This window comes from Rhodamnia argentea, chromosome 3 (assembly GCF_020921035.1).
Source record: "Rhodamnia argentea isolate NSW1041297 chromosome 3, ASM2092103v1, whole genome shotgun sequence".
Classification (NCBI taxonomy): domain Eukaryota; kingdom Viridiplantae; phylum Streptophyta; class Magnoliopsida; order Myrtales; family Myrtaceae; genus Rhodamnia; species Rhodamnia argentea.
Window position 1 is genome coordinate 10,720,801 of NC_063152.1, and position 142,789 is coordinate 10,863,589.

The following is a 142,789-nucleotide window of genomic DNA, read 5'->3' on the forward strand; positions in this document are numbered from 1 at the left end:
CATCGACATTTTTTTTATAATGTACCTTAAAAAGTTGTGAATACGAAGGAGAAGTTTTTAAGAAAGTGGGTAGTTGAATTTCCCCCCCTCATTTTCCATATAATTACAGATTCCTATGTTGAAGAATATAAAATTAATCAAATGACATTAAGATAAGTCCATAGCTGTTCCCCCTCCTTTCTCTGTATGTCCACCACATTGGACAATGTGTGGTCCATGTTTTGGTTAATTTCGATGTTGCACTTGGTACGATCAAAACATAATTAGGCTGCATAGAATTGAGCGAGGTAGGGTCATGAAAGAGATAAACAAAAAGTGAGATTCTAAATCCATTGTTCCACTATGAGAAAACGATAGCACAAAGATAAAAAGAAACTAATAAGAAAAAAATGGGATCATTTGAAATTTTTAATCAAATATTTGTTTATTTGCACAAATATGCCTGAAATGAAAACATTTGTTCATTTATTTACAAAATGAATAGGTTATCAAAACATTTTCTAACCCCACTTATGGATAAATTATTTACATTATCAACGGATCAAACGAGTTATTTCTTTTTTATTGAATACAAATCATTTAGGGAATACTCAAAAAGAGCCTATACACTCGTTATCGTGCGTTCGAGATCGACCTCGCATAGTCTTGAGATAGTAGAGCGGGGATCGTGGCAAGCCACATACGATCATGTCACAAGCGGAAATGAGCACGCAAGGCGAGACGCGCCGGATACGGGGGAGATGCAGGCGTCGGTGACGTGGTTAGGGTCAGGGTCAGGGTCAGGGTCGAGCTGCGGCGTCGAGGTGTGGCTCGACGCCGTGGGGGGCGACGGCATCTCTATCTCCGCCGAGAGGCGGCGCCGCCGTATGCGAGGAGAGAGAAAGGACGGCAGAGGAGTGTTTGGATTTGTAGATTTCGGATATTTGATACTTGGGGTGAAAATGGGAGTAAGCTTTTATAATTATCCGGACAAACGACATTTAACACTACACTCTCCCAAAAACCAAAGCACCTTCTCTCTCCTCTCGCTCCCTCCCATATATTCACCCCCCAACCATCACTTCCAGTTCCAGCTAGAGATAGAGAGAGAAAAGCTTGAAGTGAAGGGGGGGAAAACCCTACCAGAACCGAACGCCAAGAAACCATGATTCTCCTCCGCTTCTTCTTCCTCCTCCTCCTCCTCGCCGGAGCTCCCCCCGCCCTGTCCCTCACCCAGGAAGGCCTCTACCTCCACAGCGTCAAGCTCTCCCTCACCGACCCGGACTCCTCCCTCGCCGCCTGGGACGACCGCGACGACTCCCCCTGCGCCTGGCCCGGGGTCGGCTGCGACCCCGCATCCGGCTCCGTCACCTCCCTCGACCTCCCCAGCGCCAACCTCGCCGGCCCTTTCCCCCTCCTCCTCTGTCGCCTCTCCAACCTCACCTTCCTCTCCCTCTACAACAACTCCATCACTTCCCTCCCCTCCGGCGTCTCCGCCTGCCACTCCCTCGTCCACCTCGACCTCGCCCAGAACCTCCTCACCGGCGACCTCCCCGCCTCCCTCGCCGACCTCCCCAACCTCGCCTACCTCGATCTGACGGGCAACAACTTCTCCGGCGACATCCCGGCGAGCTTCGGCCGGTTCCAGAGGCTCGAGGTGCTCTCCCTCGTGTACAACCTCCTCGATGGCACGGTACCGGCCTTTCTCGGCAACATTAGCACGCTGAAGATGCTGAACCTCTCGTACAACCCGTTCGCGCCCGGTCGGATCCCGCCGGAGCTCGGGAACTTGACGAATCTCGAGGTGCTCTGGCTGACCGAGTGTAGCTTGACCGGGAAGATTCCGGAGTCGCTCGGCAGGCTCAAGAGACTCACCGATTTGGACCTCGCCATCAACTACTTGGAGGGCCCCATACCGAGTTCGCTCACTGAGCTGGAGAGCGTCTTCCAGATTGAGCTCTACAATAACTCCCTCACGGGGGAGCTGCCGCCAGGGCTGTCGAAGCTGACCGCATTGCGGTTGCTCGACGCATCCATGAACCGGCTGACTGGCACTATTCCGGACGAGCTGACTCGGCTGCCTCTCGAGTCGCTCAATCTCTACGAGAACCAGCTCTCCGGGGAGCTGCCGGCGAGCATTGCTGACTCACCCAACTTGTACGAGCTGAGGCTGTTCAAGAACAAGCTCACCGGCGAGTTGCCCAAAAATTTCGGCCAGAATGCGCCACTGAGATACGTAGACGTGTCGACCAATAACTTCTCCGGCGAAATTCCAGCCAGTTTGTGCGCTAAAGGTGAGTTGGAGGAGCTTCTGATGATAGAGAACTCGTTCTCGGGACCGATCCCAGAGCCGCTTGGCGGTTGCCGGAGCTTGACCCGAGTCCGCTTGGGCAACAACGGGTTATCCGGTGACGTTCCCTCTTCTTTCTGGGGTTTGCCTCGGGTTTATTTGCTCGAACTTGCAGATAACAAGTTCTCAGGTCCCATTGGAGAAGAAATAGCGAGTGCTAGTGGTCTCTCTGTTTTGAGTTTATCAAGAAATGAGTTTACTGGGTCTCTACCAAAAGGGATTGGGACTTTAGCGAGCCTTCTAGACTTCTCCGCGAGTGAGAATAAGCTCACTGGGTCACTGCCAGAGAGTATTGCGAGTCTTGGCCAGTTGGGGAGGCTTGATCTCCACCGCAACGAACTGTCTGGTGAGTTGCCCAGTGGCATTCAACAGTGGAAGAAGCTGAATGAGCTGAATTTGGCAAGTAATCAGCTCTCAGGGAGTATTCCTGGTGAGATTGGGAGCCTATCGGTGCTCAATTATCTGGATCTCTCGGGGAATTGGTTCTCCGGGAAAGTCCCGGTTGAGTTGCAGAATCTGAAGCTCAATCAGCTCAATTTGTCCTACAATAGGCTATCTGGCACCCTGCCGCCGATGTTTACTAAGCAAATGTACCAAAACAGCTTCTTGGGCAACCCTGGCTTGTGTGGAGGCGGAATGCAGGGTCTATGCAATGGCGGAGGTGAAGAGAGGAACTCCGGTTACCTGTGGTTGCTTAGATCGATCTTTGTGCTGGCCGGGTTGGTTTTTATTGTCGGTGTCGGTTGGTTTTACATGAAGTACAAGAAGTTCAAGAGTGCCAAGAGAGCTATCGACAAGTCGAAGTGGACGCTGATGTCGTTTCACAAGCTGGGCTTTAGTGAAGACGAGATCTTGGATTCTCTGGACGAGGATAATGTCATCGGAGCCGGATCCTCTGGGAAAGTATACAAGGTTGTGCTGACCAATGGGGAGGCGGTGGCCGTGAAGAAGCTTTGGGATGGACCCAGGAAGGAAAGTGAGAACCATGATGTTGAGAAGGGTCCTGTGCAGGACGACGGCTTTGATGCTGAGGTTAGGACTCTTGGAAAGATTCGGCACAAGAACATCGTGAAACTCTGGTGCTCTTGCACTACAAGAGATTGTAAGCTTCTTGTTTATGAGTACATGCCTAACGGTAGTTTGGGCGATCTGCTGCATAGCAGTAAAGGGGGGCTGTTGGAATGGCCTACGAGGTACCGGATCGCGATGGACGCCGCTGAGGGTCTCTCTTATCTGCATCATGATTGCGTGCCTCCGATTGTTCACAGGGATGTGAAGTCGAACAACATCTTGTTGGATGCGGATTTTGGAGCCCGGGTGGCTGATTTTGGAGTTGCTAAGGTGGTGGAACGGACCGGGAAGGGCCATGAGTCGATGTCCATGATTGCTGGTTCTTGTGGCTATATTGCCCCAGGTTTGTGATACCAATTCTTAAACTTGTCTGATCCATAGCTTGCTGCTTCAGCTTGTCTTTTAAAATTCATGCTTATTGGAGGTCTTAGCTTAGTCATCTTGGAACTATTTGTAGGGGCACTACGGCACTAGTTAGGCTAAATCTTGGAAAATCATGACCATTGCAGTTTGTCCATCTTAATTTTAAGCATAAAAGGTTTCTAGTTAACATCCTGTCGCATCTGTCGTTGCAAGTCAAGCTATCATGTAGATTCGTTTAGCAACTTAACTTTTCTGAGGGGAACTTTGGATATATAGTCTTCTGGTCATAAGTTAAAGCGGAGATGCTGGGGCACATGCAGCTTAGTTCTGGAAAAGTTTTTGAAATTGTAGCTTTTTAATCCAAGGTTCCAGCAAAGATATTGGCTTGGTAGCATAACGACAGTCTGTCGTGCTACTGTAAATTAGTCTGTTTTTCCTAATCATTTTTATATGTGGATTAGCCGAAAACCAAAGAGTGCTACAGTGAATTAATCAATTCTTTTACCCTCATATTATATATTGATTAGCAGAATACTAAAGTGTTCCTGTCCATTGGCTCCCTGCAGAATATGCATACACGCTCAGAGTGAATGAGAAAAGCGACACCTACAGCTTCGGCGTTGTTCTTCTGGAGTTGGTCACGGGGAGACGTCCCGTGGATCCAGAGTTTGGGGAGAAGGACCTGGTCAAGTGGGTATGCATCACTTTGGATCAGAAAGGTGTGGACCAAGTGATTGACCGGAAACTCGATTCCTGCTTCAAAGAAGACATATGCAGGGTCCTCAACATCGGACTGCAGTGCACAAGCCCTCTCCCGATTAACCGGCCATCCATGAGAAGGGTCGTGAAGCTGTTGCAAGAGATCAGCGCTGAAAATGCGCCAAAGAAAGCGAACAGAGACGGCAAATTGACGCCTTATTACTATGACGATGCCTCGGATCCAGGAAGCGTGGCTTGAGAAGTTTTTACCCCTCTGTGCACAGGAAGGAGGAAGTATTCTCCTTTTGAATTTTGCAGAGTACACTCAGTACTCGCTCATCGTGCCTGATGCTTTGCTTCGACAACTAAGAGATCAAAAGCCATGGGAAGAGTTTTTTCTTTTTCTTTTTCTTTTTCAAGGTGGAAATATCCAAGAAAGAAGAGGGGTTGGCCAGAAAAGAAAGAAGTTTGGTGCATATTTACACCTGTAAATTTTAATATCATCACTTGAATTTTCTATTCCACCGAGTTTGTGAGTAGGGTTCTTTGCTTTTACGCCTCCTCCCGAGAGTGCTCTGCCCTTTGTCTTCAAGGTTCACTTGAAGGTGCATTCTCCCTGGTATGGTTGAGGTGTTTCTGAAAATGAGTAGCTGTGGCTTTTAATCACAACACCTGCAATAGTGAAATATATCACTTTTGGCTTTCCATGCTTCTGACTTGAAAATCTGGGGTTTCTTTTGTATAGATTTTCTTGTTTTGCTGTCAGAGTTCTAATCTTATGCTAATCTTCTTGCTTCTATGGCGACACTATCTGTGATTTTGGATAACTGATCTAGAAAAATTGCAATTTCCTGAAAGTGCGGCTTGACCCAGGATCAGGAATGTCTTCAATCCTGAGTTCTTAAAATGTGTCAATGCAAAGAGGACAAAACTGGAAGCAAAGTTCTGGAGATGGAAGAAGACGAATCTAGAGACAGGCTCTGTTCTTCTGGTTGGATGATATTTCACTTTGAAGCAATTTTAGATTCAAGGTTGCTCTGCCACCGAGGTTTGAGCAGGTTCAGGGGCCTCATTTTGCTCCTTTATTCAGAGAAGTCTCTTGCTTGCAGCTTTGATGGCATTTAATTTCTCTCCAGGAAACTTGTTGCAGTGACCCAGAAATTGCCAATCTACAGGAAAAAAATGTTAATCTCTGGAAATTTACATTCCAGGAAACAGTAAAAAATGCTGATTTTTCTAGTATTATGTGTGTAAAAAATTTTGGAACTTGAGTTACCTCTTATTAAGCATGCTTAATTAGTGTTTCCAGTGCTTACAAAGTGAACATGTTAATGAAAAGAGTGGGAGAAAAACAGGGGAAAGGGCCAGAGGGTTCCCAGGCACAGGATTCTGAGAATCTGTACTGGATGTTCGACTTAACATGGATTTTGGCTTCGCTCTGATTTCAGCTATTGTCTGAATTTTCTTTGGGTGTCTGGTTAGCAGTTGCCTCAAGAATGGGGAGTGGCTGAAAGCTATGAATGAGTTGTGCAGGTTGTCTGGTCTAGTAGGTTGGGGTTATTTAATAGCTAGCGACCCACCATCTTTTATGCTATTGCTTTTACTTCCTTAAGCATTTCAGATAGGGGTGAGCAAAAAATCAAGATCCACCGAACCGGACCGGGCCATCCTCAATTGGCTCGTTTTGGGTGATTTCCACTAGATGTTGGTCTAGTTCTTGATTCTAGTATACATGTACTTTAGCTATTTTTCTAAATCATGTGAAGCGCAACTCACTTACGCACGTGATACCATCTTTTTATCCCAATGTAATAGCTTCATTGATTCACTCGTGTGCATTCTTTTTTAATTGATGTTGGTACTCGATACTCAGTAGGACCGGTTCCATAAACCCACCGAGAACCGGATCATGTCGGCGGTTCGGTTCACGGGTGGATTCATGGAACGAACAAGTGGTTTACGTTGTTCATTTTGCGAAACCAATCCCTAGCGGACGGTTAGTGATTCTAGAGTGACAATCACCCACTCTGGAATCGATCAAGCCTAATTTCAGCTAGTAAGTAATTCAGTCATTGTGGAAAATGCCTGAGGAGGAGGAGATATGAGCTGCTTGAAAATGGGCTTTGGTAGGCGAGTCTTGAAATTTTCAAATCCAATTTCAAAATGGGTCTTGGTTGGCCAGTGTTGAATTTTCAAGATCAATTTCCAAGAGGGCCAATGGATGGTGAAAAGATAGGGAGGACTTTTGTTATGACATCTGCTGGTCACAACACAACCAATCTCTTCAAAGTGATTTTTTTTTTTGGGGGGGGTCAAAACTTCAAAGTTCAAACATCCCATTTCATTAACCTTTGGCTTTTAAAGGAACAATTTTTGTCTTGTGACCTTGGAGAACCTGCTCCGTGCCAATATGCATGTCCTTAAAAGACGAATCTAGGTCATTAGATATGGCAATACTTACCATTCTAGACGATCCGAAATGATTTCAGTACATACATAACACCCATGTAATAATTCCTTTCTTAAAACACATTACCTTCTTTGGTGATATTTATATCAACACGCTAAAATGGTGCATGCTGTAATCTTTCAACGGCGAGCGCGATGAGTGAACCCGACAATATATGAGGGAGATATTCATTTCCGCACCTTTTTCTCTGAATTTCAGACTCTTGGGATAATGTTGCGATAAATTTCCAACCTATATGTAGGCAGCAAATAAGTTTGGATTAGGGTTTCTCTGCTTTTGATAAACTCTTGCAAGTTGTTTCCAACTAATTATCGAACACTAGAATCGAAATCCATTGTTCTATCAAGTCCATGTCAACCATCGTGTCTCATCTACTTAGCATAATCACAAGGACTGGCATTCAATATATAAAAGCAGCCGTGTCGCTTTCGATTATACTTCGGTTGTCCTTGGGATTGTCGGCTGGGCCAGACGTTTTGTGCGGATTATGAGTTGTCTACAAGTCCACCGATGAATATTATTGAAGAACGCATCGTTTTTGCTTCTGAAACATTTGGGCGTTTTTCTTGTGTCGTTCAATTTGAAAAGGTATTACCATGAAACAAATTTTCGGAGAAAATTATCTAACTAGTCCTAAACATATTATACGAATAGCAATTCAATCTTAAGTTTTTTAAAATTTTTTGAATTCAACACTAATTTTTTCTTGCTGAATATGTATGTAGTCCTTTTTGTCAATTTTTGTCGAAAATCACCGATTTGGCGATCCATTCATAAGCCGATCGTCCTACGTGGCACACTACTACGTCAACCGTTTCTGGTAAAAATTGACCGAAATTATTACATTGGAATTCCGTGCAAATGTGTATGACTGAATTAGCCAAAATTGAAAATATTAGGATTGGATTGAAATCCGTATGATGTGTTTATGATTGATTGAGCAATTTCCCCAAAATTTCTATGTATATAGTATGGTATTGCCTATTCTAACCGAACTACTGTCTACTGTCGTACATCCACCACCCCGATCCGATCAAAGAATAAGCCATTCATACCTGACTAAGGGATTTCTAAGAAGTTACTCATATATAAGGTGACCTTACTGTATATGGATCGGACTTCAGATAGTACGAGTTATGTCGCGTTTCTTTTACCGTCTAGCTACTCTTTCAGGGTTCATTGCCCTTTCCATTTCTCGTCAAGCTGTGGAACATCAAACTAAGGATCCTTAACAAGGGTGAGTATTCTCGCTTAGAATTGATTCGCTAGACCAACCATTTTATATTAACTACTAATTTTGGATCTTTATATTGATAGCTTGAAGGATTTGATAAAAAGTGGAGTCGACAATCTCCGATGCAACCATTAACTTGGTGGAATAAAGCAATCGTCAATATAGTAGAGTCGAAAGAATCGTCCAGGAAGTGGGGTCAATGTAATTGTTCGGTAACCATTTATAACCTCTGTTTATAACCACCCTTTATAACCTCCGTTGATAATCGTCAATTATAAGATTTAAATAGCCACATCGTACTCTTCGAAGGCCCCTAGACACAAATAAACAAACATGTTATTTTATCAATTATCATTACAATCCTGTACATAAGTCATGGTTTTCAGACTAGCATTGCCGATTAAATTGTGGTATGTTTCTTAGCTATAGTTTCTAGATTCGAGTCGTCAATTAAATTTCACTGTGTATCTTTGCTATATATTTCGGTTATCTAGTCATCGATTAAATTCCGGTGTTGCATTTTCACGTTTTTAGCTTTGTCGTCGCTTGAGTTACGGTAGAATTTGTGTACGTTTGGCTCCTTTTGAAGTAAAGTTATCGATTCTCTTATCTACTTGTAATATTTCCTATTTGGAATCGCCATGAAACTTGTGTCCTCCAATAAAATCGAAGAACGACTTTTAGTGGGAGATATTTCATCGTCGAAACCAATTCATGCGAAACACTAGGAATCAATATCCAAAGTGTCCATAAGAATAATTACAAAATTTCTCTCTCCGCCCAGAAATTGAAAGCATTAAATTAGTAACATTACGGATGATATGCATTCGATTAAGCTTAGGCTCCGTTTATTTCGTGAAAAATGAACGTATCGAAACATGCTTTTGTAATTAGATCGCATGGAATAATTAGCCATTGATAAATGCTTTCATTATCGACAATAATTTATGTACAAATATTTTCGGGAGATGCTGAAAATATCTTTTGTTCATTTATTTATATAGGCGATATAAACGATTATTTTTAGATAAAATATTTTTCAAATTATTTATTTGTCACGAAATTAAGGTAACCGTAACATGCGAAGTATAGTTACGGTTGATTTCGTGAGCACTGCATAATTAGCAATCAGCATCACAGGTCTACTCAAGAAGGTACAATTGTGAACCCTTTCTGTCCACAAGTTGAAATTGAATGAGTTTTCCCTAGTTGCTCTCCCATTTATTTCGTTTTGTAGGGCATTGATCATTCTCTAAAGTAATAATGCAAATCCACCCAACATTGGCATCTACCTCTTTGAATTCAAGTGGCAAGCTCCAAGGGGGAGTATATGGCAATATTAATTGCATGTGCTGTCAGAAATTTGAAACTCGTGGGATTGTTTGTTGGCAGCCCTCGAGGCAAACATTGCGGGCCAGTCCTTTACTCGATCGTTTTTTTTTTTGTGGTAATCGAGGTTTCTCACGTGTAATACACTATTCCTTTACTCAATTGTTGATTATAGTTTACTTTAGATTTTTGAAACCTCTAAGACAATTGCTTTTTGAAAGAAGTCACCACTGTATCATAGTTTGAACTTTCGGAAAGTTTCGAAAATCAAGTGTATTTGTTTTTTTTTTTTCAAAGGATATCGTTAAAAAGTGTCCCGATCATCCTAGCGAAAACCATTGGTGCCCGGTCTAAAAAAACAAATGCACCATCTGTCGATTGTTTAGGTGATTCGCGTACGCATGAGTTATGAGAACAAGAAAGCCTACCGCATGCTTGAGTGAGAGCGAGTGCGAGTGAATTAGCTACGATTGGTCCTCCACCCACGACCGGTACTTCCTTCCATTGATCTCTAATTATCCTTTGTCCGTTTAGGTAATTTGCTTACAATATTACTCAAACAACACTCATTGGACAGTACACGATTCTTGTCCACGAGTTTCTAAAAAGCACATGTTAATTATTCTTAATGATTTGATTTGAGTTCCTCCAAAAGCACTTGTTAATTATCGATTTGATTATTGAAGTACCGATTACACATAACGTGAGAGAATCGGTTAATTGAAATGTGCGAACTGTCTTTATTCGGTTCTTTAACAAGTTCCAAATGCCTAGGGACTACTTTTTTTAAACAAAATCCATAGAAAAGAAGCATGTCAACGTGTTTGGAGAATTCACTGGGAAAATATTTCGAGAGAGCAACACGGTGCAACTGAAAGTGTTTATATTTCAAAAGCACAGGTAAAGACCTTAGCAAGTTCTCCGAGGGTACTCTCCTGTACAATCTTTATACAAATTTAGACAATAAACACGAACGAATGTTGTTATGATCGAGTTATATTATTGTTGTATTATGTTTTCTTGTTATCATGTTGTGGTTCAGACTGATTTCTCTTGATATGTTTGCATTTTCTTTTAATCAAAAGAAATTTCCATTGATTACCCAAAATGATACATAAAAAGATCTATAGAAAATCCCATAAATGACCACAACAAAGCAAACTGAAAGAGCTGCCAAACAAACTAAAATCCGGAAATCAAGGTCTATTATCAGAGCATGATCAACAGAGGCAAGCACACGCTTGCCCTTCTAGAACAGATCTGTGATTGCATTCGAGCAAAAAGGCCTGTGGCCGATCATTGAATCACATTTTATCATCGGTGATAAGCACACGCAGAAATCTTCATGTCTATTTTTAGATATAGCATTATCTTTTATCGATGTGTGCCTACTTCGGCATCCCCAATACCATCACCGTACATACTTCATCTTAGTTGCCTACGTTTTACATGTTATATTTCATGTGTAAAGCCAAATCACAAACGAGGGGCTGTCAAGAGAAATTCCTCGATTGCATGTAAGCGGACTTTGTCAACTTGAAAGAGAAATTTGATGGTCAAACATGTTCGTTTCGTATATTTTTTGAGTTACGGAGCTCTCAACTTTTCCACCTACTACCTTACCCAAAAAAAAAAAAAAAAAACAATTTTTCCACCCACTATATGAGTAACTCCAATTAACCTATACATCCGATGGTTTCAATAGACGGGTCTAGTTTTACGTTTAGCTTGTTGGGCTTTCCAAGCCTATTAGCCTAGAGTGGCTGGGCCACAATGACCGGTCAAGACAAACTTTTTAGCTTTTCTTTTGGGCCAGAAAGACATCATCCACCGTCACCCAATTAAAAGGGAACGAGGTGTGCGAAATCAGCTCTAAAATCAAACTCAAAAGCAAAAGTCAAACGTCGAAACAAGAGCTGTGTCCATTACAAAAACAAATTCCAGGACAAAATCAGCAAAAAAAAAAAAAAAAAATTCACCTAACAGCTCTTTTATTAGATAAAAGCGATTGTCTTTTATTCATAAAGCTATCAAGCTCCGTCTAATGACGCGCACGATAGTTTCGATCACCCTATCCATTACAGTGAACTAGATTCTACATTTAGTACAATACAACCATTCAAAATCAATTTTGAGAAACGTTCATAGAAACGTAAACCATATCCACGGAATGTAATTGAGTCCTAAAAACGCAATCGAATACAATCAATTCCTTTTCGATTGCACTTTTTGGTAAATATCACGTACTTGATTGGATCAATCAAAAAATCTATTATTCAATTGCATTTCGTGCATAAGTTTTGAAACTTGTGGTATAATTTCCAGCTGATTTTAGAAGAAATCTTCCTAAAGTTTTAGTCCTTTTGGAGTCAACAATGCCCTGATTAGCTCAGCTCTAGTTGCCAATGATCTAGCGTTGCCATAGACCGAACCCCATTGAGAGAAAGAGAAAGCAAAGGAAAGGAAATTCTGAAAAGCCAAAAAGTAACTTCTTTTGCTTTTCCCATCAAAATCCAGAGCGCTTTCCAAATTCCAAATAAATATTAAAATTTTTTTCCGTCGACCTAATTTTAGAGGTTTAAAAAAAAAAGTATTTTACGTGAAAAGAATTCTGACAGAAAACTCAGTCCAACCTCGTAAACCAGGGGCTTCCTCTGATTCATTGGTGTTCAATTATGTGGTAACCTCACCAGAAGAAAGAAAGACTTACGTGAGACTTACTAATTCCCTCCAAATTAGTTTGTTTCCTTGGAGGTAGGGAAATATTAGAAAGACTTACGGAAGATTTTTCTTCCAACTCTCCGTTAAGCCTTTTAAGGACATGCTCGAGTCCGAACCTACATGTATATGTAAGATATTTTTAGAGGTTTCGAGTATTTTACTTAAAAATAATTCTGAAAAAAAAAAAAAAACCATGCAGCCACCCGAAACCTTGAAATGAGTAAAAATAAAAATAAAAAAATTAAGAAAAAAATATCGCACGAAACATGGAGAAAAGGAAACATGCAAGAGTCAAAACAACGGTGGTGAAACCTGAGAAGATTAGCAGATGTTCACATTCTTCAATAAGAGATGTCTTCACAATCACACACATGGGATTGTTCACATAGTCACAACACGCATCCTTTTCATGAACTCCATTCAAAGTGAGTTATTGACCCTAGTCTCCACGTGACTCTAACACGTGTAACATTGACTTTGGCTACATAGTCAATATTCTCATCTCCATGCTTTTCGAAAAGTGGTTTCCCTTGAATTTGAAGTATAGATTTGATTTTGCAAAAGTTCTTATTTTGGCGATTTGGCGTCGCGATATGTGGTCCTATACACTATCAGAATTACTGAGTATTCCGAGCTCCCTTAATCTCTTCCAAAGAAATTATAAGGTCAAGAAGGAGATATTGTCCAATTAACCTTACACATATTTTACGGATGTCAATTCAGTTTTAAATTTATCATACTTGCCAATGTAATCCTAAACATTCAAATGTTGCCTTTCGAGCCAATTCTCGCCGAAAATCCCCGATATGAGGATGTCTTGTCATATAGCCAATGACGATTGGACTGCCATGTCAGCCATTTTTAGCGAAAACTAATCGGGAGGACCAAATTGAAATTTCATGAAAAAGTTTAGGACGAAATTAAAAGAATAAAAAAGTTTAGGATTGAATTGGTATTCGTATAATAAGATTAGGACCAATTGGGGTTGAATTTTCCCAGGTCAAGAAAGAATTTATAAGCGAGACAAATAAAAGTTTGACGAAAGTTGATACATTAGAAAATGAAATGAATGTCGGTAAACAACTTAAATGTGAGTCGCTAAATCTTACATTTATTGATAAGTTCAATCGAAAAACTATAGTAAGTCACTAAAATAAGGAACGGTGAACTCATATAGAAGTTGGTCTACTTAAGTTATTTGATAAGAAAGATAAATAAAAGCTAATAAAAATCATCAAAGTTGATAATTTATAAACCGTAAAAAAAAATTAATAAATTTCAAAAAGTGTCAGTGACAATAAATTACCAGAAATAAGGTGACTTATTAAATCTTTTTGCCAATAACCTTTTGACATTGCCAACTCTTTCAAAAATATACTGACACGTAAATAAATCCGTTATTATTTTCTAACTGAATAGTAGAATTGTCCACTAGAAATAGGGAAGCTTATCTCTGCTACAAGCTCATCATAAAAGCATCATACTAGAATTTCTCGGACGTCAAATAATCATTCTATGATTACAAAAACTGATCCAAAGGAAACTTTGACAATCTGAAAGGTACAAAAGTGTGATCCGTATTGGTTAATTCGATAATTTTACTAAACTTGTAGCGAACTTTGATTTGCTCTCATACTTTCTTCTTGATGGATGATAAATGTTGTAGATGTTGAAGTTGTTGTCCCACATTACTTGACAAAGCATCCTATATGCTCTTTATATTCACGTGGTCTCCTTCTACCTATTAGTTTAAACTTTTGATTTGGAAACCTTGGTTCAGTTGCAAGTAAGCCAACTTTTCGTTTAGCTTGTCTCAGCTTCTATTTTTTAGCTTTTTCCATGCTTTCTTTTGAAACATTTCTTGATGATTTAGACACAAGTCTTCTTTTTTGAAGTAAATGATTGTATTCCCATTTCCTGACTTTTCTTTGCCGCCACAAGCAACATTATAATAATGGTGTGGATACTTCCAGAAGAAAAGGTGAAACTTAGCGGTCACTCATGTATTAATTTAAGGATGAGATACTTGATCCGCTCAAAACCCTAAGAAAGCAACATTTTTCTGTCTCAGAATTTAAGGAGGGCCAATCATGTGCGGCTTCCTCAGCACTAGGCAAACTGAAAGACGAAGTTCTTTTTAAACAAAGATGAAACCTTATAAGCAATCTATCAAACAACTATTTTCAAATTGCATCCCTTTCTTGATATCCTGTGTAAAACATGCATTACTTAATGTAATTAAAAAGGTCACCATTCGATTTAAGGTTATTAAGCAAACTTAATCTCATTAGAAGCTAATTAACAGCTGAATTTTTAGTTTTCAGCACTTAATTGGGTTATCAAATAGACTCTAATTCTCATTCATTTGCTCATACTTAGGATAACTATACACAGCGAGCACTCAAAACTCCAAATACTGTAAGAGGACTACTTCTATCCCAAGTCCTAAGATCATGTTCAATGAACAACCAACTCATTTTTGATGTCAAATCATCTTGACAAAATCAATTTTAGAATCAAACTCAACTATTAAATGTAAAACAGAGCTCTATCATCATAGGGTACGATGCACGTATGAGTAATATTAGAGAAATCCCTCATCGAAGAATTGGTATCCTGTAGAGCAATTAATATATCTTTAGTTGGCTTATAACTCATTAATTTAAGTTTTTGAGAGAATGTCGGTCCAACTGAATATGTTGATGGGCTTGCACTTGAGTTTCCTCTTGGTGATCTCCCCGGGCGAAAGTGTCGGATTTCTGCTGTATGCTCTCTAATAAATTGGCATAAGAGTCGATGGTCGATTGACGAGGGCTGCAAAGTTGTTTCGATATTTGATCGATGAAGTTGGGTGTAATTTCTGGGAGGTGGGCAATTTAAGGGGATAGAGAATTTGCACGGAGAGTTTATTCAAGTTACAACTTGATAACGATTTTTGAGTTGATGGACTTCCTTGTCTAACACTCACTCACTTTGAATAAAAACCTCTAAGTATTACAATGTTTAGATCAAGAATGAATGAGGACATTGAAGCATTTGTGAACTTTGAAATTTTTGATCCTAGACTTTCATTATCTCTTCAGCCTTAAAGTCTCTTTTTATACTCATCCACTGTCACACTAGCCATTGCAAGATCTTGAGAGATCACTCTCCAATCAACCCGTTGGACGAGATTGTATAACAAGGATTTCATAGTCATTGAGAAACAAGATTAAAATCTCCAGTTGATCCGATCACCCATACAATCAAGATCTAGATTTCTATAGAATTTTTCTTTAGGTAGTAAATCCTCTTCTTGCTCAATCCACGTCTTTGATTTTATCTTGTAAGAATTTGATTGGTGTCCTTGAAACACTCCCTTAGAGTCTGTACTCGTGCATTGGCATTTGAGCTTCTAAGCCAGCTTCTGAGCTTATCTTACAAGATTATTTCCTGTATAATCATTCATAAAAAATGAATGTGTTAAGGACAATCTGTAAAGGAGTAGTTCATTGGATTAATCTAGATTTGGAGATTATGGATTATTTTGTTAATATCAAAATCAAATAAGGATTTTTCTCGACAATGCTGAGCTTGCGGGTGAGGGGAAGATTGTTAGGATGCACACACGGAGAATTGGTATGGTGTAAAGTAATTAATATATTTTAATTGGCCCATAACTCATTAGTTTAAGCTTTTGAGTACAGGTGGGTTCGATTGGATGAGTTGACGGGCTTATACTTGGGCTCCCTCTTTGCAATCTTCTCGAACGAAGGTATCGGACTTCTGCTGCAGGCTCCCTAACATTAGAAGAACAATTCCCAAGACAAAAGCAGCAAAAACAATCACCTAGCAACATGAAAGTGATTGCCGTTCATCAAGAAAGTTACCGAGCTTCAATTGAATAACGAGTACGAAGTCCCGTCACTATATCCACTAAAGATGTTAAAATGAAACTGCAGTCCCTCCTGCCACATTTAGTACATTACACCATTCCTGGCCAGTTTTGGGAAAATTGCACATACAGTCTTAAACCTTTATCTATGGAAAGCAATGGAATCCTACACATTCTTAAAAAAATGCAATCAAGTCTTTTAGGTTCGCAACCCCTGAAATTGTCCACGTGTCACTTAAAAAGTACTTATGTGGCATCCTTAAATTGCGCTATTCAACAAAATTTCAGGACTTACAGTTAAAAAAAAAGAAACTACTGAGATTGCATTTTCTTTTATAAAGGTTAGGGATTTAATGAAGTAATTGAAATGTTTAGGACTTGATTACATAATTTGGTAAAATGTTTAGAACTTTATTGAATCAATCAAATTTGGGATTCAATTGAATCAAAAGTAGTGTTTTTGTATCGTCAAATTTCAGAACATTATCTAACTTTCAATTAAATACGAAAAAAAAACTACATGCTAATCTCCATATAAGATCAATTTTTGAAGGTCTCACGTACTTTACTTCAAAAAAAAAAAAAAAATCAAGAGAATGCTGCCCCAAAAGTTGAGTAAAATAAAAATAAAAAGTGTCACGCCAAACATGTAAAATGTTAAAACATGCACTCATGTATATGCCCAAAGGCCAGTCGCATATTGCATTGTTCTAGTAGCAAGTACACGCATTATTTCTTCTATGAACTCCATTCAAACTTTCAAAGTGAGTACTTGACAATTTGACCCTAGTCTCCAAGTGACTCTTCAAAATAAACTTTGAAAGAAATCACTTGGAAATAACAACAAGTGGGGATTTTTCACAAATTTGACGAATGGAGGCCCTTATTTTCATAGGCGTGTTCTCGCCATTCTCGCATGTATGGATCTAGAACAACCCATCACTGTTGGACATCTGCTGTGTATTTCATTTGACAAAATTGTCTCTTTGATTCAGAACGGGAGAGAGAAGAAGTGGGGGGTGTACTTCATTGACAAAATGATAAGTTGAGTTTCCTACATACGGCAATTGGCTCAAGACTAGTTTTTTCTGGCCAATGTTTGACTAGGTTGCAGAATAATCATGTGTAACATTGACTGAGGTTATACAGTGAACATTCTCATTTCCATTCTTTAAAAGAAAAGTGGTTTCCCTTGAAGCAGGGTTTTAATTTTACATGATCTTCTTATTTTGGCGATTCTTAATTGTTGCCGCCGCAATTTATCATCTCAAATTACCAAGTATTCTGAGCTCCCTCATGCTCTTTCCTACTTCTACCAATCATTCTATGATTTTAGAATCTATTCAGGAAAAGTATAAAAGAAGTCGTAAATCTATTATATTGGTATCAATTCAGTCTTAAACTTTAATGAGATCAATTCAGTCTTAAAGCTTTTTATATTGGTACCAATTCAGTCAATCCGACTAATTTAGACCGAAAATTACCATGTGGCACAGCCGATACTGATGGGAATAATTTTTTTAAATAAAATTTTTCTTTTTTTCTATCCCTATTCTTTTTGCTCGTGGTGGGTGGCTAGCGAGGCCCCCCTCACTAGATTTGGCCAGGCCAACCTATGCTCAAGCCAGAGTGGCCTCATCGGGCCTTGCTTGGGCTCAATTGGGCGAGGGTGAGGCTCGGCGAGCCCCGCCTTGGCAAGGGTCGACCTCCTCAATGCAAGGCCAACGCTCACCTAGGCCAGGGCGAGGCTTGCTAGGCCTTGCCCTTGTATAGTTGAGCCTCGGTGAGGCCTAACGTGGGGGGCCTCTTCGATGCTCGTCCTTGCCCAGGCAAGGCCCGGCGAGGCCAGCCCTTGTTGGCCAAGGTCTATGGCCATCGGCAAAAAGAAAAGGGGAAGGAAAATCAAGAAAATTATTAAATAATTATAAAAATGTACACGTTAGTGCTTGTCTTACCACATAGGATGGCTAGCGTTCATATTAACGATTTTCGGCCTAAATTGGCCGGATCAACTGAATTTGTACCAATATGAAAATGATTAGGATTGAACTGATCCAATTGAAAGGTTTATGACTGAATTGGTATTAATCCAATAAGTTTAAGACTTTTTTGGTGCTCTTCCTAATCGATTGAAAGGACACTTTGACAATGAAAAAGCTACAGAAGTGAAATTAGGATTGCTTAATTTGAAATTGAAGGACCTTTCATAGATTGTGATAAAGAAAGAGCTTCCAGTTTAGTTAAAAATACAACCAAGGTTGATGTGCCTGTATCTGAAAAATTCAACCCAACGTCTAGCGAGCTTTGATTTCTTCTCATAAGTTCTTGCTGACGGATCATAGATGTGGTATAAAATCTAGGTTCAGTTGTTACAACTAAGCTGACTTTTCTTTTAGCTTGTCTCGACTTCCATGCTTTAAAAAACACATTCTTGATAACCCGTTAATAATATTATTGGGTACTCCCAAAAGGAAAGGTGAAACTTAGTAGTCAGCTATATATTAATTTAAAGATGAGATACTTGATCTGCAACATTTGCTGCCTCAGAATTTGAGAATGGCCAATCATGTGTGGCTGCCTCAACACTAGCCAAAGTGAAAGAGACAAAACTCTTTTCAATCAAGACAAAATCTTATTAGCAATCTGTTGAGAAACCCTTAATTTGGTAACGTGTTGAAAGATTTTAAATAAGTTTCTTTTGTTGGTTTTTGTATGATCCGATTTTGCCCTCTTTGTTGTGCTATAAGGAAGTGGCCAACCATGGACCATCAGAAACAACAAGAGAGGACCAACTTTCTAACCCATCTACCCCAATTTTCAAAGCGTTCATATCAGCTTGAGATAGATAACTTCCCTCTTGTCTAATTCTTTGCTATGTTCTTCTCTCTCGGAAGTCTTCACCTTCTTTCAATCCATATATATAGCTCCAAATAAACAGTCTTTGATCTATTCCAAGGAACCTCGCATCTGCTCTTGTTCTTCGGAATTCACTTATAAGTCCCCCCATAGAAATCGAAATCTAGAGATAATCACAGAGATGACAGAGAGCGACGCCAAGGAAATCGGTTACGATCTGGTGATGGCTCTATTATCTTCTTCTGTGATCATTCTCGGGATCCTCCTTGCGATATCGTGCAAGAAAAAGCCGGCCGAGTCCGAAGAAGCGCTTCCGGTCAAGGTTTGTACGCGGGCATACCCTTTAACCGATATTGATTCTGCTACAGACGGTTTCAACCCCGCAAGAATGATTGGCCAGGGCCGGGTCGGGACGGTTTATGCTGCCGCCCTAGCCAGTGGTGAACTCGTCGCCGTGAAGAGGATTCATTCGGGCCTCGTCTTGAGCCATGCAGGCTTCAGGTTCTCGTCCGTGATCAAGACGATCTCTTTGGCTCTACACCCGAACATAGTCCCCATCTTCGGGTTTTCACAAGCGCCGGGAGAGAGGATATTGGTAACCGAGTTTGTTGGCTTGGGAAGCTTGGAATTCTATTTGCATCAGAACACGGATGGGGCATCTCTTCTGGATTGGACCCGGCGGGTGCGGATCGCTGCCGGGGCGGCTCGGGGACTTGAGTACTTGCACGAGGGCATGGTGCCTAGCATAGTACACGGTTGCGTCAAGGCCTCCAACATCTTGATCGACCCCAATTTCTGCGCTAGGGTCTCCGACTACGGCTTGGCGTTCTTGGCGCCGCGCGAGAGGAGAGGCCTCATCGGATTCGTGGATGATGAGTATTGGAGCGAGAGAGGAGGGTCATTCTTGGCTTGCAAAGAGACTGATGTCTATGGATTTGGCGTGGTTTTGTTGGAGCTCTTGAGTGGGAGGAGGTGCGAAGAAGGCTTGCTTGTGAACTGGGCATTGCCTTTGATCAAGGACATGAGGTTTGGTGAGCTCTTGGATCCTAGGCTTGTGATTCCAGGTGACTTGAAGCCTCTCGTGAGGTTGGCAAGAGTTGCATTGGCTTGTGTGGGCAATACAAGAAAGAACAGGCCTTCCATCGCGCAGGTCGCGGTGATTTTGAACAATTTGGAGAGGGACATTCGTTCTTGATGGTCTCTGTGTGTCTCTGCCATTAACGAAGATAGAGATCTCGCCCCGCCGGACGATCCCAAGAGTGGATCGAGTATCGCTCTCAAATGGTGGAAGGCAGTTTTACTCCGAGCATGAACAAGGAGAAGCTACCGATGCAAGAGGATCCACTCGACGATACAGCGGTCGATCGGGGTTTCAATCAGGTGCACATGTTTGATCCTCAGAGACGATCAGTGGTTTGCGTCGAACCTTTTCGGGTCAAGGAAATTGCTTCTTCCGGTGGGCGACGAGAACTTCCCGCCACCCAAGCAGGACGGGCCTGCAAGAAACAGGAATTTACAATGATGTCACCTCTTTGTTACGGAGTCTCCTTTGACTTTCAATAGTCCATGGCAAGATCCATCCATGTCAAAACGCGTTTGGATGCACCAGTGCGGAAATTGCCAAATAAGGTTCGCTCGTGTAAGTTCACGATATCTTGTCAATTTCGAATGGGATCACTCATTTGATCTACGATTGAAGTGCGTTGGATCTACATGAATCGAGCTCGTTCGAAAGTTGTCCCGTGATGGGTTATTATTATTATTTTATTATTATTTATTTTTATCTTTCCTCCCGATAAATTACTTTTTTTCTTTTTTAATGGTTTGGTATGAAGTGAATTGGAAAAGGTCCAAAGGAGGGTGCGCTGGGAGAGGTCAACAACTTTGTTTTCGTGTGGAATGGAGGCATCCCTTTGTGGGGAGTGAAAGGGACGCATGCATTGGACTTCTTGGTTGATCTATCGCAATTCTAACTTGTTTTTTGCGACATGTACGCTGTTTTTGAACGTGCGTCGATGGATTTCTATATCCACTAGCATCGCATATCTTTATGTGTTCATCCAAATTCTCGATTGCAACGTTGGAAAGTATCGTAGATGCCGCAAACAAAAGTTAAAATATCATTAGATAATCATTGAATAGTGAGTGTTGGATAATATTATCTCCTTAGGGAAAAGCATAAAAAGGTCTTAAACCTATTGCGGTGATACAAATTCAGTCCTAAACTATCAATTAGACCAATTTAGTCATAAACCTTTCACATTGTGCCAATTCGGTTATAAATCTTTTGTATTGGTACCAATTTAGTCTATCTGTCTAGTTTTGATAGGAAATAGCCGACATGAACGCTCTTTGTTCTACGTGGTGTGACTGGCAATAACATGGACAAACTTTAGAACTTTTTAATATTTTTTGTTTTTTTTTTTATCATTTTTATTTTTATTTTTTTCCATTGTGGCGTTGCAGTAGGGATTGGTGGCCCTCACTCACGGCCGGCGAGGGCCATGACCCTTGCTAACTAAATGAAAAAAATAAATAAATAATCAATTTAGAAAAATCTTACAAAATAACAAAAATTTATCTTCGTCAGCATCGGTCATGCGACGTAGGATGACCGGTGTTCATATCGATGATTCCCCGCCGGAACTACCGGATGGATTGAATTTGTATAAATGTAAAAGATTTATGATTAAATTAATCCAATTAAAAACATTAGATCTAATTGGTACCGTTTCAATAGGTTCAGGACCTATTTGGTACTTTTCCTATCTCCTTACCAAGTATGAATTTTAGTGATATTGTTGGTAGGTTTAGGGCTTTTGGCCATGCGATATGCAAGGTTTTGATTTCTTTTTGGATGCCTCTGCCGTTGAATGAGTTAATTTAGCGACTTATCATTAATTAATCAAGTGAGTTTTACTTTTGTTTTTTCGAAGTCGAACCTAGTTTTGATGATCAAACCTGTTTAATTTTATTAATTGCTAAGTTTATTTATTTTACTGGGCTTATAAAAAAAACTTGAGGACACATAAAATAATTATATTTAGGTCCCAGAATCCTCGTTAGGTCCCTGCTTTCTTGATTGAGACGTGATTCAATGTGAAGGAAAAGTGGGGTACTGCTTTGATGACACTTTAGACCCATTGAAAATTCTGATTTTCTTCTAGAAAGGAGTTAACCGAAGAATGATTTGAACAATATTTCCCTAGAAGTGATTGCTTATATCACTTAAAATAGTTAGCGAATAAAAAATGTTTTCATTATCGTCAACAATTCATACCTAAACTTTACATGGATGACGAAATATTTTTTTTTGTTCATTTACTTGTGTAAGTGGTACAAATGATTATTTTCTAAAAAATATCTTTTAAATCATACATTTTTGTGAAACGAACGGAACCTTGGACTTTGCAATACCGATTCAACAGTTTGGGAATCGGGAGCTCGCAAAAGATAGGCCTAAGCGCCTGCGATTGTGCTAGAAACATGTCCAGCTCCTGGCCATCGGCCGGGTGCTAGACCATCTTGGTCAAAGTGACTGGACCTGGCCAGTAGCTCGGCCACTCCTTGGCTGGGCGCCAATTCGACATCTTGCGTAATTCAAATGTCAAACAGGCCGTCGAAACTCACCTTCTGATCGATTGTTTCGTCTTCGAGCCACTAAAAAGAGCACCCCAAATAACACGCATGCCGATTCCAAAGCACACGGGGAAAAATTTCGAGCATAATCAACAAATCTCCACCTTGACGGGAAGTCCGACTCCTTCCTCATCTATAACCCATTGCAGATGCCGACCAAGTCCGAAGAGTACTGGAACATGGTTAATGGGAATGGGATTGGCTTCGTTAACATGTCTATCGGAATGTCTGTATGTATCCTTTCTCAATAGATGTGGTACCCTATCACAAAATGTCACGTGGAAAATGCCACCCGACACCATTATATTTGATTTTTGATCATTCGAAAGACGTCCCGTGACGATTTCTTGAATCGGAGCCACGTCGGGGGCCGAGCGCCAACCAAAAACAGGTTTCGGCGGCCGCATACTGTGCTAGAAACATGTCCCAGCTTCTCTAGATTGTCTTGAATCGGTCCAGGCCATTGGTTCGGGCCGGGCCTCTCTCTGGGCCATGATCCTGTGAACATGGACCTGTGCTAGGCCCGTAAAGATAATCGATTAGCTCGTGTGGGCCGAGGCAGCTAAACATCAGCCCGGACCTTGCAAGATCAGGCCTTAGCTGAACCATTTTTATAAGACGGCCTGTAATCATCCGAGTCCCAAGGAGCAATGCCTAGAATATAAGGCCTATTTTGAAGAGAATTTCTGCAAAACGTTATAATGTACTTCCGGTTTTTTTTTTTTTTTCTTTTCCGGTTTATTGGTCAGATGGTGCTCAGTTAGTTCTCGTGCACCTCGACCAGTCCATCTTCTTAGGTGATCTTAAAAGCAGATTCCTCCATATCGGGTTATTGCATTCACGATTTTACTCATTGAGTGCTTTCAATAAGACTGGAATCGAAAGATAAGCGGAAGAGCAGACTCATTTGTCATCTAAACCAACATCTTATTGGTGCTTTTAGGGTACTTGTTACTAGTGATTGAAAAATGTTAATTTTCAATTTTCAAAGTACGTCGAGACGCCGGTCTTATTATTTCTAATGATAGGGCACTTATGAATAAGATTGATATGAAATTGGTCAAATAAGTAATGCGACAATTGTGCATGAACGTTTAAAGACTGAGGACACAAAGTCAACAACTGTTAATGTTCTGTTACATCATTTATATGCCACTTTGTAAGTCTATTTGAATATTCCGACCGCTATTTTTTTGCCAATGCTGTCAGAATTCCATACTTTATTATGAAATGCCCGTGAAAAAGAAAGGAATGTGCACTTTTAGATGAAGGTTACGGATTGGTGTGAATTGGATCGATCTGAGTCGGTGAGATTTTGAGACAATAGAAAGACAGGACTGAAAACCCTAGACCAACCATTTACAATTGGCACAAGTTTTGGATATGAAAGGCAAGTTGGCATTTTTTTTTTCTCTAGCATTTTTCATCTTTGCCCGTCCTAGTGTTTCAAAAGTAAAAATCCGACCGGTTCTTCCCTGCTTCAGCTTAGAACCGGACCGACTAAGTTGGTTCTCGGGTGCTCGGGTTGAAGTGGACCCGGTGCACACACCTAAAAAACTACCAATTTTGCACGTCTGTCTGCATCTACTATAGGCTCATGCTGGTGTGTACATATGGAAATTTGGGAACACCTCCTTAGGAGTTCCTTAAATTTAATGAGAGTTCATACTCTTTTTTTTCGGTGGAATGAGAGTTCATACTTGCATTTGACTCGTTTAATGTTCTCGGAGGAGGTTTAGCTAAGAACATATTTGAAGGAGGAAAGTTTCTTTTGATTAGGGCCGGAGAAAGTTGTGATCCATTCGACAATCTTAGCATACCCTCGTCGAGTCCCAAGCCCGCCTTATCGAGCTCGGAGCTCTCTTCCGGGACAAGTCTAATTAGTAAAACTTATCCGGTTAACTTCGCCGCACGTTATCGCCTCGTAAGCACGGGCGTGTATGTCATGATGCCTACTCCGACCGATTAAAAAAAAAAAAGAAGAAGAAAACTCTTTCCCCTTCTAAATTTCCCTATCAATATACTTTTAGAATTCCCCTTCCCGTACAAGCACAAGCCATCGTCCACATAAGGAAAACAACAAGATGAGGTCCCTCCAAGCGAAAACCCTAGCCCACACGTCAACGCCGATTATTAATATTTCCAAAAGCTTCTTTCTTAAGCTGCTGCTATCCTTAGCTTCCTCGAGAAGCTAAAGACCGCCTATGTCGGCTGATAAATATCGTCTCTCTGTCTCTGTCTCTGTCTCTCTCTGTCTCTCTCTCTATATCTATATATGAACCATTCTTGTGTACAAGCATCTACTTTCTCAAAGCATTAGTCGCACAAAGAAATATTGAGCTCTTTCAGCTGTGAAGTCCTGCGGTAAGTTCACTCTTTTTCACAATATCTTTATCAAATTTTCTAAACTTTCACACGATTTGATAGCGACATACTTGCAATTATGTCTGGAAGGAATTAGTGGAAGGTGAAAGCAACCCTATATTGATAAGATCTTCATTTCGTGTGGGTTAAGCTAGATTGCCCATTTTGCATTTCACTTATGACATATACTTTATCTTGATTTTCCTTAATCTAGGAATGTTTACAACTAATTCTTTCTTCGAACAACCGTATTGTTCTTGTTAGATTCAAGAAGTGAAGTTTTCATTCGTGGACAAAAGGAAATTACTAGTCTCACGTATATTTATAATTGATATCGTTAGCAGAAGAACTGCAAAATCTACTGTGAATTCTTGTTCTGCGCATGATCATTTCTGCTTATAAAGCATCCTCGGAACTCCATACATGGGAGACGTTAGAGGTGTAGCTAAAACCGCTCGAACGAGGAAAATCACGAGACCTTCATAGCGTCGTGGTTTAGGCGAAAAAAGATGCCCTCGAACTCGCGAGTCGCGACTTCCTCTCAAACCCTAACACACACATACACAGAGTGAGAGAGAGAGATAGAGATTCTTTGCTTGGCTTGAGAAGTCTATGTCAGAAATGTGAAGAGAGAGAGAGAGAGAGAGAATATTTTGACCAGATAATTGAGAGTGCGCGTGTTTAGGATGAGTATTGCATGGTTCAAGCTCTGCTAAATCAAGTTAATCGCATTTTAAAATTTTGTCAATTGATCCCATGGAAGGATATTAATTTTTATACGGTTTATGCAATATGATTGGTTCTATCCACCGCATTACCGATAGATTAAGTTTATATACTATTTTCTTGGGTGCTTACAATGTAAACGCACGTTGGGAATCCGCATCAATTACGTGGAGGAGTCTGAAGCCAAATCCCAAGACCATAAACAAAATGCTTTTGGGTGAAAGTTCTTGTGTTTGTAAATTGTTCATATGAAATTTGAGTCTTAAATTGCTGAAAGATCAAAGACATTCCTAATTAGATCCAATCTCCATTTAAAAGAAAACCGTTAAATCATTAGAGAACTAGAGACATTAGTCCCCATGCATACAACCTTGAAATTTAGAGTATAGATCATCCATCTAATCAAGTGTCGCCGTTGTTAATAAACTCCGAAAAATTATAACACAAAATCGGAATTGCTGTAGCAGACCACCCTTTGATACTTAAAATACCTTCTCAACTCTGAGAGATACTCCAAATAAATGACATTTCTTTAATTTGCTAAGAAACTATATATTATTTCTATTTAATGTTGGGTTGTATGTTACATGACCATACATGTCTTTGACCTTACTCTAGATCGACACTGCATCTACAAACGAGGTGAAATGTCCCACAAAGAACCAAGTGATTGCCCCATCTCCACTCCTACGCCTCCTTTCGCCAAAGAAATCAATTTGACTTCTTTCTCATTTTGTCGTCAAATTTCTTCTCCCTACGCTAACTTTCTTTTTCTTTTTTTCCATGTATGCTATAATCGAACCCATTATTATTTAACCCTAGTTAACGTGGCATCTGTTCCATCGTATATACCTAATCAAAACTAGACTTGACGTCCAAGCAACCTGTTCCATTTCTGGATTGCAACACTTTTCTCTCTCTCCTCCTCCTCTTCTTCTTCTTCTTCTTCTTCTTCTTCTTTTATCTCTCTCTCTCTCTCTCTGCTTCTGTCCCTCTGGACATAAAGATGCTGAATTAAACAAGCTAGAAGAGCAGGTTACAACTCGAGCAAGTAGATGAATACAATATAGCTGAAGAGAGTGCTCATAATTATCCGAACGCGATTTACATATCCTTCTGCGTTCTCCGATATCTTTATTTTCTTTTTTCTAAACTCGGTGCATGTTTCGTAAGAGTTGGGGAAAGCAGGACCAGTTGGATATTGTTGCTTTGGATGAGAGAATTGAAGAGAAAAGAAATAGATCATGACATGGTGCAACAACTCCGATCAGGAGGGGAAAGCTCTTCAGAATGTTGTTGGAGACGTCTCTAGAGGGAACTGCGTGGCCGATGCTGAAGGCAGCGCCGTCCGGATGGTAACGTGCCCTTCATGTGGCCACACTATTGAATTGCAAGATCAGGTATAAATTTGCATCTTTTTTTTTGGATCTTGGTTTCAATCTCTTGATCTTTATTTTTTTCATATTTTTTTTCTAGATTTGGCATATTTCCTTCATCATCAGTCGCTCTGTTTGAAGGACTACCTTTGTACTTGAATTAAGAAGGCCATTAGTTTCTTATATTCCTGAAGAGATGAATAAGATCAGCATGGCGTTTTGGAATAGTATTTCGCTTAGGAAGCATACATCAAGGAAAGAGTATTTCACCAAGAAAGTTCGACTATAATATTTAACGTTAAACAAATTTTGTTGTTGTGAAATGATAATGATTCAACAGAAGCATGAGAGGACCACGCTGAAATAACGTGCCTAAACTCGTTTAGTATCGCTTTGAAAGTCCATTAAATGTAAAAGTCCTTAGAATTGAAGTCCTTTCAGAAGAATATCGGAAGATCCTCTTCAGTGAAGAGTGTACTTAAATTCTTACTGTTTGTGAAATTTAACTAGGGCACAATCCCTGATTTGCCGGGCTTACCATCTGGCGTGAAGTTTGATCCGAACGACCAAGAAATTCTCGAGCATTTGGAGGCGAAAGCAGCGGCGGATGTGCGTAAAGTTCATCCTCTAATCGACGAATTCATACCAACATTAGAGGGTGAGAATGGGATCTGCTATACTCATCCCGAGAAGCTACCGGGTACGTAGGCTTTAATACGGGAGCATATGTACTAAAACTCATGCATTGTGTGCAAATAAGTTGCAGAAAGTGATTGAACTTAGTAACATGAATGGAGTCTCAATGTGATAGAAGTGTTTGACAAGTAATTTATCTCCTGAAATTCGTGAACTTGCGGGTTGGAAACATTGAAAGAAAACTAGGGTGGCAAAGGAAGGTGATAGGAGATGCTGATAAGTTATCAACTAATTAAAATATCACCAGCTACGATTTTAAAAAGCTTTTATCACTATTCATCCATATTGATCTTCGTGAATCTTGTTTTATATGTAAATTCCTAAGTAGGAAGATTTTACCACTTTGTCAAGATACCGATAAATAAATGCGCCCCTCGGGTGCGTCGATATGTAAATTCAGTCTGGTGGGTTTTACTTACTTTATGTAAGGCAACCATCAGATTCAATGTTTCTGTTAGAGATATTTTAGATATCCAATAGTTGAAATACGTGTGCCGAGCTATGCATCCGCTTCGCTGAATAGTCCTTCGAAATAAATACTTCACTTAATAATTTCTGGGCCAAAAAAGCTGCTTCGTTTGGTAAGACGTTACAACAACATTACTTTGTGAAAATTATGCTTCCATCTGTGCAAACTCAAGCCGAGATCGATCGTTGGCTGCGCGTCAAGATGAGCACGAAAAAGTGTTGTTATTTTATAGTGCTTTGATAGATTTATCAACGGATTAGGCTATCCTTTTGTTGCATATTCTTGGTTTAGCCAATTAGTCTTTTTAATTCAGTCGATATGTGTAGTTTGTGCTTTGAACGTTCGCTTTGACGCAACAGTCGACACAATGACCCTTGTGTTGCATGTCGGATGTTATGTCTTTTTCTTCATCCCAAAAACGCGAATGACTAACAACAGACAATTTGCACGTTTGAGAAAGTTTCTTAATGATGATTTTACATCATTTAGGAGTCCACACATGTATGATTCGAATTCAATAGTCATATCGTTCCGCTGGAGTTATCGCCTCAAATTTAATGCAGGAGTGAGCAAAGACGGTCAAATCCGCCACTTCTTTCACCGGCCCTCGAAGGCCTACACGACCGGGAACAGGAAACGGAGGAAGGTGCATGGCGATGCGGATGGCGGTGAGACGAGATGGCACAAGACGGGCAAGACCCGCCCTGTCCTCGTTGGCGGGGCGGTGAGAGGGTTCAAGAAGATCCTGGTGCTCTACACGAACTACGGGAGGCAACGGAAGCCCGAGAAGACGAACTGGGTGATGCATCAGTACCACCTTGGCGACAACGAGGAGGAGAAAGACGGCGAGCTGGTGATGTCCAAGGTTTTCTACCAGACGCAGCCCAGGCAATGCGGGTCGAGCGTTAGGGATCTGTCCCTAGACAAGAGATACGCGAAGGGTCATCAGGCGTTGCATGGCCCGAGCGTGGTCGATTATTACAGCTACGGTAACCCTAACTACATGTCGAATTACGACCAAGCGAGCCAAAACAGGGAAAGCCCACCGCAGTTGATTCCGAATTTGGTGGTACAAGGTGGCGGGTCTTCGTTCATCCAGTTCACAGCGGACTCAAGCAAAGGGAAGCTTGTAAGAAACAGAGATGGAGGTGGTGGTTGATTAGTCAGCTCAAGAGTTTTTATCATTATTGTTGCGTACCACCAACAATAAGTTATGTATATGCTTTTTCTGATTTATATAGTTTATTTTTTTGGTGATATTGACAAGGGAAGCGAAGAGGGAATAAGAGGAAATTGCTGCTTTTCAGGTCGCGGAAGGTCTGGGGAGGTTTTTCTGTATTAAGATAGGAAGTTGGATGTGAAAAGTTTAACTTTTTTTGTTTTTGTTTGGTCCTATCTATTTTTCGCTGTTTTGAATCTTTCACACGTATTTGATAGGAACACACAATCGAGAGACTTGTGCAATTGGGATACTCCATTTATAGGAAAAAATTACAAACAAGTTCCAAAACTGCAATTATGTCAATTCAGTTTTAAACTTTTTTTTTTGCCAATTCAGTCCTAAACCTTTTATATTTATGTCAATTCAGTTTTAAAACTTTTGCATTTATGACAATTGAGTTCATTCTGTTAATTTGATCGAAAATCGCTGACATGATGCTGATGTGATAATTTTTTTATAATACTTTAACATTTTTAAATATTTTAAGTATTTTATTTTATTTTTCTAATCTTCTTCTTTCTCTAGCTCGTCGCCGAGGGTTGGCGACTTGCCGGCCACGGGTGAGGTGCGATCTCACCTAACAACTATGAGGCCAGCTTGCCTAGATTTGACGAGTCAAGCCTCGCCCAAATTTGGTGAGAAGTGAACTCATTGTCGCCGAAGGGCGTCGTGTCTCGCCGGGGGCTAGTGAGTCGTCGTCACACACCTGCGGCCGGTCACCGGACCTCGGCTGGCTGGAGGAAGAAGAAGATTGTGAAAAAAAAAATAAAGAAAAGAAAAGGAAAAATATATAAAAAAATTCATAAACATTAAAAATTGCCATGTTAACGTTAACGGTGTCATGTCAGCGATTTTAGGTTAAAATTGGCAAATGGATTGAATAGACACAAATGCAAATGGTTCATGACTGAATTCGCAAAAAAAAAAAAAAAGTTAGGGCTGAATTAGCGCAATTGCAATATGATTAAGATTTTCTTTTATAATTCTTCCTGTTTAAGGAGACATCGATAAGAATCTTGATTAATTTATTGAACCGACGTAAAAAGTGATGCGATAGATTGTCATTTTGCTTATCAAAATATCATTATTTGACGACACACATGTATCTACATAAAACAGATGATCTTATTGGGTGGAATTCTCGTTTGACTTGTGTGATCCTCGTATCCTATGTGAAAAATAAAGAAGCTCGTGACCACACATGATGATGCTATATGAGACTTGGCTTGGCCTAGAACCATTTTGATGAGAATCGGCAAAGTTTGAAGTTTGAAACTAAAACAGCTCGTATCACGGTGACTATCTATTGAATTCTCTCAACTCCTGTAGCTCCATTATTCTTTGAGAGATTGACATATTAATATTAAAAAATATTGGGAAAAGTTATCCAAAAAATCTTAAATTTATTATAATTTTGTCAATTCAGTCACAATCGTTTTAATTTTATCAATTGACTCATAAACCTTTTTTATGTTTTGCTAGTTGGGTCTATTTGACTAATTTTGATCGGAAATTGCTAATATAGTCGCCAACAGTCCTACGTGGCACAGCTAGTAATTATGTGGATAAAATTTAATAATACTTTAATATTTCTTTCAAGATTTTTATTTTTTATTTTTTTCTTCTTTTCTTCTCTGTTTTCGTTGACTATTTTTTTCCTTCCCTTCTTCCCTCCATCGACCTCATGTTATGGCAGCCCTTGCCAGCCCCTCCGGGGGGTCACCCTCTCGGCCTAGTCAAGGGCGACCCTCGCCCGATGCCGATCATCACTGGGCTCGTCGATGGTCGACTAAGAAGAGAAGAGAAGAAAAAAGGAAAAGAACAAGGAAAAGAAAAAGAAAGTAAAGGAAAACAGAGAAGAAAAGAATAAAAAATGATAAAATAAAAAAACATGTTAGAATATTATTAAACTTTGTCAGCAATTTTCGGTTAAAATTGATCAAACATACGCAATTGACAAAACGTGAGAATGTGTAGGATCCAATTAGCAAAATTAAAAAATACATGTATGAATTGAAAAAATTAGGATAAATTTAAAATTTTTAGATAATTTTCTCAAAATGCTAGCTTGATTTTCTTTTTCAACTCTCTCTCCTCCCCGGGTCCTCGGCTGAAACATAAGCACAGACTAATGATCCAACTAAAGGATTGAGAGGCTCGAGTTAAAAAGTTTTGATTCCCGTCGCTGTCATCCCCCAGCCGCCGTGTTGCCAACATTTCCTTCGTGCGCCGCCGCTTGCCACAATACCCTTCGCCGCAGCCCTCGTCCTCTCTGTCTGTCTCTTTCTTTGCCTACTCTTGCCGTCGATCTGTGGTGACCCTGGTCCAGATCTGAATAGATCTGGGCACAGTGGCCTCCACACCTACTCAGATGTGACGTGACCATCGTGGTTCTGCTCATTCCATGAGAGGAGACTCAAGTCGTTGTCAACAAAGCTTGAATGTGGCGGCGGCGGCTAAGAGGAAATTTGCCTCTTTCTTTTTAGGCTGATTTATTTCGCAAAAAAAATATAATTTGAATAGAAATTTTGTAAAACTGATCTCTTGTATTGATTGAAATATTTTTCCTTTATTTACTTTCATAAACGATGCAAATCATCATTCTTGAAAAATGTTTTTCATATTATTCATTTTTAAAGAAATAAACGGAATCCAAGTTAATCGAACAATGGGATCATTGCTTCCATATTAGGTAATGTCATTTCTTTTCTTTGGCCAAAATGATTCGTCGTAACTAAAGGATGTTCAAAGTGAATTCTTTGGACTTGTAAAAGTTAGAAGAATATTATTTCGATAAGGTCACGGATCCTTTCATATTGTGCTCATTATTTTTATATCTCAAAAAATTTATTTTCATGTCAAATATTTAGTATGAATAGAGTGAAATCATTTGGTCGTTATTACATTTTATCAGAGCTATTGTTAAAAATATGTCAAAACAAAGTAACACAAATCAAAAACATTGAAAAAGAACATTAAAAAAAAAAATATCCACTTCCAGGCCATTTATTAACTTTGAAGTGATGGGTTGCACTTTTACCCTCAGACTTTGACTTTTTACTCAAAACACTTGAAATCAACTTTAACAACGTCCGAATGTTGGTTAATCCTTTTTTTAAATAATTTTTATATCTTGTTGGAAAAATTAGAGAATGTCATAACCCAGCGAGTGCTTTAAATCAGTACTACTTTGCAGCAGGACATGCTACCAATCTAAACTAGTCTGGAATATATTTTAACATCGGGTGCCCAAAGAGTCCAAGGAGAAGTATGGCGAATGAGTTGAAAGTACCAGAAATTGAGAAAGGGGGAAACTATTTAGAAATACCTTCAAATTGGGGTCCGACAAAGAAGCAAATGCTTGTTTGAATTCTTGCAAGGGTTAACAAGAAACTCGAAGGCTGGAAAGAGAAGCTGATGTCCAAAGCAGGAAAAGAGATCCTGATTAAATCATTTGTACAGTCTTCACCCCAGCATGCCATGTTTATATTCAAGATCCCAATCTCAATTTGCAAAGCGATCGAGCAAAAAATTGGATCCTTCCAATAGAAACAGTGTGAGTCTAGATCTGGCATACATTGGAAAAAGTGGAAATGCTAAAAATGAGAAAACACAGCGGAGGACACGACACTCGGGATCTTATCTTCTTCTACAAGATTATGCTGGGAAAGAAAATATGGATACCAGCGCAATCCCCTTCTACGCGTTGGAGTAAACTGCTGAAGGGAATTTCCTTGTCCTGTTGAAATGGGCCTGGTCCTTCTTGGGGATGGCAAAACTTGATTATCGGCAGAGAGACTATATCTCAGGAGGTCAGATGGTCTGTAGGAGATGGTAAAAAAATATCAATATTCGCGAAGATAGGTGGCTGAAGGATGGATTCATTGGAGTGTCAAGATTCGGCGTATAATCACAACGAAATAAAGCGTAAACCAAGAAAGAAAAATTGAGACATGAGATTTTATCCTTGTTTATCTTTAAACTACGGTTATATCCAGCAGATGATTCCACTATAATTAACACCTCACACCCCTCGTTACATTACTCAATTACAAATAAAAAAAAGTATTTATAACAATAGCTCTTCCACTATAATTAGCACATCATACATCTTCGTCTAGCAGCGGAACCCACGTACTTTTCTGCCGTTAGGGAGTGTGAATCACACCCCCACACGGATGACTTGCGAATTGAACTCCCTTTGAGTGCTATTGGCACCACCTACAGCAGCTACGATATGCTAGTTCGCCTTGTTCCTATTTGACACCATAGTTTTTGTTAGAATGCATGTGTGAATTATATTATAGAAGTTCCACATTGGATAATTGATGTAGTGTGGAGTAGTTAATATATCCAAGTTGTCCCATTACTCATTGTCTAAGCTTTTGAGTGAATGTGGGTCCAACTAGATATGTTGATAGGCTCGGACTTGGACTTCTTCTTGGCGATCTCCCCGGTTGAAAGTATCGGACTTTTGCTGCACTCTCCCCATCAAATGGTATCAAAGCCGATTGTTGATTGACAGCCCACTCCCTACTCTCAATATATATAGGTATTCTGTGAATATCTCAAGAAAGAAATTTGATAACCAACACGGTTTTCGGGCCGTGGACATTATGGTGTAGCAATGCTGGCCCGATGGGCATTGATAGAGATTCGAGTTGAGATATCTTGATGTAGAAGGAAACTTGAATTAAGGGAGAGCAGACCAACATTGGAGATTGTTAGGATGCACGTGTGAGCTGTGTTAGAGAAATTCTACATTGAATAATTAATGTGGTGTGGAGCAGTTAATATATCTAAATTGGCCAATTGCTCATTCGCTTGAACTTTTGATTGAATGTGAGTCCAACTGGATATATTGACGGGTTCGGACTTGAGCTCCCTCTTGGTCTTTAGTCCAATGTACCCGCCAAACACCTCCAACTTTCCCAACGGCGGACATAAACTCTTTCAGGCGTCTCTCCCCAACTTTGAGGCGTCTTTTCAAGTAGTCCGTGGCAGCCTTTTGTCACTTGTCGTTCCTTAGTGTTTTGTGGAGTGTCTAGCTCGAGAACCATTCCTGAAGGAAGAAGACGAAGAATTGCATCTCATGCATCGTATATCGTTTAATTTTTTTTTTTTGGTAAAGGCATATAGTTTAATTTTTTTTTTTGGTAAAGGCATATAGTTTAATTTTCATAAAAAGAAAAACCCAAAAAACAATTAATAGACATTCCATATAGAAATCATATTTAGATCATTCGTACATTACATCATCGCATGTTCTCGTTGGTGACATCCTGCAAAACACTTAATTTGTTGAACGATAATGAGGCTTTGCTTTTGTTTAGCTTAGCACATCAAGGTTTTTCTATCTCCATAAGCAGTTTATTTATTGCTTTGATAATTGAGTATTAGATTTTTCTTTGTGCGTCCACATGATCACACATAGCATGCTAGTGGTTTAGGATTAAACTTGACCAAGACTACTTGCAATATGTCTTAGAAATAAAGAGAAACGACACCGAAATGGTAATAGGTTTATCTAATGTAACCAAGTTCCTGTACCTATAAAATCTACGGGTTTCCTAAATGAATTGAATTGCATGTTTTAACGATATAATTAAAACTCCAAAGTCGCTATTGGTATGGGCTTGGAAAAGTAATCCATTAACTTTTCTTTGGTCCTTCACCCATGGGAAGGTCGCAACAGAGAGTAGTGAAATTGATGAATCAGGAAGGAAAGATTTTGAATGAAATTATGCTGAATAGTTTGTTCGAGGAGCTCAGTTGTCATTCGGGAATGAAATCCTGACCACCCCCCTGGGTACCAACCTGGAAGCGATAAGCTAATGTGGACCAGCAACAATCCAGCAACACCTTGGGCTCCATGGAAACAGATCTGGAAACTAAACTCGCAGCCGAAAATCCGTTTCTTTACGTGGAGCGTGTGTTAAAATGCACTACCTACACGGGAGAAATTTGTTCAACAGAAAAGCCATATCATATTCGCTCTGTCCCGTGCCGCAAAGCTTCAGAGATCATCGAGCACCTATTCCTGCTTTGCCGCTCGACGAAGAACATCTGCTCGGATGCAAGGCTAAGCTCGCAAATCTCGAGTCGGAGAATCACCATAATAGAACGTGGGTGAGCGTCAAGAGATATCTAGTTCTAGAAATGGAGTATTTATTCTAATCCCACTAACTGCGTGTGCAAATTGTCTAGGTCAAGGTCACCTGCACAGGCCAAATGCACAGACTTAAGTGGCTCATGGTGCTCTATGTTCATGCCCTTGGATCATTAGGAAAAAAAAATAGATGACTCATGAAACAAGTAGCACATATCACAAATTCCAGTAATTGCTCTCGTTGAACTTACAATAATTTTGTAGCTCGTGAAACAAATACGTACACATACAGAACATTAATTACTATTTTTTCCCTCGATACTCGGACCATATTCTCCCAAAGTTCAATCAACTTACGAACTATTCAGTTTGATAGGTTTTTCGTTTATGAGCATCAATTTATAACGTGATGCGATGACCAAATAATGGCTGGGGATGACGGAGGAGGAACTCGAAAATTTCTGACTTCCTGGTCGTTTGACAGTGCTAGCTCATCGAAATCTGCAATCGAAAGCGTCTTCTTAATGGACTCGAGGGCTTCTTCGAAGGAAGGAACAACCCTAGGTGCTCCAAAGTTGCAAGAGGAGGCTTCACTAGTAGTGAATTCTGGTGATGCGTCTTGGAAGTCATCAACACTTGTTATTCTTTGTCCTCCTTCGCTCTCTTGAGTCGCCAAAACACCAATTTGACCCTCATTAGAGTCCAATATAGGCGAGTTCTGTATGCACTCTTGTCCATGTAAGATCCCATTAAATGTCATTTGATCGGAACTGCTTCCGTTGCTCTCGTTGTACTCGTCTCCAGGGGCACCTTTACAGCTACTCTTTCGACGGACACGGCACAAGACCCAATCATCCAACTGGAGAAACATAGAAAGAGATAAAACATGATGACAATTTCTGCGATCAAACAGCAATTGGTGACTTTAAATTGGAACATGTGCACCAGCAGTTCTGGAAAATTGTAGCAAAAGGGCAATCAAACCCTAAAACATATCCAATAGGTGCAATCAAATACTTCACCTGACTCTGTCCATCGATACAGACAGAAAATAAGACATGGCTTTGTTTTTCTATGATTTTGAGGACGGTTGGGCTAATGTGGTCACCAAGTAAACGTTACAATTGGCAAAAAGAATGGACAGAAAGATAAGACATGGCTTTGCTTTTTCTATAAATATGAGGACAGTTGGGGCTAATGCGGTCACCGAGTAGACATCTGCGATCTCGGCAAGGGATGTTGCCAGGCTTATGCGGCCAACAACGAGGGCATTCTTTCCCTCACCTAGATGTGAGCGACGGCAAGTGCCCTTGGGCGATGGTGGTCATAGATTAGAAAACAAATCTTTATCATCTACGACAGTAAAAGCTTTCTGATATATGAGACGAGAATCTAGTATAAATCATATATATTGATGTACAATTTTTGTTGGGTTTGGTTCATGTTTCCATCGATAGGGAAGCACAAGGTCGAGGGATGCCCCTGGACACCAGAGAGCTTTTATAATTTGAGATTGTATTTTGTTAATACTTTGGGCTTAACCTTATAAATAGCTATTCTTATATGTATTCTTTTTCGTTTATAATTGAGTGATATAACATAAAGATGCAATGTGTCAATAATAGTGGAATCCTTTGCTAGATGTAACTTTAGTTTAAGAGCAAAGCTAGATAAATTTTGTGTCTTAATTTTTGCTTCTATTTTTTATTTCGTTATGGTTGTGTGCCGAATCCTAGTAATTATCACCTTGTCCACGAAGCTCGTCAATAAGAGTAGTTGCAATTGAGTCGGGTCAAGGTGGACATGTTCTAAAGAAAGTATTCGACACGTTAAGCTGAGGAATATGTATGCTCTTTTCCACATTAGATGACAAAAGTGAGACTCTTAGTTCCCATGGTTAATGGACTTGTTGAAACCCTATCTCATTTTTTCAAGGTAGACAAAAGGAAACTTACAAGCAGGGTTCCTCCAAGCCGGTGAGAATAGTGACGGTTGTGTTCAAGAAGCCTGTACTCATGCATCACCCAACTGGTTTTCACTCCTTTCGGAGGCCTTCCTCTGTAAAAGGTCAGGGCCTTCTTAACCCCGAGACACTGTGATTCGCTGGAATCGAGTATCGGCTTATCGCCCCCCGTGGCTTTCCAATAGCCTACTGCCGTGGTCCTATTTGGGCGAGTGCCGTTCGGGTACTTCCGGTTTCTCGGGCTGAAGAAGAACCACTCTTCCTCCCCAAACACGGCCTTTCCTGCAAATACACATACTTTTGTGAAGTCTCCTCTTACGAGGATATCGCAATTAGGGATCATGTTAGCTTTAGTGAAAATAGAATCATCAAGGGCTATTTTCTTCCATCCTAGTTGGAAGAAATTTGCCTGATAAGGCCTTTCAACAATACAGCTTCTTTAGCGACGTGCATGGAAAGCCAAGTGTGCCGCTCAATCTCCGGCGAACTATCTTGGTCAGAAATAAGTTGATCCATGGAAAACTTCTTTTTTTGTTTTTTATTGTACAAGACTTTAATCAAAACTCGGCGCCCTTGAATTTGTAAGAAAAGAAACAAACCAGAATGCTGATCATCTCTCGCGCGCGCGCCTTTTTCACTACAAATGTGAAGAAAGAGGCGATCGAAACCAAATGTTTCAAGACACCGTAATATGATCATGTGATAGAATGGGTGAAGTCGTACCAGGAAGCTCCCATGGATTGTACTTGTATATGTCCACATCAGCAATTACAGAGAGGAAAGGGTTTGAGGAAGAAGACACCTTCTCTTTGAGGTAATGGAGGATGAGTTCTTGGTCTGTCGGATAGAACCTGAAGCCTGGTGGTAAGAGAGGAGCGCAAGCATTACGATGCACTGATCCCTCCATGTCGTCTCGGGTGCGAATGGTTTCTCTTAATTTACCCGAGTATTTATAGAGAGCGATTTCCTAATCGAATAGAATAATTGAGATTTCTTATGGAGATCATCAATCATGCATGCTAGCTTCTGTTTTATGCTGTGTTTACTTTTGGTGGATTCGCCTTAAAGGCATGCATTGTTTAGAAGCAGCTCGACTTACCTCGAGTAAAATAGGGAAATGCTTCTCCGACAATACTGTTAAGAACGGTACAATTTCAACCGAAGATCCACGTGCTATCACTGCTTGTTTTGTATATAGCACTTATTGATTGGGAAATCGTGTGGCCAGAAATAACTAACAATACCGTCGGAATGTCAGGCTAGCGGCTAATAGAAAAAAATAACATATTCCCTAATAGCTTGGAAGATTCGGTGTCCATTTAAAAAACAACATATCCCTAGACTAATTTCGTGAACCAATTCAATATGCATAACTATGTTCACACTATCAATAACTAAGACAACTATGTTCACACTATCAAAAGAAACCTAATTACCCTATTTTTCCTTTAGAAGGAGATCTTCTCTTCCTAGTACAATGAATTTTACGTCAGAACTTCACAACAATAATTACCGGTACGTTAAGAATAGAGGACCTACTCTAATGCCCACAAATTTTTGTGAAACTACCATCCAACGATCTAAAAGTTTAAGTTATAAGTAGGGTTAGATATACTCTGATGCCCCATAAGTTTTTGTGGAACTACCATTGAGCAATCTAAAAGTTTAAGCTGTAAGTAGGCTTAGCTTAGACCAATGAATTTTACTTGGATCTCTCTTTTTCTCTCTCTCTTCAACCAAAGGTTGCTCAAGGTCAGCGAGCTCTTGAGCGCAAACAACCATCATGCAAAGTTGCTCTCTATTCATTTCACACACACATGCACGCGCGCGCACGGATAAGGATTGGACCGTGATTTCGTGACAAACCTGATGTATGGGGCGTTTTTGCTCAAGGCCTTAGTGATGTTATTTCTAAGTAAAGATCCACCACCAAATGGTCACTTAATATGCAGTTACTCAGATTACTTTTGACGGTTCGCCTTATGTGGAACGGGTCTGGTCATTACAACGATTTTATGTTCCGACATAAATATTCAGGACATATGCCACCTATGTTGACACCATGTTGGTCGTTTGGTGAATGTACATTAGTATAGCACGTGACATGACCGACACATTAGATGGTTTCATAAAAGGAAGATAAGAATGTGTTGCTATCGGTGGTCCAAACATGATATCGTTCACACTTTACACTATCATGAGCTCTCGGTTTTTTTTTTTTTTTCAACCCTCCATGCATGGAAACGTGTGTATCACCAATACCGAATGCGTCCTAAGGTTGAGTCCAAAATTTTGTGTACTTTCTCGACGGCTCTACTGGTCTTCTGCCGTCTATATGGGTTTTTGGCCTATCGATACAAATATCCTGATTAAACTAACTTTCTTTCTTCCTGTCTCTTATACCTGTTATTGCATTAATCGTTTAAAAACTCCAGTTCCAAGGAATTTCGAAGCAAAGATTCGGGAATGATTACTTCTTCTTTTCCAGACCGGACCAGAAGAAACATATGCTTTCGACGAACTTGTGAAGACAAAAACTATGCGCAGATTCCATCCATTACCAACTGTAATGCACTATAAAACTATTTTTGACCCGAAGACTCTCGCGTGGTCCAAATTTGGCAATCATCTGTGTTTTCCCCACTAAAGAGTTTGAATCTGTTCACCATGGCGAGCCAATGTCTTCCCTTGATTGGCTCAATATCACTCTCGAATGTGTAAAATGCCTTGCTTCTTGTCCTGTTAACCTGGTGACAAGTACAAGATATTGGTGAATTGGGTTTGGTTCAGCTGTTTATTTGGGTGTTGTACATGGTACAAAGCCTTGGCCAGATTAAACTTGTGCATAGTGCATGAGGTGATGTAATCCTCCATGCATAGACGTTGACAACAGATAAAGCAGTTAAAAAGCTATATAGTCGAATTTTAGCCCGTTTCCAATTATTATTTCAAAATTTCCGGAAGTTTGTAAGGCAATTTATGGTGAATCAAGCTGTTGCTATTTATATCTTTTTTTTTATATAAAAAAGTTGATATGCTGAATATTGTGATAGAAGTAATTTCTAAAATTATAATAGACAGTTAGCATTAGTCATATAGTTCATTAAATGGACCAGCTACCTTAGGAAAAAAACTACCAAAAAGTCGAAAACTTATTGCAATCATGTCAATTCTGTCCTAATCCTTTTATTTGTCAATCTTAAACTTTTGTATTTGTGCAAATTCAGTATATTCGGCTAACTTTTGTTGGTTGGCGCTGATATGGACACAGGTATTGACGTGAAATTTTTTTAACAATATTAAATATTTTTCTATTTTTATCCTTTTCTTATCTTCTTCTTCTTCCTCCAACTGGTTGTTGCTTTGGCGACTAGCTAGAAGTGAGGGTCGGCCGACCCTCGTCGTGCTTGGGGAGATGACGAGGTCTCGTCCTCACCAGCCCTCTTCTCTAGTTGGTTGCTGATCCGGCGACCAGCTGGAAGAGGAAGAAAAAAAAAAACCGAAAGAAAATGAAATATAAAAAATATAAAAAATTTTGAAATATTTTTTACGTTGGCAGTGCCACGTTAGTGTCGGTCGGCATCCACGTGACTAAATTGACGTAAATGCAAAAGGTTTAGGACTGAATTAGCAAAAAAAAATTTAAGATTAAATTATTATAATTGGAATAGATTTAAGACTTTTTTGATAATTTTTCTTTCATTAGACAGTCTAAGTCAACTTCACCAAATTCGGTCATCAAATAGGTCATCAAGTGGGTCATTTATTATTTTTTAAAACTCAACTACGACATTGTCAATATTTCTTCGCATTGGAACATTCCCCACTATATGCCAAACATAAAACACAAAATAAAAGTACCTTGGGAAGGTAATTTTAGATCATTTGAGATGGTCAGAAAGAAGGAGCGATGGCAACCCTACACCTTGGCAACTAATTAATTCGTATAGTTATGACGGAAATTATATAAATGGTCATGCTTTCCTTCGTCGCAAGTTAGAAGAAATTTTTTCCAACCTGGCTCTTGACCGGTCACCCATCTTTCTAAGAAAATTTCAATATTAAACCGCGCAATCATCTACAACCTTAAGCTTTTAAAACAATTGATAGTTGTCTCATAAAATCTTACATGGTATTAGAATAAGAGGTCATGAGTTCAAATTTTCCAAGCCCCTAAGGTCAAAGTCTAGCCTATGCGCGAGGAGGAATGTAAAAACATTAAGTATTAAATCATGCTTTTATTTAACAGTTTAAGTTTTTAAAACAGTTGATAATGGTCTCACAAAATCTTATAACTGTTCCCACTTCACTTGCACATTAATTTATCTTGAAAAAACTTAATCCCAAAAGAACTTAGCCATCCATGCATTACACCGACGGTGACCCTGACCTAGACTAAGGGCCGTTTTCTATATGGGCCACCCCTGCCCAGAATGACTTGGAAATCTGCGTTATCGGCCCAAATCGGGTTAGTCCCATTTGATATGGCTTAACACAGCAAATAATAAGGGGGTGAATTGGTTGTTTAAAAAAAAACTAAAAATTTTTCGAGAGAAACTTGCAAATTCGCTTTTGTAAAATGGAAGACATTTATCCAGATGGAGATGCTTGCATTAAACAGCCAATAGAAGCGAAGAAATAAAAGATATTGCAAATATATATATATATATATATATATATATATATATATATATATGGTGATTCAACATTCTACTCTTCCATACTAACAATAACAAATGAGTCTGGAATTCACATGTAATCTTAGGGGGCATTTGTTTGAGTGAAAATACTTTTGGGAATTAGTTTTTCGGACTTTCATCCGTTTGATTCGCCGTAAATGACTTAGTCAACAAAAAATACTTTATAGTCAACGGAAAATTTATACTCAAAATTAGAAAAGTGAATTTCTAAATCTAAAGAAGTGAAAACACATTTTGGAATTTCTCCTATTGAATTTATTAAAATTTTAATTTTTAATCGATTTTTTAAGAATTTATTTTACATTTAATTTATTTTTGATTTATTTTAATTTTCTTCTTTCTTTTCCTTTTTTCTTCTCCCTTCGCCTGTACTAGGCCTCAGTAATGGCCGGTCAACTAGCGAGCTCGAGGCTCACTAGTGTCAGCCGCTGGCTAGTTACGGCAAAGGAAGAAGGAAAAATAAATAAAAAGAGAAAATTAAAAAAATAAAAAATAAAAAAAATTAATATTATATTTTTGGCATAAAGTAATGAGATTAAAATCATTTTATATCTGACTAAAATAAAAATATTGTCTAAATGTGATCCAAACACCAAAAAATATTTTTGATCACATATCACAAGATAAAGGAAAATTAACTATTTTCTTGAAAAATTATTTCCCAGAAAATTTTTCTTTTAACATGAAGTTTTTTGTGAAGCAAATGCACCCTTAAAGATGTTACAATGTCTAGATGGTGCTCCTTCTACGCGTAACTCAGTAGGTAAATCTACGAATACAAACATCTCAAATACTATAAACCAATCTTTTTTACCTTATTACAAGAAATACAGCCCTCTTAGTTAATAACAATAAGAGATCTAGCAGCTTTCACAAGTGTAAGCATGAAAAAATAGAGAGATGACAGAAGTCCCACACATGTCCATCTAGCTTTCAATATGCTTCACGTTCAATACCTTGTTCACCTGTTGTAGAAGCGGATCACTACCAGTATTCAAACTTTATTGTTCCAGACTCCTGCATATTGGCTTGTGCATTTATAAATTGGTTCTAGAAAAACAATGCTCGTATTAGTATCCTTTGATTATTTTATCATCTTGGAAATATTATAAAGAATTTTCTCAACACCATCTCCGTTTACGGGACCGTGTGAAGGTCAACACCGCATCTCGACAACTCTATAGCAGTGACAAAGACTCTCTGGAGATCGCATCGGCACTACAGAGATGGCTATCAAACTCCTATCTAACACTATAGTAATCTCGACAGTTGTAAAAGATGGCGATTCATAGAGTCGATGTCAGAGAGAGAGAGAGAGAGGGCTCATCGCATTGAAGAATAAAAGGAAGGCCGAGAAGTTGATGTCCGTGCCTACTCAAAGCGGGATTAGGATTTGTATGTTCTGATTTTTCCCCAGTTTGAAGAGTTGGGTTATGTTTTGGTGAAGAATATGTTGGATTTTGCCCCAATTCGTCAATATGGGGCAAACAGATGACTTAAACGACATCGTTTAGTGGCTAACTCACTGACTTCATTTGCTGGAGAGATACAACGGACTTAATATGATAAAGAAAATGCTTCTCCGATAGTATTGTCAGAAATGGTACAATCTCAACCATAAATTCACATATCATCACCGCGTGTTTTACATAAAACATTCATTAATTGAGAGATCGTGTGATCGGACATAACTTACAGATCTGTTGACTGTCGGGTTAGTAACTTCCTATGATGAATTGATGCCACGTCGGATTTTCTGGCAAGACAAATCGCCGACGGCACTCAAGTGAATGATTTTTAATAAATGTGTCACTCAAGTATGATGACACTCTAGTGACTACATTGATTCTAGGGTCAATCTCAAATGTTGTTCTTTTGTGCATTCCCAGACAAAATTCAAAAACAAAGGGAAGATAAATGAGACATCAACAATGTCCCTACTATATTTTTCCATGTATCAACAAATGAAAATATACACCAAACTGGCGAATAATACTGATAGTTCTAGCGAGAAAACGAGCATGGTAAAATCACTGCCCGATCCTTCCACTCTTCTCCCAAATCGATCATCCGCGCGGAAGCCTGTCCAAAAAATGGTATATGGCTGCCGATCGACTTCCCTCTTCTAGTGACCTTGTTCTGATCTATCCTACGTTCACTAGATCCGATTTCAAGCGCAATAACCTTTTCCCTTTTCCAATGTGACATTAAAATCACGTCGTCGAGTTGGTTACAAAACCACCGAAAGATCCCTTCCGCGGGCGCTCTTCCACGGTCTTCAGACCGGAATTGTTCTTGACGTCTTCCACTGCTTTGAGGGCGATCGACGACTCAAGGTCAGTCGGACTGAGGTTGATGGAGAAGGAGGCGTCGAGACTGAAAGAAGGAGAATAAGCGTCGAGCGACGTGACTGAAGCGTCCAGCGACGTGACGGAAGCATCGAGCGAGAGGCGGGCGGCGTAAGGGTCACGGAGGGCGAGCTTTTTCTGAGCGGTGGCTCGCCATCTCTTGAGTCCCTTGCGTACGTTCTCCGTGAAAACGGCTCCTCTCATTGACGTGCCCATCTGTTTGCATTAACACATGCAAAAAAAAATTTACTTCTAAACTCAAGGTAATGCAAGGATTCGTTTTTCAGACAATTGATGTTTATCATATGTAGAAGGGAGGAGAGAAACATTAACAATTCAAAGAATATGCAGGGTATGTTGCCCATTCAAATGTGTATATATTCGTATAAATCTATATTTTCCTCATTCAAGGTCACATTTTTGTTTCTTGTTTTGCTAATTTTGTCCAATTATAACAAGACTTCCACCGCAAATCAACAAACGACGTAATATGAAATTAGGGTTTGTTAATCACCTGGGTGACCAAAGCGTAGAGAGGCAAAGTGACGTAGCCGCAAATGAATTGTACCAAAGCTCCCATCGTGAACCTGATCACAATATCCTTTGTGCTTTCGTGGAAGCATGATCGGAATCCGAACTTGTACTGTGTTTTCGAAGCAAACATTCAATAAAAGGAAGGAAAACATATAATTAAGACATTTCTGACCAACCCAAAACTTGAAAAGCAAAATGAAAATAAAAATAAAATAAATGATTTGCTTATATGCTTACCCAAGTCCATGTGAAGAATGCCACTTGGAAGGAATTCTGAAAAATCAAGAGTCGAGAGTTCTATAGTGAGAGATATATCTCTTGTTGTATGCAACACGTTGCGAGAAATTGGAAAAAAGACGACAGTGGTTCCACGAGCCATGATGGTGACTATGATCAAAACTATTTCTATTTTCAGAAACATTGCCAATGTATAGAAGAAATTATTCACTAGGTAATGTTTTTGTTTATTATCTACTTATTAGGCATGTGCAAGAATTAGGTTGGTCATACATACACCAAATGACGTGCGTTGTGAACACTATCCATGTAAAGTTTGGTGTGCACGTGATGTTTGGATCATGACATGTATTTTCACGATGGAAGATTTAACCGAGCTAGATTCGAATAGGGAAGCCTAGATACACCAAACTTTATACAAATTATATGATGTACCGGATGGGTTTTCAAATTTGAAGTCGTTAGGAGTACTTGTCTATTGGCCTTGTTCGATTTAGATTTGATGCTTGTCATAATTCATCGAAAATTCAAAATTATGTATAAGAGGCTCATGCCTTGCTTACCTGAAAAAGGATGAAGTGAATGAGGTGAAGTAGCAATTTGGGTCTCCCAAACCAGAAAAAATGGTCGCTTGGTCTGACCAACAAAGTCCCTCTCACAACATGAGACTTATCATGGCTATCAATGCCCATCTTTGTTATTATTCCTTGTAGCTTTGTTCCCACCAGCAACAACATCTGCAAATCAAATTCAGACCAAAATTTTTAAAAAAAAAACCCATTTTTAATTATTCTAGCTCAATTTAATTGGATTATAGGATTTACTTACCACTAGTGGAATAAAGGGAAGCCATAGATAATTATAGAACCCTGAAGAAAATTAAACTTGCATTAGCATCATTACCAAATTTACTTAAGCCGATTTATAGCAAAATGAGATACTTTTTTTTATTAAGTTATTTTGTTACCATCTTACCATGTGCATGGAAGAATATGAAAATGACTAGGAAGATCCACATCCAGAAGCTGAACGGCAAACGAAAATGAAAAATTAGTATTTTATGGGGAAAAAAAAAGTAAAATTAGAGCTCTACTAATTTTTAATTATAAAAAGGTAATTACCTTATCCCAACAACAACACCAAAATCTTTCTCCAAAGCCCTTTTGATGTACTTCTGGAAGTCAAACGTGCTCCCTTCAGACAAATGCGCCTGTCATCAAGACGGACGACCGATATTAAGAACAGGAATTTCTAACACAGTTCTCACAAATCAAAATAATTAGATTAAAATGACATTAGGGTACCGTAATAAATCCATGACGCAGAGTCAGATAATCTACTTTCGAGACGGAATTATAAAACTGCCGAAGACAACATGCCTGCCCAGAACAAAGAAAAAGAAATAAGAGAAAGAGAATTAGTGTTATTTTTTTCGTGAAAATCGATATTTAACAATTAAAAGCGAAATATTCTTTATTCATTTAGTCACTAACCGGCCAACGTAGAAGACGGTGATCGCTCCAATAAGTCAGGTGCCGTCTCGCGAATGAGGTCTGATGGACGAGCTTGAACCTTCTCGGGTCTGTGCCAACATAACAGCAAGTCAATAACATTAACAGAGTCAAGAATTAAAAGCAACCCTTTAATTTTCAATTTTTCAAAATTTTGTTAACTTTTTGACAAAAAAAAAATGGTAATTCCATGATGAATAATACTCCATCTTTTCCCTCCTTTTCCGGGAGAAAAAGACAAAACTCCACCAATTCCTGTCCTCCACAAAGAGAAATCTCTTTTTGGTCGATGGCACTAATCAATTGATGTCGACTTCCGATGTGAACGGCGTGGATATTATTCTCATGCTCACTATTCGAAATGTTTGAGATGGAGAGAGATCAATGGCTCTGATCTATTGTGGTATTGCTGGCATGGCGTAACGCGATTAGCTAATGAGATTTTCATATAAATTGCGATTTAATAGCATAGCATCGAGCGAATGGCAATTTCAAGTTATTGTTCTTCAAGGTGAAGTGAACGGAATAACTAAAATTCATTTCAAACTTTAGTACCTTTGTAAACTAAAGATCAGTATATCTAACTGGAAGACTAGGTTTTATCATAATCGATGTTAAAGATTACCTCTATCAACGAGTCTAAATAATAACGGAATTTTTTGATTTTCAAGAAATACCATTAATATGCTTCGCTAAAAAAGGTTACAAACGAATGTCGGTGATCAACGATTAGGATGTTAATCTCAAAATCGGTGATTAATGGGTCATTTTTTTTTTTTGGACCCTCTATAGAAAGTGAACAAAAAAAGTGTGGGTACGGACACGGATTTATAGAACAGCTTGTTCCCTCTTTCTCTTTTCACTGCCTTAGATCAACGGACCACAATTCACAGGCGCAAAACGACATACCGTTTGAGAATTGGTACTCCAAAGTCCTCGTCTCTGCCTCCCACGATTCCCACTTCCTCATCTGAAAAGTAAATAAATTAATGAATAGATAAAGTTAACCAAAAAAATTAAATAGATAAAAGAAAGCGCAATTATTTGTCAAGCCCAAGTCCACGTTTCCCACTAGCACGCACTATTTATAGATTAGACAAAAAGTTTGGTGAAGCCACACACGGGGCAAAAGGAAAGATAAAGAAATCATATCCAAAGGGAAAGTTCCCCGTCATCGGATTCTGTTCTCACTGAAATTTTCTAACTTTAGTACAAGTCAAAGAAGAAGAAAATAAAAGTTCAAAAAGCAAATAAGATGTTTGCTTTCCCGTTTCACTTTGCCCTAAGCTGGACACCACAAGAATAGTAAACGCATTTCTCATTGATCGAGCATGGTCAATCAGTTGCCCTTTAGAGAACTCGCAAACCTACGCAATCGATGACGAACATCGCCCCCAGCCATACATAGGATTTCGACGGCCCGCTTGCTTGATAGCCAAGTTTAGTAACACGATTTCTTCGCACGTTGTTTAGAAAAAGACGATGTTTTCGTCGCTTTGGCGTTGTCTAAACCCGATGGTACTTTCGGAAAAATTATGAGGTGCAAAGGAAACTGACACATTAAAAGAAGGATAAATTAAAATGAAAAATCGATCAAGGTGCGATTACCTTGGCCATCCCGAGTGCGAAAGTGAGCATGCAGGAGAGGGAATGGAAGAAGGCGAGCACAAAGATCAAGTACTGCAATTGCTGCACTCCTTCCCTCGACAAAAGAGACACCTTCCCCTGCTCAAAGGCATTGTTGTGAAAATTTACTACATCAACTAAATAAAACCTTGGTATTTATCATCCGTGGACCAACATGACAACAATAATCACATGAACCGACATAAAAGTACAGAAACAAAATGTAATATAAATAAGTAAACGAATAAAAAAAAAAGTGAAGCATGCATAAAAATTGATCACTCGCAATCTGCATCGTCTCAACCTTGAAACTGAACTTTGCTATCAAATTATCTGGAAACTTTTTACATGAAATACAAAGAATTTACGTGTTGCTAACATGATCTAGCTTATGCTCTTCTTTAGATCCCTTGTTTCGCTTCAATAATAAAACAAGTTGATGTAGAGGAAATGGGTACATTTCTATGTTATTAAGACTCTATTTGTTTTGCGAAAATTGAAGGATTTGGAGAATATTTTTCAGAAAAACGGTCGCTTATAACAAACAAAGGCATTAAATTATCTTTATGTAATGATTCTCCACATGGGTACGTACCTGCTCAAGGCACTTAGTTTCTTCCTCTTCCTCACTAGATTCCCAGCTGCTGCAAGGCAGGAACGTCTCGGCCACGCTCTTCGGAATGCAGATGTTTGCAATCGGCCTCTCGGTCATGGTCAGAAGCAACGATATGAACCCCAACAGCATCAGCTCTGCATATGAAGGTCATGAACGAATCAGAAAAAGAAAGAAGAGGGAAAAGACGAGAGAGCCCAAGTGAGAAAAGAACTGAGGAGACGCGACAGAAGATGACGACGAGCCACCTGATTTGATCTTGTCCAGGGCCTGAATCAGAGACCTCTTCCTCTTGCTTCGCAAGTACTGAAACGGAGCGAAAAGCCAAATCAACTTTCGTCGCATCAAAACCCGTTTGAAGAGGCCAGTTCGACGTATCGGCCGAAAGGCGCGACTTGGTACACACGTACCTGACCTAGGAGCTGGATCAGATGTTCGAGGAAGACGGAGACCAATATCAAGACGAAGCAGACGGTCGCCACGGCCCAGGTGGGCGTCGATTCGAGCGTTCTTTCCTCGCCGCTGGTGGCGGTCGAGGTGGTGCTCGACTCTTCCGACATACTCTCTCTCTCACACACACACCTACAGCGGAGATGGTTGGAGGAGAAGCAAGAGCAGGTGCCTTCCTGCGACCTGTTGAGAGCGATGATTTATGGAGAAACCAAGGAACATTAATAAATGACGCGTGTGTTTCTAGTCGTGCTTTGTTTTAATTATTTCTACGTGAAAGTCCGCGGAACTTGGGGGGAGTCGGAATACGGGGGAGTCTTTAAGTGTAGCGGATGTGAGCGTCTGCCCGATCTTATGGTGGGCCGTGAATGGGGTCCACCGTGGGGTCCGGGGTCATGACGGCAGCAAGCGCCGCCTTGGGGGTCTTTGTAAATTTTAGGGAGTCGAATTGCAACCGACCACCGACCGAAGAAGTGTAGAGGCCGTGATTGGGAAGAATTTTAATTAATTTTGGGGCCAGTTTGAATTTCTCGTTTTTCTTTTTGTGTCATCCGAATTTAATTTTGCATCCTTAATTTAATCATTTGCGGCCCCAAATTACACCGAGCATTAGTTAAGGCAATACTTTAAATTTACATGACTATCATTTTTCTCCAGAAAAATAGTCATAAATTCCTTAATTTTAAATCGTATCACATTATTAAAGAATCCATAAACTAATGATGTCGATATCTTTATTCCATTTCTTTCGATTTTGACGATCATTTAGGCAGAAATCACACGGAGGTCACCACCTCCACTAGGTCATGACCTCACCCCCTCACATTAGAGGGTTTGCCGGGTTGCAACTTTAGCAGTGCTAGTGGATCGAGGAGTGGATTAAAGTGTTTGTATCTTTCTGTTTTGAGTTCGTGGTTAAATTTCTCATTACGGTCATTTTTTCTTTTCTGTATGTCTATTTTTGTACTGAGGCTAATTTACCCACTTTAGAAATGTAGGCTTGTCCTAAGATGCTAAGGTGAGAATCGAGGAGGGTAATTAGTATTTTCGTATAGTTCTAACATTTCCCTTATATAAGGAAATATTGATAAGATGAAAGAATTGGTGAAATCCATCTCGTAGTAAAAATGGAGAAAGCATTCTATATCATCCCTAACCTTTGGTATCCTTTCTGTCTGTAACTAATTATTAGCTATATTTATTGGCCGAAGATGCAAATATACTTTCGGGAAATCCGAGCAAACCACCTAAGCTAATGGTATGGCCTACGTCTAGTCTCAATTTGACTTTTTGACTTGGATTATTTTTTTCTTTTCAAAATGCGTCTGGAATGGATGTAAAACCTAGAAAGTGCCCTCAAATTAGATTTTGTTGCAAATTACCCCCTCCGCTAGAATCATTCGGCCCTAAAGACTCCGTTTGTTTCATAAAAAACATGATTGCTTATATCTCTTGAAATAATAAGTTAATAGAGAATATTTTCATTATTGATAATAATGTATGACTAAACATATTCGTGAACGATGAGTTTTTTTTCTTTTGTTTATTTTTTCAAGCAACACAACTGATCATTTTCAGGAAAATATTTTTATTTTGTGAAATAAATACGCATTATCTATAAATTTTTGGAAAATATCGTCGGTAATGGAATGAAATCGAGCCGGACTTTAAGGTATGATAACGTTCTCTTTAAGGATTTATTTGCCCCACAACGTTGCTAATGATTTCCGACAAATATCCTTCATGATACAATAAAGTTTCAAGGGAGAATAACATATATCAATTCTGAAATGTCTACACAATCTCTCAAGAGAAACAGTCGAAAACAAAGGCTGTATTTCTCTTTTGGAAAGAAATGAAAAATGAAAGTTGAAGTTATGAATATTGCACAAAAACATTCACTAATTTATAGCGAAAATCTTTGAACAAAAACAACCTTTCTAATATTAAGAAGTTATGTACAAATAGACACAATTTTTCAAAAGTTAAAAAGTTATTTTCGAATAGTCACAACATTTCAAAGATTGTAAGAGCGACTAATAATAGATAGTCAAAAAAATAAATTTTGAAATCAAATAATAAAAAAAATAACCCTAACTCCCTTGTGAACAGTCGCACTATTTCGCTAAGACACAACGGTTATTTTATTATGATTAAATTTAGAATTTATAAAATAAAAAAATAATTGTACCTCCTTTGTGAACAGTCGCACTGTTTCGCTAGGACACAGTAGTTATTATTATTATTATTATTATTATTATTATTATTATTAACAATAATTTTGGATTTTAATAAATGAAGAATAAGAATTGTTGATTAGTGCCAAATCTAGTTCACGTGCGCACTAGTAGAGTAACAAGTAAAAAGGTTGAGGAACGTTATGAAATTGCACAAAGAGTTAAGCAAATTTTACAACGTTACAAAGAACTTGTTTTTATACAATTTTTGTTGTTGCTGGAACTATGTGGTATGGTTCAACAGTAAAGAGATCTATTTGTAATGTTGGGAGATGCCCCTAAGCTGTTGTACTTGATCTGCTCTATGATACTTACTATGTCTTCAAACCCCCCCTCCCCCCAAAGAAAAGGTGTGCTCTCGCAACTTGAAAGTTGAATATGCCACTTCAAGAGCAAATCGAGTAAATAATTAATCGCTAATAGGCATGCGGCCTTATTGGTAAAGTGCTTAGAGGGATGGGGATTCTGGTATCACAAGTACGAGCTTCAACACACGCGCTTTGCAAAGTGGCATAAATGGAATGAAATAAAATAAAATAAACCAAATTAGCCTCCAACTTTAAATTTGGTGTGTCCATGCATTGACCCCTTCTTAATTGGGGTTGCTTCAAAAACCTCCGTTTTGTATTTGTTTCTTGCACCTTGCACGAAGAGGACAGTTTTGCTTCTTCCTTTAAGGATCAAAACAATACCATTTGGATGTACATTTATCTAGAAACTCAATTAATCCTTCCCGTTTTAAAAATTATTGAGATTGACCAACATATAAAAGAGAAAAAAAAAAAACAGAAATAGAAGGAAAGATCCGGCTAAACCCTTTCATTGTTCTACTACGAAGGAAGTCATGAATATTACTAATAATCCCGTATTGCGATCGGAAATTGAGAACAAAAACAAGGTTTGGGTGAAAATTGTTAAAAAAAATCTTATACCGATCCAGTTTGGTCCGGGTGGTTTTCGATTCAATCGGTCTATCTTGCTCATCTCTAATTTACAGGCTCCAAGCAATTGAGAGAGATAAGCACTTAGTTAATAATTCTCAATAAGGTTTGATACCGATAATTATAAGAATCTCCTTGATTACGGGCATTTGATTATCTGAAGAACCATACACGTGGTCAAGGATCAACCACGGGATGCTTCCTGGTTTGATGAGGTGGTTTCCTCGAGCTCGCGTGTACTTTCTTGCGCGGTGCGCAGCTACCACACTTTCGTCACATCACTTGTCATTAAGTCAAACCACACACGTTTTAATGGTTTTTGCCTTGGTTCGTCCCCTTTGCCAACATAAGAAAGACGGGGGAAAGGCATTGGAAAAAAGTTGAACTACACACGGACCTCCTTTGCCTTAACTCTCTAGAAGTCGGCGTATGAAATGAACGGGGCAAAACTTTGGTGGTTAGACGACCTTATAAGACCACGCGCTAATCCGCACGGCCATATCTAATTATTCGAGGGTTTTTTTTATTATTACTTTAGAAAAAGGGGACTAGTTTGGGAAATTGTGCATGTGAGAATCTTGACATTTTGTAATTCGATCAGCCCACCAAGAAGGACAACTAGGGATGAGCATGATTCGGGTTAGTCCGGTTCCCTCAACTACCGTGAAACGGACTGGTAGTACCGATTCTTAATTTCGAGAAACGTAGACCGATTGGACCACTAGTCCGATATGATTCCCAAGCGGTCCAATAGAACTGTTAAAATGGCAATTAAAAGTAAAACGAATACAAAAATAAGAAGCCCATGTTTGACAGGACAATTCGAGCCTTGTGGGACACCACTATGTCAAAATGAAAAATGATCTAACCATACCAATTGCCCCCATAAAGCACTAAAATTGGCTCCCACAAACACACCTATTGAAAAGTCATCATCTTCATCATATGTAATGGCTCTCAAAATGAAAAGTTCTTGCTAATGCTCCAAAACAAAACAACAATTTGGTTTGGGGGATTAGATTTAGGTCAGGACTTGGAAGTCTTCTGGAATATTAGGTCTTCTTCTTCTTCTTTTCAGAAATTTGGAATTAAGTTATGTCTTTTAAAAAAAAAAAATTATGGATCCGAGTGGGTGCTCCATCGGTCCGATTCCTCCGGAGAACCGGCAACCGGACTGCCCAAATATTGGGGATCGGATCGGTGACCTCAATGACCAGATCAAATCCATCGGTCCAAGCAGTCCATCTTGCTCACCCCTAAAGAAAATGGCATTCTTCCTGCTTATTAAATTTCAGGGACTTAATATTATGCTCTCACGACCAAAAGTGGGATAAAGAAAGAAAAATATGAAATGGCGCAAGCTAAGCATTTTTTCCTGCCAAAGTGTGAAACGTCGTTCACGTTTCGCAAATTTATGAAAAGATTATATTTGAATTTGACTGTCACCGTTTTGAGTCCTGTGAAGGTTCCGGGGATTCCGGACTTAAAAAAAGTCAAAGCGGGTATCCTGCAAGATTTTGATCAATTAAAGAATAAAAAGGAAAAGATAGTCGAGCATTAACCAGTGAGTGCTACTTTCGTAATTGTCTCTCCTACAGCTACAAGAAAGGTTCAAGAAAAACCTTCTAAATGATGTAGACTTTGCAAAGCATTTAAACCGTTTTACGTACTTAATTTCCTCGTTACTCGACTTTCATGATTGAGATGGTTGAAAAAGAATTTCACTATTAGCGTAAAATTATCAATATCATGATGATTTCCATAGTCAAACATCAATCACAAAGAATTAGATATTTGATTCCCCTATATAGAATTTTTCTTACGGTGAGAGCACAAGCTCTTAATGTTTGTAAAGCTGCATCACCCATCTTCACAGTTGAAACTACTGTAAAAGGATTGTACCCACCAGGCTCGAAAAATAGTAAAAAGATGGATTAATATCACGAAAAGCTCTAAACTAATACACTTGTGACGAATTAGCTCCAAACTAATCTTTTGATTACAAAAAGTGCCAAACCGGTACATTGGTAATGAATTTATCTAAAACTAATTTTTTGACCACAAAAAAATCCCCAAACTAGTATATTTGTGATGAATTCTACAGAAAACTCAAACTAGTATATCTGTGATAAATTTATCCATATTTAATTTTCGTTAAATTGTGCTAATCTCATGAAAAATCTCAAATTAGTACACATGTGACCCATCAATTTTCGCGTATCATCTAACTCAGTAATTTGACTGTAAAAATCAATGGAAACTAACGAATAATAAATTTGTCACAAGCGTATTAATTTGAAATTTTTGGTGGTAAAAAATTAATTTCTAGTAAATTCTTCACAGGTGTACTAATATGGGATTTTTTGTGGCATTACCCCTAAAAGAAATTTCATACATTAAAAACATGTAACACCCAAAGAGTTAATCTACTCTAAATAAATGAAGTCAAATATTGTTGCGAATCCGAAATATTGTCGATTCAATTTTAGAAAAGTTGGGGATTCAAGAGTCACTGTGTGCAACCATGTTTTACTGCTTCTAAAATTCCATGAAACTCCATTTAACAACTTCTGTTTTCGCTTTACCCGCATGTTCTCTCTCCCTCTCATTTTCAATCGATCACACAAGAGTAGCTGGGCTCAAGTTATCCACGCCCGCATCAACTGGGCCACACAGTCTAAGTGTCAACAGGATGTGAACCCTATAAAATATTGATGGGGGAGTGACTGTGGCTGACCGTATTGGGCCCAAGGAATTGGATGTTTCCGCGAACGGTGCGAGGTGCACACAAGGAAGTCAAATCACCGACGCCTGAACCTGTGCAGGCCAATTCTTCAAGCACCCGCCATCCCGGCACATGTACACTGCACCAGCCGTGAGAACAACCACGGATTTGAAAGAGAGCTACATAATTTGGCATCTGTCGACTTTTTGACGAACGAGTGTGAATATAAGGTACGGACGATCAGAGGACAAGAGAAAGATGGGCCCGCCGGATGACCAGTCAAGCACTCCACCTAGTGTTAGGATGTACGTGTCAGTTATGTTAGATAAGTTTCGCATCAGAGAATTGATTTAGTGCAAGCAGTTATAATATTTTAGTTTGCTTATAAATCACTGGCTTAAACTTTTGAGAGAAAATGCATCGGATACGTTAACGGACTTAAACTTGGGTTCCCTCTTGGCGATCTCCTGTTGCGAAATGTATTTGATTTTTGCTTGCTCTTGAAACACTTGACAGAGTTAGGACAATTGGAATTTGATACTCCATCTTTCCAAGGAAGCAATTTTGAAGCGGCCACCCTAGTTTTAGGAGGAGAGGCACTCTTGCTTTTGGAATAACCTTCTTTGTTCCGGTATCGAAAGCTACTACCTCGAGCTTCTTTAAATTGTCTTTCCACCTTAAAAGCAAGTTGACAAACATCGTTATAGTCCAAAAAGGTTGGAGTTGGATGGCAATAGTTTGCTCCTCGAACTCGAAAACATCACAAAGCATCATGAAGTGATTAAATTTCGCTGTAAATTCTTCCACGGACAGATCCTTTTGTTTGAAATTATGACTTTGGAGGAAAGTATCTTGACGGTAGTTCATTGGTAACTACTTCTAAAATTCTTTCTTCATTTTCTCCTAAGTCGCAATACAGCTTCTTCTTTCACGAGCTCTTTCTCCCACCAAATAGGCGCATATTTTTTTAAACTTGATGGTGACTAGTTTCACCTTTTCACCATTTGGTATTTCTTTATAGTCAAAAAATTATTTCTACATTGTGTAACCAATCCATAAATTCTTCTTGTTGCATTTTCCCTCCAAATTAAGAATCCTACTGAAATTCAAGGCATCTTCGATATTGATGTTGAGGAAGACCTTTCTCACTCGAAAATGGCTTTGACCACTAGCGACGGGGTTAACATCCTCTTCATCAGAGAGAGCATCTTCTGAATTATTATGCAAATCATCACGTTCCATAAGTTCCAAGCATTGCAAACGCTCTTGCAGTTGTTGCACTTGTCTCCTTAAAATCATCCACCTCCACATCTCGTAGGTCTCGTTCTCGAGTTGTAGAAGACTCAACGTTTGGTCATCATCGACAACGATGAGCTGTTGAACATTGATTTGATACCAACTTGACGTCGGGAGAAAGTATAAAGAAGTATGAGGTAATACAAGTGAGAGGATTATAATAATTAGGGGCTTAATTACCCAGCCCATCTTTTCTTAGCCCAGCCACGCCTCTAATAGACATAACCCAGCCCCATTTCACCTCTTCTTCTTAATACTTAAGTGAATAGTCAAACAAGTCTTGTCTTTTATTCATTTCAGTATGCTTATATAAGCATGCTTGGAAAGACCCTCCAAACATGAGTAGTATCAAGACTCATTGGGAAGACAAAAAGATTCATAAGAAAGGTAAGCTAGTTTTACTAGAAAACAACTACAATTAAATAATGATTTTGGATTCGACCAAAAAATAAATAAGGATTTTGGAAACTTACTTGACCTTGAAAATATGAAAAATGATTATAGTTGGTTGAAGGTCTCCATATGTTGACTATTTCCAACCTGTTGAATTAATGGCCTTCCATGAATATGAACAATCCCCAAACGCGAAGTGATCAATTAGTATATTCGGCATCGACAGTAGGCTTGTGAATTGACAATGAGGCGATCGATCGATAACTAAGCAATCGAAATCTTGTCCACTAAATCGACAACTCTTTTGCTGAATCAACATCTTCAAGGAATGCTCTGGCATCACCGAGTGTCCAAGCTTATTTTGGCTAGACATTGCCCCCGACGCAGACCGGATCCGAACGCATTTTAACCATATCCTAGAGAGATTACAAACATAGCCTTTTTTGGAATGTTTCCAGGGCTTATGCCCGAGAGTTGTGACTTGCGACGAAAGCACTCGAGAGATCGAATGAAACGCTGGGTGAGAATCGGTTGTGCACGGCTGATTGATTGGAGAAATTTGAAGTACTATTCGATTGTGGTTTTGAGCTAGCCCTTGATTCTAGAGCAAATTTGGGGCTATTGTAATAATCTAGATAAGAAACTGATCAATCAGACTTAAGATATTAAACCACTGAATTTGAAGAAATTTGGAAGAAAAAAGAGAGAAAATAAAAGCGGTCTTACGCATGAATTGTAAATAGAGGCAACTCGCCTAAAAAAAAAAATTTAATACTAGGTTCCATTTGTTTCATGGAAAAAGAATGACTTGAAATTAAAAAAAAAGTTCTTAAAAATGACCTATTGAATCGCATGAAATAATTAGTTAATGAAAATATTTTTATTATTGGCAACAATCTATGTCTAATCATTTTCGTTGATAAAGAATTTTTTTTTGTTCATTTATTTTTATAAGTAATACAAGTGATTTTTTTTTTTTAACAAAGGGAGTCTAAAACATTCGTTTACAAAATGATAGTGACGAGTTTTCAAACAAACATGTAAAAAGAGACCACGTATTGTAAATGCATGACTATATCTGTCACGTAGACTTGTTGCTTTTACACTCTATCCGCAATCTGAGTTTTCTTTCTGAGCGGTCGTCTCTTTATAGGAATTGAGTACTTGTCGTGGTGATGCAAGATCATCACTAGAGTCACCGATGAAGTGAACATCGGGACCGGGCCGAAGAACCAGAGCAGCAGACTCAGAGCGAAGTAGAGCGACCGGTGCCCGAGTGACCAGAACTCGCCCCCTCGTATGACCACCACCTTGACGTCCTCAGGGTCGATTAGAGACCCGGGAGTGGTGATCAGGTAGCTCGCGTGGACGTGGTGCCTAGCCGACTGGAGGAAGCAGGCGAAGGACACGAGGAAGCAAAGGAGGAGGCAGAGGTACTTGATTGCCGCAGTCGACGGCTTCGGGTCACCGAAGAGGAGGACGGCGTGGAAGATGTTCGAGGAGGAGGGCAAGTTGGCGATCCACGCGCCGAGGAGAGAACAGAGGGTCAGGCACACTGAGGCGAAGAAGGTAGCAGCGGATACATTCGACGTGACGACGTTCACTCCGATCGCTCGCTCGTCGACGTTTCCCTGTTGATTCGTACTTTATTAACAATAACTACATACAATTAAAGTACGACTACGACCTTAGGACTTCTGGAAAGTAAACGTGCATGTGTACCTGCAAGATTGCTTCGACCCAAGCCCTTTTGTCGTCGTTTTCGACGCCCATCACTGTCGTTTTGGGGAAGTGAAGGTATCTGTAGAGGAAGAAGAGATTGTAAGCCAACATGAGCAGCAACCCAATTGGCACAAGCACCAAATCGAGGTCTTCCTGAGCAAAAGCCATTGATCCCTCCCTCTCTCTCTCTCTCTCTCTCTCTCTGCACAAAAAGCTGACCAACAATGGAGGAATTCGTGGGCTTTAATGGAGGAAGAAGCAACTTCTCTCCGATCCCCATGTGAGTTTTCACTTGAAGATCAAGCTTCTTAATTATTATAGAATTGGATGTTGTTTCTCGAAAGAGATTTGACTTGACAGAGCTGCAATCAAAATGGATGGAGTCAAATGGTGAAGTCCAAGTGATTGGTTGAAGGTATGCGTGGATCTTACATCATATCATTTGTCAGACACATCTTATAACGAAGTTCAATTCCCTCCTAGGTTTTTTTTTTTTTTTTACTTACATAGATTGAGTTAACGTGTTCTTGCTCATTTGTCAGACACATCTTATAACGAAGTTCGATTCCCTCCTATTTTTTTTTTTTATTTACATAGATTGAGTTAACGTGTTCTTGCTTCCATTGCTGCATAAATTATTGTTGTGAGTTAGATGTTTGGACAGTGCCACAAGTGACCATTCTCATCTGTCACTCAAATTTTTCGTTTGGCATGATCTACTCCCTAAACACTTATTCTTATGTCCTGGGACTTGTTTTTAGACAACGAATTACACCAGATACACCGAATTTGGCATTTCTCCCTAAAAGATACACTTGCATGTTTCGGTTCTAGTTCTCAATAAAAGACTTTAAGAACCGTAATTCTAATTAATCTCACGTTTTGATAAAATTTCAAATAAGAGCTTGAAGTGCCTTCATTTTTTTAAATAAGGGCATGAAATAAATATTATTTCAAATAAGAGATTGAAGTGCCCTCATTGTTTCGAAAAAGGGCCTTATCAAGGGTATTTTCGTCAATTTATATTTTCTGATTTTTTCCTTTTTTATTTTTTCCCTTCATTTGCACTAGTGGCCCGCAATGATGGTGTCCTCGTTTGTGGCCGGCAAGGGCAACCCTTGCCAAATCGAGCGATGGCAAGGGCCGCTCGGGCGAGGCAAGCCCTCACCCGACCTAACATGGGCAGGCCTCATTTGGGCGAGGCCGACGGCAGCCAAGGCAAGGTGAGCCCTCGCCCAATCCGGCGAAGATGACCAGGCCTCGCTGGTGGCCGTCCGCTTTCTTGAAGGAAAAATAAAAAAGGAAAAAAGAAAGAATAAAAGGAAGAAAGAAAAAGAAAAAGAATTTAAAAATTACAAATGACTAAAGTACCTTTAGTCACGTTCTTCTTTGAAATAAAGTGGGCACTTTAGACCCGTATTTAAAATAAGATCTCCTTCAAGCTCTTATTTAAGAAAACGATGGCACTTTAGCCTTTATTTGGAATTTTTCCTCACGTTTTCTATTCGTAGGAGCTACTGTAGTCCTAGCCCTATTGATCAACCATCACCATCGTTGTCGCATTGGGCGATAATCTCATCTTCGGTCCTCTCTCCCTTCCTCTTCTTCGCTTGCAAAGCGGTGGTCCACTTCATATTGGTCTTAGTATGGAATTTCTATATGTTTCGGTACACAAGCCTATTTTAAGCTTTATTGAGTACGAAATTTTTGTATATATCAATACATTAGCCTACTTGTAGGATTTACTAATAATGAAATTTATGTATATTTCGATGATACTTAATGAAGAGTGCGTGAACCCATTTATAGGTTCTATTAAATGACTATCTAACTTAATCTAATCAAGTACGAGCAATCAAGATATGCACCCCCGAGATATAGAAAATCTATTAGATATATGCACAATCATAATAAATATATTAAATATATTAAATATCTTTAGAAAATGTCTTAAATATCTCTAACAGTGACCGACCCAAACCCAAGATCGAAGACGATGGTCATCACACATCAAAGGTTGAAGAAATTCATTCTACAAGGAATAGGGTACCGTGGCAAAAAATCTAAAAGATTTTAAAAAAATAGTCCAAGAGAGGGAGAGGAAAGCAATAAGAAATATCTCAAATGGCTTCGAACCCGAAGAACATCCCAAGGTACGTCCCCTATTCAAGTTCATTTTTCATTGATTCATTTCATTTCATCTTGACAAGTTGGTTGATAACATCCGCATAACGTTTTAGTCTTAAAGAACCATTGGAGCACCTACTCAAAAAGGAGCAGCTGGTAATATTTTTATTTTTCCGACGGTCGAAGTTAGAAAACATTGATATTTGAGGTACCCCAGTGCGGCGAGTCTCTCATTTCTTGACTAAACAATTAGCTAAAGGCATGAGAACAATTCTATTTCCTATTTTTCTATTCTAGGAAACATGCTTGAAATAGAAATCTATTTGATAATGCAATTTCATTTTTTATATTTTTGGGATAAATTTTTTGCCCGGAAATAGATTTAGAATAGAAATAAGAAGTATAAATTCTCTACTTTTTCATTTGTAGAACATAAATAGAAATAAAAATTCTTCTCATTACTCACTCTCTTTCTCTCTCTCTTGCGTCTCTACTACTAGTTGTCGTCCGCTAAGTTTCGGTCGCCGGTCACCCACCACCGGTCACCCACCATCGGTCCCCCTACCGCCGGTCTCCATCGCCAATTGTCGGCTGTTGGTTGCCATCCGCCGCTAGTCGCCTTTCTCACGTCCCTATCGCCTGTCTCCAGTCCCCGGCTTTTCGTTGGTCACAAGCCACCCGTTTCTAATCTCCGGTCCGCCTATCACAAGATGCTTGTTGCTCGCTGTCCGCCGCCGGTCACGTCCCTGCCACCATTCACCATCCACCTGCTACCGATCGTCGTCTGTCATTTGCCATACGCCGGCCGCTGATCGCCATTCAATGGCGACCGTCTTCGGTTCCCGATCGCCAACCTTGGTCCCCGACCCCTATTCTCCCTTTATCGTTCGCCATCTATCGGCCACCATTCGCTATTTGTCGTCTGTTGGTTGTCGGTCGAGGCCCAACTACCGACAATCGTAAAAATTTTATGTTGTTATCAAATGATTTGTTGTTTCGAGAACGAAAATTTTGTGTCGTTATCCAACGAGGGTCTCTCCTCAGAAACTCATCCAGAGAATAGAAATAAAGCTCGTGAAGAGAATAGTTGTCAATTGCGCCTTAAGTGTCCTTAGTATCTCAATTGCATGTGAAATTAGGAACATTGAATTTCATTAGTAATTAGGCATCATTATTTAAATAAATCAAGAGTTGACTTCTTTAAGTTGACCAGTGGTCAAACCTAAAAAAAAAAGTCAACTATGGGTCAAAATTTACATAAGGTAGAAAATTGACATTTATAAGCAATTTTTAACTTTTCAGCGAAGTGTCGAGTTCTTCCGGTAAATCATGCAATTTTTAACTTTTGAAAAATTGCATATATATATATATATATGTATGTGTGTGTGTGTGTGTCAATTTAGCATAGGCGTGCAGAATTAATCATTTAGCTTTTAAATTTGCATAAAGGTGACCAATTGTTGGCCTTTGATCAAATTAAAGAATTTAACTTTTGAGCAATTATTTTTTAATATTCATTAGAAGTCTTAAAAATTAACATTAAAATGCAATTGAGTTTTAAAACTTTTAAAAAGTGTAATCAAGTCCAAACGCTTGGCAAATTGGTGCAATTAAGTTCTTCCGTTAACTCCGTCAAATTTGGCTAACGGAAAATGCTGATGTGATTTTTTTGTTACTTTCTCTCTCCTATTTGGCACCAACGTAGTTGAAACAAGAAAGATAAATCCAAAACGACGTTGTTTTGGTCGAAATTTGATTTCTTTACGTAAATAATTGTTAAATTAAATTAATAAAAGTAAAACAGGGAAAATTATTGAGGACCCCTGTTCGCGCTACCGTCGCCACCATTGCTGAAATGGCGGGCGATGGTGGGCTAAGGGTCGACCGGGGTTGCCGGGCTTCGGCCAATGGCCGGTGACCAAAGCCGATGGTAGGCGAGGGTCGTTGATCCCGCATTCGGACAGGGCTCAAGGTCGCTGGCCGGACTAAGGCTAGGCAGCGACCCTTAGCTCAATTTGGGTGATGGTTGGTGACCTTCATCCAATCTCGGGGAGGGCTTATAGTTCCTCGCTTACAATTGGCCCATCTCACCGGTCGACCCTCGCTCCACCATCGTTGGCCCTTCCAATGATTTTGGGAGGGGGGGAGCGGCGATGAGGGCCAATAGGGGCCTTTGTTGGTTTTTTTTTTAAAATTAGTTTAAATCAATTAATATTTACATTAAAAAATCAAATTGGGATGAAAATGGCGTCGTTTTGGATTTATTTTTCTTATTTCAGCCATGTCGGCGCCAAATAGGAGAGTGAAAGTAATAAAAAAAGTCACGTCAGCATTTTCCTTTAGCCAAATTGAAAGGGTGTCAACGGAAAGACTTGATTGCATCAATTTGCTAAGCTTTTGGACTTGATTGCACTTTCTGAAAGTTTTAGGACTCAATTGCATTTTGGTGATAAGTCTTAAGACTCCTAATGCACACATTCCTTTCTTTTTTTTTTTGGGTAGAAGTCCATTAGTTTTATATATTTTTGTAGACATTTCATTTAGAGACCGTGAAATTTAGATGTCTCCGACTCGCCTTTTATGAAACCGATCGATCATTTAGAATATCACAATTGGCACCATAGAATTTGAATTACTTAAACTCGGACCTCTAAAAATTGGACCCCTTGACGTGACCACACAAAATTTTAGAGAAAGAATAAAACGTACTCTTTTTCCCATTTTGAAGGGGCAAGTGATGGCACAAGAAGAGGCAGAAAAATCCCTCTTTGAGATCGCGTCTGTCATCACGGCTTTCATTCCGCCACCGCTAGTTCATCGTCTTAGCCACCATCGGATGAACTGTTATGCTTCTGCTCTTTGACCAAGAATTGCCTTCATTGCTCCTTTCTCCAATAGCTATTGATGGTATTTGTGAACTTATTTCTGGATCTCTACTTTATGGAAATAATATTATCTCTGGTGCCATTATTCCTACTTCTGCAGCTATAGGTTTGCATTTTTACCCAATATGGGATGCGGTATCTATTGATGAATAGTTGTACAACGGCAGTCCTTATAAGCTAATTGTTCTACACTTCTTACTTGGTGTGGCTTTTTACATGGATCGTGAGTGGGAACATAGTTTCCGTCTAGATATGCGCCCTTGGATTGCTGTTGCATATTCAGCTCCTCACCCGTTAAGCTTTTCCACCGCCGCGTGGACATCCTCTGTTCAACCCTATTCCACGATCGAGAAGTGTGAAGTGCTGGGATCTCGTTTAAAGTTGACCGGCCAACGTCGATTTCGGTTATCGACGATTGTCCGAACTCCGGTCGTCAATCCGTTTGACAGACATTGCTTCGTCTCACCTCGTCAACAAGTTGTTGCAGTTCTGCTATGGCTGTGCGTGCGAGCAGTGGATAACTGGCGGTTGAAATGGCGGTCGACGGACGAGAGTCGAGAAGTATATGAGGACACGCAACGATGGCGCAATCGTATCCTCATTATAACCTGGGGTTACAATTGAGAATGGATCTAGTGCGGAATTGTTAGGATATGGGCTTGTGAAGTTTTAATTGAAATGGGCCTAAATAGTAAGCCCATTTGAAGCATGTCCTTGGATAACCCAAGCCTTTGTGAGTCCAGTCCCATATTCAGACCGGGCCCAATTGGCCCGGCTCTAGTCACTATTTCGGAATACTAAAGAAATTGAGTATTACTTTTTATTTTTGCATAAGGATACTGGATTCAATTAGCAAGCTAAGCACTTGCCTTGCTCTCTCTTGCACGCTTGGGCTTAGTGTTAGACGTTAGACCTATCCTATCATTTGGTACTTGTCTATTACTTTGACTGCTTACCTTTCTATAGAAATCTAATTGTCTCGCTCTAGTTGCGGGTATTCACTTGTCTTTGCTTTTTTACTTTCTCACTATTCAGAACAGTAGAGCTTTCGATCAAAATGTTCTCGCCTCCCCCACCTATCGTGTGAGCCGTTGGTCCGAAGCAAAAAAACTTGCGTGAAGCGACCTACCTAGAAAGAGCTCTCCTTTATGTTAGGGGGGCTCTCAAATGGAACTTCGATCGGATGCGGGTATCCAATCTTGCCGCTGAGATGTCCAGTAGATGCCCGCATTCTTTTAGTGATATGTTGGCCTTGACTTCCAGTGATGTATCCTACAATAACTTAGAAGGTCATCTCCTAGATGCCAGGGCTAATGGTAGTAGTGTGGAATCTTCTACAAATCAATATGAAAATATCACATCAAGTAGAGCATCAACGAGTTGATCATTTAGATTTTTTTTTTTCTGATTTGCATTCTATTCAATTTCCATGTATATCAAATTGTTATCATTGATACGTTATGTTGTACAGCATAAATAGAGATATCACCCCCTATAACAATTTGATATACATGGAAATTGAACAGAAAACAAATTAGAAAAAATCTCTAAATGATCAAATCGTGGATGCTTTGCTTGATGTGTTATTTGTAGATGATTCTGCATTGCAACCATTCCGATTTTTTGCCTTTTGATGAGTTATTTCTATAGTTTAGACGTGGCCCATGGAAATGAACGCTCCATCAGCGGTGAAGTGCCCAAGATAAATCCACATTTGCATTGCAAAAAAAGGTTTTATTTGCGGGCCATGGACAAGGGAGTAAGTCATCCTTTGCCGAATCACGTTAGGTGGGAGAAAAAAACAGACATAAATTTTGCATAATGAAATAACACTATGGTATCACTTTCTTCAACTTCATACCCAAGCACCTAACTTTGCTCAAAAGCGTGAACAACAATAGAAAGAGATGTGGTCAATATATAATTGCACTGTTGATTTTGGTAAGTTTGATAGAAAGGTTTCATACAAATGTAATTGCTATTGGGAGACTCCTGCAAAGACTTCTGCTCCTCACTAACTTGGAGAAGAGCCAGACTTTGACGGATTAGGTCATATATATTTTAATTTGCATGAGGCCACCACATGAAGAGTATGCTCACCGTATCATATTAGTGTGCTACAAGCTTCTTAACTACACGTCCCACCAAACTAATTAAACAAACCTAGAAAGATAAGCAAAACATCACTGGATGGATGAACATTATGCTTAATCCAAATGAAAGAAACTATATGAAATGTGGTGTTAATCCCCTACACCACTCCGACCCCTAACCGCGGTCAACAGTGGTGAAAGATTAGTTTGTTTAGGTAAATACTCAAAATACGTTTCACGTCTTATCCAATGACCACTTACATACGTATACTTTCGAAGTATCGTCTATGTGCCTTTAAGCAAAACCCCACGTGAAAAAGATCAAATTATCCCGCCACGTGAACTTACTTTTAACATCTTGTTGTACGTTCCAATTTAACGATTCGGGGATGGCTAACTTTCAGAAAGAAACTGACATTTTCGTAACATAGGGACGCGAGGCTAATTAACACGAAGGTACCAAGTGGCCTCTAAAGGTAAAAACCGAGTATGTACGTAGTATCCTCAAAAGTAGAGTTATGTAAGTGGTCACTAGGAAAAAGATGACGTTGATTTAATATTCTCCCATTCGTTCATTTTTCTCTTATCTAGTCCAACAAGCTCAATATCGATACGACGACATAGACTTATAAGAAATTTTGGACTAGGACAGAAGTGTAGGAGATTGCTATTGTGGATGTTCTTTTGCTTCTTTGAGTTTCAATAGTATCCTACTAAAGTTATATGTGGTTTTCATTCAAAGTTACAATCCGTAGAGATTGTAGGATCATCTATGTTTATATTGAGAGAGTTTAGTAATTCTACAAATATTGCGGTGATTCCACCATAAACTTCTCGGGCCGAATGAAAGAAAATAACAGTTGAATTTATAATACATCCTCTATTTTACTACCATTAATACAATGTATTACTCCGTATCTGGGTCAAGAGAAAAACAAACTCTACGTCAAGAAAAATCAAACTTTGTCCTTTTATTCCTGGACGTACACAAACAAGGTGGGCCTGGTCAGTTCTGATGTGGAGGCATGGGAATGGCCGTTGCCATCTCAGACACGCTGTGCTCCACCTTCCTCACCACTTGCGTCCCATCAAACTCGTGCTCAATCAATGGCATCGTGTTCGAGTCGAGGTAGAGCAAGAACAAGACCATGAGGATGGAGCAAACAAACATGGGTATCGGTCCGAAAAACCAGAGAAGCAAGTTCAGGGCAAAGTACAGTGCCCTGAGCCCAACGGACCAGAAGTCGCCGCCTCGGATGACGGCCACCTCGACGCTTTTCGGAGGGATGCACGTGCTCGGTGTGCTGATCAGGTAATTGGCGTGGACGAAGTGCCGGGCTGACTGGACGAAGCATGAGAAGGCGAGGAGGAAGCATATGAGGAGGCTGATGTACTTGATGGAGAGGGTGGTGGACCGAGTGTCACCGTAGACGAGGTTGCTCTCGAAGAAGTTGTTGGTGGTGTTGCTGATCCAGGCACCGATCAGGGAGCAGATGGTAAGCGAAACGGAGGCCAGGAACGTCGCCGCTGATATGTTGGAGGAGATCACCTGGAGACACGTACTAGTATCCTTCTTCTCACCCTGCAAGATGAAACTGTGTTAATAATTCGAGCTTTGATCGATCAGAAGCAGCACAGAAACAGCACAAGCACCCGAATTTGTCAAGTTTCAGCTCTTCTGGCAATGACCCTTGAACTTCGACAGTCTGATGTTCGGGGCAATCATTAATGGATCAGGGAAAGTAGAGTGGACTAAAATTAAACTGGAAGGAGAGAGATTTGACCTGCATGATGGCCTGAACCCAGAAGCGCTTGTTGAAGTTCTCAAACCCCATGACAGTGGTGTGAGGCTTATTGAGGTATCTGTAGAGGAGCTGGACATGGTAGACGAACATGATGAGCAAGCCACTCGGAACCAGCACCAGATCAAGATCCTTCTTCTCAAACCCCATTCTCTTGTATCTTCTCTGTGAAATCTTGCTCAGTGAATCGACTTCTCTGAGAGAGAGAGAGAGAGAGAAAATATTGTTAAGAAAAGAATTGAGTTCTTGGGGGAACAAACGAGAGGTTTAGGGGTTGTTTAAATAGTTGTTTTGGCACCATTGACTCTTCTATTGCTAGGAGGCCGGCTTATGCAAATTGCAAGTTTTTCTTGTTTTATATGGGAAATTCATGTTAGACTTCCGGTTCGACTATGACAGGCAGATATTCCATACGGACATCACGATCCGAGATTCTTTCAAAGATGCACATCCTAGTTTGTCGCTTGCCTTGGAGGAATGTGGCCTTGCAACTTGCCGTGTGACACCTTGTCGTGATTAAGGACAATATAGGCCGACGAGTTTGAAGTTGCGTAATCACGGGTCTCTGGATATACGCGTGTTACCGGTGATAGGTTGGACCCAAAATATCACGATTCTCAGTTCGATACATCTTAAGAAAATTGCAATAAGGAATTCTTAGTTCCTGTTCCAGCACCTACATCACATACACTAAAATTAACGTTTCTCGAGTTTCCAGACGTAAATGCCTTGTTAGTGTCCTATTAGAAGTAGAAGATGCTTCCTGAAAAACTAAACTCTTATCTTACGTAAAGTTGTCACGAATAAGGAAGTTATAGGTAATGTAACTATAAGTCTCGGACAAGCACAACTTAACTAGAGGGGGGGGGGATGGGAATCATATCTATGTATGATGCCTATAGGGAATATATTGCCGAAAATTACTAATAAGATTGAGTCAGAGGTTAATTCTACGCTGGCAACGTTAGGCAAGGCAAGGCAAGGCAGAGTTTGGAAGCAAGAATACTGTATCTACGTAAAAAATGCCATTTATTTGTATCGACATCAAAATGGCCAATCTAGTTCATAGCACATGGTTAATTTGTAAGAGTATCACATTTTACTTAAGATGGTCCTAGGATTGTTGTTGTTTTACTATGCAATGAAAAGTAGGCTCAGAAGCATACAAAGCACGTGGCCATATCCTCACGTGCGCAAAACTCAGCTAAACTATCATATCAAATTAAAACAGAGCAAGACTTATCTTCGATTAATTTCTTTTGTCATCAAGTAAATTCTGAATGGGAACTCATATATTCAGCTGACTACGACTTGGATAATGAGGTGGGATAAGATCAGACAGAAGCCAAAGACTTAGAATATTCTTATTTCAGCTTCCAATTACGGTCTTTAGTCAAATAAGACACAATCTTTCTCCCATTATAACATGAAAGCTGCTAGTCTAACAGTACAATCAGTTATTTTTTACTACACGATCCCCTAATCAATGAGTACTTTATGCAAAATACGCGATGATGATATGTGGGTCTACGATTGAGATTGTACAGTCTACGGCTGTCTTGTCAAGAAAGCATTTCCTTTTTAACATCCGGGGGAAGATCAAGACTTGTGGCCATCATTGATCAAGGTGAAGATATAACATATATATCTACTTTTGTTAAGAATTGATATAGAATGACATGATTTAACTGTGTTTAATTCATCTTACTATGGACAGCATCCAAAATACGACCAAATAATCGATATTGTCTTCATTATATGTCCTATTCTGAAGCAGCCTTGTCATTGTTGCAAATGTTAGACAAGAAACGTTATGTATTCCCTTTTCCGTTCCGCGTATCGGAGCGATTAATCTTCATTACTGTTAGAAATATGCCCTAAAACAACTATGTGATAGTTACGTATTTGGGTATTTCAATTGAACTTTCAAATTATTAATGGCAAGCCGTATTTATTCATTTGTCCAAATATTTATATATGAATAAATTCCATAAGATCGGTTGTGACCGGACTTATTCTTAAGACGTTGAGAATATGTATGTGACAAGTTCGCGGTTAGACTGAATCTTTAAAGCTGTTCCCGATCGATGGATTATTGAAGGGATATCAATTATCCTGTTGAGATCGGTATGTTCTTAACTTCATAATTAAGTATTAGATACTTAAGGAATGACGAGTCACAAGTCATTGGATATTGTGATATCCGAGTTAGAACATAGGTGCTTGTCTTGGACAAGTTCATCGAACGTGACAATACCGAATGATTAGCGACATGGAAGCTTTAAGCGTGGTCAATGACTAATCGTTCACGTTTTGGTATTGTGTAAATAATCCTTCGACTTGAGGCATAGTGTTGGCTTGTGTGTTGGGTGGCTGTGGTTCACAAATGCGCATATTGGCGGGTCGTTGATTCGTCTCTGTATTTGATGGTCATAGTTCATTCACGTACGAAGTCACACGTATGCGCAAAATAGAATCTGTCTCCTTTTTAAAGGTTTGATGTCCTATGTGATCTAAATTGTGACTGCATTAAAATCCTCGGCCGGGGTTGTTGTTATAGAGAATGAAATGTTCATGTCTCGTATAAATGCATGTCGAGTTAGATTTGTACATATGATCGAATTGGCGGCTTGACAAATATTCCATGGCCTTTGTTCGATCGGGACATGGTAAGATAGAGGGATTGAATTACACTGTAGCCAAAAGCGACGGGTTCATTATGTTCTTAAAGAATTCACATTGATCGGGTAGCCATGACATATTGCTAGATGTCACTCATGGCTTGTAGGACCTAGAGGTTGATGGGGACAATCGATTCTCTTGGAAGTACTAATGTGTTAGTGCATTTTCTTACTGCCAGCTCAATGATGAACCTAGGAATGTCACACACCTTAACCAAATTATGATGACGGAAAGACGACATTGCAAATCTGTTTGCAAATTTGTATACCGAATTTTTAGTAAAGTTAAAATTAAATGGGATTTAATTTTATTTCACATTTTGGTCACATGTGCATACGATGCACACGTATTCTCTACGTGTATATACGATATACATTTTTTTACTGTATGGTAAAATTATTTTTTACTGTATGGTAAAATTATTTTTTACTCTTGCATTAATAAATAATAATAATGATTATTATTTTTTAAAGAGCACTTTGTTAGTGCTTTTTAGATAGCATTTATTAAATTGTGAGTGCTATTTTTAGATAGCATTTATTAAATTGTTAGTGCTACTTTAAATAGCACTTATTGATTAATGCTTTGTTAGATAGCTAATATAAATTGTTAGTGCTATTTTAAATATCATTTATTTATTATAAATAGTGAGTGCTAATTTTAGATAGCATTTAATAATTTGTTTATGCTACTTTAAATAGCACTTATTGTTAGTGCTATTGTTAGGAAGCATTTATAAATTGATAGTGCTATTTTTAGATAGCATTTATTTATGATAAATTGTGAGTGATATTTTTATATAGCATTTATAATTTGTTAGTGCTATTTTTATATAGCATTTATTTATTATAAAATGAAAGATGTTCTTGGCTATTTAAAGAGGGCAAGAGTTTTGAGAAATGTTGATGAATGTGAAGAGTATGCAGAATTTTTGAGAGCTTTGAGAGAAAAACACAAACACTCTCTTCATTCTCATATTCTTGAAGTGAACAAAATATAATCAAATTCGGAATACTGATTCCACAAACTGCTAGCACAATCGTTGTGGAATTTGTTGTCGTCTTCTTCGTTCGTCGATTGGTGGTGTGTCTGAACTAGAGGCCCGACGCTTGTGGGGCTCGGATCAAAGAACATTTGTATCTCTACCGGTTCAAGCACGCTACGAGAGGTAATATATTATCTCCCTCTGATAAATATATTTTCGATTAAAATGCACGAACTACGCCTCCGGAGATACATGTATGGGTTGTTTTTATTTCCGCTGCGCTTATTAATTTTTAAAGTTGCCCGTACATGTCTACGTGAATCCCAACAGTGGTATCAGAGCCAATCCTTAGGCGTTTTCGTGCATTTAATTGATTTTGTTCGTAGCAATTTTTGCAATACTATGGCCAATTTGTATTAACGAATTGTTCGTCTTACGTGGCTAATAGAGGTTGATTATTTTATACGATAAATTAATCAACGTAGCAAAAATTGAGACTAAATCAATTTTGAATCGAAAATTTTATGGTTCTATTATATTACGTACGAATTGTGATTCAACGTGGAATTTTTTATTGTGCCTTCCGAAATTTTAAATTGTGAATTTATTACTTACGTGGAAGGGTGGTGATCATGGAAAAATCACAAATCAATGTGATTGTTGTATGGATGAATGTATGATGATTACAGGTATTCATTTGGGGATTGTAATTATTAAATGGAGGCTGCGCCCTTCTTTTATTTTCATGTAATCTTTAATTTTAGCATAGTCAATTGTTGATGTAAATGCTACAAGGATTACATGGAGGAGCCGTTAAGCCGGTGAGCTCTTTGGGCCCGGTTCACGAAGAGTTCAAGGAACCAAGAAAAAGAGTAGAGCGGCTCTCCATCATTAAAACATTAAAATGATTAAATGTGGTCTCATTGGCTCGAGACCCATTAAATCATAATTCCATGATCACCACGTAGGATAGATGTTTAATTGTTTGACATCTATTTATTTATTATGTTTACGTGAGCATGTTAAACCGGTTAATGTGCAAAGTGAGACCTCGATAATGACCGAAACCTCCTTTAAATTAATATTAAGTCGTAGCGGGTTTCGGACTCGTGGCCTTCCGTCGTCGTGGTTTGATCCTATATTATAGTGGTTGATTGACCGGTTATGGATACATAGGGGTCAATTGTCATATATAATACTGGACCACTCCATTAAATCATATGATGTTGTGGGGTTGAAACCGAACGATTTTCAATAACTGTTAGGTGAGGGGATCGTTTGCGTTTTCAATACTTACATGTGACGATGGGTTTGACTTAACTATGATCATGGAGTCAATAACTGTCAGGTGAGATTTTCATGATCTAGAGGCCAAAGTTATGATTGGAACTCGTATAAGATACGTTGAATAAGCTGATTCACTCACTAAGTTTATAGAACACCAATAACTGTTAGGTGAGGTGAACTATAGACTGGTGGGACTCCAATCCCCACTAGTAATCTAATCCCAACAAAGATTACCGTTTCTCATTTTAAGGAGTATGAGATCCGCGTATAAATTTAGTGGGAGACTCTATTTCATTTAAAGGCCAAAGTGAAATAGTTATTTTGAAAGATAACTTCTAACAATTTAATTTTCTGCACAGATATAAATTACTCTGAAAATGGTGAATACAAACCCGCTCGCTTCGATACTCGACAAGAATTGTTTGACTGGACCCAATTTCACCGACTGGGCAAGGAATTTGAGAATTGTTCTCAATTCTGAAAAACTCGGGTATGTGCTTGATGAAAATGTGCCAACCTCTTTTCCCGAGGGTGGGACCCAAGAGGAACGCATCACTTATGATAAAATGGCATGATGATGACTTAAAAGTTAGGTCATATATGCTTGCTTCGATGAACAATGATTTTCAGAAAAAATACGAAGCAATGGTAAATGCGAGGTCGATCATGATGCACTTAAAAGAATTCTTTGATGAGAATGGTCGAACCTCTAGATATGAGATATCAAAAGCATTGTACCGCATGAGGATGGCTGAGAAATCATCAGTTAATGATCACGTTTTAAAAATGATCCGGCACATCGAAGAATTGGCTAGGCTGAATCTTATCATGGATAATGACTTAGCTGTGGATTTGATCCTCCAATCTTTACCCGATTCCTTCTCTAGTTTTGTTCAAAACTTCCACATGCATAATATGGAGAAAACTCTTGCTGAGTTACATAGTATGTTGGTAATTTATGAGAAGGAAATGCACAACACAAGACCAAATGTTGTGGCTTTGGCTAAAGCTTCTTGTTCAAATAGTAAGACTATTTTGAAGAAAAAGAACTGGAAGAAGCCTGTGAAAGCGGTTGTGCAACCAAAACCCAAAATTGAAAAAGGGAAATGTCATTACTGTGGTGTCATGGGGCACTGGAAGAGGAACTGTAAGAAGTACCTCGCGGGCTTGAAAGTCAAGCAAAAGAACCAACCTTCTGAAGGTATGGTGTCTATGCTTATTGAAACTAATCTTATGATTAATGCTGAATCCAGCTTATGGGTTCCGGATTCCGCTGCAACCTCACATATTTGTATGTCTCCGCAGAATCTAGAAATAAGCAGGATACTGGGGCAAAATGAGATTATCCCGACATTTGCAAATGGGGCAAAAGTTGCTGCATTAGCTATGGGGACTTTTCGTTTGTGTTTGCCTTCAGGACATGTTTTGATTTTAAAGAACTGTTTGCATTATAAGAATGCTATTCAGAATATCATCTCAATACCTCGTTTGGTTAAAGAAAATTATGAATTTTCTTTTGTTGATGATATATGTTCTATTTACTATAATAGAATGTGTGTTGGTTCTGGATTATTAACGAATAATCTCTATACCATTACAATGTCCGGTAATACGATTACCAATGTCAATAAGCAAAATGTAAATGCCATAACCAATAAACGCTCTAGAGATAGTCCAAATCCAAAGTATGTTTGGCATCTCCGTTTAGGTCATATTGGAGAAGACAGAATTAACAAGTTGAGTAATGATGGATATATCGATCCAATTGGTTTTGAACCATACTCGACTTGTGATGCATGTCTCCGAGGAAAAATGACCAAATTGCCCTTTGTTGGACATGGTGCACGAGCCGCTGACATATTAGGATTGATACATACGGATGTATGTGGACCTATTAATGAAACTGCTAGAGGTGGGTATTCTTACTTCATTACCTTTACCGATGACCATTCACGGTATGGCTATTTGTACTTAATGAAGTATAAATCTGAGTCCTTTGAAAAGTTCAAGGAATTTAGGTCCGAAGTTGAGAAACAGACGGGAAAGAGTATAAAGGCTCTTCGATCCGATCGAGGAGGTGAATACCTTAGTACTGAATTCCTAGATTATCTTAAAGATAATGGCATTTTATCACAATGGACACCTCCCGCGACTCCGGAACATAATGGTGTATCTGAAAGAAGAAACCGCACTTTATTAGATATGGTGCGATCTATGATGAGCTACACTGATTTGCCAGTATCCCTTTGGGGATATGCCCTTGAGACAGCCGTATATTTACTGAATAGAGTGCCATCCAAATCTGTTCTAACTACACCTTATGAGATATGGCATAGTAGGAAACCAAGTCTTAACCATATAAAGATATGGGGTTGTCCAGCTTTTGTCAAAAAACCGAGAACAGAAAAATTGGAGGCAAGGTCTGAACATGGTCGCTTCATTGGATATCCGAATGAGACTTTTGGATATTATTTTTATTTTCACTCTGACCAAAGAGTTTCGGTTAGTAGGCACGCTTCTTTTCTGGAGAATCGGTTCGTTCAAGAAGGAGGTGTTGGGCGGAAAATAGTCTTACAAGAAGAAAATAATGAAGTATCAAATAAACAAGTTCGGACACCGATCTCTGATTCAGTGGGAGCTTCTGATATACAACCTCTTAGGAAGAGTGCGAGAACGTCTCGTATTCCTATTCGTTATAGACACTCGATTGAAAATATTGAGTCATTATTCATTATGAATGATAGTGATCAATTGAGTGATCCGAGCACCTATGAGGAGGCGATGTTAGACATCGATTCTGGTAAATGGCTAGAAGCCATGAAATCCGAAATGGATTCAATGTATTCCAACGATGTTTGGACTCTAGATGATCCGCCTGATGGTATAGTACCAATTGGCTGCAAATGGATCTTCAAGAGGAAGATAAACGCTGATGGTCAGGTTGGAACTTACAAAGCACGGCTGGTGGCGAAAGGGTATCGTCAAAAAGAAGGGATCGATTATGACGAAACTTTCTCACCTGTGGCTATGTTGAAATCCATTCGAATTATGTTGGCTATAGCTGCGCACCTTGATTATGAGATATTCCAGATGGATGTCAAAACGGCTTTTCTAAATGGTTTCCTCGAGGAGGATATCTATATGGAACAACCACGAGGTTTTGAATCTAGTGGTGAAAGTCGAAAGGTGTGTAGGCTTAAGAGATCCATTTATGGACTCAAACAAGCCTCCAGAAGTTGGAACATCCGTTTTGATGAAGTAATCAAATCGTTTGGTTTTATTAAAAATCCGGATGAATCCTGTGTATATAAGAAGATCAGTGGGAGCGCAATTGCGTTTCTAGTCTTGTATGTCGATGATATACTCTTGATCGGGAATGATGTACCGATGATATCATCGATCAAATTATTCTTGTCACGGAAATTCTCCATGAAAGATTTAGGAGAGGCAACCTATATTTTAGGTATCAAGATCTATAGAGATAGATCGAGACGATTGATTGGCCTCTCGCAGTCTACGTACATAGACAAAGTGTTAACACGGTTTAACATGCAATGTTCCAAAAGAGGATTATTGCCTTTAAGGCATGGAATCCGTCTTTCCAAAGAGATGTGTCCCAACACTCCTGAAGAAAGAGAGCGGATGGCTAAGATTCCTTACGCATCTGCTGTTGGAAGCATAATGTATGCTATGTTATGTACGCGACCCGATATTGCGCATGCTATAGGCATTGTTAGCAGATATCGATCCGATCCAGGAGAAGAGCACTGGATAGCGCTTAAGAATGTCCTTAAATACTTACGAAGGACTAAGGATTTATTCTTGATTTATGGAGAAGGAGAATTTAAAATTGAAGCGTATACTGATTCCGATTTTCAATCGGATACGAATGACTATAAGTCTACATCCGGGTTTGTTTTTACACTTAATGGTGGTGCGATTAGTTGGAAGAGTTCCAAACAAAGTATAACTGCTGATTCCACCACCGAGGCAGAGTATGTAGCTGCTTCTGAAGCGGCAAAGGAAGCTGCTTGGATGAAGAAATTCATTTCTGAACTTGGTGTAGTTCCATCTATTGAGCAGCCGATTACATTGTTTTGCGACAACAATGGGGCTATAGCTCAAGCTAAGGAACCGAGGTCTCACCGGAAGTCTAAGCACATTGAGAGACGCTTCCATCTCATCGGAGAAATAGTTGGGAGAGGTGATATCGCCTTGCAGAAAATTGCCTCAGCGGATAACGTGGCAGATCCCTTTACTAAGGCCTTACCTCAGTCTTCTTTTGAAAGACACCTTGACAAAATGAGTTTGAGGTACCGGAATAGTTGGCTTTAGTGCAAGTGGGAGATTGTTAGAAATATGCCCTAAAACAACTATGTGATAGTTACGTATTTGGGTATTTCAATTGAACTTTCAAATTATTAATGGCAAGACGTATTTATTCATTTGTCCAAATATTTATATATGAATAAATTCCATAAGATCGGTTGTGACCGGACTTATTCTTAAGACGTTGAGAATATGTATGTGACAGGGTTCGCGGTTAGACCGAATCTTTAAAGTCGTTCCCGATCGATGGATTATTGAAGGGATATCAATTATCCTGTTGAGATCGGTATGTTCTTAACTTCATAATTAAGTATTAGATACTTAAGGAATGACGAGTCACAAGTCATTGGATATTGTGATATCCGAGTTAGAACATAGGTGCTTGTATCTTGGACAAGTTCATCGAACGTGACAATACTTGAATGATTAGCGACATGGAAGCTTTAAGCGTGGTCAATGACTAATCGTTCACGTTTTGGTATTGTGTAAATAATCCTTCGACTTGAGGCATAGTGTTGGCTTGTGTGTTGGGTGGCTGTGGTTCACAAATGCGCATATTGGCGGGTCGTTGATTCGTCTCGTATTTGATGGTCATAGTTCATTCACGTACGAAGTCACACGTATGCGCAAAATAGAATCTGTCTCCTTTTAAAGGTTTGATGTCCTATGTGATCTAAATTGTGACTGCATTAAAATCCTCGGCCGGGGTTGTTGTTATAGAGAATGAAATGTTCATGTCTCGTATAAATGCATGTCGAGTTAGATTTGTACATATGATCGAATTGGCGGCTTGACAAATATTCCATGGCCTTTGTTCGATCGGGACATGGTAAGACAGAGGGATTGAATTACACCGTAGCCAAAACCGACAGGTTCATTATGTTCTTAAAGAATTCACATTGACCGGGTAGCCATGACATATTGCTAGATGTCACTCATGGCTTGTAGGACCTAGAGGTTGATGGGGACAATCGATTCTCTTGGAAGTACTAATGTGTTAGTGCATTTCTTACTGCCAGCTCAATGATGAACCTAGGAATGTCACACACCTTAACCAAATTATGATGACGGAAAGACGACATTGCAAATCTGTTTGCAAATTTGTATACCGAATTTTTAGTAAAGTTAAAATTAAATGGGATTTAATTTTATTTCACATTTTGGTCACATGTGCATACGATGCACACGTATGCTCTACGTGTATATACGATATACATTTTTTTACTGTATGGTAAAATTATTTTTTACTGTATGGTAAAATTATTTTTTACTCTTGCATTAATAAATAATAATAATGATTATTATTTTTTAAAGAGCACTTTGTTAGTGCTTTTTAGATAGCATTTATTAAATTGTGAGTGCTATTTTTAGATAGCATTTATTAAATTGTTAGTGCTACTTTAAATAGCACTTATTGATTAATGCTTTGTTAGATAGCTAATATAAATTGTTAGTGCTATTTTAAATATCATTTATTTATTATAAATAGTGAGTGCTAATTTTAGATAGCATTTAATAATTTGTTTATGCTACTTTAAATAGCACTTATTGTTAGTGCTATTGTTAGGAAGCATTTATAAATTGATAGTGCTATTTTTAGATAGCATTTATTTATGATAAATTGTGAGTGATATTTTTATATAGCATTTATAATTTGTTAGTGCTATTTTTATATAGCATTTATTTATTATAAAATGAAAGATGTTCTTGGCTATTTAAAGAGGGCAAGAGTTTTGAGAAATGTTGATGAATGTGAAGAGTATGCAGAATTTTTGAGAGCTTTGAGAGAAAAACACAAACACTCTCTTCATTCTCATATTCTTGAAGTGAACAAAATATAATCAAATTCGGAATACTGATTCCACAAACTGCTAGCACAATCGTTGTGGAATTTGTTGTCGTCTTCTTCGTTCGTCGATTGGTGGTGTGTCTGAACTAGAGGCCCGACGCTTGTGGGGCTCGGATCAAAGAACATTTGTATCTCTACCGGTTCAAGCACGCTACGAGAGGTAATATATTATCTCCCTCTGATAAATATATTTTCGATTAAAATGCACGAACTACGCCTCCGGAGATACATGTATGGGTTGTTTTTATTTCCGCTGCGCTTATTAATTTTTAAAGTTGCCCGTACATGTGTTGACACCTAATTTTGGCGATTCCACATTATTATTATTATTATTATTATTATTCATTGAATAAGAATACGTCTAATTTATTTTTGTCTTATTGCAAAATATAAAAAGTAAAAAAAAAAAATAATAAATATATACATATATAACGAATTTTTTAAAAAAAGAAAGAAAGAAGAAATGAGAAAATAAAAAAAAAAGGAAGAAAAATAAAAAGAAATAAAATTGGATCGGGCCGGTCAAGCCCGCTCGGGCGAAGCTCGGCCCACTTTCTCTCTACTTTTCCCGCAGACAAAGCTAGGGCCCACCCACGTGTATCCCAATTGGGCAATTCTTCTCCTCAACCCATGTTCCCTTTTTACCTCCGAACGGCCCATCTTGCCTTTTTATTTTCTTCAGCCCATCTCCCCTTTTTTTTATTTCTCCTCAGCCCACCCTCTCCCTCACTCTCACGTGCACTCACATTCCGCACACTCTCACGTCGGTCACACTTTCACCACACATTTCACGTGGCCCTTTGTCAGTCCACGTCCACATCGGGCGGAAATCACGCCCATCCACACGAAAAAGCTTGCTGAAGAAGGCAAGACTTGCATAAAAAGAAGAGGAGGAGGGCAGGCTACGGGTTGGTTGGTTCAAGCTCCAAAAGAAAGGTCTGTCCCAAGAACGTTGGCTCGTTGGTTCGGCTTCAGGAAGGAGGTTGGTTCGGCGACCCCAAAAGAAAATAGAGAGGGAACAGAGAGGGGTTGGACAGAAATAAAAAGTGCAGGTATTCGAGAGAACATCGAGGGAGCTCCCGTGAAACTTGGTGAAGTTCGTTCCCCCCGTTTTCGTCAACCAGGTAAGCTCATTTTTCTTTTTGTTCTTCTCTGTAGCATTTTATGCTGACCGAGCTTGGCATTTTCTCGTCTGCGTCTGTATAATGTCCTCATGCGCGAATGGTAGGTGTCTTCTTTTGAGCTTGGTTGTCTTCTTGTACCCTCAAAGAAACCCCACGTCCCCGCTAGTTTAGTCCACCTTCATTAGTTGCTGACATATCTATTTGTTGGTCTCCTAGTGCGAATCTGTGCACTCTTTTCGTTGATGTGGATTTGGAGTTTTGGTTTAGCGGCAGTCTGGTCCCTTTTGTGTTGGTGGCGACTGGACCCTTTTTTTTAGTCGCCTTCGTTAGACGGTTGGCCGTTGCGGGTTGGCTACGTCGGTTTTAGGAGAAGACAATAGATCGTGGAAAGTTGTCTCAACAAAGTGCAGCTCATCATTGGACTGTTACCACCTGGGAAGGTCACTGCGTGCCCCATTCTTGATCGACGCGAAGGTAGAACGCACGATGAGGAAAGGACCAAACGGCTAGTCAAGAGAGCCGTTGCTTTGAGCTCAATGTGACGGAAGTTTGGACGACGTTGTTTCTACGGTCCGTGAAGATGAACGTGAGGTTCGACAACTAGGCGTTGGACTCGCGGTCGGCGGGTGAGCGTCCCGTTCCGTGGAAAGACCAAGTGAGTTCGGGTTTAGTTGGCGCGAGGGCAACCAGAGGCGATGCAAGTTTGGGCTTAGGCGACGCAAGTCCGAACGAAGGCGCCGCGAGTCCGAGCTTAGGCGACGCAAGTCCAAACGAAGGCGACGCGAGTCCGAACGAAGGCGCCGCGAGTCCGAGCTTAGGCGACGCGAGTCCGAACGAAGGCGACGCGAGTCCGAGCTTAGGCGACGCGAGTCCGAACGAAGGCGACGCTAGTTCGAACGAAGGCGACGCGAGTCCGAACTTAGGCGACGCGAGTCCGAACGAAGGCGACGCGAGTCCGAGCTTAGGCGACGCAAACGTCATGCACGGCGACACCAGCTTGAGCAGAACCGTTTGGCGCCTAGGGAAGTCTGGCGGGCTAGCGGTGGTGAACGATTCCCGACGGTGCAGTGGCGAGGCGAGCAAAGGTCGTTGGTGTTAAAGAGTTGCGTCGCCGTCGGTGTCGCAGAAAGGTAGAGGTTCCTCCACGAAGAAGATGGGTGAACAGGAGAAAACGTAAGGTTGGATTGGGTCTTGGTCTTGGTTGGGGCTTCTTTTTGTTGTTTATTTGGTCGTTGTTGGGCCCGAGTTGGTGGTGAAGTGAAGAAGAAGAGAAGCTGGGCTTGTCTTTGAGTCGGACCCGTGCTGGTTTGGGCGTAGGGGAGCCGGGCGAGAATTGGGGCTGAAGCCCACTTCGTTTAAAAAATTAAAAGCAAAATTGGGCCCGAACCCTTTTATGTCAATCGGGTCCGGTTCGAGTTCCCTCTCCCGGGTCCGAGGATCCGACCCGGTCCTGGTCCCTTTTTAAAATAAAAAATAAAAAATAAAAAATAAAAAATTAATAATAATAAAATAATTAAAAATAAAATAAAAAATTCGAAAAAATAATAAAAATTCAAAAAAAAAAAAAATCAGAAAATTTTCAGAAAATTAGAAAAATGGTTTCTTTGACCTTTTTGTCCCCAATGTGAGTTTCTAAGCCTTAAATTGGCGTTGATTGAAGACCGATGTCCAGTCCGGTTTGATAACTATTGTAATTCGACCTTCGAGTTGAAATTGTTTGTTTAAATATCGCCATCATAGATTTGGTCTGCATGTGCTTATCCCGATCTTTATTTGGCATATTTATCTGATTGAGTGTTTACATACACTGTCTTTTGAAAAATTGCCTGTTGATCGCTTTCCCTATATGTTAGGTTAAGGATAAATAGGTAATTGCACGAAATGACAGAAAAACATTATGCATGATCATTTAGTATTGGTTAGATACCCGATAAGTTTAAAATGAAATGCAGAATGTATGGTCACCTTAGGGAATATCGATTGGTTAGGTACCGAAAGGGCGCTAATTATCTAGTTAGCGTAAATAAGTCCCCGAACCTAGAAGCTCCGGTTGCGTAGGAATCGAGATAACCCTCCCGTGTCTCGATTGGTTTCTAGCCGACCCCAATAGGCTAGTGGCGACTCTTAATAGCATTTTAATTTGCTAATCAGTAAAAAGAAATTCAATGTCACGCGAGGTAGGACTTGGGAGAGTCCAAGCCATTGATCTATGGCAATACCTCTAAACCCCGCCGGACCCTCTTAAGGAGGCCGAAGGCGAGGTCGCGACAGCTTGGCGACTCCACTGGGGACAATAGGTTAGAAACCTTTGTAGACTTAGGCCGTAATAACCAGTTGTTTGTTCCTAACTTGATCACCATTTTGCTGTGTTGGTAGAAAAATCATGTTAATATGCTAATTTTGTGATTAGTTGTTCTTGCATGTTGGGAGTCATAAGGGGCGAAGTGATTGTTGACATATCTGTTTTGCAGGGAGTCGTAGGAATGTATGTTTTTTTTTATGTATATAGAAGCGGTATTTGATATACCATGCTATGCATGTTTTTCATACACTACACTTTTTGCACACACATCCAGTGGTCAAACCCGGACTACGACCCCAGGAAACCCTTAGGAGGTATCAGAAATAGATTGGGTCATACGCAAGTCCGCAAATGGCACAATCATTTCTGATCCCGCTCATCATCTCGAAATATGTACCCCGACCCGATTATGCTGTCAGCGTTTTTGGGGGCGGTACATCATTTCGTTGTGGTGGGAGCCTTTAGCCATTAGTCTACCCTACCCTTTATGTATCAAACCTCACTGTTAGCATGCATGTGTTAATGCCATTAACAGGTACCGTTCACCGACCACCGTGAGTTGATTTCAGATTTCCTAGGTCCACTCAAAATTTTATTTCCGATAGTTCGCGAAAATCAATTGAGTGCCTTGCATGATATAAGTACGCAATTGAAAAATTTTGGCGATCACTTTTTGTAGTGAATTTGAAGAGTAAATTTCAAATGAACAAATCATTTTGTCATAATTTTCATGTCGTTTTTGCAAAAAGATTGTCCTGAAGCAATTTTTCAAAATTAATGCCATTTTGTGTGTGTTAAATTTTTGAAATTGAATGGGCATCCTATTGATAATCGTGAACGATCTTTTAATGATATCTCCTCTTACAATGAAATTGTAGCGAAGTACCAAATGCCTTTAGATTGAGATTGCGGGGCAGGTATCGTCGCCTCATTTTCATATAAGAGGCGATATCATTGAAAGATCGGTTCTCTTTCCAGGTGCTAACATTATTGTCTTTCCCTCGTAGGATATGAATAAAGATCATTCTTTCAGATTCTCTTGACCGACTATGCAAAGATTGTGTCGCAAAGTGACGCCTGAAATGTTAAACCCGTGTTCATTCTGTAATTGGGCGGAGATCGTGAAGGCCACACTTCCAAACGAGTCAATGACTTATCATCTAGTTCGGCAGAAAGGGAAAGTCTCATTCCTCGTTGTTTTTCAAGCCAAAGTCGATTAGCAAAAGATGCGTCGAAATGGACAAGAGGAACCAATCTGGAGCAACTCCTTGAAAGACAGACCTATTATGATGATAGTAGAGGATAGCCACTATGGAGGAGCAATCGTGCCAATGTGTGAATAAAAAGGAAGTCGTTCCCGATCTCTCTCATTCTGAATTATATGCTAGATATCGTCCCCTTTTTGCATGTGCAGTAAAACGAACTAAACGTGGACAAGATAGCGATATCGGAAGATCACCCGCCGGGAGGTGATGAACATGGATTCAAATGTGATGGCTAGCCCTCCTACCGAGGAAAAGTGACCTCAACCGCCGAGCCAAAAAAAAAAAAAGCCGAAGATTGCTCAAACTTGAAAAGGATCGCTAGACGGACTTAATGGAGCACCTGGTGTTAAGACCTTTCGGACGAAGGACGAAGGAGGATAAAAATGATATATCTCGTTCCTGTTCTTAGTCCGAACCATTGCGAACAATTGATCTATTTTGTATTTACCATGTAGGAAGCTCTTAATTAGGAGAAACTGCACAATAGGTCGGGAACATGAATTGTCATGGTCACTCAACTCAAACGAAGAAAGGTTTAACATAAACCAAAAGATCTGATGGATGACACGATGCGCATCCATCCATGTGGATAATATCAATCCTCCTTGTTAGAAGAGCCCGACAGGATGTAATCACCCAAGACTGTTTCAAAAGTCAAATGGGGCAATGGATCCGGTCATGGAGGCAACCCCTAGACGCCAAGCGTGACGAGATCATTTGATCCGGGGAAAAGGATGTGTCGTTCCAAATTATCGTTTGAATTCATTTTCAGAATGACATGTTATATATCTTTCCTTGCGGATGACAAATGGAAAAGTCATGATAACGGCCACGATAGTAGAGTCCGAAATGTTCAAGAAATTGGCACCGATCCACGAGGAGGTCATTATCTTGTTGATGCCATCAAGGAGCCGGAGCAACGAGTCAAGCCGTAGGAGTTCCCTCCTCGGTGCTTAGTTTTCTTCAAGGAAAAGACCAACGACATTGCTGAATCCCAAGAGGAAGGCTCTGGAGGAGCACCAACACTTAATTCTCCAAGTACACCTCGGGATCAAGGACACGGCCATCATGCTACGAAGACAAGATGTACATGGCTAAAGTGGTTTAGTATCGACGTTTTCATATATGAGGACCTCGATGACGATCCCGATAAAGTCGTAACCCTACACCGCCAAAGATCCAAAAACCCATCCCATGTGCTACGACGTTTGCAGAGTTTCGTAAAGAGGACCTTAGCTGGAGGACATTCGCTGAAAGCGGAGAGCCTATTCTAGATGCGATGACTCTCGCCAACGAATTTGGATCAGAAAGAATCATTCGACTTCGGTAGCAAGGTGTATCGTTTCAAACTTAGCTCAATTGAGAATATGAAATGACTCGTTCTATCTCTCAATTTGCAGATAAATGAGTGTGCTCAACCGTAGTGACAATGCATCCTACGTAGAAGAGACGATCGAGCTGAGCCGTCTACTCAAGATAGAAGGGGGTATTTTGCTCCCAAAGTCGAGTTCATTTGAAATGCAAGCTAACGCATTATTTTCGCTTACGCAGGTGAAAACGAAGAATGGCCCAAGCGAGGAGCATAGGAAATCAAGCATGCTATCTTGTATGTTCATAATGAAAGCACCTATGACTCGGATTCGTGAGAAGGGAGTTCTTCAAATTTAGATAGTGACGCGAGAATCCAAATGAATTAAAGTTCAAATGGAACCGTTGTGAGGTGTCGAAGCTGCTGACAGTAGAGCCAACATATGCCAGCAAACCCGGGAGATACATACAATGTCAGAAAAGTCAAAAGCAGGGTGGGATTGCAAGAAGTAGAAGTCGCCAGATTGGCTAATCTTCTTCAAGAAATCCAGATCACTTGGTCTTGCACCGACACACCAAGGCTGAACCCGGGCATTATGCAGTGCTTTGGCAACCAATCCAGATATGATACTAAAGAAGCATCGGTTGAGAAGGACAAAGCCCGAGTTGTCCAAGGAGATCGAGTAGGAGGTGATGAAGCCCCTAAAGGTTGATTTCATCGAGATTGTTCACCATTCCTAGTGGATAGCGAACATCGTCCTCATCATAAAGAAGGATGGTAGAAACAAGATAATACCTGTCAATTTGAAGAATGCCGGAGCCGCGTAGTAGAGAGCCCGGGAAGCATGGAAAGCCGTTAAGCATATTTACGCCTCTTCTAGAGAGCATCTAACCGGGGCAAATGCCCAAGATGCGATCAATCCTTTAGGGCAAAGCGGGTCTCCCCAAGCAAACGAATGGATTTAAAAGAAGCATGCACCCGCCAATCAAGTTTAGTGCTAGAGTATCAGAGTTGTAAATCTATTGACAAATAACGACAATCGAAAGGTCGTGTCGTAGCGGAGCAAAGTACCCGACAAAGCCCTTTCTCCCAAAGATGGAAATGTGGAAATCCAAACATGAGGGTATCTTTTTCCTCATTCGTCCGTCGAGTGCATGGATACCTTGCCAAATAAGTATGGGGGAATCAACTTGGAGCCGGTACCCCCAAAGGCCGTAAAAAGGATTTTTGATGTTGTTTCAGGTTGGGAATGACAAAACTCAAGCGAGCTTGAAGAAGGGTAACTCTGTATCATTTCCAATTTACCCTTGATTATTTCAATTCTAACATGAGTTTATTTTATTCTTGGCAGAGAATTGTCAACCGACTCAAAACTAGTACAAAGCGTGGCCGTCCGACGTAACATCAAGAGTCGTGTCGTCCGAGAGTTAGCATTTAAATAAAAAGCAAGGCAACTCAAGGACGCCAACAGCGCCGCGGCCTGGTGGCATGGGGAGTGACAACGGTCCGAGCGCCCCGGGTTCGATCCCCGCGGTCGGCATCAATGTATATATTGTATAAAGATTAATAAAAACCTTTTTTTGCACTTCCCTTATTTTGCAGAAAAAGGCGAGAATACGACCCAAATCAATGTTCCCTCAAAATGATGGCTTCAACAGTCCAGTTCTCAACGAAGTTTAAAGGAGTTAACCTGGATGGGTGCGAAATCTCGAACAATACTTGAACCTTGGGCACTATTGATCCATTCAACCATTGCCGCCAAGTGGCGAAGTCGGTAAAGGAAAAGTGTCGAACATCTAAATGGCAAAGCCGACAAAAGGAGAGGTGCAAAGCACCTTAAAGGACGAAATCAAAGAGATGCAGACATTGGAAAAACAAGCCTACGATTAGCAGGGAAATGTGGACACTCGAAGGCAACGGGTTTGCTTGAACGCTTTCGCTCGGGTCTCGGATGATACTTCAGCAAAAAAAAAAAAAAAAAAAAAAAAAAAAAAAAAAAAAAAGGAATCAAGGCATCCCAGATTATTTTTCATTCCTCAAGCAACCTGAAGAATTACCCAAGAAGCTCGGATGAAGCCATTAGAAGAGCAAACATGAAGAATCACCTAGTCGACGCGGATCAACATCCGGTGTAGCCAAGCCCAAGACAAATCAACATTCATCCCGCTCGAGAAGATTCCTTTCCTAACAATGAGAGTTGGAACTTCAACATCAAGAAGTTAGCTGAGCCAACAAAGATAAAAGGGTTGCACTATTCCGTCAACCGGAATAAAGAAGCAAGATTAGTGAGTCCCAGCTCATGCAGGTCTTAAACAATGAATTAGACCATGGCAACAAAGGTTGTAGACCCCCTAAACAGAGGCGATCTCTAGTTCATTGAACTATACAGCGAAGCTTGTCATCCCCGTAATTGGGACTTCTATCCCTATGCATATGTGGAGATGATTGGAACAACCAGATCCATCACTACCATGTATTAGGGGATGAAGTCGGTTCTCCAGCAGATAATCGAGAATCTCATTAAAGGCGAGAACGCATCGAAGATATCATATAGTAATGGCGAACCGATATTCCTCAAAATCGTCCCTTAAGATGATAAAGCTGCAGGATGATGTTAGCAGCTCCATTTTCCTTTTATAAGCCACTCATGCATCACGGTGACCTTTGAGGTTAAGCTAAGAGGCATTTTCAGCCATATGAAAATTGGCCTAGATGAAGGGTAATATTGTATCGTTTCCAATCTTCAATTCCTGAATTTAGGTAATGACGTGTTTCTTTCTGTTCATGACAAGGTTATCAAATTGCCTCGTTGCAGGTAGGTCCCTTAAAGGAATGCAAAAATCAAATGAGAAACTCTCTCACAAGGAGAGAGCTACAAGCGGAAAGGTAAAAAAGGGGTTTGCCGGAAGAATGGTGAGACGAACTCAAATGAGTGGGGAACCATCAATCCCCAAAAGTGTAGAAAAAAGCGTAACGTTGTATCGTTCCAAGTTTTCATTTCCAAAAAGGATACTCACTAACGTGATTTCCTTTACAGATTGTAGGATCAGCCTTCCAGCATGGATCGGGTAAGTATCCTTCTCACTGAAGCCCTCCAAGAAGAAAGGTTCCCTAAATGTCATGCTTCCTGTAAAGTCCTAGATGAGGAATCTGGGCATTCTGTTAATTCCTAGGTAAGGACATCGGCGTCTTATTTTGAATGACAGTCTAGAATGAGAAGTGATCAAATCCAGCATCCAATTTGATCATGACCCCGTTGTAGAGCAATTGATCGTTGGAGAGACGGAGTCAGCAAGTTTCTCAATTCATGCAAATCTCAGATGTGGAATCGGATCATGCACATGAATTTCACCATTCCCTAAGAGTCAATAATTCTCTATTCATGCAAGTCTTAAGCACAGATTTTGACTTTGCCAATAAAATTGCAGGTTCCCCGAAACGAGGAGGTTCCCAAAATAGTAGTAATTTGTTGCTTAGGAAAATCGTCATGTAGATTTATCCCCAAGCAGGACCATCGTGCAAATTTTCCCTAAGGATTCCTGAAGAAGGATGTGTATCCTCGGTCCGGAGGGAATACATCTCCAGCAAGCGTCAGAGACAAAAAGTTTTGTCATCCTCGCAATAATGACTTCTATCTCTATGTGTAGGATGTGCTATCAGCATCAATCCTCGGAAGAGTGAACACAAAGGGATAAGCTTGCCAGAGTAGATCAGGTAAGTATCCCTTTCCCAAAGCTTTTGCGGGATGCATGACTGCTCAAATGTTTCGTCCCTAGCTAGGCTGTAATAAATGTTCAATCCGTAAAGCATTAAAAAAAAAAGGGGAGGAAAAAATCTCATCCTTAGTATAGTTGGAGTTCATGCTTCAGCTCATTCAAAAAAAAAAAAAAAAAAAAAAGGGCATCTACGTTCACTCAACTGGTGCGTCCATTCGTGCATACATGCATCTTGCATTGAAATTTCCTGCAAGTTCATTTGATGAGCTGATTTTACCAAATGAAGCGGAGATATTGAGTATGTCAAGTGAGAGTGCTTAGGATGAAAAACAAACCCCACCTAAACACACCCCCGATACACTCTAAGACCGAGTGAAGTGAGAACAAAATTCGTGTCTTGGGACAGAGGATCCATTCGCAATGTATACATGGGTCGAAGTGATGAAAGGCAATTCCTTCTTTTCCCCATACACAATATATCCCTTACTAGCCATTTTGAGCCCGAGAAAGGAGAAATTCAAAATACCCCTGTCAAGAACCACCCCACACCGGGGCAAATGCAGGAGATTATAGTTGAAAATCAATTGGAGAAAGGTAAGAAAGATTTAATTGCCTTCACTTGCATTAACCTTTGTGTGGTAACTTCAGGTGAATCTTTATGGAGGCTCGAAGCGTCCCAAAATGAAGAAGAGCATTTCTTTCTCTACCCATACACAATATATCCTTTGCTAGCCAAGTTGAGCCTGAAATCATTCATTTCTAAACCAGAGTGGTGATCATTTCCCCAAATTGGGGCAAGACATGTGATTTACCAAAAAATCGGTATCAATGTGAAATGTCTTAAGAGTCCAGAGAGTTCATGAAAATAGCAAAGAAGAGAAGAAAAGGAAAATGAAAATCAAAGGGCTAAAAAAGCAAAGTGCCTAGTAAAAGCAAGGCCAAAGCCCAGAGAGGAAAATGCCAAATGCAGAAAAGCATTGAGCTTACCTCGAACAGAAACAAATGCAGAAAATAGAGAAAAACTCTTTTCTTGCCAAGCAAAAACATATGGCTCATTGGACTCTCGAGGCAGGTTGTAATCCCCAGAGTCAGACGCTTTCCCCAAATGGAGCGAGATTGGTAAAGACACCAAGATGGTCACCAACTCATAAATCCAAAAAAAAAAAAAAAAAAAAAAAAAAACTCATCAGAGCCTATAAGCCTTCCAAAACCGACATTACAACCCATCCGAAGACTCTTCCGATTGGGATGTTTCGAGTTGACATGAAGACTTTACAAAGAAGCTACCGCTTGAAGGAGTGGAGTCAATCATTTCTTGTCTTATCTTCCAGGTTCTTGACTTGTAAACCCGGTGAAGATAGTAATTTCAAATATTTCCCCAATGTGGCCTCAAAGCGGGAAAAGCCCCTTGTGTAAGCCCATGACCAAGCCAACGTTACGGTCCTTGAAAGACCTTTCAGATTGATCAATAATGTATGCATTGCGAATATGTCCGAAACCTTAGACACGAAAAGAGTGCGAGGTCTTGAGAACATTTATCCCGGACCTCTCAAGCGAGCGATTGGGATCAACAGAATATTTCCTAGCGAGAGTATGTGAGAAGCCCTTTCGGACTAAGAATTTTGGCTTGGCATGCTCAATAAATCCTTTTCATGAAGCAAAATTGTTGTCTTTCCTAAATCAAGGTTTTCATTAAAAAAAAAAAAAATCATTTTCGAGAACGACAGTTCTCCCTTCAATCAATTTTCCCCATGGAGTCTAATGGTCAGCGTTGTTGTCTAACCGAGTGAGAAGCTGGCGGTATCGCATTATGCCAAGTAGCTTCCCCGGCGAGTAGACTTAACTCAATCTGCTCATGCATTTAATGACATCTACTCATTATTCCAAAGATGTTTCATAAGCCCCGAGTTATGCGGGGACCCAGGTTGAGCAGTTCAATTATCTGCAGCGGGATCCAAATTGTGAGCGAACATATCACGGATGTTCATTGGTATTAGTATTTGTTCGAACTAACCTTGCTTGGACGGATATGACGCCAAGTGCTTATCAAGGGCCAAGTCATGCGAGTGTAAGTCGAAGCGGTAGAGTTTGTTGACGATATTTCCACTTCATTCATCAAGTTTCGATCGACATGCAAGCGAAAAGGTCGAAAGCTTGTCTCCCGTAACCCAAAGAATGTACTCCGGAGGTCGAAGTGTAAGTTCAGCCCCGAATAGCACTCTCCCTCCATTGGTATAATTATTTGTTGGAGCTAACTTTTTTGGACAGGTAAGGTGAACTTTAGCTTCCCGAAGCCCGATCCATAAGTAGGTTCCTCATTCTCGTGAGCATAATACAATGCTAAGCCAATTTCCCTTCTTTTTCAATTGCCTTTTCACGGGTCAAAGACCTCGAAGCGTGACTCTTTCAAAAGCCTTTTCACGGGTCAAAGACCTTGAATTGAGACTTTTCAACAGCCTTTTCACGGGTCAAAGATCCCGAATCGTGATTTTTCAAAATAGCCTTTTCACGAGTCAAAGACTCTGAACCGAGACTTTTTAACAGCCTTTTCACGGGTCAAAGACCACGAACTGTAATTTTTTCAAAATAGCCTTTTCACGAGTCAAAGACTCTGAACTAAGACTTTTCAATAGCCTTTTTCACGGGTCAAAGACCCCGAACCGAGACTTTTCAAAATAGCCTTTTCACGAGTCAAAAACTCGAACGCGTGACTTTTCAACAGCCTTTTCACGGGTCAAGGACCCCGAACCGAGACTTTTCAAAATAGCCTTTTCACTAGTCAAAGACTACGAACCGAGACTTTTCAACAGCCTTTTCACGGGTCAAAGATCCTGAATTGTGCTTTTTCAAAATAGCCTTTTCGCGGGTCAGAATACCGTGAATTGTGACTTTTTCAATAGCCTTTTTGCGGGTCAGAATACCGTGAATTGTGACTTTTTCAATAGTCTTTTTGCGGGTCAGAATACCGTGAACTGTGACTTTTTCAAATCGCCTTTTCACGGGTCAAAATACCGTGAACCGTGTCGTTCCCTTTGGGGCCAAGTCCGTATCGTTTTTACGGTTGTCCCGCAGGTGTGTTTGTTTGAGCTAACCTTGCCTCGAACAGTACGGAGAGGCATGAGCCCCAAAGCCAGTTCCCCAAGCAAGTCCCCTCAAGTCTGGTGAGCCTTAAAGCCCAGAGCAAATGCATTACCAAATGAAGGCCAAGCCCGTATCGTCTATACGGTCGTGCCATTTCCATCCGAGGATCAAGCCCGTATCGTTTATACGGTCGTCTTAGAGTTTTGTTTGTTTCAGTTAACCTTGCATGTGCAGGTGCTGAGAGATTGGAGCCCCGGAGCATATTCTCCGAGTGAGTCTCCTCATTTTGGTCTCGATAGTTGCTTTGGCGGTTCTCCCCAAGCATCGTCAGGTTAGTTTACTAACAAAATTAGGTGTCCTTTCGTCTTGGAATGGAACCTCTTTGAGCTCCCATTCCAAGAGGGGCAACTGTTGACACCTAATTTTGGCGATTCCACATTATTATTATTATTATTATTATTATTATTATTATTCATTGAATAAGAATACGTCTAATTTATTTTTGTCTTATTGCAAAATATAAAAAGAAAAAAAAAAAAATAATAAATATATACATATATAACGAATTTTTTAAAAAAAGAAAGAAAGAAGAAATGAGAAAATAAAAAAAAAAGGAAGAAAAATAAAAAGAAATAAAATTGGATCGGGCCGGTCAAGCCCGCTCGGGCGAAGCTCGGCCCACTTTCTCTCTACTTTTCCCGCAGACAAAGCTAGGGCCCACCCACGTGTATCCCAATTGGGCAATTCTTCTCCTCAACCCATGTTCCCTTTTTACCTCCGAACGGCCCATCTTGCCTTTTTATTTTCTTCAGCCCATCTCCCTTTTTTTTTATTTCTCCTCAGCCCACCCTCTCCCTCACTCTCACGTGCACTCACATTCTGCACACTCTCACGTCAGTCACACTTTCACCACACATTTCACGTGGCCCTTTGTCGGTCCACGTCCACATCGGGCGGAAATCACGCCCATCCACACGAAAAAGCTTGCTGAAGAAGGCAAGACTTGCATAAAAAGAAGAGGAGGAGGGCAGGCTACGGGTTGGTTGGTTCAAGCTCCAAAAGAAAGGTCTGTCCCAAGAACGTTGGCTCGTTGGTTCGGCTTCGGGAAGGAGGTTGGTTCGGCTTCAGGAAGGAGGTTGGTTCGGCGACCCCAAAAGAAAATAGAGAGGGAACAGAGAGGGGTTGGACAGAAATAAAAAGTGCAGGTATTCGAGAGAACATCGAGGGAGCTCCTGTGAAACTTGGTGAAGTTCGTTCCCCCCGTTTTCGTCAACCAGGTAAGCTCATTTTTCTTTTTGTTCTTCTCTGTAGCATTTTATGCTGACCGAGCTTGGCATTTTCTCGTCTGCGTCTGTATAATGTCCTCATGCGCGAATGGTAGGTGTCTTCTTTTGAGCTTGGTTGTCTTCTTGTACCCTCAAAGAAACCCCACGTCCCTGCTAGTTTAGTCCACCTTCATTAGTTGCTTGACATATCTATTTGTTGGTCTCCTAGTGCGAGTCTCGTGCACTCTTTTCGTTGATGTGGATTTGGAGTTTTGGTTTAGCGGCAGTCTGGTCCCTTTTGTGTTGGTGGCGACTGGACCCTTTTTTTTAGTCGCCTTCGTTAGACGGTTGGCCGTTGCGGGTTGGCTACGTCGGTTTTAGGAGAAGACAATAGATCGTGGAAAGTTGTCTCAACAAAGTGCAGCTCATCATTGGACTGTTACCACCTGGGAAGGTCACTGCGTGCCCCATTCTTGATCGACGCGAAGGTAGAACGCACGATGAGGAAAGGACCAAACGGCTAGTCAAGAGAGCCGTTGCTTTGAGCTCAATGTGACGGAAGTTTGGACGACGTTGTTTCTACGGTCCGTGAAGATGAACGTGAGGTTCGACAACTAGGCGTTGGACTCGCGGTCGACGGGTGAGCGTCCCGTTCCGTGGAAAGACCAAGTGAGTTCGGGTTTAGTTGGCGCGAGGGCAACCAGAGGCGATGCAAGTTTGGGCTTAGGCGACGCAAGTCCGAACGAAGGCGCCGCGAGTCCGAGCTTAGGCGACGCAAGTCCAAACGAAGGCGACGCGAGTCCGAACGAAGGCGCCGCGAGTCCGAGCTTAGGCGACGCGAGTCCGAACGAAGGCGACGCGAGTCCGAGCTTAGGCGACGCGAGTCCGAACGAAGGCGACGCTAGTTCGAACGAAGGCGACGCGAGTCCGAACTTAGGCGACGCGAGTCCGAACGAAGGCGACGCGAGTCCGAGCTTAGGCGACGCAAACGTCATGCACGGCGACACCGGCTTGAGCAGAACCGTTTGGCGCCTAGGGAAGTCTGGCGGGCTAGCGGTGGTGAACGATTCCCGACGGTGCAGTGGCGAGGCGAGCAAAGGTCGTTGGTGTTAAAGAGTTGCGTCGCCGTCGGTGTCGCGAAAAGGTAGAGGTTCCTCCACGAAGAAGATGGGTGAACAGGAGAAAACGTAAGTTTGGATTGGGTCTTGGTCTTGGTTGGGGCTTCTTTTTGTTGTTTATTTGGTCAGTGTTGGGCCCGAGTTGGTGGTGAAGTGAAGAAGAAGAGAAGCTGGGCTTGTGCTGGAGTCGGACCCGTCTTGGTTTGGGCGTAGGGGAGCCGGGCGAGTGGGGTCAAGCCCACTTCGTTTAAAAAATTAAAAGCAAAATTGGGCCCGAACCCTTTTATGTCAATCGAGTCCGGTTCGAGTTCCCTCTCCCGGGTCCGAGGATCCGACCCGGTCCTGGTCCCTTTTTAAAATAAAAAATAAAAAATAAAAAATAAAAAATTAATAATAATAAAATAATTAAAAATAAAATAAAAAATTCGAAAAAATAATAAAAATTCAAAAAAAAAAAAAAATCAGAAAATTTTCAGAAAATTAGAAAAATGGTTTCTTTGACCTTTTTGTCCCCAATGTGAGTTTCTAAGCCTTAAATTGGCGTTGATTGAAGACCGATGTCCAATCCGGTTTGATAACTATTGTAATTCGACCTTCGAGTTGAAATTGTTTGTTTAAATATCGCCATCATAGATTTGGTCTGCATGTGCTTATCCCGATCTTTATTTGGCATATTTATCTGATTGAGTGTTTACATACACTGTCTTTTGAAAAATTGCCTGTTGATCGCTTTCCCTATATGTTAGGTTAAGGATAAATAGGTAATTGCACGAAATGACAGAAAAACATTATGCATGATCATTTAGTACTGGTTAGATACCCGATAAGTTTAAAATGAAATGCAGAATGTATGGTCACCTTAGGGAATATCGATTGGTTAGGTACCGAAAGGGCGCTAATTATCTAGTTAGCGTAAATAAGTCCCCCGAACCTAGAAGCTCGGTTGCGTAGGAATCGAGATAACCCTCCCGTGTCTCGATTGGTTTCTAGCCGACCCCAATAGGCTAGTGGCGACTCTTAATAGCATTTTAATTTGCTAATCAGTAAAAAGAAATTCAATGTCACGCGAGGTAGGACTTGGGAGAGTCCAAGCCATTGATCTATGGCAATACCTCTAAACCCCGCCGGACCCTCTTAAGGAGGCCGAAGGCGAGGTCGCGACAACATGTCTACGTGAATCCCAACAATTACACCTAACCTTGGGTTGGATATGAAATCTTACGAGTAATGCTAATAAGATTGTGCGAGAGCTTAGTCAACTTAAGGTGCTATTTTCTGTAAGTATGGCAGCGAACTCGACAAAAAATGGACTAAATGTGTTTCGAATTAAGTTAAAAACTTGTTGAGTCATTTTGAGACGTAGCAATTCGAGTAAACTTTTGTTTGTCGTCCTAGCTTTGATCGAAGATCACTTCTCATGCAATCTTTTGCACATGTAACCCTAGTTATCAAAGCATAATCGGCTAAAATAGAAAACAAGAGATTTGTTCATTTGATGATCTCGCAATAGCTCGCTGTCGATGACCCTCGTCAATTGTTGAAGGCTCTTATCGATAAATCTTGTAATGTCTACTTTTGATGACTTTACTTGCCACGTATCAATTTCTCTCTACTTGTTGACTGATAAACTTTTATATTATCCACTTTAAGGTCTAAAATTCTAAATGGTGTTCTTGACATTTGAGACACGTTTCATACCACGATCTTATTGGGTACGGATGTGACTTTGAATTGTGTTCGGATAAACATGTGACTTTGATTTTTGTTGTCAATTTCATTCTTATTCGAAGATATTTTCTTTCAAAGTAGTTACGATTCATCCCACAAAAAGAAAGGACGAGTAAATGCAAAAGAGTGGGTCACATGCAATATCTTTCGAAAGTTGTTAAGATTGACTCCCACAAAAAGAAAGAAAGAAAGAAAGAGCAAACGCAAAACAATACGTCACATGCAATAAATCACATCAGATATCGATTCTGAAATCCTTGGCATCTTCTATTTCAGGCCTTCTATTTAGCACGATGGTAATATTTTTTGGGTTAATATCATAAAAAACCTCAAATTGATATACATATGATAAATTTACCTCAAACTAATTTTTTTACCATAAAAAACTCCAAACTGATATATTTGTGATAAATTTCCTCAAAACTATTTTTTCTACCACAGAAAACCTCAAAGTGATACAATTGTGACAAATTTATTCTTCATTTGTCTCCGTACGAAAAATCTCAAATTGATACATGCGTCAACTGTCACGTGTCATCAAACATAGCAATCTGACGGTAAAGTTTAATGGAAACTAACGGAAGGTAAATCTATCACAAGTCTACCGGTTTGGAGTTTTTGGTGGTCAAAAAATTAGTTTGGAGTAAATTTCTCGTGAATATACTGGTTGGAATTTTTCATGGTATTAGTCCTAATATTTTATCGGTGTATACTGGCATCGTATGGGTTTTTTTTTCTAATTTAATTTAAAAAATATTTACGAAATTATTTTTTTAAAAAAAATATTTACAATTTTGGGCCTTGCTCGTCGGCTGGGCTATTATTATTATTTTTTAAAATTTCATTTTTTAAAATGTTTTAATTATTTATACTTATAATATTTAGTTTATTTCGTATTTTTTTAACATGTTCATATTTATTTTATTTATAATTTTTTTTCTTGTGAAGCTTACCTTTATAACATAATTAGTAATAATTAATATAAAAAATTATTAAGATCTATAATTAATAAATAATGTTGTAATTATGTAATTAATTAAAAATATTCATAAAATAAAATTGGTAAGATATATGAAATTAAGAAGGACGAGGATCCGAATGTCATTTCGTAAATATTTTTTTTTAGAAAATTAAATTGGAGAAAAACCCTTCTTTTGTCATTTCCCCTACATTTCATAAATGACAAATTTTATCAGCTTTTGTAGTTTTGCTAGAGCCCCTCGTCACATTCTCTAAGAGTCGCGTTAGGATAAAGGCTATTGGACTGATAAAGCTGAACAATGCACCGACACTCGACTTGTCACGCATCACATACATGAACCTCCTCCTTGATTCAATATCATGCAAGGCCATATGTTTGACTGTGAAGTAGTGGAAGTGTTAACTAGAAAAGCTTTTCAAAGGGTAAACTAAATTTGACAGAATGATAAGTAAAAATTACATAGGGCGGACGTCCATCGTATAGATAGGAATCTGAAACATATAAACAAATCAAATCTAATGTAATCAAACGAAATCCAAATCTAATATTGCGATTATCTATATCGCTAAGTTTCCTAAAATTAAAAAACTACCCAAAAACCTATCTAAACAACTCCGAAACACGAAAATCCATCGTACGTCACAACGAAGCGGTGATTATTGATCATTGATCATAAGGCTGTTTCACTTTAGCCGATCAAATTTAATCGCAATCAGAGCTCGCTAGACCCAAATCGGTGAAATCTGCCCGATTTCTAACGATCACGTTTTTCTAAAAAATCACACGCCAATTGTTCTACATCAGATTGTTCTTGGATAGTTGATTGGCATTATCCAGGTCGAGTATTTCGCCAATTCGGTATGCAGCAGCCAATACCTACTCGTCTGCGTGATCATACGAACGTGCATGATATTGAATTAAGGAGGGAGTTCATGCATAAGGTGTGTGACAAGTCAAGTGTCAATGCATTGTCCAACTTTATCAGTAGAACAACCTTTGTCCTAACGACTCTTGGGAAATGTAACAAGGGACTCTGGCAAAATTACAAAAGTTGATAAAATTTGTCATTTATGAAATGTAGGGAAAAGGGCAAAAGAAGGGTTTTTTTTTCAATTTAATTTTCTAAAAAAATATATTTACGAAATGACATCCGGATCCTCCTCCTCCTTAATTTCATATATCTTACCAATTTTATTTTATAAATATTTTTAATTAATTACATAATTACAATATTATTTATTAATTATATATCTTAATAATTTTTTATATTAATTATTATTAATTATGTTATAAAGATAAGCTTCACAAGAAAAAAATTATAAATAAATTAGGAAATAAACTAAATATTATAAGTATAAATAATTAAAAAATTTTAAAAAAAATTAATAGCCCAGCTGCTCCGCGTCCCAACTGCTCGGCGGTTGGGACGCGATCCAAGACAAGTCGCTCGAGCCCGGCTACCAAGCGGGTCTCGCTGCTCAGCCCAAAATTGTAAATATTTTTTTTAAAAAATAATTTCGTAAATATTTTTTTTTTGAAAATTAAATTAGAAAAAAAAAAACCGCATCGTATAGAGCATATTAAATAAAATACTAACTAGAACTGTACCTACGGAAAATATCATAGAACACCATGGACTGGCCCAGAGTTCCAGGGCCCTCCTAGCCCTCCCAAAGCCCAGATGGATTAGAGCCCAAGCCTTACTTTCTCTAAGCAAGTTTCGATGTTTTGCTGCTCATCTTGGTATTGGACATTCTAATTTTTCTCGGGATATGAAAGATGCATGTACTTTTATCATTTTTACTCTTATTTTCTTCCTTCTCTAACCGTTATTCTGATTAGCAAGATACGAATATAGACATCTTACACATTTATGTTCAGTTAACTTTTCGTGTAAGTGATGTCCAATTTTGGGCCAGACCTTGAGGGCCAATTTGATCCCGACCTATCGAATGATCACTCTTTTTTCTAACTACAAATGAAAGAAAATACAACCTTTTGTTGTTACAAACGACATCGCATCCCAATCCAATCACAATAAATATCTCCGCTAGCTACCTATGTGATAAGGCTTGATAGTAACTGTATCACCTTTGCGTTGTTGTCACATGGGCCCTATCCCGAACCTCCCCTTTAGTCTTGGAAATTATCTGTACTTTTGTTTTTTTTAAGTGAATTCAAATTTATGAGAATAAGTTTATAGTTGGCCTTTCATTTCTCCTTTTCTAGATACATTAGTAATCCACTCCAATAGTTATAAGAACTTGTGTTGATTTAAAGAAGAAGTATTTCTTTTAATAAAGATCTCTAGATCAACGATCATGTCTCAAGACTTATGATGCTTAACGACCACAAGATCAACAACCTCAGATCAGATCAAGGTTGATCCAAGGTTTAGCAGCCATGGACAATGTGGATTGGAGGCCGAGCTAGCTTGGCGACCTCGATCAATGTCACAGATGCCGTTGCAAACTTGAATTTGAGGTCGTCGCTATTGTCTTTGACTATATATGCACACACTAAAGATGGATAACTAGAGAAACAGAGAGGAAAGGGACACAAAGACCGTGACGATGGCAGTACACAGCGAAGGAAGCTGCGGTGGACGGTGACGGGAGGCGGAGATCGGCAGGGCCACAGAGATTAAATGGTGACAGAGATAGGTAGGATTGAAGTTGAGTTTGGCTAGGGCTATTGAGTGTGGGATTGATGACATCATTTAACGAATTAATCTGGTAAACTAATTTTCGTATACTATATTCTTCACCGTATTCCTTTTTCAGTCATGCAAGAATCCGAGTTTACTAAACTGGAGTTGGAAAGTAGAGTATCCACCTAGTCATGTAGACATGGGAGGATGAAAATCTTCATGCATACGGCATTTTATTGGTACAGTTACTTAAAAGGTAAAACCCCCATGAGAAGCGGATGGATTAATTTGATTCACCAATAATAATATGCCATATTAAATGTTAAATAAGCTATCGTGAAACCAAGGGTCAATACCCAAAAAAACCCAAACTTTAGCTTTTGCCTCAATTATATCCGAATTTTTTTCTTTTCTCGTAAAAAGCCTTCAACCTTTACTTTTATCACAATTCTACCGGTCTAATACCCAAAAAATCCCAACTTTAGTATATGTCACAATTATAAAAATTTTTTTTTTTTGATCTCATAAACAACCCAAACTTTTACTTTTGTCGCAATTCTACTGTTGTTAACCTTCCGTCCATAATTACCGTTAGTTAATCCTACATGGCATTTTTATGTCGTTAATGAATTACATCTCAGCAAAATTGACATAAAAAAAACCTCCACCTTTTCTTCTATTGTCTGCTTCCCCTACACATTGCCAGAAAATACAGAGCCACTCAAGACGGCGCGTTTCAGATTCTCCCAAGCACTCAATAGCTCAAAGAACGATAGACGTGAAAATTTGATTGTTTGGACGAACGATCTCAAATCTCATCGTTCAAGAAACCTATTGTTTCCTAATTTGGAAGATTTATTGGTAAGTTTGGCGAGAAAATTTGAGCCAGGTAGAATTAACGAACGATGGTTATGGATGGAAGGTTATCGATGGTAAAATTGGGACAAAAGTAAAAGTTGAGTTTTTTATGAGATAAAAAAAATTTGGATATAAATTGGATAGATGCTAAAGTTGGCGGTTTTTTGGGTATTAGGCTAGTAGAATTGCAATAAAAGTAAAAGTTGGGGGTTTTTTATGAAACAAAAAAATGGATATAATTATAATAGATATTAAAATTGGGTTTTTTTTCCTATTTGGCCATAAAACTTATTAGTGCTTAAGTATTCTTCTTAGCTTGCGCACTCTTCTTAATTAAATTAATTTCGATGTGCGATACCATCTCGTACAAGGATGTGGACCCATAGTTTCTCAATCTAGTTCTATCTAGGTCCATCGAAATGGGTCATAAATCCATTTTTAGCCCATATATGAAAGGTGGAATTATTATATGAGTCAGTTATATTCAATAAATGTGTCATAAGTAAGTCTAAACATCATATGAGTGTTAGATAGGTTGTAAATTGATTGGTTTAAAACTTACTTAGATCAACCCACCTATATGACTCTCTTTTCATTCTCTCTCGTCCTCACTCACTCACTCCGCATTCTCACCTCGGTTTGGGTATGAGTTTTCCTATATTTGATTAAATATATAAGTGTTTTACAAATATAGGTCGGGCTCGATTTGCATTGTAATAAATGAGTTAAATTGATCTATTCAAGTTGGATCATTTATTATCCGACTCAAACCCGTCTTCACCTATCCGTTTGACAAGTCTAGTCCCATATGCTATATCCAAGCACAAGATTATAAATCAATGGCCAGGCTAGACAGGCTGTGGTGGTCGGCAGTTTCTTCTATGCATTTTCTCAGCACCTTCGCCTAGTCGTCGTCGCTCCAAGCGTGTAACATCAACTATGACCAGGCGAATGATGCACTCGAATTAGTAGAACATATGCAATAAGACGTTTCAAATGTTGACCCACTTCCGTTGGAGATTGTAGAATCCAGCCGATATATATATGAAGCGAGTAGTTCCTCAATGTCACATCAAGTTTGTTGACTGACAATAGATAAGTTTCGACGTGGAATGTGAACAGTACGTGAATGTCCCAATCGAGAAAGAAGTTTGCCAACACTAATTTCTCAAATGAAAAGTATGCATAACTCCATTTACTGGCCTTAAATTTTTTAGACCCATGAGACCTTACAACTTTTAATTTTCCTATTTCATTTTATGATAAAATATCCCTTTTCCTCACTAATTGTATGACCCAAAAATGAATAGGTGTTGGGGTCATATCCTAAGATAATTTTACAGGAAATGGTGGTTAATTTCCTCCACACAAAAGGTAATACAAAAGCTATTCATCTCCTCTGAGTTTACAAGTTTCGTTGACACTCAATTAAGCCCCATTGCTGACTTAGTTAAGATTTTCTGTTGTTTTTTGTTTCATGCAGGAAGGCTTCAATCAAGGGGGTAAAGGACAAAGGTTCAATATAAAAGGAAAAGCACTTCACATATATTTCCTCAAATGTCAAACCTAAAAAAACAGCACTCGGAAATATCCTTAAAAGGAGGTCCTACGTATGGTAGCCAAAATAAAAATCAGGATAAACTCTTGCCTTTGATTATTATCCAAGAAAGGATAATGCCAGATACAAAAAAGATATAACCCAAATAGAAAAATCACGTGAGGTGGGGTTAAGTGGATATGATTTTTCATGTCCATAATACAAAGAGCCTTTTCACGACTCTTTTGTAGTAGCGAATCGAGATGGTCGAAACTCGTCTTCCATGACTCATTGGTTTACATCGAAGCTTAATGAAAGAAGTAAAAGAATCAAAGCTTCTTCTCATTTGTAGCTCTTTGATTCACGTCGGAACTTTATGAAAACGGCAAGAGAGTCGAAGCACTATACTTTTTTGAGTCACAAAGTTGAATGATCATGCATTCTCTCTAGATCTGGCATTATCTAGCTGATTTATTTCATCGATACCGCTGTAGCCATTTTACATTTCTTGTCATAGTCGATTACGTGGATCTAGAATGCTATAATGAGCTCTTTCGCTGTTAAATGTTTAGGCCGTTCAGTAAGTACACATTGATAGTTGAAGGTTGTCTCCGTTTATGTATTTTCTATTTCTTTAGTAGTGAGTTGTGTGAGATTTTTCCTATTTCCACTTGTGCATTGATGTGCAGTTCTATCAAAAAGTGCATATCATAGGATATGAAAATATTCGATTCTTTTACCACCATTCACCAAACAATGGATTAAAAGAAAAACTCATGGATTTAATATCTTATCATGTCCTGTCCTATTATGACTAGAAATCCAAATGACCAAATGCAGCCTTATCATTTAACCGTTTTTTTTTATTTAATTGAATCTATTGAGGACACTCATTGGTAATTAAATTACTCTAAAAAATAATACATGAGGAAATTAACATCATGAGTTCCCAAAGAATTAAACAATCAACCAATTGAGAGTAAAATTGATTAAGTAACTCGAAATTTTCTCCAATAAGCTTTGAAGGCCTAAAGCCTTTGGGGAAAGCTGAACCAAACGCACTCTAAGTTGTCAATATTGAGACACGGCATGTTAAAAGAAGAATGCTACATAACTAATTGTTCTGGTAATTTTGTAAAAATGAAATTCACTATTTAATTATTAAATTATTATTTGACGTAAACATATCTATTTTCGGCCTATAAAGCTTGTATAAAAGCGTTGAAGAGGCAAATCACACTGGAATTTAGGGAAAAATCCTTGGACCATGGGTCCGGGTGGTCTGGCCCGAAATCCACCTTGCAAATTGCTCCACAAACCTGACCCCGAAATAGAATTATCAGAATGAATTAGTGTTACAATCACTGTTTATCTAATCTTGTAAATGAAAAAGGTCCACCTATTTATCGAATAAACGAAATCACTAAAATGCACATATATTTGTTAAAGGATATGTTCTACATATAGAGTTGGCACTTTTCTAACAATGTAACCTTTCGTGAGAAAACGGTTTGTACAATAGCTATTCAAACTTGACCGGTTGAAATAAATATCACATCGCCGGTGAAGCGTCCTAGCTAAATCGACCTTCGCATTGTAAAAAAGTTTGCAAATAAGGTTTTATTAGGTGGGAGAAAGCCAGGACGGATTTGCAAAATGAATCAACGCTACGGCATCACTTTCTTCGACGTTATACACAAGCGCCTAACTTGGCCAAAAGTGTGGGGGTTCACTACCTCCAAAGAATATTTTTTTGAATTTGGAAAGTTAGATAGAGAGATTTTTATACAGATGACTGGCTATTTGGGAGACTTTTGCACAGAGTTCTTTGCCTCGCTAACTTCGGAGAAGAGTCAAGACTTTGACAGATTAGCTCATGTGTTTTAATTCGCATGAGGCCACCACATAAAGAGTATGTCGACCATATTATAGAATATAACTATGCTAGAAGCTTCTTAACTAGACGGACCCACAATAAGAACAAAAGATTAGTTTTCTAATACGTAGGGATAATTTCAATTATCATTAGATGGATCGTCATTATGCTTAATCCAAATGACAGAAACTATACTAAATATGGTCGTAATCCCCTACCCACTTCCAACCCCAACCGCTGTCAGCGGTGGTGAAAGGTTAGATTTGTCCATTGGGAAATATGGAAAATGCACCTCTCACTTTATTCCCAATAACCACGTATATGTCTTTATTTTTGGAAGTACCATTTATATAACTCAAATCAGAACTCCAATTTAAATACCCAAACTGTCCCTCATGTAAATTGACTTTAGCATCTTGTTTAGGGTTTGGATTGCTTGGCTTGTAGTGGTTTTTGAGCATTTTGGGTGAACGTTAAAAAAGAAATAGTTGATGATGGTCAATTTTGGAAAGAACACATTTTTGCAAATCAAAAAAATATGAAGGTACAAAATGGTTTCTTGCCCGAATATATTTTAGGTATTATGAAAAAAAAAAACGAGGTATGTAAATGGGAAATGCTTACATGACAGCCTGACAAGATCGTTAGCCATTTTTAACAGTAAATTCACACATCATCATTGCGTATTTTTCATAAAATACTCATTAGTTAGAAAATCGTGGGGTCGGAAATAATGACAGTCTTATTAGACTGTCGGGATAGTAGCTCTCTATGTAAATGGTGATTCATAAAAGGCGATGTTAGTTTTGATATTTTTCCCATTTGTTCACTTTTCTCTCATTTGGTCCCACAAGCTCAACTTCGATACGAGGAAATTGAGTAATAAGCAATTTTGACAAACAGAAAAGAGTTTCAGGTTGAACATATGGATACTTCCATGCTCTTTCGAGTTTTAGTTGTATCCTACTGAAAATACGTGCATTTTATGGGAATACTCCTACAAAGTCGTATACCGTATAAAATAAATTAACGGCTGACATCTTTTATTTTGTGATCAATCTATGAATGGTTTCTATAGAGATTGTAGGAGCAACCGTGTTTGTATATCGGGATATTGAGGTCATTCCACCATCAACTTCTTGACACAAAGGGCCGATTGAGAAAATAACAGCAGATAATATAAACTATTAAGTCCCTTTCCACGCGTATTTCCTGTATTTTGATACAATTAATACACTTTATAATTGCCTATCTACGTCAAGACAAATCAAACCCTGTGTTTTTCTATTCCTAGATGTACACAAAACAATGAGGCCTCGTTCAATTTTGATGTGACGGCATGTGAATGGCCATTGCTATCTCCGAGACTCTTTGCTCCACCTCCTTGACCACTTGCCGTCCATCGAACTCGTGCTCAATCAATGGCATCGTGTTCGAGTCGAGGTAATGCAAGAACAGGACCATGAAAACGGAGCAAGCAAACATGGGTATCGGTCCGAAGAACCAGAGAAGCAAGTTCAGAGCAAAGTACAGCGCCCTGAGCCCCACGGACCAGAAATCGCAGCCTCGGATGACGGCCACCTCGACGCTCCTCGGAGGGACGCTCGGGCTCGGAGTGCTGATCAGGTAATTGGCGTGGACGAAGTGGCGGGCCGACTGGATGAAGCACGAGAAGGCGAGGAGGAAGCAGATGAGGAGGCTGATGTACTTGATGGAGAGGGTGGTGGGCCGGGTGTCGCCGTAGACGAGGTCGCTCACGAAGAAGTTGTTGTTGGTGTTGCTGATCCATGCGCCAATCAGGGAGCAGAGGGTGAGCGAGACGGTGGCCAGAAAGGTCGCCGCCGACGTGTTGGAGGAGATCACCTGGAGGCACGTACCAACGTTCCTCTCCTGACCCTGCAAGATCACTTCGTGTTAATAATTCGAGCTTTGATTGATCACTAAGTAGCACAGAAACAGCACAAGCGACCGAACTGATCGAGCTTCGGCTCTTTTGGCAATGATCCTTTTCCTGAATTTCGCGCAAAGCTGAGTACCGTGGGACTAAGATTAAACTGAAAGGAGAGAGGTTTGACCTGCATGTTGGCTCGAACCCAGCAGCGCTTGTTGAAGTTCTCAAACCCCATGCAAGTGGTGTGGGGCTGATGGAGGTATCTGTAGAGGAGCTGGAGATGGTAGACGAACATGATGAGCAGGCCACTCGGAACCAACAGCACATCCAGATCTTCCTTCTCAAACCCCATTCTCTTCTGCTCCTCTGTCAAATCTCGCTCAGTGACTCGACTTCTCTGACACAGAGAGATAGAGATTAAAGACGTGAATTCTCGGGGAATTAGATGAGAGATTTGGGGGTTGTTTAAATAGTTGTTAATGGCACCATTGACTTGTATTCCTAGGCGGCTTGCTTATGCAAGTTGCGATTTTTTTTTTCCGAGTTTTTGTTATGTGAAATTCCATGTTGAACTTTCAATTTTGACTATGATAGGCACGTGGGAAACTCCATATGAACATCGAGATTCAAGATTCTTTCCAAGACGCACGTCCTAGTTTGTCGCTTTCCTTGGAGAGAAGGGGCTTGGCAACGTCTTCTGCGCAACGTTTTTATTTTTTTTTTGGTCGGTATGCAACGTTTTTATGGTTAACGACAATATTGGAGTAGGAGGTTGAACTTACATCGTCACGGTCTTTGCATATACGCATGTTCCGGTCGCAGATTGGACTTCAAATATGGTGGTTTATAATTCAAGAGAATCGATTCACTATTTGGATGACTGTTATACTAATAGTCTATTTTCGGCAACAAAAAATAAATAACAATTAATGAAAAATTGTTATCGGGTTCACTTTTCTAAGAATTTGTGGCTTACAATATATTGTTATTCTTACAGTCACCCAAATACTATTATGCTAGCAAAGTCCGTAATTCAATCATAATATCGAAATCAATGTATATTGTGTTTACATATGAATGTAACCCTTTTTTTTTTTTTTTTCACTTAAGATAGCCCTAGGATTGTAGATGGTTTACTCCATAATGAAATGCTTTAGCTAGTTTTTATTACTAAACTTTCTGGTAGGTGATAAGATCACAGAAAAGTAGGCTCAGAAGCATGCAAAGCAGCCCATCTAGAGGGGTCATATCCTCATATACGCAAAACTCAGCTTAATTTTTATATCAAATTTAAGCAGAGCGAGACTTTTGTTCAATTAATTTTTTTGTCATCAAGCAAATTATGAATGTGAATGCATATATGTAGCTGATCATGACTTGGAATATGGTAAGAGAGGACCAGACAGAAGCCAAAGACGAAGAATACTCTCATTTCAGCTTCCAATTACAGACGTTTAATCAAATGCGACGAAATATTTCATCCCATTCTAACATCTTATCTCCATTACATGTTCTGTTCTCAAGCAGCCTTCTTATGTTTTTTTTTATTTGGTAGTCCAGGATCCGCCAGTCGTAATCGGTCCAACTCACCAGCCACCCTTCGGGCGAGGCGAAGATCCTTTCCGACGGCGATTATACCTGGAGGGAGGCTTACCCCGCAGCCCACCGGCAAGGACCCCCCACTTAAGTCCGAGAAACGTGTTGGGAGAGTTTCGACCCCCTAACTATTGTCTAAATGGGATTGATTCTCACCAACATGCTATGCCCGTGGTGGGTTAGCAGCCTTCTTATGTTTACGCCTGATTTTTTTTTTTTTTTTTCATTTTGATTCATATCAGCCTGCATAGTGTCCAAAATACGACCCTAAAATCAATCTTATCTTCATTGTATGTACTGTTCCCAAGATGCCTTCTTATAGTTGCAAAATTTTAGACAAGAAATGTCATGTATTCCTTCTTTCGTGCCACAACTTGCCTAGGGCAGGATATGAGATCTTGCTAGTGAGGCTTAAGGTGCCGTTTTCTCTAGTGTGGGAGCGAACTTGATAAAAAGGACTACATGTGTTTCAAATTGAGTTAGAACTTGTCGAGTCAGTTTTAAACATAGAAGCTGCTAACCTAACAGTTTGGTAGTACCGTCAGTTATTTCTAATCATATGGTCTCTTAATTAATAAATACTTTATGCAAAACACGCGATGATGGTTGTGAATCTACTATTGAGATTGTACCGTTCATGACAGTATTGTCAGAGAAGCATTTTCCTTTAAACATAGGCCATTCAAATATCCTTTTGTATTTGCTGCATTGCTTCTATGGTAAAGCAAATAATGCAAGAATTAATTCACACCTTGGGACATGAAACAAGGATGGGGTTTTCCTTTTTTTTTCCCCGAAATCCCTTCGATAGAGCGGGGCTAAGGAGATGGAGTCATTGATGGGTTGAGCATCGGGTCCGGTTCAATCCCGAAACTGGACTAAATCGACCTATTGTAGGGAGAATCCATTCGGCATTCTAGTTGAACTGGTTTGAAATCGATTTTTTTATTTATTTTAAAAAGCACTTATGCGCACATGGAATCAAACCACAGTCTTCATTATGCAGATACAAAATATAAATGTTAGAACATTCACATACTAAATCATGCTTTCATGTAATAGCTTAAGTTTTTAGAATAACTGATATCACAAAATCTCACATGGTATAATGACATGAGATCTTGAAATCAAATCTTTTCAGGCCCTTATTTGCCACTCCAATCACATATTTTCACTTTAGAGTTTAAATTAAAGTCCAGTTTACACGTGAGAGAGAGTGTTATAATATTTAAATATTAAATAACGCATTCATTTAATAGCTTAAATTTTATAATAGTGGATAATTGTCCCACAACATCTCACGTAATAGTAGAGCCATCGAGAGAGAAGTACCCCAATCAAAACCCTATTTTTTCCCCTTTCTTCTTGTGCCAATCTCAATCATTATCTCCCTTACAATCATCGTCTTCTCTGTTTCCTTCCCGTGGCCAACAACATCAGGAACTTCATCTTTGTGAAGGCATTGAACTTCATTCCATTCTCTACTCATATTTAGGGGAGTCTGCCTCGTGGTCGTCAGTCACCTCATCATCAAAAACTTCCCAATTTTGGCCATACTCAACAATGCCTATCATAGACATTATAAGTTGTGGGACACTCTTTCAATTGCAAGCATTATCGACGAGCGAAATCACTGTCAAGTATCCAAGAAGCTATAAGCACCGAAATTGAGTACACCTTCATCAAGTAGCCAAAGTTGAGCGTCGTGGGGTGAAGCAATTTAGTTTGCTGCAATTCAAGTCGGGTCCTCACACAGTTCTAGCAAGATCGTGTGAGAAAGATGTGTCAATTTTATGACCAGTGCTTGTCAAATCCGATTCGATGTGTACACATCTCTTATTTTGTGTAAGGTCTGGCTTACATGGCCCGTCATATACTTTGGAAGAAAGCTACATCTATCATACACACAATACTCCAGCTTGAGAAGGAGCCTTGTCGTATATTTATGGTTAATAGAGAATTTATGTCGGAGAATTATGTTAGAGATATTATAAAAAATTAGGGATATTAGTTGATATTTTGGTATTTTCTAATATAGATATTTCCTTATTAGATTTAATTATTTCCTTTCTTATACATATTGTCCAATTATAAACTCTTGATTAAGTTATAATGTCAAGTTAACTAAAAAAGATGCAGGCTCTATTTATTTCGCAAAAAATGAATTATCTGAAAAATACATTCCTCAAAATAATTGGTTGAGGCAATTAGCCAATGAGATACGTTCTCATTATTGACAACGGCTTATAATCACATATATTCATGGACCGTGAAAATAATTTTTGCTTATTCATTTTCAGAATCGATATAAGCGATGGTTTTTGAAGGATATTTTCATATCATTCATTTTTCGCTAAAAAAAAAAAAACATAGTCTTTATTGATTCTCTTATTCCCTCTTGAAGATGTTAGGGTGTTTGCTTGATTTCAAAGCCAGTACTATCCCTTTCACGTATGGCCGACCACCCCCATCAATTAAATTTCACGTGCCATAGTAAAGAAACCCCACGTGCCACTCCTAATCTAGCTTGCACTTAATAAGATGGTTGAAATAATATTTCACATTGCTTGACAATGGTCCTATATACTCTATATATTCATATGGTCTCCCTTCACCTAATAGCTTAAAAATTTTTATTAGATTTTCTCACATAGTATCGGAGCAGATGATCGTGAATTCAAATCTTTCCAAACTCTTATTTGTTCCCCCAATTGTATATTTCCACGATTTAAGGTTAAGCCAAAGTCCAGCCTACTTGTGAGGAGAAGTACAATAATTTTTAATATTAAACCACACTTTCATCAAATAGCTTAAGATTTTTAAATAGTTAGCAGCAGTCTTATAAAATCACACAAAAATCACTTGACCAACATATAGTTTTGCAGTGGAATGATGTAATCTTAAAATTTTATTAAAAATTTTGATTTCTTTTTGTACAAAACAAAAATTTGGACAACGTGGGCCGGTTCAAATCTATTGGAGTTGGGAGTTACAGGGTTAGCTTTCAATTCTAGGCCGGGAGCCAATCACCCCTAGTAATTGAGGGGCGTGTGAACTAGGTCAGACACAATATGACCACAAGATTGATTCCTAAAAGGAAAATTAACACTTTTTCGAACAAAATGTTGTATGATCTAGAGGACAATTGCCCTGCCGTCTGAAATTCGAAGATCTCAACCTCGATTGACCTACTTCACCGTGTGTCAACGAAAACTAGTACATCTAAGGGTTTGCAACCGATTTGTTAGAAAATTTACAAGTCTGGGGACCACGAGTTGGACTATGAGACGGAGAAGATAAGACAGCAGCCGAAGACGGAGAAAATCTCGTATAAAGTTCCAAATTCCTGACTTTTCTTCAATTCTTTTTTTTCTATTATTCCGCCATAGACTTTATTGAAACAGGACAATAATACTTCATTCCACTATAACGTATTGGGCAAGCTCAAGACTTCCCACGTCATCGGTCAAACCATTACCTTTTGAATTATCCACTTTAAAGTCTAAAAAATGGAATATAGTCTAGTTATGAGAAATTATGAATAGTATCGAAAGAATGATTTGACTTTATTATGGAACGTTGAAGGAGTAAATTCAACAGACTAATTGTTAGGGGACTATATTGCATAATTTTATGTGTCCTTAGGGACTAGTTTGCAGTTTTCACAATGGTGTAGGGACTCATGTGGACTTTCTTCGTAGTTTGATCAAGCAAAAAGACCGCATTAATACTTAGAAATAGTTCAATGATCAAGTTGAACGAATTAAAAGTCGAGATATGATATTATGAATTGGGCTGAAGTTTGTAGATTATTTGTATCATTTTTGGAATTCTAAATTGTGTTCTTGAGATTGAGACACGTTTCATATTACATGAGCTTATTTGGTACTGATGTGACCTTGAACTGTATCTGAATTTTCATGACTTGGATTTATGTTGTTGGAAACATTAACTTTCGAAGTTAATACGATTTACTCCCATAAAAAGAAAGGAAGGGCAAATTTTTATAAGCAACAGCCACAAGCTGAGACTGCTGACTCTTCTTTAGGCCTTTATTTAGTATGATGGTAATGTTTCATTGGTATGGATTAGCAGAGTACAAAAGCTTAGTACAATAATAATTAGCACTGTTACCTCTGGAAAATATCATACAATCCGATGGATGGGCCCTGACTAGCCCACAGATGTACTGGAATATAGCGCAGATGAATTGGAGCCCCAACTACTTCCTTTAAACAAGTTCCAATGATATGATTCTCATTTTGCCAATTGATATTCCACCTTTCTTAGGATTTGTAAGGGCGACGCTATTTTCATCCCTTTTATTGCTAAATCCAATCAATTTTCACCAAAAAGATAAAATCATCATCAATCATTCAATTAACAATTTAAAACGGTGGCTCAAACTAATTTATTTTCCTTTTTTTAAAATTTTTTCTATTTCTATGTAGAATCTACTCAATCTAGTTGCCATAATTAAGATTTCAAGAGTTTTTTTTTTTCTTATGGGTATCACATGTATATCTTTAATTTATTGTTAGAACCTAGAAATTTTTACAATCAGACTCTTTCTTATTGGTTGGCTTTTATACATGTATAGATAAAATGTGGTGAACGATGAAACAGATAAAAAAACCGCTACATAGAATTTCTAGAAAAGAATCATAGTTATATTTTTCAATGTGAAACTTGAAAAGATGAAATGTAATTAAATCACAGCATTCATAAAATAAGATTTAAATGCCAGTGAAATCTCATCATTTTCAATTGACAAAAACTAATATCATTCATGTTCGAATAAATATCAGGATAAGAAAGGGTTTGATGGTGATATGTACAACAAAAGTAAAAGTACGTGAAGATAAGATCATTTGACATAATTGTCCATGTTAGTCTCTAGATTCTACTTGACAACTAACCCATAAATCTGTTCGAGAACATAAAAAGGAATTAGATTTCTTGAAAATTATTCTTTTTCGACAAAACTTAATTTACGGCAGTGAAATGTAAACATAAAAAGAAATAAATGATGCTTTTTAATACACACGAGGCAGCCCCATTGAAAGAACACGAAACACATGAAATGTTTAATTATGACAACTGGATTCTATATAATAATAAAAACCGAATATAAAGAAGGAAAGTAAATAAATCGGGGCTATCACTTTAAATTGCAATTGAGAACAATTTTGCCCTTTTAGTGAAATATGGGGTGACTTTAGTGATCTAACGAGTGGAAATGGCATGGCTCAATTTATAAGTCTAGAAAAAGAAACCCTCGTCACTTGACCACGAGTTGGAATATTGGACGGATAAGATCAGACAGCAGCCAAAGAAGACGGAGAAAATCTCATACGTGGTTCCAATTCCTGACTTTTGTTCCGTTTTTTTTCCTTTTTTCCTCCGCCACAGACTTTCTCCAATTAGGACAAAAAAAATCTCATTCCAACTTATCATATATTGGGCAAGCTGAAGACTTCAGGCATCGATCAGACCAATTAATTAGGTCCTCCTCCTTGTCCAGGATAATAAGCTTTTAAGGCCTGATTGTAATGGTGTTCTTCAGGTTCAGAAACGTGTTCATATTCATAAGCTTATTCTGTGCCTATGTGACTTTCATTTGTGTTTGGAATTTACTCGATAAGCTTCTCATTTCAGGCGGGGTAACGAGCAATTTCGGCGGGGACAAAAGCATAGGGATTGTTAAATATAGATGCTTCTATTCTCCATCGAGTTTCGGTCATATCCTGTGCAAAGTACGTCAAGCAATACGTGCAGTAGCTCCCGATATAGCCAGGACAATCTATGAATGGTTTCTGTAAGAGATTGTAGGAGCACCAGTGCTTACTTTGAGAGTTTTTTAGAAATTCTACCAAGTATTGAGGTCATTCCACCCTAAACTCTTGGAAAAGAGGGCCACTTGAGAATATAACAGCTGATTGTATAAACTGTAAAGTACCTTTCCTGTATTTTTCTTCCTAGATGTTCACAAACAAATCAGGCCTGGTCTAATTCTAATGTGAAGGCCTGTGAATGGCCTTTGCCATCTCAGACAGTCTGTGCTCCACCTTCTTTACCACTTCCCTCCCATCAAACTCCTCAATCAACGGAGTCGAGTTCGAGTCGAGGTAGTGCAAGAACAGGGCCATGGAAATGGAGCAGAAAAACATGGGTATTGGCCCGAAGAACCAGAGAAGCAAGTTCAGAGCGAAGTACAGCGCCCTGAGCCCAACGGACCAGAAATCGCCGCCTCGGATGACGGCAATCTCGACCGTCTTCAGGGGGACGCTTGGGCTCGGCGTGCTGATCAGGTAGTTGGAGTGGACGAAGTGCCGGGCTGACTGGACGAAGCATGAGAAGGCAAGGAGGCTGACGTACTTGACGGCAAGGGTGGTGGGCCGGGTGTCACCGTAGACGAGGTCGCTTGCGAAGACGTTGTTGCCGCTGTTGCTGATCCAAACGCCGATGAGGGAGCAGAGGGTGAGCGAGACGGAGGACAGGAAGGTCGCCGCGGTTATGTTGGAAGAGATCACCGAGACGCACGAGCCAATGTCCCTCCTCTCTCCCTGCAAAGATCACGGAGCATCGATCGATCAGAAACGGCACAGAAACAGCACAAGAACCCGAATTCATCGAGTTTCGGCTCTTTTGACCTGCATGATGGCTCGAACCCAGAGGCGCTTGTTGTAGTTCTCGAACCCCATGACGGTGGTGTGGGGCTGATGGAGGTATCTGTAGAGGAGGAAGAGATGGTAGACGAACATGATGAGCAGGCCACTAGGAACCAGCACCACATCCAGATCTTTCTTCTCAAACCTCATTCTCTTCTTGCTTCTCTGTGAAATCTTGCTCGGTGACTTGACTATCTCCGAGAGAAAGAGAGAAACAGAGTAGATGATGATTAGGTGTATGCCGAGAAAATATTGTTGACTAATGGACTGATTTATTATGGGAAAAAATCAGGGAATTGGGTGGGGTTAAGAAGTTGTTTATGGGATCGTTGACTTCTATTCCTTGGCGGTATGCTTATTCAAACTTTCAACCTTTTTCTTTTTATAATATGTGTAATCCAATGTTGGACTTTCGACTCGACTAGATAGGAACATGCGAAACTCTCTATAAATATTCCAGTCCATTTTTTCTGGTTTCTACATCACAATCCAATCGTAACACCAAAATTAATGTTTTTGGGATTTCAGAAAAGATAATCTTAGGATTGTAGTTGTTCTACCGAATGCTAGCCATGCTGGTAAAGGGATTGAGGGGTAAGGACGCTAGTATGGCAGGTCCAAGGTTCGATTCCCGCACTGCGTAAAGAGGCCGAGCAAAAATCGGAGAGACAAGAGTTAGAGATGGGACAGATAAAAAAAAAAAAAACCTCTTACTAGTGCTAAACCTTACTAAAAGGAGTTAAGATTAAGAAAAGTAGGTTCATTAGCATATAGGAAGCAGCTTAATGCTAAACCTCTTATTAATGCGCACTAACTCAGCTTAATTGTTATATCATACTATGCGGAGCAAGTCTTTTTTGCAATTAATTTCTTTTGAGATGAAGTAAATTATGAATGCGAACTCATATATCCAGCTGACCATGACCTGGAATATAAGGGGGGAGAGGATCAGATAGAAGCCAAAGTCTAAGGATATTCTTGTTTTGGCTTTTAATTACTGACTTTATTCAAATACGACACAATATTTCATTCCATTTTTACATCTTTTGAGGCAAGCCCGAGACTTGTGGGCATCACTGATCAAGCTAATGTTTTTTCGTCTTCTTTTGGGTCTATTTATTTTCAAGACAGCCGTTATTTCCACCTGGTATATGACTAAATCCGCCCAATTTTGCCGAAAAGACTAAATTGGCCTCAATCATTAAATTTTCAATCTAGGTGATGTCTCCAAATATATTAACTCTCATTTTATTTATTTTCTCTATTTTTATTTAGGATCTAGTTGTAACAAAAAAGAATTTCACATGTTTTGTTTTCGTTTATTGTGGATATTCCAATATATATTAAAGGCATAATTGTTTTAGGTTTTAGTTCCGTAGATATAATCTCTGAGAAATCCTATACTTTTCTACATAGTCGGGCAATTTATGGATTGATTGTCTATAGTATCTAGGAAGAATTTAACATAGACAACTTTTCAACTCAATCAAGCCATTTCTTATCTTGATATTTTAGAATCTGATATCCACTCCAAACATTAACAAAACATGGGAAGTTATTAACCATGGCAACTAGATTATACATAGAAATAGAATAAATAATAAAAATAAATAAATAACTTTTGGGGCACCGCTTTAAATTGCGATTTAATTATTGAGGACGATTTTATCTTTGTGGTGAAAATTAGGTTGATTTGGTCATATAAGGGGTGAAAATAGAGCCACCCTAGAAGTATTGGAGCCCATTTTATTAGTCATTAGTCATCTTAGCTTTGATTGGAGATCCACTCACTTGCAATCGCTTGCAAATGATCATAATTATCAAAACATAATCCGCCAGTAAAAAAATGAAATTTCACGTTAGATTCATTTTCCTTTGCTTTTAGCTAAGGGGAATTCCAACTACATCAAATTAATTAAAGAATGATATAATAAAAAATTTCAAACTGATCTTTTTAGTAAACATTTACTCCAACCTAATTTTCCTCTCACAAAAATCTCAAACTGTTGATCTATAACACAATTACGCAAATTAATTTTCATCTCGCGAAAATTCTCGAATTGATATCGCTGACCCAAATCTATCCACCACCCACAGTTTGGCATCAGATGTGCAAGGTATATTTTCTTTTGAGGTATCAATTTAGTATTTTAAATGAGACGAAAATTAGTTTGAATATGTCGTCATAGTATTAGTTTGAGATTTTTTACGAGACAAAAGTTATTTCGAGGGTCGATGTATCATGCGGTAATGGTTTGGGAATTATGATAGTAGTGCTAACCCAATTAAGAAGAAAATTTGTAAGTCTAGCAAAGGGAACCCTTGTTGCGTCTGCTAAAAGAAAAGCGACCAAACCATAAGAAAGGAGATAAGATCGAAGAAAAGTAGGTTCGGTACGGCAGCATACATAGCAGCCAAAGACGGAGAGCCTCATTATCAGTCTCCAATTCCTGACTTCTGTTCAATTCGCTTTTTCTTTCTTCGCCATGGACTTTACTCAATTAGGACAAGAACGTCTCATTCCACAATAACGTAGTGGGCAAGCTCAAGAAATTAACTTTAAGGTCTGAAACTCCAATGGTGTTCATGACATTGGGGAGACGTTTCGTATTCGTGTGCTTGTTTGGCATGGATGTGACTTTGAATGTTATTCGAATCCACATGTGACTTTGGTTTCTGATGTTGATTTCGTTCTTGTCCAGAAACATCAACTTTGGAAGATGTTAAGGTTTTTAATTTTTTGGGCAAAAAGGTGTTGAGATTTACTCCCAACAAGAAGAAAGGGACCTAGAAAAATAAACAAGTTAAATTCCAGGCTAATGGATTATCAGATTAATTAATTAACTAACCTAACTCGGACTCTCCCAAGTCCATACCAAATCGCAACTTAAGGTTCAAATAATTAACATGCAACGTGTTTTGAATTTGGAGTCGCCACTAATCATTTTCGGTAGGTTGATTAGAAACCTAAATAAAATAGCGGGAGAAAACTATCTTATTTCCGCGAACCGGAGATTTTGAATTCGGGGATTTGGTTACGCTAGATTACTCTAACGCCCTTTCGGTACCATTTTCATGAAAAATATTTGATTTGGCAATTTTGATGGATTTTACTTGAAATTCAAAGATGCAATTTTTTTGGTTTTTTCTTCTTTTTTATGGGGATGTAAAACGTTGAACTTTGTACGATATACACCATGGGTGATTTAGAAAGAAAGAAAACGCATCCAGTCACGAGTATTTATAAAAATAAATTAACATGTAATAATGCTAAAATTTGGAACACGTGGCATGTCTAAAATAAACAAACGAATGTTCACACCAAACGATTACATTTTTGTAGATCGAGATGGAAAGGATTACCTTCTATTACACAAAATCTTACTCACATACACGTTATAGTTCCCTTCAAGATCTCGGAGCTGGAAAAACGCGGCTGTCGTCGAAAATGGCAAGCAATGGCGTTGTTGGGTTGCGAGGGGCGAAATATGTGTCGGGACTCGTCGAAGATGATGCTCGACTAAAACACTTTTCTTCACTCTCGAATTTTCTCTTCTGATTTTTCTCAAGAACTCTCTTTTTCCTCTCTAAAAATTCCTCTCAAAAACTCTCTCAAAACTCTCTCAATTCTCTTCCACTCTTCCTAAAAAAACTCTCTCAATTCTCTTCTACTCTCTCTCTCAATTCTCTTCCACTTCCCCCTTTTAAAACTCTTCTCAAGAGCTCTCTCTTTTATAGGCAAAGTTCTTCATCCTTCATTCTTCACCTTCATTTCTTCACCTTCCATCTTCATCTTCTTCATCTTCTTTTCATTATCTTCCCTTCATCATCTTCCCTTCTTCATCTTCTTTTGGTATTTGCAATACAGTCCCCGAAGTTCCAAGTATTTGCAATACGGTCCCCGAAATTTTAAGTATTTGCAATACAGTCCTTGAAGTTTCAAATCTTCTCGGTGTATTTTTCCATCCCGTGCCTAGTCTAGACGCATGCTAAATTAAGTGTTCTGCTTGCCCGATTATATGCTAATGCAATGTACGCTAAAAATAAATATGTGAGATGATTTTTTATAATTTTTATGCAAAAAATAGATTAATCAAAATTTAGGCGTCAACAGCTGCCCCTCTTTGAGTGGAGGCTCGTAGAGGTTCCGCTCAAAGACAAAATTGAATCCTAAATTTTGATAGTGCAAATTATGGATGAACTTTTTTGGCGGGAGTTTTAATCCCATTTTTTATGTAATGAAGTGATGCATGATATGCAAGACTGTAAATAACACGTGTCATAATTTCCCTTTTTCATGTTAGAGAAACCTGCACATGGATCGCATACAAGAATACCTGTTTTACCAAATTTCTCGTAAGCTAATGGTTCTCTTAATTTCCAAGCTTCTTTTTGCAGATGCAAGGATTTTAAGGTATTTGGCCTATCTGTTATCAGAGACTTTTCCCTAATGCAAGACAGCGCAAGATATGTGTGTCGTTTGAGATCACAAGAGCTACGTCGTTGTGAGTCGAAAGAAGTGGGATCAAGTTCACAAGAGCTACGTCGTTGTGAGTTGATTAAATGTCGAAATCGCCAGTGCATATGTCTTCACGATTCGATAAAGGGGAACCAAAATCATAAGAGCTACGTCGTTATGATTTGATTTGGATCAAAAATATGGGTGCTTATGTCTTCATGATTTGATAAGGGAGCCGAAAATCATAAGAGCTATGTCATTATGAGCCGACTAAAGGTCAAGATCACCAGTGCATACGTCTTCGTGATTCGATACTGAAATCATAAGAGCTACGTCGTTATGATTTGAAGAGATGTCAAGATCGCCAGTGCATATGTCTTCACGTCCCGAGATTGAAACCATAAGAGCTACGTCGTTATGATTTGATAAGATGTCAAGATCGCCGGTGCATATGTCTTCACGTCCCGAGATTGAAACCATAAGAGTTACGTCGTTATGATTTGATAAGATGTCAAGATCGCCGGTGCATATGTCTACACGACTTGACGGAAGAGGCATATTGCCCGAATTGAACAATATTTGATAGGAGCACCATCGAATGGAATCGATAAGTACAAAAGGGGCATATTGCCCGAATTGAATCATAACAACTATCATGAGAAGAGTTGTTAATTTGAAAAGGGGTTCGGGAAAACTTACCCGGGTTCTCCAAACGATTAATCAAGGAACGAAGCGATTCTTTGTATCGTACCTGGTAGGCATTTGCCAGCAAAACTTGCTCATTCAATAATCCTTGGATGAATTTCGAGACCTTGGGAGGGAACTCGAACATCGGGAATGTATTACCTATCATAGAATGTCAGAGGTAACACACACAAACATATTCAACAATGAGTATAATGCAATCACTCATACTATGGTTCATGCATAACCATTCTGTCAAGTTTGCATTACCAATTTTGTCCAGGGAGGTTCTCACATTACGAATACCTCGAATGTGAGCTGAATGGGGGGACTTCGGTCCGAAAGGGCTTTCTCTCACTCTCGAGAAAAGCTATTTATCCTGTCTGCAGGATTCAAGAGAAATCACTCAATCTTTCCATCATCGCATTCGATAAGGATCCAAGTAATCTCGCAATTGATACGACCGAGTCGATCCGGAGGTCTTGATTAGGACCATAATGAGAGCTAGGTCAAAGGTTTACAAAGGGGACTCCAATTGAGTCAAGGCTGCTGAAATGAATTTCTTCATCATTTGCTCCGGATTTACAAGTCAAGAATCCTGCAAAAATGAGAGAAAAATAATCTTGCTCGAACTTCTTCGAGTGATGCTTAAAATCATTTAACTCTACGTTAACTCAAGTGCCCTAATCGGAAGAGACTTTGGAGGGTTATAACGTAGGCTAGGATTGGGGACCGAGGAACGAAAAGGCTCGTTTTGGCTCAGAAATTAAATGAGAAGGGGCTTGACGTTGGTGATCATCGCCGACTAGTCACCGATCTTGGTCTTCTGGAAATGTCTTCGTAAAGAATACCATCATTGAATGAGGGATGGTAGTTTTCTACTGAAAATTGCACTTTACAAACTGATTTCTTGGGGAGTCTTCTTCACAACAAGTGTTTGTCGAGGATTTGCAAGAGACACAATGCAAACATGTACATGGAATTTACAACTTAACAGGCAAAAACGTACATTCAAAATTCAGAAGTACTTTACAAATGAATGTGCATTGGCCTTACTTTTGGTAGGCACTTTGCTTTTCCTATGCTTGAAATTTTCGTATGAGATCGGCCTTTGCTTTTCTTACTCCCGACTCTCATTTTTCTTTTTTTCTTCTTTTTTTTTTTTCGAGAAGAGATTTCTTTTCCTTTTTCTTTGAGAGCTCTTCGACATCTCTTTATTTTACTTTTTTTTTGTTGTTTTTTTTTTTTTTCGAGAGCGGGCCCTTCTCCTTTAAGCTGAGTTTGCCTCTCCTTTTTTTACAATCCCATGATTTTGAACCAGGAATTACAACAAACATAAACATTTACAAAGAAAAATTATGTAAACATAAAAAATCTAGCATACAAGAAATGAGTCCATTCGGGAATTCTCTGTTGACCCGACCATCTCCAATTCTAATCCTTGGGAAAATGCTATCTTCGCCTTTGGAATGAGCAAATGATCACCAACAGGGGTTTAAGAAATGAATTTGCAGGCTCAAGTGGGCTATGCAAAGAATGAAGTGTATAGGATAGAGAAGTGAATGCTCTTCATCATCCTAAGGCACTTGAATTAAAATTCGAGTATAAATGCAAAGAAACACCCGAAGATTAATGTTAGTCCGAGCAAGAAAATTTCTAACCATTTACCTCGTGTTGCTGCTAGAATTAAATCGTCTGGACCCCGATGTGGGGTGGTTCTTGATGGGGTAAAGAAATGAAACCACCGCTCAAAAGGGGTAATCAATGGATCACCCGTAGTGTTTGGGATAGAGAACTGAATGCCTCTGTCATTTCGGCTATCGTACCTTTCGCGAGAAAACTCTTTACCTCGGGGAATGCGGAATTTTGCCACCGTTCATCTCGCCTGAAAAAATTGGACGTGTTTGGGAAAGGATTGCCTTTCATCATTCTGCCCTGCCCCATTCCATACATTCGATGTATCTTATGTAGTTCATATTCCTTATTCAGAGTTGGTAAATTAAACATGAGGAACAGTCATGCGCAAACTTTGCAATGTATGAGTGTTTTTGAGCATATAAAATGCAACAACTTTTTATCTTGGTGGACAGAATTCGCAAGCACATAAGAAACTTCTTAGGGGCGTGGATCGCGAGTTGCCCCTGCTCATGCAAATGAGTTGCAAAAACTTCATTATCCGGTTCGAGACATGAGATTGTCAAAGGCTTCAGGAATTTCTTATTTCATTAATTTTTCGGGGAGAATGGATACTTCCCTATCCGGAAAGAGGTGACCCCTGTAAAAATCAAAAGGGAAAGCATCAATGTACGTTCTCATGTCCTAAACGAGTTGAAACGATACCGCTTTACCCTTGTACGAATTTCTTGTGAACTTTGAATTGAAAAGATCAACTCATCTGGATCGGATTGTATGGCCGGGATGTTATCTCTCCGGTTTTGTAACCATCTGGGCTGAGTTTCAATCGGTCATTGAACTGCGAAGCAAAAAGGTTTTTATTAATCTTTGTACATTGATGCCAAATCCCGGGATCGAACCCGGAACGCCTCGGACCATTGTCATTCCCCCAACCACTAGGCTGTGGTGATGTTGGCGTCCACGGTTGGTTCGCTTTTGCTATATTGTTCTCAAAACAGTTGGCAATCTCCCGTCGAGAATGAAATAAGCTTAAATCAGAGTTTGAAATGATTGAGAGCCAATTGGGACGATACGGAGTTACCCATCTTTGAGTCCGCTTGGCCTTTTACTCGTATTCTCCCAAGTAAGGCTATTCGGAATCTCTCTTTACGGGCGTTCAGGGGCGTCGTCCACAAATTGATTTTCTACGGGCCTAGCTTAACAAGGAACTCACGCATTTGATAAGGGAGGAGAAAATTCGCCCTTTAACTCTAGGCAAATTCTAGACAGCTAGAAAGTAAAAAAAATATCCCACGCAGGGGAACTATACATGGAATCAAAGAAGTATTCATGCGAGATTGGTTCCACCTCTCTTGCTGGCCATTCCAACGATCAACCGATTCTGTCTTGGACTAAACACCAACAATCGTTGTTTGAAGACCCATAATAACTTGCTTCGGATCACGGCTACGGAGGTCCTTCATTTCCTTCTAACATGGTGGGACCCTCAAATCTTTTCTGCAGTATGCTTGTCCCTCTTTTAATATGGCGGAACCTTTAAGTCATTTCGCAACTTTTCGAATTTCGTGAGCCTCGAGATGGTAGATCCGTGATTCACGGACGAAACGTCTGTAGTTTTACCCGGATAATTAACTCAGCCCCCACAATAATTATTGCTATGACTTTTTCTGCCCTTTAAATTAGGATTTAACGCCGAGACGATTATCGCTTTCATATCTTCATCTCCAATCTTCTAAGCACTCTTTCGCATCCACTCTTTTTTAGCAGCTTCAGCAACAATGGCCTCCCTCCCCGCACGCGTCTTCTCGGCTGAAGTTTTGGCCAAATGGGAGAAACTTTATAATCTCTTAGGCCGGGGCTACTCTTATATAGCCAACCATCCGGAGGTCGAAACCGAAATCCGTCTCATGTTTACGGATATGGACACCGTTTCTATTCAAGGTACCGAGTTAGAAAAGGAATATAGGATCTTCCCTACCCTCTTCACTAACTTCCTGGAGGCTTACCATCTTGCTCATCAAGATGTTACTTTGACTCATCTTGTGAGAGCTCGCTATCGGGATCGGTCGGACAGCTTGGTGTTGGCCGGTCTTGTAGCCGACAATCATAAGAAGGCCCTTGACTATGGTAATGAACAAGTCTCGCTGCTGATTCGTGAGAGGGGGAACTTGGTGGAACGTTTGGCCATGTCCCGGACCATCTTCGAGCGCGATCCGCTCGATATCGTTTTGAAGTTCCAATGCACATGGCTGGAAGAAAGGCTGGACGATCTGACCCTGGATATAGCCCGCGGGAGAATGCTGATCCATGACTTGGAATCTTCTGCCGAGTATCACGAGGACAGGGTGGCCAAGCTTAAAGAGAAATGTGAACTCCTCCTCTTTAAGCTGGCGGATCTCGATTCTCGAAGCGATCGGTGTAGGCGGAGCATCAACCGTATGGAGAGTCGGTTAAACTCCTTTGTGATGCTCATTAGGGCTCGGTTTGGCTTTACGTTCCCACCCCGATGATCTGTTTGTAAGGTTTCCCGATGGATGGAATAAATGCAAGTTTTTTCGATTTGCATTTCGCTTTCGCATTATTCCTTCTTCCATATCTTTGACAGATTTTATCTTGGTCGTCATATTTTTTTGCAAGATAACCCCTTTACTTTGTGGATATGTAAATCTCACGCTCCCGATGATCAATTCAATTGGGCCAGAGAAACCCCCATTTGAAATAATCTCTCAACAAACGAATGCCCGAATGTGAACAACTCGCGAATCTGTCTTAATATTATAACTCGATTATGAAAACATGAGAGTAAATCAAGTATAATATTTTTTTACAGCATCAGAATTGACTGGATTGGTAAAGACACGACCATCCATCTCGGCTAGAATCAAAGCACCACCAGGGAGCACCTTCTTTACTATATATGGACCACCATAGTTTGGAGCGAACTTCCCTTCCGGGAGTGGGACCATTGGCAACAATTTTCGCAAGACCAGGTCATTGATCCGAAAATATCGAGGCCGAACTTTTTTGTTGAATGAATTAGCAACCCTCTGCTGATAACACCGGCCATGACATATAACCTTAAGTCTCTTTTCATCGATCGGATTCAATTGGCTCGCCCTCTGCTGGATCCATTCAGCTTCCGTCAGCATAGCTTGAGACAGTATACGTAAGGAAGGAATTTCCACTTCAACCGGTAGAACAGCCTCCATTCCATATACAAGAGAATACGGGGTTGCCCCGGTAGATGTCCGGATCGAGGTCCGATACGCCATAAGTGCAAATGGCAACCTCTCATGCCAATCGCGATAATTTTCAGCCGTCTTCGCTAAGATTTTCTTGATGTTCTTATTGGCGGCTTCTCTTGCTCCATTCATCCGAGGACGATATAGGGAAGAGTTCGGATGCTTGATCTTGAACAATTCGTCCATTAGCTTGTTGTTTAAGTTCGAGCCATTGTCGGTGATTATAGCTTCAGGTGAACCGTATCGAGCAATGATATCCCGACGGATAAAATTCACGATATTTCGTGCCGTGACCGCTAAATAGGATGCGGCTTCGATCCATTTGGAGAAATAGTCAATCGCCACCAAGATGAATCGATGGCCATTGGATGCTTTAGGGTTGATAGGGCCGATAACATCAATGCCCCACATAGAAAACGGCCATGGTTCGGATAAGCGATGCAACTCGTTTGGAGGGACATTAATCTTGTCACCATGAATCTGACATTTGTGACAGCTTCGGACATGCTGAACCGGGTTGGAAGTCCCATCATACTTCTCGAAGTCGGGCATCTTGAACTTCTCCGGCTTTGTGACCTTTGAAAAGATAGATAGGTCAATCCGGGGTATGTTGTGAGTCCCCTCAACCTCTCGGACCCTCTGTTCCATTTGGGCCAACAGCTTGGCCGCATCACCATTCAATCCGGATGTCATAGGGCTGACTTGAGGGATTGGGACTACGGGTGGCGTGCTCGAGTTCATGCTTGTGATGATCACATCTTCCAGCGGCATTATCTGATAGGGAGCAACTTCCCGGGGCTTTATCGGAGTTATCCGCGGGGAGGAATTCGAGCAGGAATGATTAGCGGCGGGCTGGCGGCGGATGATTGAAGTTTGGCGGTGAAGGCGGCCATCATTTCTTCCATCTTTCGGGACATCATCCCTTCAAAGCGCTCGGTCAAGGAGCCAAGTTTCTCGTCTAGGGCAGCACCGACGGTAGCGTTGATGTCGGCCATCCTCTTTGCGATCGATCGAGTAATATGTGGAGGATCCGTGATAAATTACCTGTACACAGTAACAAACCCAAAATTAGTATAGGGAGCAAGAATAGCGAGCCGGCCCATGGCATCCCTCTAGACTCAAATGAACAAAGTGATTATGATCAAAGGATTGAAACATGTAATTTTCAGTTTGTCCGCTTTTACGAAAAAATTCGTATTAATTCGTACGTTGATCAAAACATGTCCAAATTTTACGAGCTTGTAGTTGAGAAGATGATGAACAACTTTTATGTTGGCCAATCGGACTAGAAATGCGCGGATCAAATCAGTTTAATGTGTCTTTCCAAAAAAATCATGTTCAAAAAACTGTTATAACCGCATGTTGTTGAAAAAACGAAGGGCCATCTTAAATTATGAATTTAATTCTGAAATTTTGCAAGATATTAGTTGAAACATAGGTCTACAACTTTCGTGTTTGGCACTTACTCAAAGCTCGATCGTAGAATTTAGTAAAAATCGCACAACAGGAATAAGCCAAATCAGAATTGAGGACAACCGATGAAATTGTAAAAGCTGCGGAAGCAAAGTGCGAAATTGGAAATAAGACAATGAAACTTCTAAACAATCAACCTAAACCATGGACCGGCCCAAAATAAAAATGAGATAATAGGGTACAAGAGACAAGAAATTACCTCTCATACGAAGAAAATGCCAATCACAAAGACATGCGCATGAATTGTGAGTTTAAATCTTATTCTATCTATCCAAAAGACTTTTGCAAAGTGAAATGATGAACGAAACGACATGTCGCAACCTCGGGCACGATCATCATGACTAGTCGCAACCTCGCGTACAATAGTCATGACTAGTCGGGTCCAATCACTTTGGCTTGGTTCGGTCGACAAGGGCAATTATCATGCATCGTAGCCTCACGTGCATGAGAACAACTCTTGAGCCATTTTTTTGAAAAATTTTTCGGGATCCAGATGGGATAACCTTTAGCGAAACCTTACCGCCAAGGTTAAAGAACCATCTAAATACCATCTTAAAACTATTAGTGTGACCTAGGTCCGGTCACGGGTTGTGTGCAGTGTAGTGCAAATACGATAAATCATGCACAACAATTAAAGGCAAACACCGCTTCAATGATTCAAAAGTTAAATCACAATTCCAATTCACCAAGCACGCAAAACAAAGGGTTAGCCGATCACTCCTCCCCTTATAACTCCCCATCTGCAAAAACATTTAACACCTAAGAATGAGAATTCAATCAAAGTTTACCAAATCAAGTGATTTCTTTTTCATGAAATTATTTGGCCTAAGTCCTCTTTGGGTCCCCAGCTGAGTCGCCAAGCTGTCGCGACCTAGAAAAATAAACAAGTTAAATTCCAGGCTAATGGATTATCAGATTAATTAATTAACTAACCTAACTCGGACTCTCCCAAGTCCATACCAAATCGCAACTTAAGGTTCAAATAATTAACATGCAACGTGTTTTGAATTTGGAGTCGCCACTAATCATTTTCGGTAGGTTGATTAGAAACCTAAATAAAATAGCGGGAGAAAACTATCTTATTTCCGCGAACCGGAGATTTTGAATTCGGGGATTTGGTTACGCTAGATTACTCTAACGCCCTTTCGGTACCATTTTCATGAAAAATATTTGATTTGGCAATTTTGATGGATTTTACTTGAAATTCAAAGATGCAATTTTTTTGGTTTTTTCTTCTTTTTTATGGGGATGTAAAACGTTGAACTTTGTACGATATACACCATGGGTGATTTAGAAAGAAAGAAAACGCATCCGAGTCACGAGTATTTATAAAAATAAATTAACATGTAATAATGCTAAAATTTGGAACACGTGGCATGTCTAAAATAAACAAACGAATGTTCACACCAAACGATTACATTTTTGTAGATCGAGATGGAAAGGATTACCTTCTATTACACAAAATCTTACTCACATACACGTTATAGTTCCCTTCAAGATCTCGGAGCTGGAAAAACGCGGCTGTCGTCGAAAATGGCAAGCAATGGCGTTGTTGGGTTGCGAGGGGCGAAATATGTGTCGGGACTCGTCGAAGATGATGCTCGACTAAAACACTTTTCTTCACTCTCGAATTTTCTCTTCTGATTTTTCTCAAGAACTCTCTTTTTCCTCTCTAAAAATTCCTCTCAAAAACTCTCTCAAAACTCTCTCAATTCTCTTCCACTCTTCCTAAAAAAACTCTCTCAATTCTCTTCTACTCTCTCTCTCAATTCTCTTCCACTTCCCCCTTTTAAAACTCTTCTCAAGAGCTCTCTCTTTTATAGGCAAAGTTCTTCATCCTTCATTCTTCACCTTCATTTCTTCACCTTCCATCTTCATCTTCTTCATCTTCTTTTCATTATCTTCCCTTCATCATCTTCCCTTCTTCATCTTCTTTTGGTATTTGCAATACAGTCTACGAAGTTCCAAGTATTTGCAATACGGTCCCTGAAATTTTAAGTATTTGCAATACAGTCCTTGAAGTTTCAAATCTTCTCGATGTATTTTTCCATCCCGTGCCTAGTCTAGACGCATGCTAAATTAAGTGTTCTGCTTGCCCGATTATATGCCAATGCAATGTACGCTAAAAATAAATATGTGAGATGATTTTTTATAATTTTTATGCAAAAAATAGATTAATCAAAATTTAGGCGTCAACGATCTGAAACTCCAATGGTGTTCATGACATTGGGGAGACGTTTCGTATTCGTGTGCTTGTTTGGCATGGATGTGACTTTGAATGTTATTCGAATCCACATGTGACTTTGGTTTCTGATGTTGATTTCGTTCTTGTCCAGAAACATCAACTTTGGAAGATGTTAAGGTTTTTAATTTTTTGGGCAAAAAGGTGTTGAGATTTACTCCCAACAAGAAGAAAGGAAGAGCAAATGCTACAGAGTAAGTTGGCAATTAGAAGTGAGTGATTTCAGATTCCGTACAACTTCAATTTGAAACTTGAAATTTACTTATCGGAGCAAGTTTCTCATTTTTTGAAACCTGAAACCTTGAAGCTACCTTGTCACGGGTTTCGGAGTCGGGTGTAAGGTCCACTCAAGTTCTACTTATGTTTTTAATTGAACTATTATAGTGAATCGTCACCTTTAAATGACCATCACTTGTTATTATAATCGATCGGCAATAACTCATATTTAGACATACCAATAAATATAAAACATGGACAAAGTAAAAATTTTAATCATAAAAATCGCCCGAAATGGAAAATCATACTAGTGATTCCAGATTACACATTCATCATTAAATAATAAAAATACCGCGGGATCGCTCAAAAACATATACCATGAAAAACACAAAAACTTGTTATAAGTTCTTAATTCCATATATCTAAACCTGAAACCTATCTATCAAAACAAGTTCCTCAACTTTTGAAACTTGAAACTTACCATGCAAACCGTGAAACTTGAAACCGGACGGGTTCTCCATGGCCTGGTTTCAAGTTCTACGTTGGGGTCATGCGCACCCCTAAATGCAATGGTCACCTAAGAGATGTTTTTTTAGTGCTTTGCATCTCTATCTATAATTGCTTAGAAGTAATTTCTAGTTCAGGCCTTTATAGGTTATAGTATGATGGTAATATTTTATTGGTATAGAATAGGATAGTATAAAGAAGAGAATTATAATGGAATAATAAAGGGCACTGTAGTCTGTACCCACATAAAATATCCTATAACCCCATGGCTGGGCCCAGAGATCCAGGGACCTCCTAGGCCCCTAGCCCACCGAAACACTGAAACAAAGCCCAAATAGATTGGAGCCCACACTTACTTTCTTTAAGCAAGTTCCAATGTTCTGCTGCTGATTTTTCATATTATAATTTTCGTAGGATTTCTTAGATGCATGTACTTTTATTATTCTAATGCTTTCTGTAATGGACAATATTTTTTTTCGTTCTCTAACAGTATTCTGATTGGGAAGACACAAATATAGACACTTCGCATATTTATATCTAACCTCCGTTTGTTTCGTGAAAAATAAATTATTTAAAAATATTATTGTAAAACTAAGAGCTTGAACTGTTTGAAATAATTAGTTAAACTGGCCTAAGCCACAATGATTATATAGTTAGGCCTACCTTTAAGGCCCTATCTGACCCCAGCTTGTCGATTTATTACTCTGCTGTCTAACTCGAATGCAAAAAAATACAACCTTTTGTACTTACAAACGACATAAAATCCCAATCCACTTACAACCGATCTCCCAGTTAGCTGCCTATGTATTAGGACGCGGATCAGCCTTATCCAACTCTAATCCCATTTGCTGTTTCGAAGCACAAGATGATAACTCAACGGCTTGGTCTAAAGGCTCAATGTTAAGAAAAATCCCAACTTTAGCATCTGTCTTAATCATATATATATATATATATAGAGAGAGAGAGAGAGAGAGAGAGAGAGAGAGAGAGAGAGAGAGAGAGAGAGAGAGAGAGAGATGCGCACTAAAGACGGAGAACTAGAGGAGAGAGGAAATGGACACATAAACCATGATGATGGCAGCACAGGAACAGGGAAGCTCCGACGAATGGTGATAGGGTTGGAGACTGGCGCAGCTATGGCCATCGACAATCAGTGGTGATAGAGATCGATAGGGTTTAAGTTGAGTTCAGTTGGGGCTACTGAGTGTGTTGGTTAATTTAGAATGTGGAATGAGGCAAGGTGCAGAGTGAAACTTACAGTAAAAGCTCAAGCTGCAAATATGCACTTATAACTATAGACATATTTATCATGAACTATTTTCTATGACATAAAAAATTCCTAACTTGTACCTGTGTGACATATTTACACTCCGTCAAAGTGCCATCTTAAAAATTTTCCTACATGGACTCGGAAAGCTGGTGTTGAAATGGCACCTTCGTGGCTTAAGTGCAATAAAAACAATGTTGTTTTGGCTAAAAAATCATATCACAGAACCTTGACAAAAGGTAAATATGTCGCATAGGTATATGTTTGGGGTTTTCTATCTCACAAGAAAAAATTTAGGGATAGTGGGCATAATTTTGGATTTTTGATGTAAAAAAAAATTCAGAGTAAATGTATCACAGTTGATATAATTTTAGGATTTTTATGGCTATTTCCCCATGAAAGATTGAGTATGCTTTCTGTATTTTCCCAAATTAACGAGTTGCAGGTTATAATTACATATTTTTTTATGACCCGTTTGTTGAAAAGACTATTTGAGATTTAAGACATCGTTTAATAAGCTAATTTAGAAACTTGTGTTCGTGTACAACTAAAATGGGATTTTCAAACCGGCATATATGGTGCGTTTATTTCAGGGAAATTGTTTTCCTGTAATTAGTTTTCTGGACTTTCACTCATTTGTTCCACCTTCTATAACTTAGTCTATAAAAAGAATTTTCGGTCAATAGGAAATTCATGTATACAATTAAAAAATTGAATTCATAAATTTGAAGAGGTAAAAACACTCCATATTTGTTCCTCTCTTTTTTAATTTTTTTTATAATATTGTATTTTTTGATTTTATTTTATTTATTATCTTTTTCTTTTCTTTTCTTTTCAATCTTTCTTTGTTTTTTCCTTCCTCCACTGTAATGGCCCACCGGCCACGGGTGAGCTTGAGGTCGCCGGTGAAGGCAACTTGGAGGATCGCTAGATCCAACAAGCTCAAGCTCGCCCGTGGCTGCCGTAGACCATTGTAGTGAAGGAAGAAGAAAAAAAAAGAAAAGATGAACAAATAAAAAAAATTAGAAATATGATTTTTATTTTTTTGCTTAAAATAAAGAGTCATGAGATTGAATCATTTTCCAAATAAGATCCAAGCACCATAAAACGTTTTCGTTCACATATCATCAGACAAAGAAAAGTAAATCGTTTTTCTAGAAAAGGATTTACCGAAAATTGTTTTCCCTTTTCATGAATTTTTCCTCCAAACAAACGCATTCATGGATTAACAATAATACAGAACAGATCTCCATCCTTCAATTTAAAGGGAATTGCTCCCTAAGGAAAAACTTCAATGAGAGACCTCAAACCAAACATGGGAGTTATCTTGTACTGTCTGAAACCGGCCTCCAAGAAAAGCTTTTCCCACTCTCTCTCGGTCCTCTCTCTTCCCGTGGCCACCGTCATCATCAGCACGTCGAAGAAGAGCTTCGTCGCGGTTTCTTCTTGAGCATCGTCCTCGGTCTCACTTATCACATGTCCATGATTATTACCTTCCCTTGCTCGTTGTTCTTTCTATCACCGATCGCTTCTCTGCATTTTCTCAGCACCTTCACACAGTCCTCGTCACTCCAAGCGTGCAACGTCAACTGCGACCAGCGAATGGTGCATCCGTTTGGTAAAACATGTGCAGCAGAAGAAGACTTTTCAAATATTTAGCGACTTGTCTTAAAGGTTTTAGAATCCAGCTAGTGCATATGAAGGGGGACGTTCGTCAATGTGACACCAAAAATCTGTTTGACTGCGCGATAGAAAAATTTTTCACTGTGGAATGTCGAAAGTATATTAATGTCCCAACGGAGAGTGAAGCTCTCCAATGTCAATTTTTCTGTTTAAAGTATGTTATGGCCTTAAAATTTTGAAGAAAATGATTTATTTGACATGGTATTAGACCGAATGTCGCAAACTTCAATCTCTGACACACCCTTTTGCTAAAATATTTATTTATTAATGAACGTTTCTATTGAACAGCTTAACCTCTTAAAAAAATTGATAATAATTTCAATAAGTCTCATATTATCATAGTAAAAGATCATGAGTTCAAAGCTTTCAAACCCCTATTTGTCTCCCCAATTACATATTCTACGCTTTACACTTAGACCAAAGTCCAGTGTACCAATGAAGGGAAGTGGTAGAACCACACCTTAATCTAATAGTTTAGGTTTTTAGACTCACACATTTTATGCGAATTACCAAGCATAGATGCATATTCACTCCTAAACTTTTTAACTTGATCATGCAGTCCTAAACATTTTGACAATTTGCCAATGTAATGCTTCTAGTCAATTTTAACCGAAAATTACTAGTGTGTACGCCGGCAATCTTACTTGGCATGGCCGGGTTAACAAAAAAGAAAATGAAAATTGGAAAAAGAGAAAAAAAATCAGACTTTTTTTATTTTTTGAAAAATTGCAAAAATTATCCATGTTAACAATTCTAAGCCAAAATTGGCCAAAGGGCTACATTGATAAATCGTCAAAAGGTTTAGAATTGAATTGGCCAAAACGAGAAGTTTAGGACTAAATTGGCATCGGTATAATAGGTTTATAACCTCTTCGGTAACTGTCACCATATTTCACACAGTCTCTTCGCTCCAAGCGTGTTCATGATATCATCTACGATCAATAATTGATGCATCCAACAATTAATAGACATATGCAGCAGACTATACAAATGTTAAGTCCACAGTCAAAAGTCCATGAATGCGTAATTTACTTTGTGGACTAACATTAGAAAGTTCCACTTACTAATGTCCAAGCGATTGGATTAAATATGAATCCATGTTAGACCTATAACATCGTTAGTGATTGAGATTCGCTCAAACAACAATGAATTGACCCTCGCAGGCAAAAATTTCTAAAATCCACCGCCCCATGTTAGGAAAGTAAAAAGCGATTGACTTGATAGGCAAATTGAGATCCACAGTCAATTGCCAATAGTGAAATGCTATAGTGCATACCTTGAGTAAAATCGCATCTGTAGAAGGAATGGACTCAAACATATCACCACCAACAAACTTCACATTCTCACTCTCCCGCAAGCCGGCAACCACCTGCGGGAGATCGAGCACGGTGCACTTCAACCCCGGACACGCCTGGGAGATTATCCTCGCCACGATACCCGTGCCGCCTCCAACGTCCACCAAAGAACTCAACCCTTCGAAGATCTCTTTACAATCCTGAATGACCAAGTTCATCATCTGGGAATCACTGGCCATGGCTCTATTGAATGTATTCCCAAATTCAGGATTCTTCCTCCCATAGTCCCATAGATCGACTCCATGTGCAGCCTCAAAAGGATTGATTAATTTGTCTCTGCAATCGTCGTCGTTATTTCCTTGGAGCCAGTCCCCAAGAAAGTGCCAAGGAGTCACCAGAGCTGGATCGAGCATGGCCGCGACGAACGGCGAGAGCCCCACGACTTTATCAACCAAAAGCAAACGCGAAGAAGGCGTCAAGTCATAACCCTTAATTTTTTCTTTATCTTCTTCACGGTTATTCGGGATGAGGGTCTCTGCGAAGATGCCTGAGTGAACCAAAATGCGCATGAGGCGGTAAAGACATGTCGATTTGGACGGGTGGATTCGCAGCGCCGAGGCCAGCTCGAATAGGGTCATGGGTCGCTTGTGGTCATGAACGACGTCGGGGATGCGGAGTTGGACTGCGCATTTGAGCGACATAGAAGAGATGAAGTTGAAGGTGTGGTTGTAGAGGTGGGATTGAGCTTGGAACATCTCTTTGGCTTCAGGAGAGCGGCTGAGGCGATGCACGGTTCTGTCGTGAACGAGAGTTGATGAACCGGGCATGACTCGGTTGTGGCAGTAGCGGCACAAATTCCTGGTTCTGTAGAGAACTCGATGGTCGAAGTTGATAGACATGGCTTTTTTGCTTGCTTGAGAGGCAGGTTGACTGATTATATATTGATTTATGCAAGAGACTATAATGGATGGAAAATGCTTCTGTGACAGATCTGCTAAAGACGGTACAATATCAACCGTAAATTAACACACTATTATCGTATGTTTTGTATAAATCACTAATTGATTAAAAGATCGTGTGATCATAAATAACTGATAATACCGTTAGGCTGTCAGGCTAACAGTTTTTATAAACAATATTATTAGGAACATTGGTATAACCGATTAACAAGTACATACCCTAAAAGCACAATTGAAAATGGACCTTATTATTCGATCATGAGTGATATGATCGTAAGGGATTCTCTAGCAGACAAATGGGAACGGTAGCTTAGAGATAGAGATGAAAAAGACGCCACTATGAGACAGATTAAAGGATTGTGACTTTTTGTTATATGTCCTTTCAAAGTTCATGTGCATTTTTCTATCCTTTGCCCAGTCACATTTTGCTAACATCACCTCGGCAAATTCACGCTGATGTCACTAATTTTTCGAATTGAATATTGAACGGCTTCCTAATTCTAGTTTACAAAATTAGTAAATGATGAGTAAAATCATGCTAGACATATAAAGACATTTCTATTAAATTTGTTTATTGAGTGATCTGGTATAGTTATTTTTAGGTACTTAAATGGGCTCACCGATAAAAATTACCACTTACAAAAGTGCCGCATCACTTATTTATTTGATGAGTCTTGAATATGACTCACTTGTTAAAAGACCTACTTCAATTTGTCACATTATTTAATCAACTAATATATCAAAACTACACACAATGCTTCTTTTCAGTTGTGCAAGAACCCTAGTTTACTAAAACGTCATTTAAAGTTAGGGTGTGGAGTTAGTCGTGTAGGCGTGGAAAATGAAGGCTTCACGCATGAGTATCTTTTGACCAATTGTTACTTAAAGAGACGGGGCCCCAAATAAGAGGATAAGTTCATTTTAATTCACCGAAAATTGTTTGCACCAAGTGATTTTTTATAGGCACTTGGAAAAGTTGCACGAATTTTAGCACTAAAAGCTTTGTGAATTGATTTTTTAGAATGTTTGCATCAATTGCAAAGGAAAGTTCACACAAAAAGTTATTTGAATTAGTTATGCAACAAAAGAAGACTTACGGTCTCCGAAAATTTGTCGTACTTCGAATTAAGGTCACCTTTGTTAAGTATCTTTTGATCAATAATTATTCAAGGAGATGGGGCCGAAGATAAGGCGGATAGGTTTAATTAATTCACCGAAATATTTAGCGTCAGTGTTAATTCACTTTCAATGAAAAAAAATTTCTACACTTGTATCATCAGATGAGTGACATATGTGTTTAGACATAACGAATATCCATAACCAAATGTCATTATAAAGATCAAACAAGATTAGTACAACTTCTTAGTACTTAATGAATTTACAAGCGGTGCTTGCAAATCGACACAATTTTTGAATCCCTACGGAAAGACTTCAATGAGAGACCGTAATCCGAACATAGGAGTTATCTTGTGCTGTCTGAAGCCGGCCTCCAAGAAAAGTTCTTCCCACTCTTTCTCGGTCCTCTCTCTTCCGGTGACCACCGTCATCATCAACATGTCGAAGAAGAGCTTCGTCGCAGTTGCTTCGGCATCGTCATCCTTGTCATCGCCTATCACCATGTCTATGATTATCACCTTCCCTCCCTCGTTGTTCTTGCCAGCGATCGCTTTTCTGCATTTTTGTAGCACCTTCACACAGTCCGCGTCGCTCCAATTGTGTAATATCGACTATACCATCAAAGAGTACATCCAAGTAATGAGTATAGACTATGCAAAGGAAGAAAGCTTATCGAACCCGAAAGTCTCACCTAACTTTCATGCCGTGTTAGTTGTACTTGAACGCGACCGCAATGAATTTTCCAAAATTTTCAACAATGGCATACACAGGGATTAATGCTGGAGGCAAGCTAGATATTTTACTTCAATAGGAAAATGACCTGAAGCTCCAACTTAGATGAATAATATTGACCCTTAAGTACCTCACTAAGTTCTTGAACTGGTTAAAACGCAAGTAGAACTTGGGTAATTTATAAATAAATATATATGTAATATTTCGGTCGGGTTTGTTTCCCAATAAATTAATAATTTGAAAAATATTTGTATCGCTTAAAATAATTAGTCAATGGAAAATGTTTTCATTATCAACAATAATTTATGTGTAAATTTTTTCATGAATGATGAAAGAAAATTTTGTTCATTCATTTTTGTAAGCGATACGAACAATAATTTTTAGGAAAATATTTTACAAATCATTCGTTTTTGCGAAACAAAACGAAGCTTTACACAGAATCAAACTTTGTCATATATCCCATCCACACAAAGTACTTGTTTTTTATTTAGTCCATCCCATGGTAAGGAGTAAAAATAGGAAAATTGAAGAGTTGTAGTCCGACCAGAAAGTGAAGAAGGAAAATCTAGAGGTTTGGCTTTGAACAGCTGGTCGTTTGAACATTGTAGTATGTGAAAGTGTTGGGAAAATATTGTGTACGAATGGGAATAATTGAAATTAGAGTCTGAGGCATGATAAAACTTTCTTTAAGAAATTATTTGTCCCATACCATTGCTAATGGTTACCGGCATAGAGTCTCAACCGAGAATATTAAATAGCAATTTTAATATTTCCCTAAGAACTCTTAAAGGAAAACAACTAGAAAAGAAGATTGTATCTCTTTGAAAAGAAACAAAAATCTGGAAGTTGAAGAAGTAAGAATATTGATCAGAATTGTTCAATATATTATAGTGAAAAGAAGACAACTTAGCATGCTATTCCGAGCAAAGCACAACTTTTTATGTCTAATAAAACACAACTTTTCATGTCTGAAAAACTGTAATTTAGACACAACTCTCCATAACCAAAACTATCATATATGAAAAGTTACAAGCATTGGACATGATTAATTAATTAAATTTAATAAAATTAACCGTAACTCCTATGTGAACAGCCACATTGTTTCGTTAAGACTAAACAGTTGATTCATTATTATAGTTTCTAAAAATAATAAATACTAAAATAATTATTGATTAGTGCCAATTCTTATTTGTGACCACACGAAAGTGGGCAAAGTGCAAAGTAAAAATTGCGCACTTGCATGTGGGTATAATGAGGTCTAGCCTGGTCAATTCAATTCTCCATTTGAAAGACTAAAATAGTGTTTAACTAATAAAGAATTTTGTACTCTCCCATCTTTCCTATGTAAGATAACGAAATGATACTTTTTATTGGCTAAAGAACATTAGAAGTGCCAAAACATGTGTACGACGCTCACTTTAGCGCCAAAACTTTCAAAACGATCATTTAAGTGCCAACTTTTTTAAAAAACGATCACTTAAGTGCCAACTTTTTTTAAAAACAATCACTTCAGTGCCAATTCCAATTTCAGCTAACATGGCTTACCGGAAATCCGACACGTGTTTTTTTTATTAATATTTGAGTTGACATGGCTCGGTGGAATTGACACTAAAGCGATTGTTTTTTAAAAAAATTGGCACTTAAATGATCGTTTTAAAAAAAGTTGGCATCGAAGTGATCGTTTTGAAAGTTTTGGCACTGAAGTTATCGTTTTTCAAAAATTTTGGCATTTAAGTGATCGTTTTGAAAGATTTGACACTAAAATGAGCGTTGTACACAAGTTTTGACACTTGTAGTATACTTAAGCCCCTTTTATTTGTCTTACAAACAAACTTTCGACATCAAGTCCTTTCAAGTTTCAACTGCGTTTGAAACTAATAAATTACAAGCGACTTGTCATTCATATGGTGAGTGAAGAGAACTGTCCAAACAACATGATAGTATTCTGGGATGACGAATTAATTTCTTATCAAAAGAACAAGGAATTGATACAAAGAGCCATGGCACGTACACGTATTCTTAGCACATACCTTCAGCAAAATAGCATCCGAAGGGGGGATGAACTCGAACATATCACCGCCAACAAACTTCACATTCTCACTCTCTGGCAAGCCGGCAACCACATGCGGGAGATCAAGCACCGTGCACTTCAATCCTCGACATGCCTCGGAGATTATCTTCGCAACTGTGCCCGTGCCTCCTCCGACGTCCACCAGAGTATCAAACCCCTGAAAGATATGCTTACAATCCTTCATGACAACATCCATCATTTGGGAGTCAATGGCCATCGCTCCACTGAATGCATCACCAAATTCAGAATTCTTCCTACCATAGTCCCATAGGGTCAATCCATGTGCAGCCTCGAAAGGGCTGGTCAATTTGTTGCTGCAATTGTTTTCATGATTCCCTCGGAACCAATCTCCAAGGAAATGCCAAGGAGCCATGAGAGCCGGATCGAGCATGGCCACGATGTACGGCGAGAGCCCCGTGGCTTTATCGCTCAAAAGCAAACTTGAAGAAGGCGTCAAAACGTAGGCTTTAACTTCTTCTCCTTCTCCTCCTCCGTGCTTGGGAACAAGGGTCTCAGCGAATATGTGTAAATGAACCAAAACGCGCATGAGGCGGAGAAGGCACGTGGTTTTTGACGGGTGAATTCGGAGCGCCGAGGCCAGCTCGGGAAGAGTGATGGGCCGCTTGTGGTCGTTTATGGCGTCCGGTATGCAAAGCTGGACGGCGCATTTGAGAGACATGGACGATACGAAGATGGAGGTGAGATTGTAGAGGTGGGATTGAGCTTGGAGTATCTCTTTGGTTGCGCCAAAGCTGCTGAGACGATCCATGGCTTTGTTCCGAAGGAAACTGTCGGGAAAATTATGGAAGGAGGGGAAGGAAGAAAACAAATTGGACACTGGATTTATAGAACCACGCTATTTCCTCCTCTCTATATAATGATTCACGCACGATTTTCTTATAGTCAATTGATTGATTTTACCATTAGAATATCTATTTTCGATTGGAACAACTCCGACTAACAATTCTCAATTCATTACAATTTATTGTTACATATAAAAGTAGTCACATTTGCAATTTGTTCCATAATCGCATTGTGTAATTGTTGATTCGTCTAGTCCAAGTTTGCGAAGATAATTTAATTTAGAACACTAACTTATGAGCTATACCTTAATGACATGATTTCTTCATTATCCATACTTTTTATAAGAAATATTAGTTATTTACTATGAGCAATACTATGAAAAATTGTAGTGACAATTTTGATGTCGAATTAAACTGGTAGAAGGTTATTTGGATCATAACAACTTATAGAATCAATTTAAATTTTCCTTTTTGATTTTGATCTAGGGATAAAGAAGGGATATGTTATGTTTCCACGCGGAAAGTGGCACTATTTTGGTGTGGCAAAGCAAAGTAAACCCAGTTTGCAACAGATCGAGAGACGCATATAGAAAACAAACCTAAGCAGTAAAGAAATCTAGAATAACTAGAAAATGGCCTCAACAACATAGAATTTAGACCTGAAAATAGAATAGTGCCCTCAAACATTAACAACGGATTATGAGATCCGAAACCATTGCGTACGGGCGACCCCAAGCGGCCATAGTATAGTTCTAGGACCGAGCTTTTGAAGCTATTATAGGCCTAGGAAGCTCCAACACTCTCAAAGGGCTTTCGTGTCATCTCCGACACGTGGTTAGCGTTCCGGACACACTAGTAACACGTAAGTCCAGTATCATGACACGATATTTCGATACTCACAGATCAATTTTAAACATTTACAATAATTTAGGGATCAAAATATAAATTTATCAAAAATATGTATACTTAAATCATATATCTAGCCACCCCAAGATTAATATACCTTGCCAGTCCAACAAAAAAAGCTAATCGTGAATCCCTAACAGAAGAAGAAGAAGAAACTCACCATTGATATTTATATATATATATGATAATTTAACATACAATGTGTCCCACCATATCAGAATTCTCTGTTTTTTTTTTAGAAATGACATGCCGGCGTATAGTGTCGCGTGTCGATGTCGATGATACTTAGGTATAGAATGCCATAACTTTTCTTAGATCATAGTCACGGTCATTTTGTCGCGCATTGCATGAATTCTTATCCCAACCAACCCACTAAGAGCCTGCATAATAACAATTATGATTCTCTAATTCTGTTCCCCGGAACAAAAAAGAATAAGAAACCTGTTTAGTAACGTATATGATTCTAATCCTAAAATTTTATGACTATGTTCCCGGAAATAGTTTTCTTGTGCTGTCTGAAGCTGGCCTCCAAGAAAGTTCGTCCCACTCTTTCTTGGTCCTCTCTCTTCCGGTGACCACCGTCATCATCAACATGTTGAAGAAGAGCTTCGTCGCAGTTGCTTCAGCGTCATCATCCTTGTCCTCACCTATCACCATGTCTATGATTATCACCTTCCCTCGCTCATTGTTCTTGCCAGCGATCGCTTTTCTGCATTTTCGCAGCACCTTCACACAGTCCTCGTCGCTCCAATTGTGTAATATCAATTTCACCATCAAAGAGTACATCCAAGTAATGAGAATAGACTATGCAAAAGAAGAAGACTTATCGAACCTGAAAGTCTCACCTAACTTTCATGCCGTGTTATTAGTACTTGAACGCGACCGCAATGAATTTTCCAACTTTTTCAACAATGGCATACGCAGGGATTAATGCTGGAGGCAAGCCAGATATTTCACTTCAATAGGAAAATGACCTGAAGCTCCAACTTAGATGAATAATATTGACCCATAAGTACCTCACTAAGTTCTTGAACTGGTTAAAACAATGATCAAAACATTACATTGTTTAGGCTCCATTTGTTTCGCGATAAATAAATGATTTGGAAAACATTTGTATCACTTAAAATAATTAGTCAATGGAAAATGTTTTCAATAACAACAACAATTTATGTGTAAATTTTTTCGTAGATGATGAAATAAAAATCCTTTATCATTTTTTGTGCGATATGAATAATAATTTTTAGGAACATATTTTACAAATCATTTATTTTATTTTTTAAACAAATGGAGCTTTACACATAATCAAACTTCATCGTATATCCCATCCACACAAAGTATTTGTTGTTCTGCTTACTAAGTCAATCCCATGGACAGGAGTAAAAATAGGAAAAATTGAAAAGTTGTGGTCCCACCAGAAGGTGGAGGAGGAAAATCTATAGGTTTGTCTTTGAACAGCTAGTCGTTTGAACATTGTAATATTTTAAATTGTTGGGAAAATATTGTGTATGAATGGAAACAAATGAAATAAGACTCTGAAGTGTAATAAGACTCTCTTTGAAATATTATTTATCCCACAACATTGATAATGATTACTGGCACAGAATTTCTGTTGAAATTTGTTCGAAAAATAAGCAAAAAGAGCATTTTCTTCATCCTACATAGGGTGGAAGGGAAATTGTTTTACACTTTACTATTTAGAAGACTGTTATAGTCTTACGAAAGAAGAAATGGGCAAGTGGGTTGAACCATACTATACTCACATGCGATGCGTGATTATTAGGCGCACTTATCATTAATTTTTTCAAATTTTTGAAATTGAAATAATAATTTAATTGCAATGTCCAAGCAAAACAGTGCGACTTTACGTAGGAGTTGCTGTCAATTTCCATTATATTAATTTTGAATATTATATCATTTTCTTACGAACTTCGAAAGATTGCAATTTTTTAGACAGAACACTTTTCGGACAAGGGAAAGTTGTGTTCAAATAAATAGTTTCGGATACGAAGACATGTATTCGAATAAACTGAATTTCAGCCATGAAAAATTGTGTTCTTTTCTCTTTTATAAATTCAACAATTCTATTCATTATCACTTCTTCTATTTTTCAATTTTTCGTTTCTTTCCAAACAAGCGAAGTGCATCCTTCATTTGTGATTATTTTCCTAGAGAGTTTTTGGAGAAATTTTAGAACCGGTATCTAATATTCTCGTTGTAACCCTATTGTATCCTAGAGGATCTTGCCGGAAACAATTAATAACATTGTGGGACAAACAATTTCTTAAAGAGTGTGCTATCACGCCTCAGAGTTTGATTCCGTTGTTCATCACATTCGCTAAATTTCTAACGGTTTCGACCAAGAATATTAAATAGCGATTCTAATATTTCTTCAAGAACTTTCAAAGGGAAACAATTAGAAAAGAAGATTGTATCTCTTTGAAAAGAAACGAAAATCTCAAAGTTGAATAAGTAATAATATTGAATAGAATCTCTCAATATAGAATAGTGAAAAGAAGACAACTTTGCATGCTATTCTGAGCAAAACCCAACTTTTTGTATCTAATAAAACACAACTTTTCATGTCTGAAAAAACAGCAATTCGGATACAACTCTTCATGTCTAAATACCATTAATTCAGACACAACTCTTTATGTCCGAAACTGTTATGTCTGAAAAGTTACAACCATTGGACATAATTTATTAATTAAATTTCGAAATTAAAATTAATAATTTCAAAAAATAATAAAATAATTGTTGATTAGTGTCAATTCTTATCGGTGATCTCACAAGCGGGCAAAATGCAAAGTAATAATCGCACACTTACACGCAGGTATAGTGAGGTCTAGCCTACCAAGACTAGAATAGTCTTTAACTAATAAAGTATCTTGCACTCTTCCATCTTTCCTATGATAAGGAAAAGACATTTTTTGTTTGTTTTTCAAACAAACTTTCGACATCAAGTCCTTTCAAGTTTCAACTGCATTAGAAACTAATGAATTACAAGCGACTTGTCATTCATATGGTGAGTGACGAGAACTATCCAAACAACAGGATAGCATTCTGGTTGACGAATTAATTTCTTATGAAAAGAACAAGGAATTGATACTGTTATAATATGTCTCGGGTTTAAGTCCGTTGAACAAACTCGGCTCAAATTATTATTTGGTACATAAAAGTTCAAAGCCAAATATTAGATATTGTTTGGAGACAAATCTTGCGGAAACTGTTTCTGTGTTTGCTTCGTGAAGATAACAAGGAAACAAGAAAAGTCCACGGTTAGCTTTCTGGACTTGGCGGTGGGTTTTCTTCTACAAATTAAAGGCAAGTTTTATTCAACAACCCACGCAAGATAGACTCGGCCAAGGGTAAGAGAAAGAATCAAAAGAATAAAATATATGGATTTCTTTTGTGCAGAAGGATTCAGTTTTGGATTGTTTATCTTTTATATCTTTCTAGATATATATAAAGATAGCAGGGAAGTTCACGAAGACTTGAACAAGGACACGCTGGTTGATCCGTATGTAATATTTGTACGAAGTCTTGAAGCGCTGCTTTTGTGAGCACTTGAGGGGGGGTCTTGTTTTTTGTCTTAGTGTGGGTGTTGTTCATGAAGCCGAAGTTTGTCCGCAAATTACATCCACCGAAGAG

General features: G+C 39.2%; 11 protein-coding genes, 1 long non-coding RNA gene and 1 pseudogene across 16 annotated transcripts in view; 4 read left to right on the top strand and 9 right to left on the bottom strand.

Moving 5' to 3' along the window:
* The first annotated feature begins 988 nt into the window (after window positions 1-988).
* LOC115726864 (receptor-like protein kinase HSL1) lies at window positions 989-5,203 on the top strand. The gene is made up of 2 exons (XM_030656932.2): window positions 989-3,743; window positions 4,330-5,203. The coding sequence occupies exons 1-2, from the start codon at window positions 1,145-1,147 to the stop codon at window positions 4,719-4,721; spliced, it is 2,991 nt and encodes a 996-aa protein (XP_030512792.2). The 5' UTR covers window positions 989-1,144; the 3' UTR covers window positions 4,722-5,203.
* Window positions 3,759-4,203, top strand: LOC125314227. The gene is made up of 2 exons (XR_007197791.1): window positions 3,759-4,128; window positions 4,167-4,203. It is a non-coding gene; the product is annotated as an uncharacterized LOC125314227 (long non-coding RNA).
* A 13,740-nt stretch (window positions 5,204-18,943) lies between the features above and the next one.
* Window positions 18,944-20,986, top strand: LOC115726860 (serine/threonine-protein kinase-like protein ACR4). Its single transcript, XM_030656928.2, has one exon. The coding sequence runs from the start codon at window positions 19,128-19,130 to the stop codon at window positions 20,139-20,141; it is 1,014 nt and encodes a 337-aa protein (XP_030512788.1). The 5' UTR covers window positions 18,944-19,127; the 3' UTR covers window positions 20,142-20,986.
* A 3,873-nt stretch (window positions 20,987-24,859) lies between these two features.
* On the top strand, window positions 24,860-29,678 carry LOC115726880 (NAC domain-containing protein 73). Of its 3 annotated transcripts, none has more exons than XM_048276596.1 (4): window positions 24,860-24,949; window positions 26,849-27,075; window positions 27,562-27,751; window positions 28,780-29,678. In XM_048276596.1, the coding sequence occupies exons 2-4, from the start codon at window positions 26,920-26,922 to the stop codon at window positions 29,373-29,375; spliced, it is 942 nt and encodes a 313-aa protein (XP_048132553.1). In that variant the 5' UTR covers window positions 24,860-24,949; window positions 26,849-26,919; the 3' UTR covers window positions 29,376-29,678. The 3 variants fall into 3 exon arrangements, with proteins under 3 accessions (XP_048132553.1, XP_048132554.1, XP_030512811.1); XM_048276597.1 differs by having other exon boundaries at window positions 24,887-24,949; window positions 26,864-27,075; XM_030656951.2 differs by lacking the exon at window positions 24,860-24,949 and having other exon boundaries at window positions 26,010-27,075.
* Window positions 29,679-35,641: 5,963 nt separating this feature from the next.
* LOC115726870 (NAC transcription factor 32-like) lies at window positions 35,642-38,417 on the bottom strand. The gene is made up of 4 exons (XM_030656938.1): window positions 38,234-38,417; window positions 37,503-37,792; window positions 36,014-36,406; window positions 35,642-35,656 (listed from the first exon to the last, which is right to left on the bottom strand). Exons 1-4 carry the CDS (start codon window positions 38,415-38,417, stop codon window positions 35,642-35,644), a joined length of 882 nt encoding a protein of 293 aa, XP_030512798.1.
* A 5,704-nt stretch (window positions 38,418-44,121) lies between these two features.
* On the bottom strand, window positions 44,122-59,044 carry LOC115726876 (MLO-like protein 12). 2 transcript variants are annotated; one of them, XM_048276622.1, is made up of 15 exons: window positions 59,022-59,044; window positions 49,490-49,646; window positions 49,328-49,385; window positions 49,062-49,216; window positions 48,449-48,565; window positions 47,750-47,810; window positions 46,823-46,911; window positions 46,634-46,708; window positions 46,451-46,539; window positions 46,305-46,354; window positions 46,158-46,198; window positions 45,893-46,066; window positions 45,330-45,365; window positions 45,073-45,201; window positions 44,122-44,774 (listed from the first exon to the last, which is right to left on the bottom strand). In XM_048276622.1, exons 2-15 carry the CDS (start codon window positions 49,637-49,639, stop codon window positions 44,424-44,426), a joined length of 1,575 nt encoding a protein of 524 aa, XP_048132579.1. In that variant the 5' UTR covers window positions 49,640-49,646; window positions 59,022-59,044; the 3' UTR covers window positions 44,122-44,423. The 2 variants fall into 2 exon arrangements, with proteins under 2 accessions (XP_048132579.1, XP_048132578.1); XM_048276621.1 differs by lacking the exon at window positions 59,022-59,044 and adding an exon at window positions 49,728-49,831 and having other exon boundaries at window positions 49,490-49,694.
* LOC115726877 lies at window positions 58,146-59,014 on the bottom strand. The gene is made up of 2 exons (XM_030656946.2): window positions 58,844-59,014; window positions 58,146-58,752 (listed from the first exon to the last, which is right to left on the bottom strand). Exons 1-2 carry the CDS (start codon window positions 59,009-59,011, stop codon window positions 58,222-58,224), a joined length of 699 nt encoding a protein of 232 aa, XP_030512806.1. The 5' UTR covers window positions 59,012-59,014; the 3' UTR covers window positions 58,146-58,221.
* A 6,876-nt stretch (window positions 59,045-65,920) lies between the features above and the next one.
* On the bottom strand, window positions 65,921-105,995 carry LOC115756619. Of its 2 annotated transcripts, none has more exons than XM_048276867.1 (3): window positions 105,769-105,995; window positions 104,961-105,589; window positions 65,921-66,025 (listed from the first exon to the last, which is right to left on the bottom strand). In XM_048276867.1, exons 1-2 carry the CDS (start codon window positions 105,934-105,936, stop codon window positions 105,014-105,016), a joined length of 744 nt encoding a protein of 247 aa, XP_048132824.1. In that variant the 5' UTR covers window positions 105,937-105,995; the 3' UTR covers window positions 65,921-66,025; window positions 104,961-105,013. The 2 variants fall into 2 exon arrangements, with proteins under 2 accessions (XP_048132824.1, XP_048132823.1); XM_048276866.1 differs by lacking the exon at window positions 65,921-66,025 and adding an exon at window positions 103,562-103,809 and having other exon boundaries at window positions 104,958-105,589.
* On the bottom strand, window positions 66,793-67,962 carry LOC115726874. Its single transcript, XM_030656942.2, has 2 exons — window positions 67,733-67,962; window positions 66,793-67,530 (listed from the first exon to the last, which is right to left on the bottom strand). Exons 1-2 carry the CDS (start codon window positions 67,898-67,900, stop codon window positions 66,955-66,957), a joined length of 744 nt encoding a protein of 247 aa, XP_030512802.1. The 5' UTR covers window positions 67,901-67,962; the 3' UTR covers window positions 66,793-66,954.
* A 7,154-nt stretch (window positions 105,996-113,149) lies between the features above and the next one.
* On the bottom strand, window positions 113,150-114,038 carry LOC115756653. The gene is made up of 2 exons (XM_030696514.2): window positions 113,834-114,038; window positions 113,150-113,746 (listed from the first exon to the last, which is right to left on the bottom strand). Exons 1-2 carry the CDS (start codon window positions 113,999-114,001, stop codon window positions 113,195-113,197), a joined length of 720 nt encoding a protein of 239 aa, XP_030552374.1. The 5' UTR covers window positions 114,002-114,038; the 3' UTR covers window positions 113,150-113,194.
* A 16,639-nt stretch (window positions 114,039-130,677) lies between these two features.
* LOC115756642 lies at window positions 130,678-133,512 on the bottom strand (annotated as a pseudogene).
* A 1,297-nt stretch (window positions 133,513-134,809) lies between these two features.
* LOC115756643 (probable O-methyltransferase 3) lies at window positions 134,810-138,293 on the bottom strand. Its single transcript, XM_030696504.2, has 2 exons — window positions 137,392-138,293; window positions 134,810-135,240 (listed from the first exon to the last, which is right to left on the bottom strand). Exons 1-2 carry the CDS (start codon window positions 138,199-138,201, stop codon window positions 134,932-134,934), a joined length of 1,119 nt encoding a protein of 372 aa, XP_030552364.1. The 5' UTR covers window positions 138,202-138,293; the 3' UTR covers window positions 134,810-134,931.
* A 1,331-nt stretch (window positions 138,294-139,624) lies between these two features.
* LOC115731659 (probable O-methyltransferase 3) overlaps window positions 139,625-142,789 on the bottom strand; it is a 4,416-nt gene continuing 1,251 nt past the window's right edge. Inside the window, exon 2 of the mRNA XM_030662333.2 lies at window positions 139,625-139,911. Within this exon, the coding sequence (XP_030518193.2) occupies window positions 139,625-139,911 (287 nt within the window). The remainder of the gene's footprint in view (window positions 139,912-142,789) is intronic.

Coding starts and splice junctions, on each gene's coding strand:
- LOC115726880 (XM_048276596.1), top strand. CDS start 26,920: ATGACATGGTGCAACAACTCCGATCAGGAGGGGAAAGCTCTTCAGAAT. Junction 27,076..27,561: donor CTATTGAATTGCAAGATCAG/GTATAAATTTGC, acceptor AAATTTAACTAG/GGCACAATCCCTGATTTGCC. Junction 27,752..28,779: donor TCATCCCGAGAAGCTACCGG/GTACGTAGGCTT, acceptor AATTTAATGCAG/GAGTGAGCAAAGACGGTCAA.
- LOC115726874 (XM_030656942.2), bottom strand. CDS start 67,900: ATGGGGTTTGAGAAGAAGGATCTTGATCTGGTGCTGGTTCCGAGTGGC. Junction 67,531..67,732: donor GGGTTCAGGCCATCATGCAG/GTCAAATCTCTC, acceptor TTCATCTTGCAG/GGTGAGAAGAAGGATACTAG.
- LOC115726876 (XM_048276622.1), bottom strand. CDS start 49,639: ATGTCGGAAGAGTCGAGCACCACCTCGACCGCCACCAGCGGCGAGGAA. Junction 49,217..49,327: donor CCTGGACAAGATCAAATCAG/GTGGCTCGTCGT, acceptor CTTCATATGCAG/AGCTGATGCTGTTGGGGTTC. Junction 45,202..45,329: donor CATTCTTCACATGGACTTGG/GTAAGCATATAA, acceptor TCGAAAACACAG/TACAAGTTCGGATTCCGATC.
- LOC115726864 (XM_030656932.2), top strand. CDS start 1,145: ATGATTCTCCTCCGCTTCTTCTTCCTCCTCCTCCTCCTCGCCGGAGCT. Junction 3,744..4,329: donor TTGTGGCTATATTGCCCCAG/GTTTGTGATACC, acceptor GGCTCCCTGCAG/AATATGCATACACGCTCAGA.
- LOC115726877 (XM_030656946.2), bottom strand. CDS start 59,011: ATGGCTTTTGCTCAGGAAGACCTCGATTTGGTGCTTGTGCCAATTGGG. Junction 58,753..58,843: donor GGGTCGAAGCAATCTTGCAG/GTACACATGCAC, acceptor ACGAATCAACAG/GGAAACGTCGACGAGCGAGC.
- LOC115756619 (XM_048276867.1), bottom strand. CDS start 105,936: ATGGGGTTTGAGAAGGAAGATCTGGATGTGCTGTTGGTTCCGAGTGGC. Junction 105,590..105,768: donor GGGTTCGAGCCAACATGCAG/GTCAAACCTCTC, acceptor GTGATCTTGCAG/GGTCAGGAGAGGAACGTTGG.
- LOC115726860 (XM_030656928.2), top strand. CDS start 19,128: ATGACAGAGAGCGACGCCAAGGAAATCGGTTACGATCTGGTGATGGCT.
- LOC115756653 (XM_030696514.2), bottom strand. CDS start 114,001: ATGAGGTTTGAGAAGAAAGATCTGGATGTGGTGCTGGTTCCTAGTGGC. Junction 113,747..113,833: donor GGGTTCGAGCCATCATGCAG/GTCAAAAGAGCC, acceptor TGATCTTTGCAG/GGAGAGAGGAGGGACATTGG.
- LOC115726870 (XM_030656938.1), bottom strand. CDS start 38,417: ATGGAGGGATCAGTGCATCGTAATGCTTGCGCTCCTCTCTTACCACCA. Junction 37,793..38,233: donor CAATCCATGGGAGCTTCCTG/GTACGACTTCAC, acceptor GTGTATTTGCAG/GAAAGGCCGTGTTTGGGGAG. Junction 36,407..37,502: donor GGCTTGGAGGAACCCTGCTT/GTAAGTTTCCTT, acceptor ATGTTTCTCCAG/TTGGATGATTGGGTCTTGTG.
- LOC115756643 (XM_030696504.2), bottom strand. CDS start 138,201: ATGGATCGTCTCAGCAGCTTTGGCGCAACCAAAGAGATACTCCAAGCT. Junction 135,241..137,391: donor CGGATGCTATTTTGCTGAAG/GTATGTGCTAAG, acceptor TTGATGGTATAG/TCGATATTACACAATTGGAG.